Source organism: Myodes glareolus, chromosome 18 (genome assembly GCF_982192425.1).
Source record: "Myodes glareolus chromosome 18, mMyoGla1.1, whole genome shotgun sequence".
Taxonomy (NCBI): Eukaryota; Metazoa; Chordata; class Mammalia; order Rodentia; family Cricetidae; genus Myodes; species Myodes glareolus.
The window spans coordinates 14,297,420-14,420,009 of NC_142043.1; the positions used below are offsets into that span (position 1 = coordinate 14,297,420).

The window sequence follows — 122,590 nt, forward strand, 5'->3', positions numbered from 1 at the left end:
TCTCACATGGAAAACCCGCCAGATTTAAAAGTCCTATAATGAAAAATAGTAATTGAATAGAATGCTTCCATAAAAGCTCAAACTGTCTATTGGGTTTATTGAGTAATACAGATACTTTGGCTTAGAATAATCCTATAGACTTTTCTTATAACTTTCTTCATCAAAAGTACCTTAGTTTTCTTGTTTCCATTATTATCTCTAGTTTTGCTTATCATATGCTAATTAGACTTTCATTTTTTGCAACTTCAATTTCTTGTGGTAAAATCTAAATTGTAAGCATTTTGAACTGCTCTTTATTTTGGGATAATTTTTAGAAGTTTGCTTCCACACAAAGCAATTTTTGTTTTTATTATTTTTATTTGAAAATTTCATACACAAATACATTCTGATCATATCCTTCCCTCACTTCCCTACCTTCAGCTCATTTCAGGTCTCCCCAGTATCCCCCCTCAAATTTACAGCTTCTTCTGCTGCTTTTGTACACAAGTCCAAGTAATATTGGCCATATGTACACGTGTATAGGGGTGACCTATAGAGCATGAGCACCCCAACAATGGCCATGTCCCTGAAGAAAACTGATCCTCCCTATTGCAGTGAGCAATTGCATGTGGCTCTTTAACCAGGACTAGGGTCTTGAGAGCCTTTCCCCACATCTTGGCTGGAATGTCAATTGGTTTAATCTTGTGCAAGTCTTGTACAGGCAACCATAGCTTTTGAGAGTCCTGGACACAGCATCCCCGTCATACCCAGAAGACACTGTAGTAGTGCCTTCCTGAGTCTTCTTAAAGTCTTTCCATCTCTTCTCCCATGCTGTTCCTGAGCCTTGAAGGGAGGGTGTGTCTTACAGATGTCTTTTGTGGAATATCATTTTAAGGTGTGGTACATTTGTTTATGCTGTGGAGCATTTGTTTAATGATGCAAAGATGTGCTGCATTCTTCTATGCTGCATTTGCTTAACTCTGTGAATCTGGGTTACTTTGCCTGTCTAAATGACTGATTGGCCAAATAAAGAGTTGAACAGCCAATAGCAAGGCAGGAGAAAGGTGGGGCTGGGCAGGCAGAAAAAATAAATAGAAGTAGAAGAAGAGAGAAAAAGGACTGAGGAGCAATGTGAAAAAGGAGGAGAGGAAGACTCCAGGGACCAGGCACTCAGCTACACAGCAAGTCATGGAGAAGAAGTGAATAAAATTATATAGAAATAGAGAAAGATAAAGCCCAGAGACAAAAGAGAAACGGGATAATTTAAGAAAATCTGACTAGAAGCAAGCCAAGCTAAGACCAGGTATTCACAAGAAAATAAGTCACCATATAGTTATTTGAGAGCTATGTGGTGGGTCCCCAAAGAATAAAGAGTCAAAGAGTCAAAACAACAGCTACAGATGTCCCATTTGAAGATGGGCACTTAACAATCATTGCTCTATGCATTTTGACCTACTTTAATTAAAAAACAAATATATTTAGCTACTTTCATCCATATAAAAGCAAGATGTCAAAATAAAAAACTTTAAACTTATATTTAATATATAACATCTTAATTGTTTAACTTATTGAAAAATAGCCAAGACAATCAAAGGATACCTATTACTTCAATCCACATCAGGATTTCAAGCTAACAGAAAGATTTCTGGAATATGAACCATTCATTTATAAATGTTCTTGTCATTTTTATTTACCCAATTTATGTATTTTTATGGTTAAACTGTGGGAAATAATGCTCATATTCTTATTAAATATCATCCCTTTTTCTTTTAAAACAGTAAAATCAAGCTAAAACTCTATCAACCAGTCTTTTTCTAGGTTCTTGAGAAGAAACGGGTGCCCAGTGAGTACTCCATGCTCCCTGGTAGTCCTGGGTCCCAGACCCTGAGATGCCATCTAAGATGGACCCAGTGAGTAGTCCACACGCCCCAGTTGTCCTATGTCTCCGTTCCTCAGATGACATCTAGGATGGACCTAAGGAGTATTCCACACTCCCAATTATCTATATCCCAAGGCTTCCCTTTGACCATAGTCCAGATCCCAGAGGATCCCAACCAAATATAAATAACTCAAGGACTAAGGAAGCCCTGTTGCTGGTCCCATGGTCTCAGTTTGTTGGCAAATCAAGCAAATATCAAGAGTATCATAAATGGAGTCAGGCATGTTTGTGTATTCCTGTAATCCCTGGATTTGGGATGTGGACACAGCTGATCAGAAGCTCAAAGCCAGAACTATTAAATAGTAAGTTCCAAGCCAGCCTGGACTACAGAAGACCCCATCTAACAATGATCAAATTCAACAGAGGTAAAAAAGACACTAGGATCCAACAGTCAGACACAAATCCCATATGTATGAAGGAATTCATTCTCATGCATTTTTCCCCTTGGCTAAACCCTCATCTTGGTGGCCTGATATATCAAACATATAATAAAGCTTGTTTAGCTAGTAAATCTAACTGAAGAGTCTAGAATTAATAACTAGATTCAAACACATTTATCCTCTAAACCAGTTAAACAGAGTGCTACGGCAGTTTGAATGTGAAATGCCCTCCCCGGGCTCAGGTCCTTGAACACAGTCACCAGCTTGTGGCACTGTTTGGGAAGAGGCACAGCATTTGGTGGAGGAACTGTATCACTTGGGGCGGGCTTGAGAGTTCATAACCTCACCCTCCTTTCAGTTGGTCCTCTCCGCTTTGTGTTTGCTAGTAAAACTATGAACCCTCAGCTTCCTGCTCCTGCAGCCAGACTTCCCAGCCATGATGGACTCTCATCCCTCTGGAACCATAAGCCAAAATAAACTTTCCTTCTATAAGTTGCTTTGGTCAGTGTTTTTATCACAGCAACAGAAAAGACTAATATAAGCTCCTTTGTGTATTTTAGTAGACTCATGCATACACACCCCATGCAGACACAAGCAGACCTGATAGTTCTCATTAACATTTGTAGTTTGCCAGGGTTTAAAGTCTGTCATATTCCTTCATGTTCAGGAGAAACATGAAGAGGCTACAACATGAATTCCCTGCAGTGCCTGGAAGGCCCGGGTTTGCATTTCACTCCATTGGAAAGTGCAAACTGCCAGCTTCTGTCTCATCCAGTCAGGCACCAGAGGTCTGCAAGGAGATCCAATCCAATTACCTGTGGGACTCAATGCATCTTGGAACCACTCCAGCTTCTGAACGGGCTTCCGATGGTCCACACCATCTCTTCTCAGTGCGAATGGGCACTGCCAAAAGTCAAAACAGAAGGCAAAAACGTTTGGTGCTCAATGCAGTGCACCGATGCCAAGATGGAACCAACTCTGGGAGACAGAGGAACCCCCAAAGGGGCCAACAGAGCCTCTTCTGCATCCCTCAAGGACTCATGGGAGTTAACAGCATTTTCTGGCCACTCATCTACTCTAAGAGCTCTGAAGTTGTTAGAAATTTATGACAACTGTAATTTTGCAGCTCTTAGTTTGACTTGGAGCACTAGAATTGGATAACAGTCTGGATAGAAAATTGCAGACTGCTGTACCCCACCACTTCACAGCAGATCCCATTTGTAGCCAAAGAAAAGAAAACTATGTGCAGAAAATGGAAGGGAGGTATAGAACCTGATTGGTTACAGCTCACACCTGTCTTATCTGGGCACTTAAGGATTGGCTGAGATGCAGCAAAGCCTTCTAAGGGCAGGTTATGAAGTAGCCTACAGTTTTGGGTTGAGCATGAGTGGAGAAACCCTTAGGCACACCTTTAAATGTTATGAAGGCAACTTTAGCCAACCCAACAAGTCTTTGGCAGCCACCATTTTGAAGATGGTGTGGTGGATGACAACAAAATTGGTCTGGAGGAGGCAGGGTAGATATCTATTGTCAGAGATCGGAGGAGAGCGCATCCTTTGTCACTGTGACCCCATGCCAGGTGTACACAGCTCAACCTCAGTTCAAAGTTCAGCAAATCTAGACAACCTTAGACTCACCTGCTCACTGCGCTGGCGCTTCTCTGACCATGCAAAGCTGCAGAACTCACTCGCTCCTCAACTCAGCACGGATTAATTTCTCCAAAGTACTCAGCCATTCCTGCCTCTCAGACCCTTGATGTTATAACACACAGCCAACTCACTCGCTCCTCAACTCAGCACAGGTTAATTTCTCCAAAGTACTCAGCCATTCCTGCCTCTCAGACCCTTGATGTTATAACACACAGCCTGCTAACACAGCTCTCGGGCTTCTTATCTCCCTGCCCTATCTCCTGTTTCCCAAGTAAACTATCTTCACATAATTCTGTCTCAGGCTCTGGCTTCTGTAAAATCCAATTAATACAAGAATATGATACAAATCCCCAGCGAGATATAAAAGGAACACGGGGCCTCCAAATATTAACTCTTCATTATTACAAACACCAACATATTTCCTTGTCTCCAGTAGTTCTTAAAGTAATAGATATGTTAGCTAACATTGACCATTATAAAATGCCTCTGCATCTTAGTTCAACTGTATGCAAATGTACGCAAAAATAAGCATTTCATTGTGGATCTTGACTGTGGGAGGAATATGCCTTCCCTCAGAACACAGCTGTCATAGCAGAACCCAACAGGCTGTGGTTGCAACACTCTGAGCCACTGTGGATGTCTACACTGCCTCCTTCAGACCAGCAAGCCTGCTAAGAGAAGCTCTGAGCAGCCAGCTCAGCTTCAACATCAATTGACTCACTGTAAAGAGCGAACATTCTCGAAAGCACTCACTTGTCTTCTAGAGATGCAAGTGTTTGTTGGTAAGTTCCCAACTTCAGGAGCTGGGACCAGGTCAGGGAAGGGAAGCGGCCAGGAGACTGGCAAGCACTAGGAAGCCACAGTGAAACAAAGGAGATGAAGAGAATTTTTATTGGAATCCGGAGTATAAATGATGACTCCATTGTTTGTTGTTAGGAGAATCATATGCTCCTGTGGACATGCTGGGCTTTCTCTCCAGAACTTAATGGCAAACATCCCGCTGTTCCGAGACTTCAGTAAAAGACTCATGTGCAGTTACGTATCTGACACAATACAAGATCTTTTTCCTTTTATTTATTCATCTCTCATGCAATACATCCATCCCGACCGTTTTCCTCTCAGCTCCCCGTCCCTCCAGTGCTCCTCCATTTCCCTTCAGAAAAGAGCACGCTTCCCAGGGATAGCAACTGAACATGGCATGACAAGATGCAGTAAGGCCGTGCATCATCGCTGCTGAACTATAATTAAAGACACTGTGAGTCAAAAGAGTGCTTCTCCCTTGATTAAAGTATGAATCGACACCACAATCTATGCACACTGATTGTCCCCTGCAGAGAAGATGGTGCTGTCTATGCAGGATGAGGGCAGCACAGGAACCTGTCCCCACAAGGGTCATAAAGCCACATTTTCTCCACGCTTCTCAGTGCAAGGCACGGCTGCAGTGTTTGACATTAAGAAGCCTAAGATTTCCAACTTCTACTTAAGAATCATATTTTAAAAATAGAAAATATCTAGAAGTCATGATTTTTCAGTGTTCAAAACTTTAGAGTTTTCTTTTCTTTCTTTCCTTTTTTTTTGTAAAATAGAACTATAAGTATGTCGCCTTCACAGTGAATTTAATGTACCAATATTTCCATCCAAATGACATTTCTACTTGAAGTTTGATATGGTTTTATATGAAGCCAAATTCCAACTTTTTATCAACTTTTTAAAAAAAATCATTTGAACCCTTTCTCTAAACCTTGAATTGGGGGTCTTTGTGTTCCTGAGAGTAAAATCAGATGCACGGTCTTCAGATCGGAAACACACATGTCACCAGGATGTCTTCCAGTCAGGATGCTATGAGGGCAGTAGCTGGGTAGCTTCACTCTTCCAAAAGGTTCTGACCCGCTCGAGCCCCAACAGACGTCATGTTCTTTGTTTATATTGGATTCGGCATCTCCCTTCTGGCTGGGGGACACCCACCAAATGCAGACAACTCTAAAAAGTAGAAATGTAGAAGAGATACAGAAGCGAAGACAGAAGTCAGCTTTAGTTCTGTCTTCCTCGGCTGTGATTTCTAAAAGGTACAGGGAGGTGGCTGGAAGGCTGGGAAATGCTCGTACTGCCGAGTTTCAAAACATCGAGCATCAACTTTACCGTTGGAGGTGTAGGGAAGAGAAAGCGAGCTTATTTTAATAATCTCTCAGCACTTGGGCAAACTGGCCCTGCACCACTTCTGGACAGCACAGCAGAGCTTTGGCTTACCATCTTTACAGGGGGAGTGGGTTTTCTGCATCTGGTCCCCTTCTGAATGGACCAAGGGCTACTACAACATTCAAAACAAAGAGTTCATGTATAGACCTATTGAAGACCTTCACATGGAGCCAAGGTCAAATTTAAGGGATTCTCTGAACACATTTCTAGTACTGAAAGCCACATGTTTTAAGTTTCTATCAAATCTGAAGTCATGATAATGCTGGAAATTCTAAAAAGCACTTACCTGCTTTGGTAGTGGGTCCAGAAGGCTGCAGTCATATTTATAAAGCACTAAAATAATACATATTTGGATCTCTAGCAGAGCAAACCACCTGAAGGAAAAACACAAGACAATTACTTGTCTCCAAAAGATGCATGAATACCTAACTCTTTCTTAATACCACATATTACACTGAGTGGTTGGGATGGCTCAGTTGCTTTAGATGATGTATAAAATGCTTAGTTATTAGGCGAACACAATAAATAAAAATCTACTTTTTAGAGATGTATTTTATCTTTGCGTGCATAGGTATGTCTGTGTGTGGATCTGTATGTCTGTGTGTGCATGCACATGTGCACAGGAGTGTGCATGCATCCTCAGAGGCCAGAAGATAACCAGGCACATGCACATATGTATAAACAAAGGGAAACCAAAATCTTACATTGTATCTTAGCGAAAGGAAAAGATATGATTTTACCCAAATTTAAATATTCAGATATCCTAGTAGGATTTTCTCTAGTACTCACTGAAGGCAAACTTTTTGACAATGGCAAAATAACAGTTTTAGGCATTTACCACTATGTTGAATCTTCTTCCGTGGCTAGCACTAGAATCTGGCCATCGGTGATACTCAGTATTTTTTTTTTTTACAGAGTTCTTCAGAAGCCAGCTGAGCTATGTCCATGCTAAGAATGTTTTCCCGACACTTCCATGTCATAAGTGTGAAAATAATGAGGTGTGTTATTTATAACAGATTTGGCTTTCACACTTACAGGGACAGGAGTGTACATCTAGGAAGACAACTCACTAATATATAAACATGGTGAAAATTCCTCAAATACGTAGCACTGGTGGGTTTTCCCCATTTGGAAATACTTGTCTGGGCACAGCTACGGGGGCCTTTGTTGACAATGAGTTCCTAGCAAATCCAGCACTGCCAAGACCAGGGCAGGAGGGGACAGCAATAACCAGACCAAAAGGATGTGGCAAGGGTGGGCACAAAGATGCTGCAGGGATCCGGGGTCTGGAGGGAGGGCACCTGGATATTCCTGAGGGCAAACCTTGAGATTGACCTTCAGGAAGGACATAAGTAGGCATGGTGACTAATAGTGTTTCAGAGCCAGGGCACCAAGAGAGGGAGCATGGGGGCCTGGAGACAGCTGGGCAAGCCCTGGGGAAGGGTAACCAGGGGCTTACAAAGGTACAGCTGAGGTCAGATTACAGCGGGCCATGAGTCCTGACAGGAGAAGGGTGTGATTTACAGTTGTGGTTCAGGCTCCTAACCAGAGTGGCATTCACAGACACTCTAGGAGAATTCATCAGTGCACACTAAAGATGGATGAAATAAGAGAGTGGTGCGGAGTCAGGTTAGATGACAATGAACTACCACTTGAGGACCTGGATCCACGGGAGAGAACGCAGGTGGGGTGCCAGAGTTGGGGTGGAGGTAGGTAAAAGACAGCGCCATCCCTGGATGTCTTGGAAGAGAGCAATGTATATCAAAGAAACAGAATGCTTACGGACTGCTAGGATCGGGTAGAACTACTGATTTCCAGTTCAGATGCTTTGATTTTGAGTGAACTTTTATTGTTACTGTTGTTTCTGTTGCTGTTGGTTTCAAGCCCAACAATCTAGGACCCGATATGCAATCTCAGGCTATCATTGAACCTCCTCAGTCTCCTGAGTACTTGGATTTCAGGCATGCGCCACCATGTCTGGATTCTCTCTAACTTTTCGAAAGGCAAACCTCTCTCTCTTCTTCCCTCCTAGAAGTCACTGCAAGCGATGCCAGCTAGGACTGGAAAACTGTCCCTGTTGCCAGGAGCAGGAGCTCTGCCGTGTATTCCTGGTTGCTACCAGCTGCAGCTCATGAAAATAGAATGCTCTTGCCCTGGAATTCGGAGATGGCAGCAGGCAGGCATAGTTACAGAGGCATCATGCATTGAAGCATAGCTCAAGAAGAGGTGTTTCCTCAGTCTCATCCTCTTAAGGAATCGTGGAGGAAAATAAAAATCAAGTCCGTGGAGGAAAATAAAAATCAAGTCTGTGGCAAGAGGCAAAATAACCCTGTGCCAATGGTTCTCCAACTTTAGAATCTGCCAGAATTTCGTAGGAGAACTGGGAAGGCAGAACTCTCCGCACCTTACCCTCTAGGTTTCTGACTCCAGAGGTCTGGGACAAGACAAAAGATCTGTGTTTTGTGCAGATTTCTAGATAGTATTTCCAATGGTGGTGTGGCGCCCACAACATGGAAATTGATAATCTAGAGGAACTTAGTGAAGAGAAGCGAGGAATGCATGCTGGGAGGTGTAAATTTATCATTCCTTTTAATGTTAGTGTCCAATGTCCATGTGGCAAAGAATACATGAAACCGTTTGGCCGAGGCACCAAACTTTTGACTGAGGAGAACAGTAAGTATAAACAGGAAGATGAAAGGTAAACACTTTGTGCTGAGTGAGAAAAACCAAAGAGAAGAAGATATGAAGACAAGGATGGTGTCGGAGGGAGGTGGGGTGAGAAATGGTGCAGAGGGTAAGAGGGTTTGTTGTTCTTTCTGAGGACCGCAGTTCGGGCCACAAGGAATGTGCCTTTGCTCACTGAGCCATCTTGCTGACTCTAATCTCTCTCTCTCTCTTTCTCCTCCTCCTCCTCCTCTTCTTCCTTCTCCTTCTTTTTTGAGACAAGTTCTTATTATACAGAGCAATCTGGCCTCTAAATCACAGAGGTCTGTCTGTCTGTGCCTCCCAAATGCCAGAGTTAAAGCCATGCACCACCATGTCCAGCCCACCCCCAAAGAATGCTGCTGAATTCAGTTCTGGCATTTTGTTGAGTTTTATTTTTAAGAATGTGATTTTTTTTAAAAAAATTATTTAATTTTTATTTTTTAAGTATGGATGTTTCTCTTTTGCTTGAATTTATGACTGCATTACATGTCTGCAGTGGCAGCTGAGGCCAGAAGAAGGCATAGGATCCTCTGGAACTAGAGTTGTTAGCTACCAGTTGGGTGCTGGGTACAGAATCTGGGTCCTTCAGGAGGAACAAGTAACAAGGGGAAAAGATATATTTATAATAGTGCTCTCCAATTTTGAAAGAAAAAAAAGTCATATGTCACTATGGAGACGCTAAAAGAAAACAATTTCTAACTGTATATGACCTACCAAAGTTAATCATGATGAAATAAGTAACTTAGGCACTAACAACCAATGAGATAGCAGTAATCTTCTGACCAACAAGAGTCAAGGGCCAGATGGATTCACCAGAGGAGTATACACGCAGCACAGCCCCACACACAGACTCACAGTGGCTGGGGCTGAATGCCAAGATCTGCACAAAATCTCAGCAAGGGTTCTAGTGGGACTCATGAAGTCCCAGCCCTCTGTGAGGGGCTATTGGTAACTGATGGCCGCTGGGAAAGGGAGAGTCAGTTTTCTTCAGGGATGTGATCCAGGAAATGGACCAATAGCCATGCACATATAGGCAGTCCTACCAGGCAGCCCTGTGGACTCAGTGGGTATGTTTTTAATGAGAGAGAGAGAGAGAAAGAGAGAGGGGGAGAGAGAGAGAGAGAGAGAGAGAGAGAGAGAGAGAGAGAGAGAGAGAGAGGAAGAAGTAGAAGAAGAAGAAGAAGAAGAAGAAGAAGAAGAAGAAGAAGAAGAAGAAGAAGAAGAAGAAGAAGAAGAAGAAGAAGAAGAAGAGGAGGAGGAGGAGGAAGGTGGTAGATGGGAGGAGGGGAAGAGAGGGAAGATACAAAGTTGGAAAGGAGAAGTGGTGGGGTGGTAGAAGAGAAATTGGAGGGAATAAGGGGTGGATATGATCCAACATTATATGTAAGTACAACTGCTAAATAAAATATTAAAGCGAACAATCACAACAGAAAGCGACAGATCCCATCAGTTTCTCTGTCTATGTGCCTCTCTATTTATCTGGCAGGAAATGATTACTCTAGAAGTCTCAGCAGGAACTCTAACAGTTAGCTTTTTTGCTTCACACACTTGCCATCACCTAAACTAACAACTGTAGGAACAAAAAGAGGAGTTCGGGTTTGAACGCACTGATTCACTGAAGGTGCAGTGACCCACATCAGTAAAGCCACAGAACAACATGGCTCTTCATGTGAAAATTAAGACTACGAGAAAAGGAGGAGGAATGAAGTCATGGCAGGACAGTGGCCAACGGCTGACATTGGGGCCTAGTACACTTTAGCTCCAGCCCCACTTTCTGAGGAAGGAAACTCTCTGTTTGTATTTTGAGACAGGGTCTCACATGGCTCAGTCGGGCCTTGAACTCCCGATCCTCCTCCCGCCATCTCCCAAGTGCAAGGATTAAAGCCGTGCACCACCATGCCTGTCTCTGAAATCCTCTTTCTGAACAGGGGAGAGATGGAAATGCCAAAAGAGCCATCAGTAGCTCAGTTGGGTGATATGAGAGACATCCACAGGAAGGGGTTAGGAGAAGAGGGCAAATCCCATTGGAAATGTCTCCTTTTCTTGCCACAGAAAAATACCCTATCCCGGGATCCTTTGCATCACAAAGGGCTTGAGGTTCTATTCAACATATGAAAAGGGAAAAAAAAAGACTCTTTCTGAATTTTTTCCCAGAAAAGACCATGTTCTGTTTTGGAAGCCTCCTCACCAAAGTGCTAGATACCCCTGGGATGCTATTCGGTTCTTAACAGACTTAAATCTTAGCCTGATAATGAAGTACCAGAACTAAGTGGCTAGGAGAATAATGACTGCCATCTGTTAGTGCCTTTCGAGCTCTTCTGAATGAGTCACAGATCATAGCTAGGGCACTGGGAAAAGATAAATGTGGGTAAAAATTAATAAGGGGTTCTGGCAGCTTGGCTGAGAGTCTTGGACCTAATGATACTTACCCATCATCTGGTCTCATCCCTAATCCCTTTTTATAGACCCTAGCAGACATGCCCACGCTGTGAAAAAATATTAGAATGCATTTCTACATGTTAGAGACACGCTGAGATTGCTATATAAACAAATGCTTTCACTTAATTATATTTAATGGAACTGAAGGGACACAACTATTTACCCAACACATTCCTTAGAATAGCATGTTACTTCATTCAAGGACCATTAAGTCCACGGGGTTTGGAATTTGGTCACTCTTCAAAAGCAATGTGCTGTTTCTATACATTAAAAACTATTCATGACCCTTCTCAAATGCAAGATTATACAAAAATAACTTACTAATACTATAACTGTAAGAATTATTTTATCTGTATGATAAAGATATAGGAATGAATGTGCTGAAAGTTCACAAATCCTAAATTGTAGTAGCTTTAATACTAACAAATATGTACATTGCATTCCTATGGGAGTTTTTTTCTTTCAGATTAACAGGACCATACCCCCAGGAAGACAAATTTTCTTGAATGTTTTTATATTGATTATTCCCATGTAGTCTTAAAGCCTTTTTGAGCTCCTATGTTTCCACAATGTAATAGAAGTTATTCTACATATAAGTCTCCGATTACTTACCATGTGTCATCTTCCTTTAAGTAGGACTAGTGTTTTTATTAAATGTTTGTATGTACATAAATGCATATAGCAGGGCAAAGTCATGCAAAGATCAGAGGACAACCTTCGGTAGCCAACCCTGCCCTTCTGCCTTTGTGTGGATTCTTGGGATTGAGCTCAGACCACCAGGCTGGCACAGCAAGTGCCTTTATCTGCCGAGCCATGTTTCTAGAGTTTCTAGACCAGGGGGCTAGCTTTCTATCCTGGCACATCTAATCTCCCCAAACACAGTAAGCTTTTTGAGAACACTTGATATCTTAGAATCTGCAGTTTTTAACATGGCCTGAGATAAAACACAAGCTTTGTGGAGGAAGGGGGTTCATCTGATTTGTTTTTCAAATCATTCTGAACATTTCAGGTAATGTCAGAATGTATGCTATGAGATGTAGCATACATCCAACAAGTTGTCACTGAATCAGTGAGTAATCACGTTAATGTTGATTGTTCAAGAACCATTTAATTGGTTGACTGACTACTATTAATCTGTATTAGCTGAGTCCACACTTTTAGGGTATTTTTCGATAGTTGTGTGGTTTCCATTAGTAATGCAAGACACATTAATGACTTTGTAGCTTAGCATTGCCTTGGGATACATGAACACCACTCCGCCTGCATGCAACACACACAAACACACACACACACACACACACACACACACACACACACAGAAAGAGAGAGAATGAGAGAGAGAACCATTTTTTTATTCTTAAAAGATAAGTTTCTCTTTTTCATATTTCAAGTATTGAAGCTTCACTCTTATCATACCATCTTATCAAAACATTTATTTATTTATTGGTATAGATAACCTTGCTAAGGATAAGGGTCTTTAAAAATATTCATTTATTTATGTGTGAGAGTTTTCATGAGTTTATATGTGTCACAGTTTATATAACCCAGATCTGAGAAAACTAAGGTTATAGGCAGCTGTGAACCACCTGAGGTGGGTGCTTAGAACTGAACCTATATTCTCTGCAAAAGCAATAAGCAGTTCCAGAGTTGTTATTTCACCCTGGAATTTAACAGACAGCATTTGCTATAGCCAAGCAGGCATTCTCTTATAAGGTAGGGAACCAAATAAAGCCAACTTGCTTTTGATTGATATCACAGGGAGCAGATAGAGAAAGAATGTCCCCTTCTGGTAAGATAACCATCTCTTAGAGAGTCCCATGCAAGGAAAATTCTTCACACATAATCCCATCTTTCTCTCCCACTGGAATCTCATAGCTCAATATGAGCCTGTCTACTATCATAGGGCTCTTCATTTAGCATCCTATTATTATTAAGAAGTCTGATAACTCACACTACTTCCTCCTGTTTGTTTATATCTGGAGGTGGACTTCATTAGCAATAGAATTAAGTGGAGTTTTTAATTAGTAAGGTTTTGTTTTTTTTAAAAAAATAAATCAGACATAATCAACATTTGTGTTTAACTCATAGAGTATGGTTACATGATACATTTCTTTCTTCCCTTCCTTTGATGCTATAAAGAAGTGCTATAGGGTATTTGATCACATGATGTGAAGATGTGTCTCTGTCCTTTCTTGCCTGCCTAAAGCACCCTCTGATTGGTTCAATACAGATATGAATGGCCAATAGCTAAGCAGGAGAGGATAGGCAGGACTTCCAGGCAGAGATAGGAACTCTAGGAAGAATCAAAGAGGCAGATATTTGCCAACAAAATGCAAAGGAATTTGGACATAAACTTAGGAATGGTACCAAGACACATGAGAGAAAATTGATTAATATAATATAATAATATAATCAATTTATATTAATTTATAATTTATATTAAATATTATAACATTTATAATAATGTTGACAGATGTCTTTTAACTACTCAAACATAGAGCAGAGAATCATCTTTAGGTGATTTGCACACACTGCATATACCATACTTGTGTTAGGTTATGTTATATTAAAGGATAGATTATTGAATCTACTTTTAAATTAAAAGGCAACTATTAGTCTCAAATATTTATATTGGTATGGATTTTTTATATTGATACAAATTTAAGGTTATTTTGGTATAATATAGTGTTTATATGTTTCTACTCTTGTTTAAGGGATTGTACTTAGAAGGCAGCTTATTTAAAAATGTAAACATTCTAGTCCGTGAAAGCTATTATTACAAGCTGCTTAGGATAATTAAGAAATGTGGGTTAGTGATTATTTATGACAATTAAGCTTGTCATCATGTTAGATATGTTTTCACAGTTAAACAGAGACATATTTTATATAGGCAAGTGGTCTTCAAACACTTCAGAGATCTACAGATTATGACATTGAAGATGTTTTAATAACATAAAGCTTTTCATGACAGTGACATATATCTGCTTTTAGCAGCAACCATCTCCTTCAGAAAAGGCAATGAGCATCGAATCTCCATGTGGAATTTGCTCTAAATGTGACAAAGCTAGTCACTGGGCAAGAAACTGCCTTTGCCTCAACTGCTGACAGTATGCTGTCCTAACCGGACAAGCAGGACATAAAGAAAGTCAACTGCCAAATTTTGCCAAGACCAAGTAGGCCAGTCCTTCAGAGTTTCTGCTTTACAGAACAGTATGTCAGATATTCTAGGCCTCTGCATTCCAACATCGCAGAGGAACCTTGGGTGACTGTCCAGGCAGTCGGCTGTCTCTGTCATTTCTATAGTTTTGGAATTTTCTTGTGCTTCACTCCTGTTTACTCAGGTAATGTTTTATCCTTCTCAGATATCTGATGGGTTTTAAGATTAGTTAGTTATAGTTTCAGCATTTTCTTTGTTACCAAATTCAAAAAAGAAACTCATAAAAGAGAAGTAAACTTTATAAAAGTTGAGAGAAACAAAAACTCGTTTATCTAAGAAAATATTTTAAGGCATAAAAAGATATTTTTAGGAAGGTAATACTAGGTATAATAAAAAGTGGTATAGGTATAGAATTTTGGATTCACTAAGATAGGATAGATATTAGAGTACTTTCTTTGAATTTTCCAGATACAAATATGGGCTAGTCATTGTGAATGTAATTCTTATCTAGTAATTCTTATTGTGTATAGTTAAAACCTTTCCTTTTTATTTAGACAAAAAGGGGTAAATGTTATCTGATAATCTTTTGGTATACTATAAGGTGTGTCTCTGTTTTATCTTACCTGCCTAAAGTACCTTCTGATTGGTTTAATAAAGATTTGATTAGTTCATGGCTAAGCAGGAGAGGACAGGTGGGACTTTTGGGTAGAAAGAGGAACTAGGCGGAAGAATCTGACAGGCAGAGATCACCAGCAAGATGCAGAGGACATCAGACATACATTATGGAGAAAAGGTAACAAGCCCCATGGTAGAACATAGATTAATATAAATGGGTTAATTAAAGTTTTAATAGCTAGTCGGGAATAAGCTTAAGCTAAGACCAAGCTTTCATACTTAATAATAGGTCTCTGTGTCATTATTTGGGAGCTTGTGGTCCAAAGAAAGTCCAAATCCAGGGAAATGCCTAGAAAAAGGCTCCTCTGCAAACCCCATAGAACTCCCACTATTTCTAAGAGGCACTACAGCTCCGTCATTGTGTCTGTTGGTTGTTGATGGCTGTACCAAGTACTCACTTAGCTACATCGGCAAAACTTTCTGTGTTTACCCATAGAGGGACTCTTACGGAATGCCAATGGCATGAAGTCTAAGAAACAACAGCTGGACAGCAATAAGAGTTTCTGTTTATGATGGAATTTAATGGTTAGCTACATTGCAGGAGACTTTCTTTGACTCACAGAGTGTTTTGTGCATGAGAAAATAAGTTGGCCTCTGATATACCCATTAGGAATGGCTGTCATTTGCTGGTGTTTATACTAAGGATTTATAAGATTAAATTCCCAGTGGAAAGTTCTCTTGGTGTACATTGCCCAAATGAAGTCATTTGCTTGCCTAAACAATTTTTATTTTATCTCTCTTTAAAAACAAAATGCTTCATGGGTGACCTGTCTAAAATAAGTGACAGAAAAAAAAAGAGATGTTTTGAAACAGAAACTTAGTAGAAAACTAGACTAGCATAACCCCAGAGACAAAAAAGAGGACCCTAGGAGAGACGTACATGGATCTAATCTAGATAGGTAGTAGAAAAAGACAAGATCACCTGAGTAAATTGCTAGCATGGGGATCATGGGAGAGGGTAGAAGGGAGGGAGCAGAAAGAGAAGGAAGCAGAGAAAAATATAAAGCTCAATAAAAGCAAACAAACAAAAAAACAAAAAAATATTTTTAAAAACAGGTAAGACATAGCCAATGTTTGTGTTCACCTTGTAGAGTCTGAGTATATGAAGGATATTTTGCCATGTTTCATAGTCAGAATTTCCAAAGGTATACTTTAATATCTTTCCCCCAAACCCCTCTGCTCCTAATTTAGGTATTTGAACCATCTGGGACAGCCACATGTATTCAAAGAATTCAAATTTTGGTTTCCAGAAGCAACATGGGGAGGTAAGAGTTTATTTCATCTTACAGGTTACAGTCCATCATTGAGGGAAGTCCAGGCAGGAATCTGGAGGCAGTAGCTGAAGTGGAGAACATGGAGGAACACTTCTTACCAGCTTGCTCCCCATAGCTGGCTCAGCTGCATTTCTTATACAATCCACCTGCCTGGGGGTAGCATTGCCCACAGGGGATCAGGCCTTCCCACATGAATCAACAATCGCAAAAATGCCTAGAGACATCCATGGGCCAATTGGATGGAGGCAATTCCTCTTTGAGAACTCCCCAGATGTGTCACGTTGACAATCAAGATTAGCCAGCACACCAAGCCAATGTTCATAGTCAATCTTTCTCAACCAATCCTAATCCAATAGGGCTCAAACATCAGTAAAAACATAAGCTCAAGCTCCTCTGTGTTGATATCCTTTTGGTCACTCTATTTCCTCAGCCTAACAGTTCTTTGTTCCCTTCAAAGGCCACTTTTCCTGTGAAGTCACCAAGATCCCCCTAAGCAGCTACACCTCTGTCCTGAATAGTAAGGTGTGCAGCATTGCTAGTCTCCATTCCTTGAAGCTATTTATAAATCCAGTGTCCTTCTCAACAGCAAGTGTTCACCTCACGACAGTTGAGAATATGGCTCTCTCGTATTCAAATCCCCTGAGGTACACAGGGCACTGCCTTGCATATGGGAAGGATTCAATATATACTGAAAATATGATTTTTGTTCAAATAAGATACTACTGGTTGAGCTATAGTGTCGTGGTCTTCTTCATTGTACCCATTACCTTTATACGCAAATGGATGTTAAGAGCTCCCAGGGAGAGTGGTGATGGAACTATCTATCTAGGAAACAACGCCTACCAGGCAATTGTTTGTCACTAGCTCCTACTATAAGAGTCACCATAAATACTATAGTGCTTGGTTTCAGTAACAGACTCAAAGCCAAAGATGAGTATAAGAAACTTTTAAGTTACTATTAACTATTTATATGAAGAGACCTGAAAAAGTAGCATCTACTGTTTTCAGAAGAATTACAGCTAGGATAATGTCTCAATAAGTGACAAAAATGATGGACTTCTCATTGGGTTAAGAATTGTTTTTCCAGGACTGGAGAAATGGCTGCTCTTGCAAAGTACACAAGTTCAAACACGCACATCACCAAGTCGTAATGGCTGGTAGCACCAGATCTACGTATTCTGATGCCTTCTTCTGGCCCCTGTGGGCACCTACACACATGTACATACTCACACAGAGATACCCACGCACACAGACATAAATTAAAAAATAAGATAAATATTTTTCTCTTTAATGAACTTGTTTTCTGAAGTGGCAATCATGAGAGTCAGAAAGAGGTGAGTGTTGTTGCTGTACTGTTTAAACTTTCCTCATACACTGTCTGGCAGACATTTATAGTGTCTGGCTCCTGCCATTGAGGTGGATATGTGCGTGGGTATCCAGCTCTAGGCATGGAACCTCTATCCCAAACTGTCTTTAAAATGTGGACATCCATCATCGAATGAAATAGGAACTAGACGAGCTCTTCAGGATGCTTCCGTACATGACACAGTGGTGTCTATCACACAGACCCAGGATCTTTCTGTATCACTGCTCTCTCATCCACAGGCTCCAGCCTGTCATAAAGATGGCCACTCGAAACCCTGGCTGATTTGTCTCTGTTGTTGTTGAGGATGACAATATTTGGTTGGGGTGTGAGGGGTGAAGTGAACATCTTTTCCTAATTATGTAGATAATAGTCCCTTTTTGCTTTGATTGGGTCATTTTATGTCAACTACCTAGTGCAGAATAAACACCTGTCTGCAGGGAAACACCATGTACCAAGCTGCTCAGATTTAGGTCCCTGAAATCAGTTCTAAAGAGGAGGTCAGAAGTCTCGTGATTGGCTAAGACTGAATTAAAATCATTTAGGAAGAGATGTAACTATAAAAATCATGTTGATACTCTAAAACACACAGAAACAGGGTTAGAGTTAATGTTTTACAGGATAACGATTGTGAATAAGAATCTGTAATGATTTCCTGAGTGGGAGAATTACAAATAAATGACAACATTTCTCCAGCTTGGTCTTCTTCAGTGAAGAAATGGGAGTTAGTGAATGTAGAGTGTGAATCTCACGAGGCACAGATCATGCCCACCTTCCCCAGTGCCTATCCTGGGCAGAAGGAAACGGCCAATTTTTCCTGGTTGGATAAATAATATAAACTGTCCATTAAATGATAGAGACTTGTGCTAGAACAGATGCCAAGTGCACTGACTGCAGATGCACTGAACCATAAAGAGTGCCGAGGGGAAGGCTCTGCAAGGCAAAGGAACCAGATAAAGGACCACATATCAGCTGCTGCCTACCTACAAGCCAGCAATGTCCAGAACCCTAGCAAATGTCTATGACAGCACTGTAGCCGAGCAAATGTACTTTTTTGCTCTTTAAAATGTGGTTATCTGCTTGGAAGATAACTGCACAGCCAGCAAAGAACCCAAGTTTATTCCCAAAGCTTACATTAAACACACATGCGCGCACACACACACACACACACACACACACACACACACACACACACACTCCAAACAAGTAAAACTCAGGCATAAAGGCATGCACCTTTAATCCCAGGGCTGCAGACATGGGTACAAGCAGATTCTTGGGCCCACCTGGCCTGCCAGCATAGTCTACTTGGCAGTAGAAGACAATGAAAGACCCCATCACAAAGAAAATGTGGGGAGTACCTGAGGAAGAATATCTAAGTGTGTACTCTCATCTGCACAGACACGTGTGTGCATCTGAATTTGCACACATGCTTCACATACCCTCTGATGACATGCACATGTGTGCAGGGGGTACTTGAAACTGCCCATCCATGAACTGTGGAGACCCCAATATCCCCTGGCACCAGCTAGTGCAGTGTCGTCTCCTGATGTCTCTCCTCAGAAGTCACCGCAGACATTCCCACAGATACCGCACCCCGACACTGCCCAAACAAACCAAACGTGTCCTCCTAGATTTCCCTGTCGCTCGATCATAAAGGGACTGGGTGTCACGCTCCCCCTGGGCCACTGTCTTTCTGTACACTTTCTGCATCCATGCAGCCCAGCTGTCGCACTGACCTTCCGGGACACTGGAACTTCCCGCCTCCAAAAGCCATGAAGCCGTCCAAGAAAGCATTCTTATCTAAATTTGCCTCTTTCCAGCGTTCCTGTGGGAAGAAAATACTTTTTTTTTTCCTAAACCAGTCTTATATAAATAAGCTTAACTCTACTTCTCTGGGCTAAAAATGATGCCGTACAGCTAATCCTTGCATACAAAGTTGCGGAGTTGTGGGTCATTTTTTCCAACCTGTTATTAATATCAGACACAATTGTGGTTTTGGAACACGAACTTATAAACAAAAAACGACTTAACAAGAATCCTATTAAGTGGCAGATGTAAATGACAACGTAAATCACCTACAGAATTGACCTCAGTGGAGGAAGACTATTTATAACACGGTCTCAGGCTTTATCATAAAATTAATCATAATCATAAATTTAACAGTAAGGCACCGACAAAAGTGCTAGCCTGGAGGAAGCCTGGGACGTGGAATAAATACAGCTGGGTGCCAGTGCTCCCAGACTTTCCTAAGGGCGAGGCATGAACTAGATGAACTCTTGGAACGGCTCAGGCCTGTGATTCCCCAAGCAGATGAAGCAACAGATCACCATTTTAAGTTGCTGTGTTTTTATTTTGTGGGCTCCTTGGAAACCAGGAACAGGAGCAGTTGCCCAAGAAATACAAAATAAGACTTCCTCCCAGCAGAACCAGGGCTACTGGCTTTCATATTCTTTCCTAATTTTGTATAAAAGTCCATCTTTGAAGATGCTCATACCACACGCCCTTCGACCTGTAAATGCTGCGACATCTACATTGCAAATGCTATTGGTCCATCACAGCCAACTTTGGACACGGTTGCCAGAAAATATGGCTACTTACTGAGACATACTCAGTTAATTTATGTATTTATATTCTTAGCAAAAAACAACAGAAATTATATAGGATAACACATAATGAAAGAGAGCACTCACAGGTTTGAATGAGTCAGGTTCAGGAAAATATTTTGGATTTCTATGTAGCCAGAACGGAGACACCATCAATAGATCACCAGGAGGAACTGTATGATTCTAAAGTAGAAAAATCAGCTTCAAGTAACTTATTTTGAAATGAGTTTTAAGGAGAGTTTGGATCATTAAAAACAAAGCTACAGCTATACTGAGAAAAAGAGACATTTTATAATAAGTGTGAGAAAAACCCAACTTTCCTAGCTCTCCCCTCCTCTCTCTCTCTTTCTCTCTCTCTCTCTCTCTCTCTCTCTCTGTGTGTGTGTGTGTGTGTGTGTGTGTGTGTGTGTGTGTGTGTGTGTGTGGCATATGTGTAGCAGACAGAGGACAACTTGAGGTTGTTGGATTCTGGGAACTGAATTTAGCTGTCAGGCTTGAGACATCTCACCAGCCCTAATGTTTTAGATTCAGTGTCTCTGGCTGAACCTGGAGCCAATCATTCCAGTTGCGCTTGTTGGCCAGCAAGTCCCTGGGATCTGCCTGCCTCTTTTCCTCAGTACTGTAATAATGAGTGCTCACTGTCACACCTGGCTTTTGCTGGGGACCTGAATTTCATTCTTGCAAGACAAGTCCTTTCACAAAGCAAGCAATCTTCCCTTTTCCCTGGGTAGATCATTTCTATGGTCCCATTAGAAGATGACTTTGTTTCTAATTCTGATTACTAGTCACTTGTACATGTCTGACTATACAGAGGTAGAGATTAGTTAAATGTCAGCATTTTATTTTCTTAAAGATTTATTTTATTTTGATTGTGTGTTTGTCTATGTACATGGGGAGTCCAGAAGAGGGCACTGGATTGCCCTGGAGTGGGAGTTATAGCCAGTCATGAGCTGCCATGTGGGTGCTGGGAGCCAAACCTGGGGCTTTTACAAAAGCAGTACATGCTCTTAACCACTGAGCCATCTCCCTAAAGCTGATTTTTTAAAATTATGTGTATGTGAGTGTATACGTATATGCATACTAGTGACTACAGAGGCTTCAAGAGAGTGTCAGAACCTCTAGGCCTAGCTTTGCAGGCAACTGTGAGCCACCCAGTTTGGGTATTGGGCACAAAACTAGGCAGGCAAGGGGTGCACATATACACACAAACACACACATATGTGTATGCGTACATATGTATGTGTCTATGTGTATATACACACATGTGTGTATATATATGTGTATGTGTGTATATATACATACATGTGTATATATTCATGTGTGTATACGGAATGATGAATATAAAAAAGATTGATCACCACTCTCTATTATATTAAGAATTAGTATAATTAATTAAGCAGTCATTGTTTTCACTTGTGACAATTTTTTAAATAGAAATGCTCAAACTTTCAAAAATCAACACATGGGAAAGCATATGGTTCTGTCAATTGATATAGAAAAGCGAGAAAGAAAATTCAGCACCGATTTATGATTAACAAAATTCTCAACAAGAGAGAAATAAAATGTCCTGAACTTGACAAAGAGCATCTATAAAAATTCTATACCCAGCATGGTACTCAATGGTGAAAATGAAAGGCTATCCCCTTGAGACCAGGACAAAGCCTTGCTGGACACTTTCCATTGTCAACAGAGCGCTGCAAACCACAGCCAATGTGATTATAAGAAAACAAAAGGACAGAAATAAAAATAATGCCTACATCAAAGAAATCATCGAAATCTACAAACATTCCTAGCTATTGGTTGGGAATACAGCTTGGTAGTAGAGGGCTTGCCAAACACGCACAAGGTCCTGAGTTCTATCCCTGTTACCCTAGAAAGAAATAAAGAGCAATCGTATGTCTGCAAACAAGTTGCATAAAACTGAAAACCAAAACTTTAAACAACAGCAAAAGACCATAAATAAGCCAGACAGAGTGTAAAATCACTTACAACCCTAGTACTTTAGAGGCCAAGGCAGGAGAGTCATCACAAATTCCAGGCCAGGCTGAGGTACCTATGTGTCCCCTTCAGAATGAGCCCCGGCTTCAACACCCTGCCCCAATTGACCCCTCAAAAATTTCTAAAATAAATGAAATAATAGGAATAACATAGTTTTTTTAGAAATCTGTTTGCTTGAAAAAGCCATCAGGGCATTGACACAGAGACTCTGACTCACAGACATCTATATTAAATCTGTGAATTATCTTCTGAACCAGAGTACAAATGGTGCTCAGGGAAAGCTCAATTGGGATTATACTAACATTCAGAGGAACAAACACATTCCTCTGCTTCACTGTGACAGGCAGACAATTTCCTCTCAGAGCACATTCACAGTTTAAAGTAATCGATAGATTAATTAAAAGTAAAACTATCCAAATCCCAGTAAAACAAAATTCTATAGTTTATGTAAGATCAATGGAACTAACTTTGTCTTCATGGGGGTGCAAACATTTTAACTGTTACAAATAGGGATTTTTTTTATCTCTTTTGTGGTCTACCAAAATCCCCTGGTATCAATCCAAAAGTCCTCAGTCTGTGGGTAAAGAAAGGTAAACAAGAGAATGGAGAGAATTGATGTGGTCTCTCGGGGTATTGAAGGCCCTTGAGCCAGATCATTCCGGTGAGATTTTGGTTCTGGTGACTGAGTCACAGATATTCATTGCAGTCTCCCACATGCACTGACTCTCCATGGTGACCTGGAGAAGCTCCCCCCACCTGCCCTCGCTCTACTGTCATCCCTGTGCCGAGCTGATCCAAACCCTTCTTGTTCTCTTCTCACCTATGTTCACCTGTGGCTAGAAACTTCTCCCAGCACTAAGGCATTTCTCTCATGTCCTGCTCAAAGATACTTGTTGAGAATCAGAGAGCAAGAAATAGGTGTCAATTGAATATACACCTAGAGGTGGTATTTCAATGAGTTTATATTACATTTCCTTGCTGCAAGGCTCAGGGAATAGCAAGAAGAGGATGTAACTGGAGGCTTCTCTCCTTCCTGCCAGTTCCTGAATATCCATTCTGAGAATTAATATTAATTACAAACTGCTCGGCTAATGGCTCAGGCTTATTACTAACTAGCTTTTACATTTTATATTAACTCATTTCTATTAATCTATGTATTGCCACATGGCTATAGTACGACCTCACATCTTGCTTCTCCAGTGGCTGCTGGCATCTCCCTGACTCTGCCCTTTTTCTCCCTATATCTCTGTTTGGATTTCCCACCTGGTTCTATTCTGCCTGGCTATTGGCCAAATCAGTTCCTTTTAATAAAGAAATAAACCAATGGTAATAAAACATATTCACAGCATACAAAAAGATAGCCCACAACATTTTCCCTTTTCTGTGTGTATGGGTCTACCAGGTGCCCTAGCACAAGGTAATGATGAAATTGATTAGTTATTAATAGAAAATGTCCTGGGGGCCTCAGAATTCCATAAAAACACTATGTAAATGGAAAAGGTTTGAAAAAGGATTTTTCCATCACTTGGCAGCAACCCAAGGAAATTGTGAAAAAATATTCTTTTGTTCCTTGTATAGTCAAACTCCATGACCTGCAGGAAATAACCCTATAAAGGTATGCAAAGAAATGAAATTTAGCAAACAGATGTGCTTCATTTTTCAAAAATAGGAAAATTAAAATATGTACACCATATAATAGATACATATTCAGGATTCCAATGGGCAACTGTTTTGAGTTCTGAAAAGGCTGATTCTGTAATTACACACCTATCAGAAGTTATGGCCATCGTGGTAATACCTACATAAATTAAGACTGACAATGCTCCAGATATATTACTAGTAAAATAAAACAGATTTTTGCATAATATAATATAAAGCATATTACAGGTATACCACAAAATCCTATAGGACAAGCAGTTTTGGAAATATCTAATTGCACTTTAAAAGAAAGGGGGTAATAAATACCCCCCAGAGATAGACTACATAATGCCTTAGCAACCTAATTTTCAAAATGCTAATAAGAAAGAAACAACAACTGCAGAGACAATCAAATGATTGTGGGACTGCTAAGCTAAACCAACAGAAGGTATCTTGACTTCAAGATTTGGGTGTAAGGATATGTTGCTTTGGAAAAGAGGTTCTGCTTCTGTTTCCACAGAAGATGAAGAGTTGTGAATTCTTCTGGCTAATGTGGCTTGATCAAGGAAGACTCCCTGAGAGGTTTCCATGGGAGCAATGACCCAGGTGATCCAATATCCAGAACAGCTTCACAGCAACTGGATAAGAGTATCCAGTCTCACAGATTGCTACAACCAAGTTTTAACCATAATTCTAATTTTTCTCAGGATTCCCATATGATTAACAGCATACCCAATAAGCAGGAATTATTATAGAAAACTATACCCAAACTCCCAAAATATTGTTTATAAATGTTCATTTTCATTTGAAGGGGGCTGGTTATAAATTATTAAAGGTCATAGCCAATCTCTTTCTAAAGAAAAAAGGGGGATATGATATACAAATGATTAAAAAAGCAGATTATTGAATCTACTTTAATCCAAAAAAACAACTGTCAATCTCAAAATACTTTATAATGGTATAAATTTTGGTTTATTGATACAAATTTAAGGTCAATTTTGTTATATGTATACTACTCTGGTTTAAGGTATTATCTTTATGTAGCTCATTGAAAAAATGTAATGTATAGTTAAAAATACAAATTAGTAGTCATCTACAATAGTCAAACTTACGTTATATTAATTAGATTTTCTAGATATGCAGAGATATATTTCAAATAGTTAGGTAATGTTCAAAGACTTACAGAATACGACATTTAAAACGATTTAAGAACTTAAACAGTTCTCAACAGTGAAAGATGCCTGCTCCTGGAAGCACCAATTACTTCAAGAGGATGATGGGCATCAAAGAAGCTCTTCAAGGAGTTTGCTTTCAGTGTGTCAAGATTAGCCATTTGTGCAAAAAAAAAATGTTCTTGCCTGGACTGCTTGATAATATGCTGTATGAGCTATACATGTTGGACCCACAGAAAAATGACTGCTGAACAAGGTGGAGCAGTCCTTTACGGTTCCTGCTTCATGGAAGAGTCTGCCAGACATTCTGCAGGACACAGAAGAAAGTGACTGAAGAATTTTGCCAAAATAGGCGGGACAGTCCTTCAGATTTCCTGCCTCACTGACAAATCTGCCAGACATTCGTGGCCTATAGATTAAAGATGGATGCCCCAACATTACTAAAGAACTTTGGGTAACTGTCTAGGAAGCCAGATACCTCTGTCATTTCTAGAGTTTTGGAAGTTGCTTACAATGCACATCCCGGTTACTTAGGTAACATCATATCCTTCAGGGGACTTTGATGGAGTTGAAGACTAGATAGTTATAATTGTAATTTTCCTTAGTTATGATAAAAGAAAAATTAGATATGAAATGTTACTCAAAGAGATGAAACAGATGATATAATATTTTATTTAATTTTGTCAAATACAAATAGACTAAATATTTTAACTGTAATTCTTTCTTGATAACCATTTTGCTATATGTATTTTTACTATGTTAAAGTTAAAACCTTCCTTTTTAACTAGACAGCAAAGGGAGATGATGTTGGATGCCCTTCTGTATGCTGTGAATATGTCTTATTATCATCGGTTAATAAAGAAGCTGATTTGGCCAATAGCCAGGCAGAACAGAGCCAGGAGGGAAATCACAACAGACACAAAAAGAAAGAAGGTAGAGTCAGGGAGACATCAGCAAAAGCAAGATATGAGGTCAAAAGCCACAGACCTCATGGTAAATACAGATTAACAGAAATGGGCTAATTTAAGTTGTAAGACCTAGTTCATAATTAGCTTGAGATAATAGGCTAAAACATTTGCAATTAATATTAAGCCTCAGAGTGGTCATTCGGGAACTGGCCGGTGGGAGAGAAATGTCCACTTACAGGAACGAGTGGAGAATTCTAAGAGACTGGGAAGGAATAGCATGTCTTCTGGATGTGGCAGAGCTGTGCATTCATGAGCTCCTGTAGTGGCGTGCTCAAGGTATGCACAGGCTCAAGTCAACATGGGTGGGGGGGTACACACTTGATGGCTGCCAGAAGAGGAGAAATCCATTTTCTCTAAGGTGTAGCCTCTGATAGGTTATCCAGGCTCTACATTCATGGCTATATGAGCAGTACTAACTCTATTCCGTGTGTATTAACTACAAAAGAGGACACCAAGTTTGGAAGAAGACAGGGGAAACGATCTGCAAAGAGCTAGAGGGGGAGAGGAGCGGTGAATGTTCCTGAAAATCACCATATGCACATATAGAATTCTCGAAATAACATTTTTAAAAATAAATACCATTGAGTCTGCTGACAAAAGTCCACCTGCTTGGCTTAAACAACATTATATAACTGATATAGGATCACATGGCCAAATTTCTACTCGAAAGCTTATATGTTAGTGACAATATTTTCCAAAAGACAAATCTCTCTCTGAATGAGATGGTGTCACTTAGCTTACTGTTTGAAACTGTTCTAGGGTCACTTGGAACTCATGGGAACTTAAGTATACTATCAAAACCTAATGATATTTTCCATTGGAAAAATGAATTTTTTTTTTTGATTTTTCAAGACAGGGTTTCCTTGTAGTTTTAGAGCCTGTTCTGGAACTAGGTCTTCTAGACCAGGCTGGCCTTGAACTCCCAGAGATCTACCTGCCTCTGCCTCCCAAGTGCTGGGATTAAAGGCATGAGCCACCGCCCAGCTGGAAAAAACAAAATCTTAAAATTCACAAGGAATCACAAAGGCCCCAAATAGTTGTAGGAGTCTTAACCAAATTAACAAAGCTGGAGTCAGTGTACCATATGACCTAAAAGGTACTAAAAGGCCACCGTAATCAAAAGAGCACAAAACCAATTACACAAACCCAAGAGAGCCCTGAAATTGATCCACTCATTTATGACTTCTTATACAGATGCCAGTTTTCTTAAGAAGTGGTATTGGAATAGTTGGGTATCAATATGCAAATGAAGAAATTAGTTCTTATACAGTGTATAAAATCAGCTCAAATGGATTGATTAAACTTGTATGTGTGAAACTGCCAGACAAAGCACAGAGGAAAACGCCCCTGATACTGATCTGGAAAAATGAGGATTTGAAGAATCCAAATGCTCAGAAAACAAAAGTGAAATCGCACAAACTAGCTGACTCTAAACTAAAACTCTTCCATACAAGTAAGGAAGACACAGCTAAGTGGACAGACAACCTAGGGGATAGGATGAGATAGGTGTGAAACACATATCTGATAAAAGGTTAGTTTCCAATACAAGCAGCTCAAACAACTCTTTAGTAAGAACAAAGTGGATCTACAAAATATACAAAGATCTAAGCACACTGTTCTTAAAAGAAGAGTCAAGAACTGAGTAAGAGATGACTCAGCAATTTGGAGTGCTCAATGGACTGACTGGAGAGATGGCACAGCAGTTTAGAGGGCTCACTGTGCTGGCTGGAGAGATGATTCAGGGGTTGTACTTCCAGAGGAGCCCAGTTTGATTTCCAGCACCAACACTGAGCAGCTTGCATCTGCCTATAACTTCACTTTCGGGGAGTCCATCACCCTCTTCTGAAGTTATGTACATAACCACCACGCCCAACATACATATGCATAAACATAAAAATATTTAATAAAAAGACCTACAAAATATTCAACAAGTTTATAAAAACAAACAACTTGAACTATCATTGTCAGGGAAATGGAAAACTAAACCTCATAGAATTGTTAGAATTGTATTATCAAATGAAACAGAAGTGTCAGAGGACAAAGACAAAAAAAACCACTGGAGACTGTTTTTTCTAAATGCACATTAGTATAGCCATGTAGAAGATAATGTGGGGGTCCCTCAAAAGATTAACAGTAGAACTACTGTGTGATCAAGCTATCCAACTACCTAATTAACAGCCCAAGGATGTGAAATTAACATGCCAAAAAGATAACTTCACCTTCATGTTCACAGCAGCATGCTTTACAGTGACTATGACATGGGATCAAAGTGTGCTGGTCTGCAGATGAATGAGGAGAATGTGATATGCATGTGTATGATGAAATATCATTCAGATTTTTAAAAGATGGAAATTCTGCAACTGTACAAAAAGAGCTTGAGGACAAATAAGACAGGCCCAGAGGGACAAGAGGCTGGTAATCTCAAAAGTAAAAATTTGGCTCACAGAACTAGTGTTTAGAAACGTAGTTCTTGGGGGGCTGGGTGGTAGGAGACTTGAGGAATGTTGGTCAAATAATACAAAATTCTATATAAACTGGAGAATATGTTAAAGAGATATGGTGTAAGAAATAGAATACTAAATGCTCAAAGAGTGCATAAATATTTTCACACAAGAATGATTAAGTATGTGAAATAATATACAGGTCAATGACTTGGTTTGGCCATTACAAAACATGTACATCAATAATATATCAATCTAGAAAACGTTAACAAAACACATACTTTTTCTAGAAGACTCAAAACTTCCAAACAAAACCAAAGCTTACCAGAATTCTAATTGGCTTCACTACTTTTCTTGTAATGACACCAGGGGCTCTCAAGCGGATGGCTTCTAGAACACACCACTTAATTAGAAGGAGCTTCTTCAAGTCATCGTCAGATACTTTAATCTTATCTTTCCCTGTGAAGAGAATTGTTTAAAGATTAAAGAAAAGATGCACTAGAGAGACCAGAAAGTGGTTTTGAGCAAGATCATCAACGCAGGATAAGCTCACCAAAGAAAGTGTTGCTGGGGTGTATAGATTTTGTTTCCTTTATGTGTCAGAATGGACTGGCACCCAACCCTAGCTGTAACACTCGTATGGCTACAACATGGCTAAGATGGTACCTGTCTGGAAAGCGGTTCTGTTGTTCCTCATCTCATTCTTCCTTGTCAAAACCCCCATTGCATTTAACGAAACGGCAGTAAAAGACTGGCAGTATAAGGGGACAATACAACAGGCCAGTAAAGTAAATGTTTCCAAAAAGTGCTGGGCAGCCTTAGCCATTGGGGGATGCAAATCAACATTGCCTTAAGGGGCTGGAAGACAGCTCAATTGGTGAAGATTTGCCATGCAAGCATGGAGAACTGAGTTTGAATCCCCAGCATCTATGTAAAAAGCTAGGTGGGCTGAATGTCAGCATTAAGAAGGTAGAGACAGAGGTCCTTGGGCTTATAGGCCAGTCAGTCTAGCAGAATCAGTGAGCTCCAGGCTCACTGAAACACCTGTCTTGAAAGATAAGGTAGAAGACATCTACCATTGACCACTACCTCCTACAAGCTGATGTACAGAGTGTTCCAGGGATTCTGATGTCCTCTTTCAGCCTTCAGAGGCACTGCATGTACATGGTGCACATATATACATATAGATAAAAACATATATACATGTAGATAAAAACAGGAGATCAAGGGAATACAAATTTTTAAAAAAAGAAGTCAAACTCCCACTATTTGCTGATTATATGATAGCTTACATAAGCAACCCCAAAAATTCTACCAAGGAACTTCTACACCTCATAAACACTTTCAGTAATGAATCAGGATACAAGATTAACTAAAAAAAAAACCAAATAGACAAATAAAAAATAGTAGCCCCCCATTCTACAGATGAAAAATGGGCTGAGAACGAAATCAGAGAAACATTGCCCTTCACAATAGCCACAAATAACATAAAATATCTCAGAGTAACTCTAACCAAACAAGTGGAAGACCTGTATGACAAGAACTTTAAATGTTTGAAGAAAGAAACTGAAGAAGAGTAAAAATGGCAATCTTGCCAAAAGCAATCTACAGATTCAATGCAATGCCCATCAAAATCCCAGAAAAATTCTTCAGAGACCTTGGAAAGAATGGTATTCAACTTCACATGGAAAAGCAAAAATCCAGGATAGCCAAAACAATCCTGTACAACAAAGGAACTTCTGGAGGCATCACAATCTCTGACTTCAAATTCTACTACAAGGCTACAGTACTGAAAACAGCCTGGTATTGGCATAAGAACAGACAGGAGGACCAATGGAACTGAATCAAACACCTGGATATTACTCCACACACCTACGAACACTGATTTTTGACAAAGAAGCAAAAAATATCAAATGGAAAAAAAGAAAACATATTTAACAAATGGTGCTGGCATAACTAGATATCAACATGTAGAAAAATGAAAATAGATCCACATCTATCACCTTGCACAAAATTCAAGTCCAAATGGATCAAAGATCTCTACATAAAGTCAGCCACACTGAACCTTATGGAAGAGAAATTGGTAAGTACACTTGAATGCATTGGCACAGGAGAGCACTTTCTAAATATAACACCAGTAGCACAGACACTGAGAGAAACAATTAATAACTGGGATCACCTGAAACTGAAAAGCTTCTGTAAAGAAAGGACACAGTCAACAAGACAAAACAGCAGCCTACAGAATGGGAAAAGATCTTCACCAACCCCACATCAGACAAATGACTGAGCTCCAAAATATACAAAGAACTCAAGAAATTAGTCATCAAAAGAACAAATAATCAAATAAAAAATGGAGTACAGACCTAAACAAAGAACTCTCAATAGAGGAATCTAAAATGGCTGAAAGACACTTCAGAAAATGCTCAACACCTTTAGCCATCAGAGAAATGCAAAATAAACAACTCTGAGATTCCATCTTACACCTGTAAGAATGATCAAGATAAAAAACACTGATGACAACTTATGCTGGAGAAGATGTGGGGTAAAGGGAAAACTTCTGCATTGCTAGTGGGAGTGCAAACTGGTACAGCCCCTTTGGATGTCAGTGTGGTAATTTCTCAGAAAATTAGGAAACAACCTCAAGATCCAGCAATACCACTTTTGGGTATATATCCAAAGGATGCTCAATCATACCACAAGGACATATGCTCAAATATGTTCATAGCAGCACTGTTTGTCATAGCCAGAACCTCAAAACAACTTAAATGTCCATTGACCGATGAATGGATAAGGAAAATGTGGTACATTTATACAATGGAGTATTACACAGTTAAAAAAAATGACATCTTGAAATTTGCAGGCAAATGGATGGAGCTAGAAAACATCATATTGATTGAGGTAACCCAGACCCAGAAAGACAATTATCATATGTACTCATTCATAAGTGGCTTTTAGACATAAAGCAAAAAAAATTAGTCTACAAATCAAAATCCCAGAGAACCTAGACAACAACGAGGACCCTAAGAGAGACATACATGGATCTAATCTACATGAGAAGCAGAAAAAGACAAGATCTTCTGAGTAAGTTGGAAGCATGGGGACCATGGGAGAGTGCTGAAGGGGAAGGTAGATGAAAGGAGGGGAACAGAAAAAAATGTATAGCTTAATAAAATCAATTAAAAAAGATGGAAAAAAGAACAAAGTATGTATAGAGATTTTGTGTATGAAAACATCACAATGAAACTATGTTAATAAAGTTAATTTTATAAGACACACACATACACACACAACACACAGAGATACACACAGATACATACACGCAGAGATACACACAGACACACAAAGAGACACACACACAGAAACATAAAAAGTGACCTGGCCTTTCTTCCTGACAATTATTGTTTGTTTTTGTCGTTTTGGTTTTGGTTTGACAAATGGAGACCAGGTCTGGCCTTGAACTCAATCTTAATCCTTCTGATGGCTTCGACTGAAAGCATGCACCATCATGCCCAGCTCTTTTACTTTTCTATTTAGTTATTTCTTATAGAATCCAAAGACAGGGACAGTGGGGTAAGGGGTGGCTTCTCTAGAATGAAGAGCATGCCCTCTGAACACAGACACACCAGACTTTCCTAAGATGAATAGATGTCGATACCTAAAAAAGGAGTGGAGGTCAATCTTTACACAATCTTCAGTGTGGCCGTGGAATTTCAGTCAGATTATACCACTTAATGGTGAACAATTCAAGGAAAAATGCATTTTGAAAATTCCTCGGAATAGCACTGCTTTCAGTTTGGTCTCGACATCACTTAGTAAGTCACTGTGACCAATGCACCAAGTTTATCCCTGTATCCTCTTCCACTCTGTCTCCCCACAGGACCAGAGACAATGAGCCAGCTGACCACGGACGAATCCTAAGAATTCCTGAGGTAAAAGAAGACTTTACTACATTAAGTGGGTCCTCTCGTTTATCTGCAGTGGTCACGACAGCTGACAAACATCAGTGCATCAGGACCTGGGCAGTTGTTTTAACCGCTCTGCTCAGGAGAGAAGCAGGTGGATGTCTGAGAGTTTGAGGCCAACCTGGTCTACAGTTCCAGGCCAGGTGGGGCTTCAAAGGGAGACTCAAAATAAAAAAATTAAAACAAATAAAATGAGAATAATAAATCAATCAAAAATAAAATCAGTTGCCATCAGCAATTATAAGAGGCTCCCTTCCCTCAGAGGTGTCAGGTGATGAGTACATGTACACGTGCACACATGTATGTGTCTGTGTGTGTGTCTCTATATCTGTGTGTGTATGCTTGTGTGCCTCTGTATATGTGTGTGTGTATCTGTGTGAGTACATGCATGCACCTGCTTCTCTGTGTACACACATGTGGTAGCCAGACGTTGACAGTGGGCAGTTCCTCTCCTGTTCTCTACTGTATTTTCTGAGTCTGTCACTAAATCTGGAGCGTAGAATTTTGACTAGACTGGCTTGGCCAGAGGGTCCTCTGTATCTGTCTGTCTCCACTGCAACCCCAGGATATCATGTGTGCTCATGCCTGGTTTTTGTGGTGCTGGGGAGCTCAGCTGGGCCACCATAATTGTGTAGTGCGCACTTAACCCACTGAGCCATCTCCCCAGCCCTATTATGTCTTGAACACTTCCCTAAGTCCTAGCTTGTTCCCACTCCCTTGGCTCTGCTCAAGAGTCTAAAAGGCTTCTCAGAGCACAACAGCCAACACTGAGCCCTTTTTCCCCCATTACAATCGCCCCTGTTGTCTTGCCATGACAGAAAATGGTTGGAATCTGCCAAGTTGCTAGAGCTTTCGATCAGTCATCCCTGCTGCCTCTGACTGACACTGGGACAGAATACGGAATTTACACTTGGTTCTTTGGCTCCTCAAACTTCAGCGGACCACTGAGTGACAGGGGAGAGAGGTGTGTCTTTTATCCATACTTGAACTTACCTTAGTGAGGTGATGCTGAGAAGACAGGGGAAAGTTATCCAAGAATTCAACTCTGGATCCTAAGATTGGAACTCTGAGCCCTCAACCCACACCTCAACTTCTGGGGGAGCTTAACTTCTTGATTACATCAACCATGTTTGTGAAAGGCAACATCCCTAAAATCTCTTCTGGAGTTTTTTAACACACCCATGTTTTGGGAGGGTCACACACACCAGTTCTAAGCGGCAAGACATCCCACTGTTGGTCCCGTTCAGATGCTTCCCTCTATCTGGCTACTCCCCTACATAGGTGATGACAAGCTTCATAATAAATAAGTGATGGTAATCTCACTGTTAGGATGGAAAGTTCCTCTGAACTCTGCATTATTAGGGCAAATCACTGCAGCTTGAGGAGGGCTTGGAAACCCCCAATTCGCAGCTAAGATGGACAGAGTTTGAATAACATGGGGGCTACTGCTTTCTGTGGTTATTTAAAGCGAGAGCTCTAAAGTGGGGTTTAGCCCTGGTCATATGTCTGCAGTCATGGGCAGAAGTGCACAGTGTCTGGTCGTATGTGTGCAGTCACGGACAGAAGTGTACAGGGGTACACTTTCAAGGTCTCCACTAAGATCAGGGAGCTAGTACAGGAATTGGATTAAGTTCTACAACACCCAGTTGGTGTCTGAAGAGAAGTATAAAAGGCCTCGGTGTAGAAAGATAATGCCAATGTTTTCTCTTTGGCAAATACAGCCTACATACCCCTTTATGGACGCTCACATGGAGTCTTGGAGACTGTGTGACCTTTGTACATTACCCAACCTGTTCACCTGGCTCAGCTGGCGTACCTAACATAAAGGAGGAGCAGTGACTGCATCTGCCTTATAGAGCTGTTGTCAGGGCTGTAGAGGCAAATGTGTGTAAATCTCTCAAAGTCCTAACTGTCAAACGGCATTAACTCAGCAAAGGCCACCCTCATTATGAGTCCCTCTGCCCTTTGGACCTGTTTGGAAGGCTGGCTCCCACTCACCCTTCAGGTCACAGGTGACAGAGCCTCTCCCCAACCATCCCAGTTCTCTCCCAACTCACCACCATGCCATTATATCTTCATGGGTGTGATACAGAAATTAATCCAGCTTATAATACTATCATTGGATTCCCCAAATGTAATAATGTTTCTTTTCTTTCTGAACCTCATTTATTTAAAACCCATTGATGTGTGATTATGATCTAACACAATGTCTTGTACATACATGGGAAACAGTCTATACATTATTATTAATGGGATAAATGAATGGACAAGTGGGCTGATTCTAAAACAGTAGAAGAGAAGGTCAATTTTTAAAAGCTGTGCATGCAGACAATGGGAAAGGTTTAGAGACAATTCTGAGGAAGAATGGGGAAAATGTTTAAATTACTTAGAATTTAGTGCAAACCTTGCATATACTGGACCCAGGAACTGACAGTTCTGGGACGTTCCCCAGTGATCTTACGCTGCAGGTCTGCGGATCATACTTTAATCACAAACACAGTGACGGATTAAAAGAAAAGGAAGGGAGCTGTGAACACCCTGCCTTAGATATGCACGGTCCTGGGTTCGATTCCCAGTGTAGTAAGTCAGTTAATAAACAAACAAATAAATGATTCTCTTGTGTTTTATTCAATAAATATTCTCATTTGAAAACTGCTCTTATTACTATAGCAATTTTGAAATTATCTCTTCGATTTAAACACAAAAGTAAATAAATTTAGAGAGTGAAAATTATGACTTAAATCAGAGTTAGATCAGAAGTCCAAGTGCAGGTATTGACACCAACCATCACTCACCTGGGTTTGATTTCTGTCAGTGTATATGAAAGGACTTTTAGTTCTCATGCTGAGCCATAAATCTAGGTCATAATTCATCAACCCTGACAATTTTTAATCCAGAAATTCTATCCACTTCAAGATTACATTCTAATTGTATTTGTGGGTGTGTTGGGGGTTGAGTGTGTGTCAGGGTGCACACACAGAGGTCAAAGTAACTCAGGAAGAGTCCATTCTCTCTTTACACCATGTGGGTCCTGGGCATAAGATCCAGGTCTTTAGGCTTCACGGTAGGTGCAGTTATGCCCTGAGCCATATCACCAGTCCTACGTTTTATAACTTTTGTAACTACAAAGTTGTCAGCTCCTTCTGAGCAGTGGCCAAGCTTTCTATCTTTCTATCTATCTATCTATCTATCTATCTATCTATCTATCTATCGTCCATCCATATATTATTTATATACCTACCAACCTATTATGTTTATCTAGCTATCTACCTATCATTCATCTACGTACCTGTTATCTGTATACCTATCTACTTACCTACTATCTATTTATCTATCTATTATCTAATATATATCTACCTACCTACCTATCAGTTACATTTATCTCTCTATCTACCTAGCTATCTATCATCTGTCTGCCTATCTACAGTGTTGGAAGTCCTTCTGTTTATGTGCTGCTTGTGTTGGTTAATGAATAAGGAAACTGAGCATATAGCAGGGCAGAACAGAGCTAGGCGGGAAAAACTAAACTGAATGCTGGGAGAAAGGAGGTGGAGTCAGAGAGATGCCATGGAGGAACCAGACAAGAAAGACACAAGCTGCCAGCTAGAACCTTGCCAGTAGGCCACAAGCCTTGTGGTAATATAAAATAATAGAAATGGGTTAATTTATGAGGTAAGAGTGAGCTAGAAATATGCATAAGCTAATAGGCCAAGCAGTGTTGTAATTAATACAGCTTCTGTGTGGTTATTTTGGTTCTGGGAAGCCAGGAACAAACAAGCGGCCTTCATACAACAGATTGGCATCCAAATGGTATGGGAAGTCTTTCTGTATATGTGTTGCTTTTATTGGTTAATAAATAAAGAAGCTGCTTTCGGCCAATGGTTTAACAGAATATAGCCAGGCTGGAAAAGAAAAATACAGAGAGTAGGCAGAGTCTGAGAGACGCCATATAGCCGCCACCTGAAACAGATGAGTTGGAACCCTGCTGGTAAGCCACGAGTCTCGTGATAAAATATAAAATAAAGGAAATGGGTTAATACTAAATGTAAGAGCTAGCTAGCAATACGCTTAAGTGATTGACCAAGCAGTGATTTAAATAATATAGTTTCTGAGTGACTATTTTGTGTCTGGGCAACTGGGAACGAACAAGCAGCCTTCCTACTACCTATCTACCTACCTACCTACCTACCTACCTACCTATCTATCTATCTATCCTATCTATGTACCTACCTATCATCTATCTATCTTGACCTCATGTTTCTTTCTTATCTCACAGATAAGACTGGTTCAACAACAATGACAAAAGGCCAAATGCAGCTCACTGCTTTATTTTTTTTTATTTCTTTTCATTGCTTTATTTTTATAAAGATTTGCCTTCCAATAAAAATATCAACACTCATCTGTGGTTGGCTTTGCTGTTCAATGGCAGATAATAGGAGGCCACAGAAATTTTATGGTTCATAAAATCTAAAATACAGGGCCTGGTATGGAAAGAAGTTTATGACTGCCCACAGGCAAGGAGAGAACGAGCTATTATTAGGTTTGCTCAAAGGGCCAATTTTTATTCCGGGTCCTGTATTTTACAAGTGTGATAAATTCTGTGTGGTCTTCACCGCCCTTATCACTTCTATGTTCAAGTGTGCGATGCCTAGTGTGCTATTTTAATCTTAGCAACCCATGGAAAATACAGGACCAGGGAGGAAACACGCTTCTTTAGAGTATGGTTGCCGTGACACTTTTGCTCACATACTCAGAGAGCACATGCGCAGATGTGGTAAGGAGACCTGTTTCCCGGCACTCGGCTTCTACATGTACTCTTTTCTGAACGAGATCTAAGAACACACTGCAGCTGAGTCTCCCCCCTCCTCCCCCTCCTCTCCCACACAGTAGCCTTTTCCTTGCTTTATCAGAGTGCTCACCACTCAGCCATCCTGATCTTTTCAATCTGCTCCATTATCCCTGTGGTGTAACCATCTCCTGGGTACCAAACAGAAAGGGCAATTTGGCAACACATGGCATCTAAGGGAAAACCCCTTGGAATTCAGGTCACACACTGGAAAGAAAGCCTGACAGCAGATGTGTGCCCTTTTGTCTACAAGCCAGCCTGGCTGAAGAATCACCCATCTATTCCCATGTATGTCTTATTCTTGTGAGGCATGTGCCGCCGCAACCCATATGAATGGAGAAATAACAAAGATACCTAATCTCTGTTATACATAAATTGGATTAATTGAGAACGTTGGTAATGAGGGCGAGTTTGGAGGAGTATACAATAGGCCAGCCATTTTTGATAACTGAATAGACCAACTACCTGCAACTTCTGCTATCTGAATATTTTATAGAGAACAAGAAAACATAGGTAAATAGTTAAATATGATATGGTAAGTGATTTACACCAACCTGAAAGTGTGTGTGGAAAACAAAACTAAAATGTGCAGAGAGAATAAGAACAGAAGGAAGGAAAGAAGTAAAGGCAGGCAGGAGGGAGGTAAGAGAAGCCCTCTTAGGGTGTGTACTAAGGCTTGTTGTACAAACCATTCGATGTGTGAAGGGGTGGCCAAAAGGAAAAGGTGTGAGTCTGCTGGGGTTTGCATTACAAGGTGGCAGCTGGCAACAAGGCAGCAGGAGAAGGGGGTGTCCCATTGTCCCTGGAATCCTGGTTCCTGGGTTTCAGTGTCTACTCTCTGCCCTTTCTGTATGGGGCTGCCACACTGCACACCACCTGGACCATGGTTGTCCCAAGTATCATCGTCAAGTGTTAGTTGACCTTATCAAAATGTTAAAACTATGAGGCAAGGGAAGGCAATGTTATACTGTGGCTGGAAACAGCCTACAGTGGAAAGTCTTGTCTGCCATTCGGGCTCCCAGCTATGAGGCTCATTCATAAGGCTCATTCAGAAGCCTATGGCTACAGCACAATGAAACAGGGATGTGGAACGTTTGGTGATCAGTACTAGAAATCAGAGATCTGAAACAGGCTTCAAACCAGTTTCTTCTTGATCCTAAAACCGTGGGAGACTTAGCGAGCTAGGGCCCTCCATAAACAGACATTACAGTTAAGTTAGCCAGGTCCTCCAATTCAGATCCTAACACCGACTTCTCCGAATGACTGGTCTCCCCTAAAATAACTATTTAGAGAAATTATTTTTGAACAAATTCACCAATCATCCCTTCTTTTTGTTTCTGTTTTAGTTCCCTATGGCCATAGCATACAGATAATAAATATTTTTCTACTAGACCAAAGGTAGGGGGTGACAACATTTGGGCTTAATGCTTCAAATCAGATAGGAGGGGTTCCAAAGGGAACTACTCTGGTAATTATCTTCATTGTCAACCTGACAGAAATCACCTAGGAGACAAACCCCTGGGCAGACTGTGACAGAATTTCCCCAGAGGTGTAACTGAGGAGGAAAGACATGCCCTGAATATGGGTGGCACCATTCTGGGGACTGGAGTTACAGACCAAATAAAAACAGGAAAAAGAAGAAAACCAGCTGAGCACCTGTATTTAACCCTCTCTGCCCCCAACTGCAGACCCCTGTACACTTCTGTCCGTGACTGCACACATACGACCAGCCACTGTGCACTTCTGCCCGTGACTGCAGACATATGACCAGACACTGTGCACTTCTGCCCATGACTGCAGACATATGACCAGACACTGTCTGCTGCCCGTGACTGCACACATACGACCAGCCACTGTGCAATTCTGCCCGTGACTGCAGACATACAAGTCACTGTGCACAGAGGCCATCATGGTTTTCCTGAGTGATGGGCAGATCCCTTCAAACCTCACCCATGACAAACCTTCCTCCCTTAAGTTGCTTTTGACTAATATTTTGTCACATTAATGAGAAAAAAGTAACATGTCTCCTTTTCTAACCTCTCCCTGTTTTAACACATACATAGTTCTGACCTGGGATGTTTGAACTTAGGCGTGGTGAAGTTTCTGACCTCCTTTAGAGAATTTTCTAAAAAGTTTTTAATTTTAACTGTCACTATTAGACTAATTGCACTGTAGAAACATTTTATATCGCATTACAGAATACAGAACTGAATGAAAGCTTGCTTCTAGTATGAAATAGCTAAAACTATGATGTACAAATGTATAAGCGATGTGGAAAACAAGTGTTTTAATCATGTATTTTTAGTTTCTCAAATTACAGTGTGATGTGGGAAAAAGAAAGTAGCATTCTTGGACAAGACAAAAGAAATGGCCTAGATTTTCAAACATCTTTCTGATAAAGACCATTTTGTCAAAACTGTGAGAAATGGCTCTGCAGCAGTACTGTCGGGATTTCAGCGGTCATCTCTGGTGTGCTGTTCCAGTCCCGTGGCTCTAAATTTAGAAAGCTCCACTTGGGAGAATTCCAAGGTAATCACCAGGAGAGCCAGAGCCCCGTAGAGACCAAGACCACTACAGAGAGAGGCCAGGAAAGGAGCAGAAGGGGTCACGGGTAAAATTTAGAAACCGCCTGTTTAACGCTTGGCATAAATGCAACAAAATCAAACCTTAGGATATTTGAAAATAAATAAAAGAAATGATGACTCTTGTATTCAGAGAGAGAGAGAAAGAGAGAGAGAGAGAGAGAGAGAGAGAGAGAGAGAGAGAGAGAGAGAGAAAGACTTTTACCTGGCAGTGATAGTAAATGCCTTTAATGCCAGCACTTGGGAGGCCAAGGCAGGCAGATCTCTGTGAGTTGGGCCAACCTGGTCTACAGAGCAAGTTCCACAGCAGTCAGGTACACAGAGAAATCCTGTCAAATTTTTAATGTGCCACATTTAATTTCTAGATGAAAGTCTTAATTACACAGAGACGATATACTATTTTTGTTAAGTATACATTAGAGATTTAAATGCTGTTATTTCAGGTACTGACTGATATTACAAACATGCTACATATCTGCTGAGATCAGGCTGAACCCTGCCCAAATTTATGCCATGTTTTGTAAAATATTCATTTTCAGACTATGTCTTACCTCAAGAAACTCTATTTTACAAGCAGCCTTTTCCTCAGCTTTGACATGAAGGATGACCACCCATTGATGGGCACGTGAAGAAGGCCATCTACCTGTCCACTGGTTCCTTCAACTGGGCTCGGTTCTGTCAGCTCTGCAGCTGAACACAACCATGCAGTTTCACTTCCAGCCAGTGACCCACAGTGTGGCTGACCCACAAGCGCAACTACTTCCCAATGGCTCTGCTTGGCTCATGTTCTCTCTTAGCAATAGAACCTCTGTTACATTTCCATCAGCTCCTCAAAACTTCAGAAATTGCTTGAGTTCTATGGTGGCCTTTTAGACCGTATTAGCCACTCTGTGATCTACACATAGAGCATAGATAGATAGATAGATAGATAGATAGATAGATAGATACATACATACATACATACATACATACATACATACATACATAGACAGACAGAGAGATGATAGATAGATACATACATACATACATAGATAGACAGACAGATAGATGATAGATAGATAGATAGATAATAGAGGTATAGATATAGATGGTATAGATATTATGTGGCATGTAATGTGTGATCGGAGAATTAATATTAGCAATTAAGATTACAATAAAAGCAAATCTTGTTCACCTAGGCCAAGGCTACCAAGGGAAGAGGGAAGTCTGGCAAATTGTTGTCATGGAAATTGGCGTTGCCTGTAATTTACTGTTAGTCAATGATTGAAAGAAGACCCAAACATGATTCCATACTTCTGACATTGCACACTCAAAACATACCTGTGTTATATATAGCTCAAACCGATGCTGGAGGAGCTAGAGCAATGTTAATAACTGATTGGCTACCTAACATCACAGATATGTTAGCTCCTTCATTGAGTCTTCATGGATACCTCCAATACTCCAGTCTCAAATAAGTTAATGTGCCCAACCAGTCGTGAGAGACAGGCTTTTCTCCCAAAGATGGTTGGTCTTCTATAGCCCTCTTCCACCTAGTGGAACAAACAGGCATGCGCTTGTTTGCCTATACCCGGATGACAGACATTCCTGAAAGTTCACGCTCTAATATACTCTTCCCCTTTGCGTTGATCACAAATTAGCCAATCCCATTAGACTGTGAGGTCAAGGTCCCAACAATGCAGTGGGCCATGAGCCCCACCCTGCATTAATATAAACTCACTAAATTGAACTCCCCGTCCAGGTGTGCTTGCTCTCCCAAATCAGGTCATTGTGTATCGTTTTGCAAAAGTAATGATTGTCTTGCCCAGTGACTTTGGCATTGCTTGTACGTCTGTATTGCAACATCATAAATATTCGAATATTCTCTTCCAACACAGGGAGACACGCTGACAGCTTCACAGCAGCCTTTAAGGCTAACAAGAAGCTGCACTCATGCTAATATCCGACATTGCTTTCCAAAGGAGAGCAGGGAATAAAAATGACAAAAAATCACAGCCTAAAAGGATCTTGGACATACGAGCACAAGACAATTTATCAGGATATAAATAACTATAATACAAGTCTCGGAGTAGAGGACTCAGGCATCAATGGAATTCATCTCCTCTCGCCTGTGGCTGGAATTTATATAAGCCTAGAAGGGTGGGTAGGAGTCAGCCAACCAGAAGGAAAAATAACAAACTCTAAAATAAGTTATGAAACTATAATTTCTTAGACTTAAGAAGGAATGAGTCAACTAGAACAGCAAAGGATTTCAAAGATAACTCCACTATTTTTTTCATATTTTAAGCACCTTTCTTCATACAAATAGATATACACACATATGTAATAAACACATAGAAGGAATGTTTCTTTAGTCAAATATTAGGTAGCTAAAGAGACATCAGCAGTCTTGGAGGACATTAAAGATGGGGGGATTACCTCACAATCAGCTCTAGACACCATCTCCTGTTACCAAGGTAACAGGAGAAAGGGAAGCACCACAATTCCTTAAAATTTAAAGTATCATATAAAAAGGTGGGCTTTGATGAAGTCTATTGAAGAAAATCTAATTCCTACTGGTCAAAAAAAGGGCCTGGTGGAGATATGCTATTCTGATGGATCTAAAAGACATTTTAAATATCATTGTCCTTTCCCTTATGCTCATCCAACAGCACCTGTCAATCACCTAGCCAGAAGATCATGTCTCAAAAAAAAATTGCTTGAAGACAAGCCAATGGAATGGGAGGAATAATTATCCCCTCAAGGAAAACAAAATAAACTTATGCCCTCCAGAAACCCTCTCAAGGCAGTTGCTTCCAAATCTTTACTGCTAACTGTGCAAAATAATAACTTGCCCTCTGACTCTTTTCTCTCTGCTTTTCAGATACTGGCCTGAGTCTGAAGCACACTTCCCTTGACACTCTGAGCTGTTGCAATCTTGCTCTGAACACCTCACAACATCTGCAGCTACCTGCAGAGCTCCACTGCTGGCCCCAGCCCAGAAGGCAAGACATGCTTTCTTCCTCTTACCCATGTTCCTCCAGGCTGTTGCCATGGCTTCTTAATGCTTGCCTGCTGCTTCTCTCAAACTCTAATAAAATAGCCCTCAAATTCTTTCTGATTTAGTTTTTAAACTGCTTTTATGGATTCCACAAAAAGGGAACCCTGATTCTCCCATTGTTTATTGAGGTTTTCTGTCCCCTCTCCCTGTCTCACAGCCTTTCAGTCCCAAAGAAACACACATTAATCTACATTAATCATAAATTGGTTGGCTTATTAGCTCAGGCTTCTTATTAACTAATTCTTACATCTTACATTAGTCCATAATTCTTGTCTGTGTTAACCATGTGGCTTGATACTTTTCATCAGTGAGGCATTCTCATCTTGCTTCCTCTCTGTCTGGGTGATGACTGCAGACTGACTTTTACCTCTTCCCAGAATTCTCCTGTTCTCATCGCCCCACCTCTACTTCCTGCCTGGTCACCCCGCCTATACTTCCTGCCTGGCAACTGGCCAATCGGTATTTTAATACAATACAAGCGACAAGGTACAAACCATTGTCTCACAGCATCCCGTGACACTGAAACAGCATTCTGTAAAAACCTAACTAATAACTCTGGGGAAAGGATCCATGTTTTGGCAAAAGGAAAATGGCAGGCAGTGATAAGTCTCTCATATATATATATATATATATATATATATATATATATATATAGAGAGAGAGAGAGAGAGAGAGAGAGAATATATCTATCTATATCTATTTATCTATCTATCTATCTATCTATCTATCTATCTATCTATCTATTGTTTTTTTCAAGACAGGGTTTCTCTGTTTAACAATACTAACTGTCTTAGAACTAGCTCTTATAGAACAGGTTGGCCTCGAACTCAGAAATCTGCCTGCTTCTGTCTTCTGAGTGCTGGAATTAAAGGTCCCGAGTGCTGGGATTAAATGTGTGTGCCACCACCACCTGGCCACTTATTTTTAAGACACAATTCAAAGAGCCAAAATCAGAAAGTAGGTTTTAAAGTGAGGATGGAAAGCGAGCTATTTCCCCGCTCCAGGCTCTCTGTATTCTAAGACAGGCATGACTGTACTGCCAAGAGCGTGCAGGAGGAAGAAGGAAAGCACATAACAGATTCCCTGTAAAGTTAGAGCACCCACTCGCCCACTCCTACACAGACCACAGGTCCTCGTTTTCTTCTGAAACCCTGGGTGCTCACTTCTGCCGACTCCCCTGCACAGGTGCTAACATTCCATACACACAGGCCAGCTTAAGATCAGTGAAGCTGAGCTGTGTGCATAAAGGTCGGTGCTCATGAAGAAGAGTGGCTGACAACAAAAACAAGTGACATCACTGTTTGGTTGGAAGTGTCACCCCAGCTGCTGACATCCTTATATCCAGAGAGTCTAGAATGTTTGGGTCCAGGCGTCAGCCTAGCCCCCTAGCACCCCTTTATCCAAGGAGTTGGGATGTTTGGTTGGATACTTCACCCCAGCCCCTGGCATCCATTCTAAAATGTCTGAATAGAACTTTCCATTCCAGGCTCCCTCCCGCCGGAGATGCCGCAGTCCAGACTCCACCTCTGAAAAAGCCCACCAAATGGTGACCCCTCCGTAGGGAGGGTCAAGACCACTCCCACAAGCTCTTTAAACTGCCCCCCAGAGAACAAACATGTGGTCTTTCTGGTTCTCCTTCCCCCTCTCTGTGTTTTCCCAGAAGGCAACCCAGGAGCACTGCCACCCATTAAACCTGGGCTTTTTCTAATTTGGTTTGATTTGGTCTGATTTGGATTATTGCATTGGCAGAGAGGATTGTGGGGTCAAAAAAAAATTACAATAACCTTTGACAAACAGGACCTGATATGACACCATCCAGCAATGATTCCTACCAAAGCTGGGCCCAGAGAACTACTTCCTAAATAATTTCCCTGGGAAGAAAAAGTAATGAATAAAATGTTAGTATTTTATACACTTTCCCCAAGTGCATATGGTGTAACTTGTGTGTGTATGCACATGTGTATGCATGTTTGTGAGCACACCTGTCTGTGGGTACATGTCACGCATGACACATGGAGATCAGAAGTTAAAAACAGTAATTATCCTTGATCGCACCTTATTGAATGAGGCCAGGTTTGTCAACCAAAACCAGAGCCACCAACATGGCTAGGATTAACAGGCAGCTTGCTCTGGAGGCTTGCCGTCTCTGAGTTCCACAGACTGTACTCTGAGGTGGGCCACCACACCCACTCCACATTATGTGGTTTCTGGCAATCCAAACTTCAGGCCTTGTATTGGGACTAGTGAGTTATTAAACACTGAGCCATCCCCCCAGTCCAGGGAGCATAGACTTTCACTTCAAAAATTATTTATTAGTTTAGAAAAATTATAATCTTCCCCTGACTCCTACTCACAATCATTCTGCTGATATCTGGGGGACTGGCTGCCTTCTGCCCTTGTCTGAAGAGTCTGCCTGAGGCTAAAGTGAAGAGTTTTGAATTAATTCCCTTGGCAGAGGAAATCTCAAAACAGCCTAGTGTAGACTCTGTCGTGTGGTTATTAGTGATGACTCTAATGAAGATTTATAATGAAAAGGAGCAAACAAAACAGAGTAAATTACAAAATGTCAAAAAGGAGAAAAGGAACACTGGAAAGTGGAACACTCAGTTCAAGTTACACCCATGTGGACACAGTTTACTTCCTGCTACCTGCATATCACCATGTCTGCCTGTATGCAGCCAGGTCCCTGCCATGACGATAATGGACTGAATCTCTGAAACTGTAAGCCACCACCTCAGTTAAATGCCTTTGTAAGAGTTACCATGGTCATGGTATCTCTTCACAGCAATAAAAACCCTAACCAAGACAGCTGGAAATCTAAAATAGAAACTGAAAATGGTTTTCCTGACACCAAAAATAATTAACCAATAACTGGTTGATGAGTGAAATGTATGGATACTTGGGGGGGGTGAGTTTTGTCTGCTCACCTCATTCAGAGAGCTCACAGGAACTTGTGGAACATGAGGGAAGAAACCCACTCCGGAGACTCCAGACTGAAGATGTATACCAGCATACTAAAGACTAGATTCCCAGGCTTCTTGACCACATATGGCCTGCGCTATTGTTTTAAGCAAATTACACATTTGACTGGGCAGAGAAGCCACTCAAAAGTTTGATATGAAAAAGAATATTCCATATTATCCCCCAAATATTTCTTCCACAGTAAAAAAAAAAAGATGCTTTTTCGGTTTTTCTTTTCTTATAAAACATCAGCATTTTATTTCTGCACAACCTCAGCATGTATGCACTGTTAGCTTGTTTTCCTAGACAGAATACCTGTAAAAAAGACATTCTGTCACATTTGTAAAGTTCACGGGAGAAAGAGTGAGAACAGGTCAAAGACAGGGGCTAGGAAGTTAACCTTTGAGTTCATTGTTGTCTCCTACAAACCCTTTCTCTTGGGCATGTTGTTTGGATTCACTGCAAGGTTTGGAATACTAACTCTTTGAAAGCACAAATTAGGTGGAAATGTTTCTGTCCAAACTGTGAAAATTAAATAGATACACAACTTTCCCTATTTCTTTACTTTAAAGATAAACATGACAGATTCGATATTTTAAAATTTTTATTTAAAAATTGGTGTGGAAGGTCCTTCTGTCTATGTGTTGCTTTTATTGGTTAATGAATAAAGAACTGCTTTGAGCCTCTGGCAGGGAAGAACAGAACTAGATAGAGAAAGCTAGGCTGTATGCTGGGAGGAAGAAGGGCAAAGTCGAAAAAGACATGGAGCCACCAGAGTCAGACATGCTGAAACTTTGCGGTAAGCCACTGCCATGTGGTGATGCATAGATTAATAGAAATGGGTTAAATTAAGATGTAAGAGCCAATAAGAAGTTAGAGTTAATGGGCCAAGCAGTGTTTTAATTAATATAGTTTCTGTGTGATTATTTTAGGTTTAAGCTAGCAGGGTGGCTGGGAACAAACAAGCGGCCCCTCCTCCAACAAAAGATTTTCAGACAATTTATCTTGATTACATTCTTTCAACTCCCCAAACTGCTCCAGATTTTCCCCACATTGCTACCCACCTAACTTAATGGTGTTTTCCTCTCTTTGATTTTTCGTTGAGAAAAGATAGACAACTAATTCCAATGTCTCACTGTGCTTCCTGTGCTTCCTGTGTGTTCTGGCTATCCTGACTTTATGATCAGTTTTAATCTGTCATGGGGGTCTGGCTTTAGTAATTTATACTTCTAACAATTTAGTTATGATTACTACCATTGTTATCATAGCTATTTTTGATGTTTTAAGTTATTTGGATAATTTCAAGAAAGTCGTTGTAATTGTCATCATGATTAATTAAATGTACAGTAATTTGAAAACGTGAAGTAATTTGACATTTTCATGATACTAAACCCTGCCATCCAGGAACATAGTTATGTTCCCGTCTTTTTAAAATGTACATTTATGAAATATTATTATTTCCTCCATATAGGTCCATCCAAACATGAATTGTTTTGGTGTGTGCATGTGCTTGCTGTGCGTGTGTGTGTGTGTGTGTGCTGTACACAAACATGTGCAAGTGCACACATATGTATATAAGAACCCATGGAGGCCAAAGGAGACTCTGTGGTGCCCTGCTCTATCACCCTCTGCCTTCTTCCCTTGAGGTTAGATCACATACTGAAGCCCCAGTGATCCTCCTGTCTCCGCCTCCCACACAGACACAGGCACAACCATCTCAAGCTTTCCATGTGGGTTCAGGGAATTTGAACTCAGGCTCTCAGAGCTGTGCAGCAAGCGCTTTTACTCGCTGAGACATCCCACCCCCTAGCCCATTGCTCTATGCACTGAAAACAATAAGGAGAGGCGAAGAATGCAAGCGAGGCCTGCACAGCCCCTTCAGGTATTTCTGGTAAGTGAATACCGGAAACCAAAGGACTGTCCCTCGGCTCCGAGGCTCTTGCACTGGGGCTGGAAAGACAGCAGGAGCCTGGCAGGCCACATCTCTCTCCAACCCCCTCCCACCCTCCAGCCACCAGTCTTTCCACGCATTGTCCTCATTTCTGAGTTTTCAATGCTGCTTCTAAGTCTTCGAGAGGTCGGCACGGTACCTAACATCCCAGGCATATGTGATTAAGTGTGTTATCGCGGGTGCAGGCTCCTTCTGGTGAAGTACAAGCATAGCCTCTCGGAAGCTGACTCGGCTCAGCTGCTTCATTCTGACACTTGGGATGCCGAAGACGTAGGGGACAGTGAGGACGGTGGCGTGGGAGAGACAGCAAGGCCTACGGCATTGCTAGGACAGATAAATTACAGCTGACAGGAGACGAGGAGGGCCAAAAGACTGACTCTCTGCCCTATACTCCGCCCGGGCGTGCACACATAAAAACAACGCATATCCCATTCTGTCATTTCAGACAAGTTCAGCAATGCTATGCTAAATCAACCGCTTCGGTTCTTCTGAGAAAAACTGTATCTCCTGTTAATTTTTACAAGTATTACCTCCCACATTAATGGGGTGGTTTCGATTCCTGTGTTTGTAAGAAGACAAAGGGGAGCCTGCTTCAAAATTGGGATGTCTTCTCCTTCTGTAAAAAAGAACAAAGAGCATGCTCCCATTTATAGTAAACAGGAGTGAGAAAATATGGGGTAAGTAAGACATAAAACAAACCTTGATCTAAACATAACCCTTACACCTCAGCATTTCATCTATTGAAAAAAAGGAGATTATCTAAATACCTTGATAACTCCCCTTCAGAACACACTGAAAAAGATGAAGGGTCGAGAATTAATCAAGCCCAGGAAGAGTGTGGCAAGGGAGTGAGACATGGACTATGATTAAACTGAGAGGCTGCCGGGTGGAACCTCCCTCCTGCCTCATAAAAATGACAGGGCTGTCAATAACCCATGGCTATCAGAGGAACCACTGTGTGCTGGAGCCAGGAGATGGAGGGGTCACTTCAGAGACTTAGGCCATCGTAAGGACCAAGTCCCGCATTTCGTACCGGAAACAAAGAGTATTAGAAACAGCTTCTGGGGACTGTCTTCTCAGCCCTTCATCATACATGGATGTCTGCATGGCTAGGGTATCAGGCTGGAGTTCACAGGCTGCGTGTTCCCAATGGCGCTAACTTGGCCTTAGGGCTGCAGGAGGAGGATAAGATTATAGATTATAAGATTAGCTAGAAAAGATAAGATTTGGGGTAGGTCAGATGAGACCTCTTGATTTTGTAAATAGATCCAGTTTCCAAGGTGACTGAGAAATACTGTTGCAATACGCTTCTGTGTAGCTTATTGCATCCTAGGTCCAAGGCAGCTCACAAAGGCCAGGCTAGCAAAGGAAAATGAGTCTCGTGAAATATTCCCGGAATAATATGCATTAGTCTTAGCCTCTAATCCCCCACATTGGATTCAGGTTATCAGATTTCAAGTGGGAGCAGAGAAATTTTTAATAAAATAACTATTCTGGGTCCATAACTCCATTGGAGAAATCGTGGCTCTGTTACTTGATCCCTTACTTTGTTATTTCAGACAATTTGTCCCATAAAAGGCAACAGAGATCCATCCCAGTCATAACTCTGGTTATTAGCCATAGAGCCTGGGCTGGCTGGGGATGGGTGATGAGTAAGATTACTAGGTCAGCTGAGATGGCATGATGGAATCTTTAAAGAATGCTGTCTTGGGCTGGCAAGAGGGGACAGAGAGCACATCCAAGTGGGGAGAAGCTGTGAGCTAGCCACGAGCACACATGATGGCAGTCTGTGAGGCCCAAACTTGGAGCTCCTGCAGACAGCACAATGCAATGAAACGGGACTGGGAAGCTAATGAAGCCAGTGAGGACAGTGCCATGCTCACCATGCATGCCACCCTGGGCTTCGTTTTGATTTTGCTAGTTGGCAGGCCTGTTTATGTTTACTCACAAAGTCAAGGTCATTCTGCATTTGCACCTGGGCACCTCACAGTGTCAGTATGTTCCATCAGGAATGCTGTTCTAGCCAGACACAGCAGTGCCCAAAACTAAAACAAGGCAAACGGAAAAATATTATAGGCTGTGGGTAAGATTTCTCTTGTTTTCAAAGTCACAAATTCGTGACTAACAGGATGAGAATGCAGCTCAACTTCTGACTCTATCCAAGAGACACTCTTTAAAGACTTACTCTCAGACTTATGTCTGTGTATGGGTATGTGCACATGAATGCAGGTACCCTCAGCGTCCAGAAGAGGGCATTGCATGCCCTGTAGTGGGAATTACAGGAGTTTGTGAAACACCTGATGTGGCTCTGGAAATGATACTCTCAACTTCTGCAAGGACACTGAGGACTCTTAACCACTGAGCCACTTCTCTCTGCCAATGAATGGGCGTTTTTGCTTACACATTTTATGATTTATACTTGAAAGAATCAATCCTATCTAAGTGAATCGACTTCCTTGTAAATCAAAAGGGAGAAAAGGTTGACTGACTCAATGGGCTGTTCCTGCTAATATATACATATATACAAGTACATACATACAGGCAATAATAATTGATGGAAAACAAGGCCAGGAATTTGAATGAGAGTAAGAAGAGAAATATGGAAGGGTTTGGAGAGAGGAAAAGGAAGGGGAAAAATTTGTAATTAAATTATAATCTCAAAATTAAAAAAGAGGTAAATTTTATAGTTTGCATAGTAAGATTATAGACAGGAAAAAAAACGTGCTGTGGATGCCACCCTATGTTAGAAAATAAAATAAATAAAAATGTCGCTAAAATAAAACGTAACGAGTATGTAGGAAAAACCAAGCAGGAACTTTCATCTGACTGCTGTCTGCTTGTTTGTAAGATGAGCAAGCACTTCTGGTGAGCAAATTCCCAGCGAGCAGCCCCTGAATGAGGAAAGAAAACTGCTTCTAATACGGTGGAGACAGAACCTAAGTATTAGAAGCAGGAGTGCATGCGCTGGATGAACAGAGCACACGCACTGGATGAACAGAGTGCAGTGCACAGCTGGATGAACAGAGTGCACACGCGGGATGAACAGAGTACACACGCGGGATGAACAGAGTCCACAGCGGGATGAACAGAGTGCACACATGGGATGAACAGAGTGCACACGCGGGATGAACAGAGTACACGCGCTGGATGAACAGAGTGCACAGCGGGATGAACAGAGTGCACACATGGGATGAACAGAGTGCACGCGCTGGATGAACAGAGTGCACACACGAGATGAGCAGAGTGCGCACGCGGGATGAACAGAGAGCACACGCCAGAATGAACAGAGTGCACAGCTGGATGAACAGAGTGCCCAGCTGGATGAACAGAGTGCACAGCTGGATGAACAGAGTGCACACACGGGATGAACAGAGTGCACACGCGGGATGAACAGTGCACACGCTGGATGAACCGGGAGTTTGTGGTTCAGTGCTGCTTCACTGTTATATTGAGAAAACAATGCAAAGGAAAAGGAATAGATACTTCAAGGAAACCTAAACATGAACTTCAGTGTTTGCACCAAGATAAAGAAAGCAAACCTTAGTGCTGGGTGAGTGCAGAGCTGCTTAAATCAAAAAGCCTCCCCACTGGTGCAGCCTGAACCCAGCACTTGGAGGGACTCCTACAGATATGAGGTGAGCCTGGACTTCTCTGTGAGTTCAAGGTTAGCCTGGGACAACAGAAAACTTCATCTGAAAAACAACAAAAATATGGTATATTTCAAAAAATAAGTAATAACTAATACATGATATAATAGTTAATATGTAGCTTAACTGAAAGCGAAGAGATACGTAATTTAATGTTCCTCTTCAGTTCTGTGGGCACAGCAACACTCACCATTTTGAGAACAGACAACATTTCATAGGAGAAAGTTTTATTTGGGGAAATTTTTCTTCATTAAAGCAGAGAATCAAAGTCAAATTGAACTATCAGTTTGTGGATTCTTTTAATTAAAAAAAAAAAACAACAAAGGGAATGACCATGTTTTCGGCTAGCACCCAGTGAGTGACTTCAGGTAATCACTGCATTGTTTGAAATTGCCAGTTGTGGGCTGGAGGGAAGGCTTGATGAGTTAGGAGAGCTCGCAGTTCAAGCACAAGGATGGCTACTTGGATCTCAGAGCCCACGCAGTAAGCCAGGACTCCAGGGAAGGCCTGGTACGCCAATGCCAAATGGTTGGATACTTGACAACAGCAGGCTTCCAGGGAGTTGAAAAAACACAAGCTCCAAGCTCAAGGATGGACTCCGCTTCGCTGAATAGGTGGAGATAGACAGAGAGTTCCTGACACCCTCCTTTGGCCTCCGGCATGTGTTTTTTTGTACACGCACTTGTGTACACACACACACACACGTGTGTGTGTGCGCACGTGTATGGATATGTCACAGACATACCACACTCACACGCAAAGATTTATTTTCATAAAAATACAAGCGCATTTCTTACACTCACATATATACGTAACATGTGTAAGTAAGTTACACACAGCATCATCATCATGGCCAGCGGCTCAGCAGACTTTCCTGAGCACCCCAGAGCAGAAACCTCGGGACTCTCCTGCTTTTCCTGTCTCCCCTGAAGCACAGACAGTACCATGAAGAAGGGAGTCATTTTAGGGTTGGCAAGAGACTTGACTCTAGAGGGGTTCCCAGGTGTCCAAGGAGATATCCCCAGCTTATTCCTTGGGCAGCAGAGGAGAGGGTGCCAGAACTGGCCTTATCCCATAGCCACACTGATGAATATCTTGCATATCACCATAGAACCTTCATCTGGCAATAGATGGAGATAGAGACAGAGATCCACATTGGAGCACTGGACTGAGCTCCCAAGGTCCAAATTAGGAGCAGAAGGAGGGAGAACATGAGCAAGGAAATCAGGACCGCGAGGGGTGCGTCCACCCACTGAGACGGTGGGACTCATCTAATGGGAGCTCACCATGGCCAGCTGGACTGGGACTGATGGAGCATGTGATCAAACCAGAGTCTCTGAGTGTGACTGACAATGAGGGCTGACTGAGACGCCAGGGACAATGGCACTGGGTTTTGATTCTACTGCATGGACTGGCTTTGTGGGAGCCTAGTCTGTTTGGATGCTCACCTTTATAGACCTGGATGGAGGGGGGAGGACCTTGGACTTCCCACATGGCAGGGAATCCTGACTGCTCTTAGAACTGGAAAGGGAAGGGAGGGGGAGGGGGAGGAAAATGGGAGGAGATGGAAATTTTTAATAAATAAATTTTTTAAAAAAAAGAAAGAAAGAAAGGCTCCAGATCAGATCAAACAGTCTCATAGCTTGAATTAAAAGTTAGTGATACCAGGACTAAAGGGCTGACTCAGCAGCAAAAAGCACTTGCTGCTTTTGCAGAGGACCCAGAACCCACGTCTGGAGCCGTCCCCACTGTAACTTCAGCTCTAGCAGATGCCATGCTCTCTTCAGGCCTTCTCAGACATGTGCAAGCACACACACACACACACACACACACACACACACACACACACACACCTGAGCATATACACACTCCCACACACTCCCACACACATATATACCTGTGAATACACAAATGCAGACTCACGCCTACACGTGAATAAAAAATAATATAAAATAAAAAGAAGTAAGAAAGGGGGGAGAAAATAGTGATAGGAAGAAACGGAGACGGAGCTTGTGATTTTCCTGGCACCAGCTGCAGATTTCACAGGCTGAAGTTCCCAGGGACACAATGTCATTTGGTGTCCCCTGCCAGTGTCACTGTGTGCTTGGCATTAGAGAATAAACTGGGCTTGCCAGACAGTCCACGGCCGGTTGGGAGCAGCTTCTGGCTCTGCCCTCCAGGCACAGCACATCCAGCGCTCCTGGAAATCCCACATTTTAACAGATTTATTAAGAACAAAAGAAAATAAACAAACAAACAAAAGACCCACCCTCAGTTAGCTGGAGTGAGCTCCTGGGGCTCAGTCTGGGAAACCCTGCTGGAAATGGACACAGGAAGCAGAGATCTGAAAAGAGAAGCAGGGGCGGCTAGGTGCTGGGGCATGAATGCATCACAGGAGGGAAAGGAGCAGGAATGCCCTCTGCAGAAGACAAGGGAAAGGGATGAGGCACGATGCAGCCCCCCAGAGCAGGGATGTCCTCTGCAGCAGACAAGGGAAAATAATGAGACATGATGCAGCCCCCCAGACTTTCTGCTGTGATCAATCGATGGCACACTCTCTATATTAGAGATGTCCAGAAATGACTAGGGAGCAAGTGGCCTAGAAAAATGGAGAGTTAAAGCCATGAACTAGGCATGTTCTTTGGCATGTTTACACATTGTCGTACCACTCAGTGGTAAAAAAAGAAAAATGACATCTTGAAATTTGCATGCAAATGGATGGAACTAGAAAAAAACATCCTGAGTGAGGTAACCCAGACCCAGAAAGATGAACATGGTAACTGCATACTAGTTGTAAAGCAAAGGATATTGAGCCCATAGTTCATGATCCTAGAGAAGCTAAGTAACAAGGTGAACCCCCACCCCCACCCCCAAAATAATAGATCCACCTGGAAAGGGGAAATAGACAAGATGGCCTGACAAAATTGGGAGCATGGGGGCAGGAGGAAAAGGGAGGGTGGAAGGGGAAAGAAGGAAAGAAGGGGAGTGGAGAGGAGAACTTGAGCGAACAGGATAGTCAAGATGGAGAACAGAGATAGAGAGCAACAAAAGAGATATCTTGATTGAGGGAGCCATTATGGGGTTAGCAAGAAACCTGGAACTAGAGAAATTCCCAGGAATCCACAAGGATGACCCCAGCTAAGACCCTAAGCAATAGAGGAGAGGGTGCTTAAACTGGCCTTGCCCTGTAGTCAGGTTGATGACTATCTTAAACGTCACCATAGAACCTTCATCCAGCAACTGACGGAAACAGAGGCAGAGACCCACATCGGAGAACTGGACTGAGTTCCAAAAGTCTAGTTGAAGAGTGGGAGGAATGAGAATACGAGCCAAAACGTCAAGACCATGATGGGTACACTCACTGAAACAGTTTACCTAAGCTAATGGGAGCTCACCCTGTCTAGGCTGACAGGGAAGGAACCAGCATAGGACCAAACTAGTCCCTTTGAATGTGTTTGGCAGTTGTATGGTTGGAGCAGATTGCGGTGCCAGTGGCAGTGGCACCAGGATTTATCCCTACTGCTTGGAATTGGCTTTTTGGGAACCCATTCTCTTTGGATGAATACCTTGCTCAGCCTAGATATAGTAGAGAGGGCCTTGGACTGTCCTCAAAGCAATGTTCCTTATCCTCTCTGAGGAGTAGATGGGGGATGGGGTGCGGGGGTAGGTGGAGGGAATAGGAGGAGGGGAGGGAGTGGGAACTGTGATTGGTATGTAAAATGAAAAAAAAGATAGTTTGTTTTCTTTTAAAAAAAAAACTTATAAGAAAAAAAAAAACAAGGAAGGGGAGGGTGTATGCCTGTCCAGGGAAGGGAAAGGCCTCAAGAAAGATGGAGCATAAGAGTTCCTCTCTCTACATGGTGAATCCATTCCTTACACATTCTGTCGTGAAATGAATGACAGGATCATTTCAACAGAACTGCAGATTCTGCGGGCTCACATCTGCTCCCCCTGCCTCTCCATTCCTACCTGTCTAACCCCAAATAACTTCAAGTCCTTGCGATAAGGCCAAGCCGGATCCACCTGCTCAACTCATGCTTCCACTCCTGGCATGGGTAATTACCCACATTCAGGTCTGTTTTCTTTTGTACACAGCTTATGGCAGCCATTCTCTTGATCTATTTATGCATTAAATTGATCATTGGTTTTTTTTTTCTCCTAGAATATAGGCACCAAGAAGAATGTGATCATTGTTTACATCTTCCGAACTTCTGAAGCAGAAAAGCAGGGAGCTTTGTCCTGAGGAGTACTGGGAGAAAAATCTTTAAAGGTAATTTGTTCACCTTTGCAGCCGCCTGCAGCAGTAGACAGTAGATGGACAAACAGCAGGTAAACTGCACAGATGAAACCAAAAGGCCAGGGAAGCAGGTGTGGGTAGTGGCTTTGACGAGGTCTTATATTCATTCCTGCACAAGCCGGAAGCTGGTCATTTGTGCAGGGCTGTGCACTCACACTCCACACAGTGCTGTAAACACCCAAGCCCTGCTGCGGCCGGCCATGAGGCTCCGCACAAGCAGAGGGCAGGAGCTAAGGCAGTTCTCAATGGCTGACTGGATGCGGAAAGCACCTGCCATGCACACAGAGGCCCTTCGCTAAGAACAGGAGGCACATAGCGTCTCAGTATGGATGAACCATGTCCAGGTCCAGAGAAGCCACTAACCTCACTGGACAGACTTCAGTAGGATCACATGACCAAGACTGTGCTCATAGGACCTGGAACCACATCTACCAGCTTCTCCTAATGAAGCTCTTCCTGGGCTCTGTGATTAAGAGCCCATCCTGCTGCTCTTGCAAAGAACCCAAATTCAGTTCCCAGCAACCACATCAGACGGCTCACAAGCGCCAGTTGCTCCAGCTCCAGGGGATGGGGCTCTATCTTCTGGCATCTGTGGGCACCTACACTTACGCGCTTAGAGTCACATGCAGACACATGAATGTCCACACAATCTCAAAGTAAGAATAAGCTCTAAAAATGTAAAATAAATCCTTCTAGAACTATCTATCCATTTAATATCTTTCTAATTATGGACCTAATAACCGACAGTCTATCCATCTCTCCAACCATCTCTTATTGATCTATTTTTTCTGGAGAATACTCGATAATCCAGCCTACCCTAATATTCCTTCTCTGGCATGTTCCTTGTATAGAATCATGGATATCTTCCTCGGTATCAGTCTCCAGGATTCATGGCCTCATGGCCTCCTCCCACGTCTAGATTTCTGAACCACTGCAACGGCTTATGCACAATTAGTTCTAGAGATATTTTATTTGCTCAGAGAGCGCTGAGTTACCTCTACATACATATGTGTTTTTTTTTTAAGTTTTAGATTTTTATGAGTGGTTTTCTATTCTGCAGTCATGACTTACAATGGACATCATCGATACAGTGCAGCTATCACCATGAAACAATGTTTGAGGAATGTTTCTCTGTTAATACAAAGTAACAGGTTCTGAAAACAAGCGAGGGTACAGAAGAGAGAAGGAGTTTTGGATCATTACACAGGAGTCGCATCTAAGGGCTCCAAATTCAAGCCCTACAGACACTCAGACTAATGTCACACTCCAGTTGTGGCCTCTGAGTCACTTGGGCTCTCCACGTTTTCCCCACCACTCTTCCCCTGGCCTTGCACTTCCCAAAGGCCAGGAATCCAGAGAACTGGAAGTCAGGGAGCACCCCAGCAAATGGGGAAGAGCTTGAGTCAGGGAGCACCCCAGCAAATGGGAAGAACATGAGTCAGGGAGAACCCCAGCAAATGGGGAGAACATGAGTCAGGGAGCACCCCAGCAAATGGGGAGAACATGAGTCAGGGAGCACCCCAGCAAATGGGGAGAACATGAGTCAGGGAGGGTCCCTGCTGTTTACTCACCTGCAGACACGTGCCTCTGCACATCTGTGATCAGCCCTGTGGCGCTGGGCTCTCTGTAGAGCAGTGGCCTATCCTGAAATTCATCGGTGAGTTTCTGGAATCCCACTGTGAGCATCCCTAGTTCTCAATAATCCCAATGCCCAAATCTCTCCAAGATAAAGCCCGGCACTGCTGGATTCACCTTCTGGGATGGCAGGGCATTGCTTCCATACCCCACATGATAGTCAAGTTTGCTTGAGTTTGGAAGAAACGGCAAACAAAGTATTTTCAAAGTGATATTTTCAGTAGTCATGGAGGAGACAAGGGAGGGACAACCTTTAACTCACATGATATTTTATACAATGATATTAAACTCTTGAACAAGAAAAATCAAATTAGTTTTAATTTTTCTTATTGCAGTCCATAATTTTACATGTTAAGCACTGGGATTGCAAGAAAAAGGCCTTATCCAGCCTTTTCTTCTTTTTTAACTGGTGCTGGGGATTGAAATTAAGACCTCATGCTTGTGTAGTCAGCCCTTTACCAACTGAGCCATCTCCCAAGCCCTGGTCCTGACTTTAAAACATGGCAGACAGTCAAGATGCAAACCCGACAGACTAAATGTGTTCTTAGTTAGGTAAATTAACTTCGTACCTGTAGTGCCGAACACAGAAGATATGGCTTCTAAAACATTCTTGTGGACTTCAGGGTGGGCCAGGACAAAGGCAAGTGTCCAGAATGCAATCTGGAAAGGAGGAACACAGACAATATGAAACCTCTCGCGAGGTGAATGAAAGCAAATTCAGTGCCAGCCGCGGACGGCTGAAAGAAGCAAGGAGTTTTAGTCAACCTCAGAAGCATGCTACTAGGGGCTGGAAAGACGGCTGAGCAGTCAAGAGAACTTCCGGCCCTTCCAAAGGACACCGTTTGCATTCTGAGAGTCTACATCATGGCTCACAACCATCTGTAATTCCAGTCCTGGAAAATGTGACGCCCCCTTCTGGCCTCTGTGGTCACTGCACACATGTGGTGCTGAGGTGTGCATGAAGGCAAAACACCCACACACATAAAATAAAAATAAAGAAAAAAACATTTTTAAACACATGCTATTAAGGATCATCTTTCAAAATAACTAGATTTTACAAATAAGAGTGATGTCAAATCTATATGCTGATTCTGTTGCTGTTGTTTAGCTATTGCATTTATATAGAGTAAACTATCTTGGCTGAACCAAGAAAGGTGGAATTGTGTTTACTAACAAGAAACATAGAACATCATGTAGCCATTCACTAATATTCTAAACAAATCATTAATAATTAAGAATGTTAATACAACATGAAAATATCATGATTTAATTTCCTTAAAATACAAATGAGGCAACAGAGAGTGGTGGCTCATAGCTAAAATCTGAGCACTTGGGAAGTAGAGGCAGGAGGATTACTGTGAGTTCAAGGACAACTTGGTTTCCATGTGAACTTCATAGCAGCCAGGCCTATGCAGCAAGACTATATTGAGAGCCACAGAGAGAGAATAAAAATGAACCAGAAAATTTCCTTCTTGCAAATAAAACATATTAATTTTAAATAATTCCAGGAAACCATACTTAAATCTCATTAAGTAAGTTATGAGGACCTGGAGGGGAGGCTTGATGGTAGGACATTTGTATGGTATGAATGTGCAAGTCCTGGGTTCAATACCCAGCATTCCTCGAAATTCATATAAAATAAAAGGAAAACAAACAAAAGTATGAGAGTTTGACACAAGAAAATAGAGCCATTTTGTACGCAAGCATATCAGTAAGTTCTGTTTCGGCCAGCAGGATCATTATGTTTCTAATAATACAGTTTTCAATGCTCAATGGTAACTCAAGGTAATGCATAAGCGATTTCCTACTTGTTATTTGTAGGAGTTTGAGATCTCAGTCTAGGGTTTTAAAATTAAGTTGACTGGAGCTGCTTCCAGTATGGACTGGACAGCCAAGATGTCTATTGAAATTTGTAATCAATTATATATGTCTCCTACCAAGTAGACTACATCCATCTTTTCTACTGTGTAGATCTTGCTTCTACCTTGGGTCACTCAATCAGCCAGCTTTGAATGCTTCTGTGAATTGCCTCTTTTGCCTTAATGCCTACACACACACACACACACACACACACACACACACAAACACACAAATAATGCTCCGGAACAGTCTTCATGTTTGCATTTTATTCAAGAGCTAACCTATTTTGAAGATTGATTTTTTTCCATTCCTAATAGTTATCAAAATAAATGAGTTTAAGATGTTTAAGATAAAAATGTGCATCTTAAAAATGAGCTTCCTGCTGAGGTGAAAGTTTTTGCTTCTGGAGGTTAGACAATACAGCTAATGTTTAAGATCCTGAGAAGCTTGAATTTCCCATATACTGTTTTCCTATAAGCACTGTACTAAATACTAACATTGTAGTAAAGAAGATCAAGAGCTTTAGAGAGGAAGTGGGTACAGGAGGAGTTGGGGGCAAGGAAGGTGGAAATGATGTAAATACAGCATCGATGTATGAAAATTTCTCAAAAACGAAAAATATACATAAAATAAGGGAAAGTGGCAAAAATAATATTTTGAAATCAATTCTGAGGTGACCCAGACAACACTTTGTATGCCTTAAGTCTTTTGTCTCTATTGCTTTTGTGAAACAGGCTGGCCCTGGGAACGATCCCAACCCTCCCTCGTGTGGTCAAAAGAGGAAGAGCAGTACTGAAGGGAGGTGTGGAGAGGCAAGCCCAGGCTGCTGGCTTCCTCCCTGCTGCACTGAGCTGGGAAAGCAAGGATGGATGCACAGCCTTGCTACAGAGAGAGGAATGAGAGGTGCAGACAGCCTAGACCAGCATCCGGATCCAGGCAGACTTAGCTGGAGATTATCCAGCTCACCTTCACACGTGGCTCAGAGAGCTCTCCTGTCTCCCTCCTCGGGTTCTTCCTCTGATGAGTTATCAATGCAAGTGCTACTCTATTGGACTTGATTAATTAATAATCACTCCATACTCCATTCATTGTATTTGAGGTCAGAGTTCACACTGAGGAAAGAATTCCAGTGATGATCCCCGACCTTCAGTAACACAAGAAGAGCTTGAAGTCCTGTATGCCTGACTGTGGTTTTGAGAGTCACTAAAATTGGGTACAATCTGGTTTTTATGGAAAACTCTAGAATTCAGCTCAGTAAAAATGGCTGCATGATGGTATTAAGTACCCTTTCCTTAGCAGCTTTCTTGTTCTTAAAGTCTGATATTTTTTACCTTTAAAACAGAACTTTTGAGGGCTGATGAGATGGCTCAGTGGTTAGCAACACTTGTTACTCTTGCAGAGGACCTGGGCTTGGTTCCCAGCACCCACACAGCAGTTCACAACCACCCAGAACTACAGTTCCAGGGGATCTGGTGTCTTCTGTCCACCACAGACACCAGGCATAAACATACTACACACACATGCAGGTAAAATACTCATGCATAAAATAAAACAAATCAAAACACAACAATGTACTCTTGGTGTGAAGGTGAGTGGTCCCAGAGCCTCGGATGTATAAGAGAATAAGGAGTTCAAGGTCATTCTCCCTGACAGCCAGTGTGAGGCCAGTCTGGGCTGCATGATTATATGAGACCTTGAGTCCCCCTACAATAGTTAAGGGAAGAGAGCACTTCTAGGGAGCACTTATTTCCTTCAGACGCTCCCCCAAGAGGAGTGCACCGTTCCTGGAGGGGCTGCAACAGATCTCTGCATGGAGTAGGGACAGCAAGCTCTCGTTCCAACTCCCAGCACCAAGGGTCTATCTTTACTGTGCTGTTGTCAGACAGCGGAAGTCTCTGCTTCTCAACTGATAAGAACAGACACCACACTTCACCTTAGCAAAGGGACAAGAAGTGATTTCTTTACGTCTTAAAAATAAGAAAAAAGCTAGGCAATATGGTGTGCACCTATAATCTTGGACTCTATTTGGGAAACTGAAGCAATAGGATCATGGGTTCAAGGCTAACCTGGGACACTGTCTCAATAAAAAAATGCAAATAGGAAAAGATATTAAAGAGTTAACAAAATGTTCCCATGAAATACTGAATCAAAAAGCAAAAGTGGCCCTAAAGTCATTGACACATTTGGAAAGAGATTTCAAAAGCACTGCCCAAGGGCATAACAATCACTATGATGTCAAAGGGTCAAGTCCATGTCCAGAGTGCAAAAAGGAAGGTCAACCTGCCCACTAAACTGAGGGCAGTTACAAAAGCCACGTGCAGGAGAGGGAAGGAGGAAGTGAGAAGAGAGGAGAAACAAGGCTCTGAGGCTGGCTGCATCCTTCAATAGCATCCAAGGAGATGTGACGGATGCTGACGGAGTCTGGGAAGTGCACCATGTAAGCCAATTGCCACGTACTGTTGAAGCTCACTAGGCAGCTGGCACTGGAAGTGGGGTTGGTACCCCTATTTCAGACCCTAGGGTGTTACTGTCAGGAGTGTTCCAAACCCCCTTGTGTGAGAAACGGGAGCCCCTACTCTGAGACAGGGAAGAAAGACAACAGACAACGTGATAGCTCAAGACAGCATGTGTTCTTGAGAACAGCCTGAAGGAATATCATTTCCAACAGATGCTATCACTGTTTAATCTGAGATGTAAAAGTTGTACAGTGGGGAGGACAAGCTGAAAATATAGTCGTGGCAAGCTCACCCAGAGAGAGCAAGCTCACCTAGGAACGCCCGCTGCCTTAACTTCCCCAGCTGGTTTCTGATCATGTTCTGAATGCCTGATTTGGTGATGCCGTCTCTCTGCGTTGCTGCTTGTTCCTTTACTTGGAAGTCTCACCAGAGGGGACACTGCTCTGGTTGAGACTCTCTCTATGGGGATCTAGAACTGTCTTAAAATAGCTTCCCAGTTGATTTCTGCTGGATGTTTTGGGTGCCAATTGATGGTGTTTTTCAATATATCCATCCATCCATACATACATACATATGTCCATTCATCATCTATTCATCACTTCTTTTAGTTTGGCTTGCTAAATACTTAAAAAATATACTCATTTAAAGCTCAAAGTGATGGATATCATAGATCATTTTTCAAACAAGAAAGAAAAAAATCTCTATAAAATTCCAGATAATCTTCTATCAATCATGGCAAATACATCCATAGCAATTTCTGGATGAAGAGTTTCACATTTAGATAGAGATTGCGATACACACAGCTGGAGAAGGGGGGACGAGGTCACTATGCAAAGCCACACAAGTGCCATCGTATACAATAACTCTGAGCAGAATGAGGCCATGGCGGCCATTCAGCATAGTTAAAACTTCAGAGAAGCAGCAGATAAAAATGGCAAAAGTCAGCCCCTCTTACAACCATCCCAGCCCCAGCCAGCAGGAAAATGCTCTGCAGCCAGGCCGCTCCACCGTAATCTCCAGCTGCATCAGAGGGTCCCAGAGGCACAGCTCCCATCTACACTGACTGGAGGAAGAGGCTGCACCACCACCATCCGCAGCAGCATCACAGGCCCGGGCAGACATAGCCCCAAGAGCCAGTCAGCAGGCAAGGCTACTGTGGCCAGGCCACTCCACCACTAGCCTCAGTGGCACCAGAGGCCACCCAGAGGCACAGGCTCCATCTGCACCAGCTGGAGAAAGAATCAATGCCTGTATCTATAACTACTCCAACCCCAGATGGGCAGAAGGCAGTGTAATACGGTACCACCAGAGCCTAGTGGTTCTACAACAGCAAGACCTCGAACATTCTAACCCAGAAGAAGCAGAAGAAAACAACTTTTAAAATAATTTTGTAAAGAGGATAGACACCCTAATACAGGAAAAGAAAAAACTCCCTTAAAGAAATGGAGGAATGGGCTGGAGAGATGGCTCAGAGGTTAAGAGAACTGACTGCTGTTCCGGAGGTCCCGAGTTCAATTCCCAGCAACCACATGATGGCTCACACCCATCTATAGTGAGATCTGGTGCCCAGAACACTATAAACATAATAAATAAATTAAAAAAAAGAAATGGAGGAAAAAACAAACATAAAATTGGGGGGAAAATCAATAAATCCCTTAAAGAAAGTATATTCAACAAAAGGTGCTAGTATAACTTGATATCAACATGTAGAAGAAAGAAAATAGATCCATATCTATTACCATGCACAAAACTCAAATCCAAACTGATCAAAGACCTCTACATAAAACCAACCACATTGAACCTCATAGAAGAGAAAGTGGCAAGTACACTTGAGTGCACCAGCACAGGAGACCACTTCCTAAATATAACCCCAGCAGCACAGACACTGAGAGAAACAATTAATAAATAGGACCGCCTAAAACTGAGAAGCCTCTGTAAAGCAAAGGACACAGGCAATAACACAAAATGGCAAGATCTTCACCAACCCCACATCAGACAGAAGTCTGACCTCCAAAATATACAAAGAACTCAAGAAACTGGTCATCAAAAGTACAAATAATCCAATAAAAAATGGGGTACAGACCTAAACAAATAACTCTCAACAGATGAATCTAAAATTACTGAAAGACACTTAAGGAAATGCTCATCATCCTTAGTCATCAGAGGAATGCAAATCAAAACAACTCTGAGATTCCATCTTACACCTGTAAGAATGGCCAAGATCAAAAACACTGATGACAACTTATGCTGGAGAGGATGTGGGGTAAAGGGAACACTTCTGCATTGCTGGTGGGAGTGCAAACTGGTACAGCCACTTTGAATATCAGTATGGTGATTTCTCAGAAAATTAACAAACGACCTACATAAATACCCAATAATACCATTTTTGGGTATATATCCAAAGGATGCTTAATCATACCAAAAAGACATATGCTTAACTATGTTCATAGCAGCACTGTTTATAATAGCCAGAACCTGAAAACAACCTAAAAGCCCCTTGACCAAAGAATGAATAAGGAAAATGTGGTACATTTATTCAATGCAATACTAAACAGCAGAAAAATAATAATGACATTTTGAAATTTGCAGGCAAATGGATGTATCTAGGAATCAACATATTTAGTGAGGTAACCCAGACTCAGAAAGACAAATATCACAGGTACTCACTCATAAGTGGCTTTTAGACATAAAGAAAGAAAACCAGCCCACAATTCACAATCCCAGAGAACCTAGACAACAATGAGGACCCTAAGAGAGACATACATGAATCTAATCTACATGGGAAGTAGATTAGACAAGATCTCTTGAGTAAATTGGAAGCATAGGAACCATGGGAGAGGGTTGAAGGGGAGGAAGAGCAAGGAAGGGGAGCAGAGAAAAATATAGAGCTCAAAAATAACAATTTTAAAAAAAGAAAGTCAAGAAAGGCAAGAAAAGCAATCAAACAGGTAAAGGAAACAGTCAAACAGTTCAAAACTTAAACTTTGAAATAGAGGCAATAAGAAATTATGGAAATCAAAAATCAGGGCAAACGAACAGGAATCACAGATGCAGGAATACCTAATAGAATACAAGAGATGGAAGAGAGAATTTCAAGCATTGAAGATACGATAGAGGAAATGGATTCATTGGTCAAATTCTTAAGAAAAAACATCCAGAAAATCTGGGGCACCATGAAAAGATCAAATCTAAGAATAATAGGGATAGAAGAAGGAGAAAAACTCCAGCTCAAAGGCACAGAAAATATAATCAACAAAATCGTAGAGGAAAACTTTCCCAACCTAAAGGACATACCTATGACAGTACAAGAAGCTTACAGAACACCAAACAGACTGTACATCATCACCATCATCATTATCATCACCATCATCACAACACCCTCACCACATAATAATCAAAGCATCAAACATACAGAATAAATAAAGAATATTAAGAGCTGCAAGAGAAAAAGGCCAGGTATCATATAAAGGCAAACCTGTCAGAATTATGCCCGACTTCTCAATGGAGACTCGTAAGGTCAGAAGGTCCTGGACAGACATTTTGCAAGCAGTAAGAGACCACAGATGCAAGCACAGACTACTGTATCCAGTGAAGCTTTCAATTACCATAGACGGAGAAAACAAGATATTCCATGACAAAACCAGATTTAAATAATACCTAACCACAAGTTGAGCCCCACAGAAAGCACTAGAAGGAAAACTACAACACAATGAAGTTAGTTACACCCACAAAATCACATGCAACAGATAACCTCACACAAGAAAATCCCAAAGAAGGGAAACACCCACTACTACCACCACCACCAAAACCAGAAAATAACAGGAATTAACAATCACTAGTCATTACTATCCCTTCAAATCAATGGATTCAACTTGCCTATAAAAAGACACAGGCTAACAGAAGGGATACAAAAACGGGACACATCCTTCTGCTACATATAAGAAACACACCTCAACTTCAAAGACAGACATTACCTTAGAGTAAAGAATTGGAAAAAGATTTTCCAATCAAATGGGCCTAAGAAACAAGCTGGTGTAGTTAAACTAATATCTGATAAAATAGACTTCAAATTAAAAGTAATCAAAAGAGATGGAGGACATTTCATATTCATCACATGAAAAAACTCCATCAAGATAAGTCTCAATTCTGAACATTTATGCCCCGAATACAAAGACACCCACATCTGAAAAGAACCATTACTAAAGCTTAAAGCACACATCAAATCCCACACTCTAATAGTAGGAGAATTCAACACCCCACACTTACCAACGAGCAGGTCTGCCAAACAGAAGATTAACAGAGAAATAAGGTAACTAACAGATTTTAAGGCTCAAATGGACTTAATAGACATCTATAAAATATTTCACCCAAACACAGAAAAACATACCTTCTTCTCAGCACCTCATGGAACCTTCTCTAAAACTGACCACATACTCAGTCATAAAGCAAATCTCAACAGATACAAAAAAAAAAAATAGAATAAGCCCCTGTATCTTATCAGATCACTATGGCTTAAAGATTTCCTATGATTCAACAGAAATGAAGGCACAACATACCCAAATTTATGGGAAGCTAGGAAAGCAGTGCTAAGAGGAAAGTTCATAGCACTAAGTGCCTACATAAAGAATTTGGAGAAATCTCACACTAGCGATTTAACACCACACCTGAATAATAGCGAGAATAATAGCTAGAATCTGGAGACAACCTAGATGTCCTCTGCCTGAAGAAAGGATAAAGAGAATGTGGTACAGTTACACAATGGAGTGCTGTTCAGTAGAAAAAAAATACACCTTGAAATTTGCAAGCAAATGAATGGAACTAGAAAAAAAAAATCCTGAGTGACATAAACCAGACCAAGAAAGACAAACATGGCACGTACTCACTCATAAGAGGATATCAGACATAAAGAAATGGATAACCAGGCTACAATCCACAACCCCTGAGAAGTAACAAAAAGGACCCTAAGAGAAATAGACATGCATGGATGCCCCTGGGAAGGGGAAATAGATAAGCTGAGGAAATTTGGGGAGGGGGTAAAAAAAGGGAGAGGAGTACACAGGGGAAGAGAATGGTTGAGATGGGAGGGAAGAACAGAGGAGAGCAAGGAAAGAAATATCTTGATTGAGTGAGCCATTAATAGGTTAGGGAGAAACCCGGTTCTAGGGTAACTCCCAGGAATCCATAAGAAAGAAGCCAGCTAAGATAAAGGCTGGAGGGGAGCAGGAAGAGGGGAGGGAGGGGGAACTGTGGTTGGTATGCAAAATGGAAAAAAAGAAACTTTCAAATAAAATATGTGTAAAATAAAAAGATTTAAAAATGGCAAAAGTAAGCTTTGATAGAGCTGAGGAATGTTCTGGAAAGTTCATTTGCCAGTCAGGAACTTCTTAGGACTAGGAAATGATTTTTCCACCAAAACAATCTCATGAAGTATGGCAAATATCTAGCAGTGGTCTATCAAAGCACACCTCAGCCAACCCGAGCCTCCTGGTGAGCTGCTAACAACCCCATCTAAAGCACAGATTCTGGGTCCCATGGGCTTCTAGGGAGGCGAGAGGAAAGTACTGACTCCATCTGGGCCTGAATCACCTGCCCAGCACTTACAGCTCTTAGGGTTTCGTCAGCAATGAGTGATCCTAAAAGCCAGAACAATAGAGTCATGCCCAACCTGGCGATTGAGGTGTCAGGCATCTGGGACTCATGGCAGTCTACATTCATTATTAATAGGCCATTGAATGAAGGCATTGATTTCCATGAGGGTGGTGTTTTTATGTACGGCACACACATGATTTATTGAGCACCATTGTTGTTAGGCACTTTTCATTCATTCCAGCTAAATCCTCCCTACCATCCTTGGAGGCAGTTCAGATGAGGACACGGACACAGGCTGGGAGAGGTTGAAGGAATTGCTAGCCTTCTGTTGCCCAGCCATGGGAACTGGCTTCGGATCTGATGAGAAAGGCCTTTCCAAGGTCTCTCTGCTCTTGCTTCATACTGCCTCTTGGAGGTGCCAACAAGGATGATCTAGCAGGATGAAGCTTTCAGTCATCATCAGACACGTCCTTTCAGACCAGTGCCAGGGTCAACCACAAAGAGCTGACCACTGTGTCTGCTCAATAGTGCTTTGTGTGGTTTCCTTCAGGGGACCTTTCTGGAGAGATCCTGAGAACTAGCACTCTGACTGTGGCTGCTGTGTGCATGTTTGGGAAGTCGCTCTTCAGTTTTGCTGTGGTTCAATCAATTAGTTGAGAAGAGTCAGAGAAGACTATGAGAACATACAGAGGAGCGGGAGGCATGGGGCTCGTCACTTGCCTGGCACTTGTGAAACAGATTCTCGTGGGAGACATCTGTTGGAGCAGAGAGGCCAGAATATCTGTCTCTGTTCTTTACAATAGGTTTAAAGAAGTCAAGTTACTGAGACTGAGAGATCATCTAGCCACCTAGGCCTTCAGAAACAAGAAAGAGAAATGTGTAATACTAATTCCTAGTTGTTAGGGAAGAAGAAAATGACCACACTTACCAGAGAAGAGCAAAGTACTCCTATTTCATCAGAGATACAAAGACAGCCATCCTTCCACTTCAGCCAGCATGAGGAATAGCTTGGGTTAATGAGACAGTGTGCTGACCAGGGAATTAGAGCAGACTAAACAGAGACGCGTATACACAAATCTCCCGGCTTTCACCAAGTTCATAGTAGTTTTAAAATCACACACACACACACACACACACACACACACACACACACACACACACCATGGATGCAGTTGAGGAACTATATTTGGGAAGAAGGAAGGAAATAAGCAGGAGTTGGGGAAGACAAGGGAGGTAATGAGGGTGACCATGAGCCAAGTTCAATGATACACATGGATAAATATGTCCTAAAGAAACCCAATGTTTTGATCACTTAGTAAAAGAAAATTAATAATAAGAAACAGTTGCCCATCACTGTGTGTCATGTCTATAACCCAGCACTTGAGATTGAAAGTTTAAGGGCAGCCTGAGGCTACATAGCAAGACTGCCTCAAAACAAAGAAAAAAAAACCTAAATTAATTAATCAATTAAAAACGAGTACATAAAAATGAATGGGTTTTAAAGGTCCCTGTTATCTTTAAACGTGCAGTGCATTTCAACGTCATAAGCCCCATTCAGAGAAGCTTGGAGAACCAACAGGCCAAGAAATTCAGATGCAGGGGTACCCAGGAGGAGGAGAAGCGCACATTCACTGACATGACTAGAGCAGCTGGCTGGATCTCACCGAGACTGTGGGTAAATGAGCAAGCCCTGCCTAGGTCATATCAGAAATTCTACGTTCATATTCTCTCCCTCCCTTCCCCGTTCCTTCCTAACTTCCTGCGGAGGAAATGGAGGCATGGAGACTTGAAGTGAGGGCCACTGTGGCTGAGACAAGCAGCTCCATCTAGAACCACCAGTTGCCGTACTCCCACCCTAGGCTTTGTTCAGCTGTGCAGCACATAGAGCACACAGCCTGAGAGTCAGAGCCCCTTAAATGGCACACCGGGGTCCCCAAGGGCAAGCATGTCAGGGGGCAGAACTCTCTCTTGATCTAGGCTTTGCCTCCTTAGTATTTTGGGGAGGAACTTTTTTGGGGGGTGGGGTAGTTGGAGTATATGTGAGTGTTGTGTGTGTGTGCACACGCACATGCACATGCACCTAGTATGTATGCATGAATGTTTTTGCAGAAGTGTGTACAGGCATGTGTGTTGATGTCTGTTACCTTCTTTGCATTATTCACTGGGACAAGGGCTCTCATTGAACCCAAAGCTCACTGAACAGGTTAGTTTAGCTGGCCGGCTTGCCCCACAATTCCCTGGTCTCCACCTCTCCAGCAATGGGATTTTAGACAGTCTGTCGCACCCAGCAGCATTTATGGAGTCAGCTCCTGTAGCTTGTGAGGCAAGCATTTCATCCACGGAGTCACATTGTTGGATTCTACCAAGCACTCACTTTTGCTTTTTATCTTACATCACAATCCACTGTTAATCTTTTTGTTCGTCAAATTAAGTGAAGAAATGAAGACCACGAGAAAGAAACAATCATGCAAAAGGACAAACAAACCAAAAAACAGATGGAAGTGAGCCCCGTTGTCTCCCACGTACTTACAGGAGTAGCATTGGCCAGAGAAGCCCAAAGCAACAAAAGTCCATAATTTGGACTATGTTGACGTGATTCTGTCTCCACAACATCCAGAACGGCTTGCACGAGGGTCTGTGTGAAGGAAATGACTGTGAGACCACAGCTGTGTGAGGAGGACTGACGCCCATCAACAAGAGATCACCCTCTGCATGTGCTGTATGTACTTAACAGTGTGGCTGTGTGGACACGTGCATGCACACAAGGGGGCCAGAGGTCAACACTGGCTGTCTTTCCTCCATCACCCTCCACCTTTATTTTTGAGACAAAGTCTCTCACAGAACCTGAACCTTCTCAATTCAGCTAGGTGGGCTAGCTAATGAGTTTCAGGGATCTACCTAACTCTGTTTGCCCAGAGTTGGGGTTACAGGCATGTGTCACCCCCAGATTTTTGTGTGGGTTCTGGGGATCTGAACCTCAGCTCTTCAGGCTTGCTCATAAGGCACTTTGCCTAGACTGAGTCATGACCCTGGAACTGTTCGTTTGTCTTTAATCCAAGAGAGATGTGTCTGCTATTCCCAGGCTTGCAGTCTAAGGCAGCTAAGGCCCTGTACACTGGGTGGGAGTATGGGAATGGGGAACAGGAGCTCCAGGGGGAGCGTAGCTGAATTTCTGTCTTGTGGCTTCACTATTAGGGAAACGAATGAGCCTGTATAAATCACTTGACTATTGCAGTGATTGAGTTTCCTCATCCATACGATGGCCTGGATATGGTACCGACCTAATAAAATTTTGAGAGTTGAATATTAGTACAGTTGCTGATAAAATACTTGAAACAAAATCAACATTCTCTGTAGCTCAAGATGGCCTTGAGCTCCTGACCTCCGACCTCTCCCTCCTTAGTGCTGAGATTGCAAGAATGTACCAGCACACCTGGTTTATTCAGTACTGGGGATGAACCTGGGGCGTTGTGCATGCTAGGCCAGCACTTTCTAACTGAACTATACCCAGGCACAACATTACAACATTGGCTTTTGCTTTTTTTTTTTTTTTTTTTTTGCTGAGCATTGATTGGCTGCATTCATAAATAGCGTGTGTGGTTTTTGAGACAGAGTCTCACTATGCAGGCCTGGTTGACCTGGAACTCACTATGTACCTGAGACTAGCCTTGAACTCACAGAGATCTTCCTGCCTCTACCTTCCAAATATCAGGATTAAAGGCATGCACCACCACACCCACCTGTTACTATAATTATTATTATTGTTATTATTGTTGTTATTATTATTATTATTATTATTACACAATGTTAGAGATTGGAATCAGGTCCTCCTGCATACCAGGCAAGCATTCTACTAGTTGAGCTACATACTCAATTCAAATGCTACCCTTTTAACATAAGCAAGCCTCTGCTCATTAGAAAATTAGGCAGTGAGGCATGGTGGTACAGGGTTATAATCAAGCAACTTGGAAGGCTGGGGAAGGAGAACTTCCAGCTCAAAGTATGTTTGGTCTCTAAAGCGGGTCTAAGACCAGCTCTGCTGACTTAGTAAAATTCTTTCTCAAAAGTAAAAAGGAGAGCTAGAGATATATATCTGGGAAGCAGAGGACTTGCCCAGCATATGTGAGAAGCTCAATTCAAGCTCCTGGGAAAACCCAGATGTTCTGACTTAAATGGCACCGACTCAGAGCACAGCATCATCTACCTACTCTGGCTGTTTCCCATGTGACTGCATTCAGGGGGCTTTTCAGTTTGCCTTTGCCCATGGTTGCTTCTCTACCAGGGGGCAGACACTCAGGTGCTGGATATGCTTTTAATCTGAACTTGGAACGGTGATGGGAAAACAAGATGGACTCTAGGATCCATCCCCCAGTTGCCTTGGGATGGTGTAATTTTAACGTCTTCACGGGTGTTTAGCTCACTGATATATTAGCCAGGAAGCAGCTAGTATTGTTCACATTCGGTACACACGAGGAAAAAGCACAACAAAGCTAGTGTGAAGGACATGCACACGTAGGCAGGATGAAAATGGAGCTGCTGGTGTCACTTGCTGCTAATGAAGCGTGCAAGTCTTCCAGATTAGCCCTGCCAACCGTCTTCTTGGCATTAAAGTTGTCACAAGAAACAGGAAATGACTTTGGACATCATAACTGCCTTCTGAATATTAGCTGGTGTGCCATTGTCTATCATGTCCAGAAGAATAGCAAAACTGGTTGCTTTAATTATGGATTTCATTTTCTGCCAATCTACAGAACATTTAGCGGGTCCGGGTGTCTGTGAGGGATTGTCCTGACCGCATTAATTTCTGTAGGGGGCCCAGGCCACCGTGGACGAAGCCTAAGCCTGTGAATGATCAGAGCCTGAAGCAAGTTTAAGCAGCTCCTCTGTGGTTCCTGCCTCTAGTGCCTCCCTGGAGTTCTTGCCCTGACTTCCCTCAATGGTCGATTATGACCTGGAAGCACAAAATGAGGTAAGCCCTTCCCTCCCCTAAGTCCCTTTGGTCGTGATATTTACAGCCAACAGGAAGAAGACAAGGATAAAGACACTGCGTTGGTTTCATCCCCTGCAGCCATGATTAAAACAATAAATAAATAAATAAATAAATACCCCACCAAAAGCAACTGGGAGAAAAGAACTGTTTTAGCTCCTAATCCCAGATTACAGTCCACCACTTCGGGTAAACCAAGGCAGCAATAACCTGAAACGGCTAGCCACATCCATCATCAAGAATAAAGAGCAAGGAAGGCATGCATGCTAGTGCCCAGATGGCTTCCTCCACTCTTCAACAATCCAGGATCCTCTGCGGAGGATGCCACCCACTGGGCAATCAAGACAACCCCTTGGAGACACACCCGCCATAAAATCTCTCATTACCGTTCTCTTCCCAGGTGATGCTAGAGTGTGTCAGTTTGAAAATTAAAACTATCCACCGCAGATACAAACCATGTACACAGTTCTTTTCCCTAAGGCTGTCTTGCTGTCTTCCTCTCCAGAGTTAAGTAGCGTTGCTAGTGACACAATATACAACTAAAATCAGAAGCTTTCTGTAAAGTTTTTAAATGCTTAAATATTTGAAGCGGGGTTTCTGTTTGATTTTTGGGACTCAAGATTGAAGCCAGCATGCTAAGAAATCACCCCATCACTGAGCACATCCACAGACTTCTCTTTATGTTGAGACAGTCTCACCAGGTTGTCTGGGCAGGCCTTGAACTTGCCATTCCTGCCCCAGCCTTCTAAGTAGCTGGGATTGAACATCTTTAGGTCCAGTTTTTAAGTGACCACTGGAAAGCAGGTATTTCCAATGGTCTTAGTGTGAGACACTACTTTGTAGCAAAATTACAGTTATGAAGTAGCCACAAAAATAAATTTATGGTTGGGGGCTCCTAAGACCATCAAAAATAGGTGCTTTCGGATGGTCATGACCCACAGATTGAGAACCCTGTTCTAGTCTTTTTCTATACAACCGAGGTGCTCAGTTCAGGCTATGAAAACATTGTATTTGTTGTATGGAAAGGTAAGTGGCCTAATTCATGAACTATGCCGTAAAGTAACAAAGACCTTTAAATTGTACGTCTGTCCTTTGACACAGTCAACTGTGTGAAAACAAAATAAAATAAAATAAAACAAAAAACTCACGAGCTTCATCTTATTTTGTTGCTTGTAGCATCCATTTTGCAATCCTATAGAACAGAATGCTTTGATGCCATGAGGCCATGATATTAAAATAATGTATATAAGCAGGCCTAGTGTATCACTTGGTATAGAAATTATATCCAATCACACACATTTCCTGGTTAAGAAATGTTTTGTGATAATCACCATTTACTCCCATGTCCATTATACATATCTTAGTGAAGGAAGAGATACGTACCCTGGAATGGCCTGCGACTGACTCGTGAGCTTGGATTTCATCAACATTTTTCTCGAACAGATTCAGGAGCCACCTTTTGGACTTTAACCAGTTTCTGCATTAAAAGAAAAAAAACATAAAAGTCATGATTTGCAAGGGTTAGTGTCACAGGTTATGACATAAACGGAGAGAATGTGGGGCTGGAGAACGACTCAGCAGTTAGGAGCACTGGCTGCTCTTCCAGAGAACTCAGCTTCAATTCCCAGCACCCACACGGTGGCTCACGCCTGTCTATGACTCCACTTCCACGGGATCCGACTCCCTCACACAGACAATGTACATGAAGTAAATAACTTATAGACTTTTTAAGAACTAGAGAATGTTTCTTATAGTAGAACAATTTCCTCAAATTTCATCTCTGTTTCCAGTTAGAATTTCCACAGAGGTCCACTTCTGAATTATTAGTTCACAGGTAAAGCTGACGGGACAAGAAAATGAATTTTAGTGTCTTTGTAAATAGCTATGGTGATTCCTATTGGGCTGTCATTGAAGGAGAAAAAGGTGTGTCAATTGCTTGGTTCATTTCACTGTGCCCATCTTCAGTGTGATGGGTAAAAGCCCAGCATAGAGGCCAGATGCTGGTCCAGCTAAGCAAAGCCCATTGGTTATCATCATTGTATTCCTGTCTGACCATTACCAGCATCCATGGCTAATGATCTGGGTCCTCTGCAAAATCAATGCTGAAGTTCTCAACCTGGAGGTGATCGCATTAGGGAACAGGGCATTAAAGACAATAATTTCATGACAAAGTAAACCCTTTATCAACAGGATTAGTGTCATTATAAGGCCCCGAAAAGCACTTGATTGCCTCTTCCACGCTGAAGGTATAGTCAGACGTTGACAGACAGCCATCGAAAGGAAGCCCTCCTCAGAACCCCCCTGCTGGTAGCCTCAGTCTCCAAACTATGGGGAAAAAGTTATTGTTTATAAGTTACCCATCTATGCCAAAATAACTGTCCAAGTAGAGTAAAACATAGAGCAACTCCAGGAACTTTTTAAAATTCAGTTGCTTCTCACTGCATTTTACAAATATTTATCGGGGCCAATGGTAGCAAATGCATTTGATCACCACCTACTCACACCTTACGGAGGAGCGGGCTGATTCAGCAAGGATTCAAACAGAATCAATTCAGTAATGATACACTGTACTTCAAAAGAGCCTCTGATACAATCTTCAAAGCATGTCTCAATCTCTCTCTCTCTCTCTCTCTCTCTCTCTCACACACACACACACACACACACACACTGTTTTTCAGAAAGGAAGGGATAGGGAAGATGAGGACGGAAGGAGACAGGAAGGAGGGAGACAGGAAGGAGGGAAACAGGAAGGAGGGAGACAGGAAGGAGGAAGACAGGAAGGAGGGAGACAGGAAGGAGGGAGACAGGAAGGAGGAAGACAGGAAGGAGGGAGACAGGAAGGAAGAAGAAAGAACAGAGAGAAAGAAGGAAGAAGTCTATCTCTTTTGTTCCTCCTTCACTTCACACGTGCACGCTAAAATAAGCAGGCTACAGAGCCTGGTGTGAACGTGCACTCCTGCAATGCCAGCAACCTGGAGGCTGAGGCCATGAGTTCCAGGGCCAGCATGGGCTACACAGTGAGAACACCACACAGCCTCCCACCACCAATTTTTTAAAAAAGTCATAGAAACAGCTTCCTTCCATCTCAACTGATGCTATCCTGCTTGCGAAGAGAAAGAAATGTGGCTGGAATACGACTTAGTGGAGAAAGCACTTGCCACACAGTACTGGAAGACCAGAGGAGTTTGAGTCTCCAAATGGAGACAACAGAAACCCTAGCAGCTTGGCCAACTAACCTGAATGATGCTGGAAAGTTTTAGGCCCTGTCTAAAGCAAGGCGGGAAGCAAGTACCGAAGCTCAGTTTCCTCTGACCTCCACTCGTTCACTACGGCAAGCGCACTACACCCCCAACACATGCACCTATATCCTACATACATATACATACATGAAATAAAAATAAAGCATAAAATAAATAAATAAATTAGAGAGATGGGAGCTAGGTAGGCTGTTGAGAAGGTAAAACGCTTGTTGTGCAAGTCTAAGGGCCTGCAAGCAGATCACCATCGCCCACGTGAAAGCCAGCACGGCAGTGTGCACGTGCAATCCCACGCAGAGGTAGGGAAGGCTGGGCCTCAGTCATCAGTCAGCCTAGACAAAACGGTTAGTTCTTGGTGATCAGTCTTGTGCCCAAACCTACGGTGCAGAATGATAAAGCAAGACACCTGATATCAACCTCTGGCCTCCACTCATATGGAGCATGCCTGTGCACACACATATCAAAGAGAGAGGGAGATGGAGATTAGCTATAGATATATGTTGCTGAAAAGAGAAATCTGATCAAAGAGCCAATTACAGAAGGCCACCCTACCTCAGGAGCCATTCCGGTAGCTGGGATCCATACTCAAAACTCTCATCGTAAGTTTTAAAATGCTGGCAGAACTCCTTGATTTTCCTCTCGTCTGTGGGAAACAACCCTTTTTTAAAGAGAGTATTGACCGTGGCTGGATAAAGAAGATGCCTGCAAAGACAAGGACGCTCAGGAAGTCAACCGAGTAACCAACAAAAACTTTAGACACAAAGACAGAATTGCCTGAAAATGACAGCTGAGCAGTGGATAATGGGACACAACTTTGGGGAAAAGTCATTCTTAAGTTTTAACGTCTGCTGCTGGAAACCAAGCTGCCATTCAAGGATGACTGAAACGTGAATGTTTATCTGAAGATTTTTTAAAAATCCTTTCTTAAAAACAAGACAAAAACAAAACTTTGTTTTGAATTATGTGTGCACATGTGTCTCTGTATGGATGGGTGAATGGAGGTGCCTCTGACGATCAAAAAAGTTGGATCTCCCTAGCACTGGGGTTATAGGCAATTGTGAGCTGTGCAATATATGTGCTGGGAACCAAACTTGGGTCCTTGGGAAGAGCGTGTGTGCTCTTAACTACTGAGTCCTCTCTCCAGCCCTGAAGATGCAAAAATCCATTCTAAGGAAGCACCTTAGACCCATAAAAAAATTCAAAACAATAAGCTGAATGAATGTCACTTATTAGGAATTTATTTAGAAAATGGTAACAGCTAGGACACCACCAGGTCTTTGAATGCAGTGGCAAATAAACTAGGAATAATAGGGGGAACAGTAATCATTCCTTTCTTAAATTCTCACAAAAGTCTGCATATTCAAACTACTGCCTACTGAAATATCTATTGACATCATCTGTTTCGGCATGAGTGAAATAAGAATGTCCCCTACAGGCTTCTGTATTCGAATCCTTGGTCTCCACTGGTGGCACTGCTCGGGAAGGCTATGGAATTTCCAGGAGGTGGAGTCTTGCTGAAGGACGTGCATCCCTGTGAGGTGGGGCTCTGAGAGTTCATACCCTTATTCCACTCCTAGGTCACTGTCTCTGCCTTTGCAGTCCCAGGGTTCTACTGGGGTGAGAAAGTGCTTTGGTAACTCAGTTTAGTTTCTCACGTGGAGACTTATGGCTCCTCATCAGTCAAGTGACTGCTGGTTTCTTTGCTCACCATAAAGTGAGAATGCTAAACTAGACAGTGCCTTTTAATTAGAATTTAAATGCTTTAAAAAAAAAAACACCTCATAGTAGCCTAGTTAGAGAACATTAATCCGCCAGGTGAATTTCAAAATCCGACGTATTAGCTCCAAGTTTTTTATTTGAAGATTAAAACAACTGTTTACCTTACAAAGTCGTTCAGGTCCACCGTCCCCTGGGCACCTAAATCTTCCAGTTGCTCATGGAATGCCTCACTCAGCTGCCCAGTGAACTGATGTGTGCTGAACGTACCCATCTTCCCCTTCATCAGGACATACAGTTTTTCATGCAGTGATAAAAAGACATTCTTGGGAATCCATGCTAAAGACAGAGGGAGCTGGTATCAGAAGGAGTGACTATTGTCAAAGTCCTCCCGGCACAGGAAAGCAGTAGATCTGTTCTCAAGATGGTCTATAAGTGAGGGAGAGGGCTGCTACTTTTAGTCCCTTCTTCCTCCAGATCTACGTTCAAGGTATGTAGAAAACGCAGAGGGTCTTTAAACTCTCACCTCTCTGAAAGCTATTAATTACACTTAGAACATTCACTACTCTCCCAACCAAACCCCATTTCTACACACACACACACACACACACCAACACCCCCCAAATCCCCTTCCTAGTTATCTTCTTGACCATTCCTTCCAGCAGAATAACTCTGACCCCACTCCAGAACACTTCTTCCTAGAAATCTCCCTTTCCTTCTACAGTATCAGCTCGGGTTCAGTTGAGGTAGGGGCAAGAGTTTTGGATTTTTAGACTACTTTCTATAAAATAAAAAAAATTATCTAGTTTATCTAGTTTGATTAACCAAATAAAAGAATCTTTTTTAAAAAAAACCTTTAAAAAATAATTTGTATTTTATGATTCTGCTACGTTCAGGTTATATTTTGTATAACGTGATATAAATTAAATTTATACGTGATAATAAATTAAATAAATAATTGATCTCTTGAACATGGTAGGGGCTGTTTGATCGGGATAAGAGGCAGGCTGAAGAGGAAATGCTAACAAATTTTATCTGTTCAATAGAAATGCACAAGAGAGGTCACAGGAGAGCCTGGGGTGAACATTCCCATAATATCCATATGTCTCATATGCCTCTAGCAGGTAAGTTAGCTCCTTTTACCGAAGAAGTATGCTGGCATATAAAACAAGAGCCTTCAAAATATACTCATTGACCAGAAACTCCATGGCTTACATACCAACAAACACTGGAGAGCAGTGAATTTACCCAATATACTGTGATCTTAAAATAACTAAACTTTTAATCTCTGAGAGGTTTTCAAAGATTTTCGTCTTAATACGAAGAAATGCATGACAGAGTGCATTATAGGGCTCTAAGAAGGAACAGAGGCGGGGTGGCCAGGAAAAGGACACCTTAGCACCTTAGGCAAGAAGAAGCCAGGCAGGCATGCAGGGAAGATGCATGGTCTAGGCACAGGACCTAGGGAGACCCCGGCAGAGCAGGAGCACAGTCTCCGTAACAGCAAGCAGGCGAAGACAGACGGAGACTGTAAGAAAGGAGAAGCCAGCCCAGCTAGCATTATTGCCCAATGGGCACTCTCAGGAGAGGTCACAATTATGACTTGCTTATTAAGCAGGGGAACTCTACTCTGGACAAGCAGAGTACAATTGAACTAAGAGCTATAGCCTGTAGAACATTATAGTCACAGCAGAAGGCTGTAGTTAATAAGACCTAAGTGCTGTAACACTAGAAATTCCAAACAGCCCCTAAAATGCACCAGTGACAGAAGTCTATCTTACTTACAGGTCTAAATGAAGTCTAAAAGTACTAGATTTCCAATAATTTCCTTTTTAATGACCCAGTCTAATGCATATACTCTTTTTCCTTCCTTCTAACCCTACTTTAATAACAAAACAATTGCCCTTCACTACTCTTTTGTTGCTGTTTTGTTTTCTTTTTGTTTTTCAAGACAGGGTTTCTCTGTAGCGTTGGAGCCTGTCCTGGAACTAGCTCTTGTAGACCAGGCTGGCCTCGAACTCACAAAGAACCACCTGCCCCTGCCTCCCGAGTGCTGGGGTTAAAGGTATGCACCACCACCACTGCCCAGCTGACCTTCACTATTCTTGATAGAGTACTGAGGATGTAATTTTACTCAAAATTCCTCTTGGGTTTCGATATTACATTTCAAGTAAAAGATCCAAAATATTGATTACCTGTGTTATAGACAGGATTTTGTACAGCTAGTTCAAAATCTACATGTTTAGATTTTAGAAACACATCGATTCCTTCTTCTTCAGTAACAAAAGTCATTCGATTTCCCATAGCAAAGATGGTAAATATTGGTCCATTCTAGAATAAAACACAAAGCCCAGATATATTAGCAAGCATTTCTAAATCATGGATTATGCGTAACAGTTTTCCTCCAGAACACCAATGCTGACATTGGAGCAATGGCTCAGTGATTAAGGGTGTGTACTGTCCTTGCAGAGGACTTAAGTTCAGCTTTAAGCACCCAGATTGGGCAGTTCAATAGCCATATATACATAACTCCAAAAGATCCGATGCCCTCTTCTGGCCTTCAGAGGCACCTACACACGTGTGCACATGTATACAAGTGTGTGAACACACACAAACACGCACACACACACACACACCCCACATACACACTTAAGAATAAAAGAAGAATACCAGTGAAGTAATGGCTCAGTTTTGTAAATACGGTTGCACCTAGTAGTTCCTAGAAATTCTGTGGGTCACATTTAAATTATATGAATTCTCCATTCTCTCCTAAAATGTGCATAATAAGATGCCTAGTCTATCTTCCTTTCTTGGTTATTAGAAAATAATAAACACACACACACACACACATATATATATATATATACATATACCACCATAGTGCTCTTGGAACCTTACATTCAAGATATCAAGAAGCTTATAAGCAAAATACAGCTCAACAGTGCTCAAGAGAAGTACACAAAGCTGAAGGGAACGGGCCTTAAGGGCCTATTTATGTTTAGACATCATGATGCTGAGATGGAGATACCAGGCCTCAGACAAGATGACTAATGCTAGATATAAGGCGGCTATGAGTCAGCAAAAATTGACTGGATGTTCAGAAGCCCCCAAAGCAAGTAATAATGTAGTCTGGAAATTTCTGGAAAATTCCACCTTTATATGAGTCTGTATAGATACAGCCTTGAGGTCACACACAAGCCACCTTTTGCCTTCACCAGACCCTGTGTAGGTCTGCGTGCCTACTTGCAGCCTGCGTGCTGGTATGCATGTGCCAATATGTGCCTGCATAAGCCGTCACACATTTACATGAGCTAGCATTTGCCTGGCTGTCTGGCAGTGTCTGCTTGCCTTGTAGCCTGTTTGCTGGTGCATAATGCATGTCTTGTCTGTCTAGGGCTCCTAGCGTTCTCTTCATGGCGCCTGACTTCCTGAGACCCTCTTCTCCTGGCATCGGAGCTCAGACTTCACAAACGACCCATCCTTCCTGGTGCAGCAGCGATTCTTTTCCTGCTCTCTCACATCATTTCTAGCACGAGGTTTGCCTTCTGGGATTTGCCCTAATTAACTTTAACTGTTGACATGACCCAGCCTAGCGTCAACTGAGTAGGGAGGGATTGCTTAGACCATAATGGCTGGTGGGCATGCTGGGGGAAGAGGGCTATCTAATTTCTCAATCACACAGGAAGGCCCAGGCCATTATGAGTGGCACCATTCCCTGGCCAGGTGTTACTAAGCTGGAGATGAACGTGAGTGGGCAAGCAGTGTGCCTCCATGGTGTCTACCTGTGAGTTCTTGCCATGGCTTCAATCAATGATGAACTGTCATTTGGAAGTGTAAGCCAAACAAGCCCATTTCTCCTCTAAACTGCTGTTAGTTGATGTTTTCGCGTGGCAACAGAAATAAAACTAGAGTAGACTTTATGGCCTTATGGGAGCGAAGACATGCCATTTTTCAGAGCGTTCTAATTACGCTCTAGTATCCATTATGAATGTTGGTAACAAACTGTACACCATGAAAATGTGTACACCACACATTTGCATACCATTTTGAGACTCATAGGTATCTCAAGACATCCTTTCCGCTCAGCGTTACTTCGATGTTACACGTTTTCGCACTAATCATAAGATTGGCACGCGTTACACTCTTGATAAGACTGACAGATACTGCTAGGTAAACCGAAGGTTCAAGAATCACTGACTACCAAAAACAAACAAATAACAACAAAACAAACCAAGTCCTATTTCTCACATCTATGACCCAGATGTCATCACTGCATCCCACTGTTACCTACTGACAATTTTTTTTGCTAGTCAACACTTAAAAGAAAGTGGGTCATTCTCATTGTGAAGATTATATTTATACGTGTAGTCTTAACTTTCTACTAGGAAAGTGGCCTTCCCAGAAGAAAGGGCCTGTAACGTGTTTAGTTAGGGGCTTGAAGCAGAAGCCAAGTTCAGCCACACTGGGTCTCTGAGATCAATGCCGACTCATGCTGGTGTTGTTAAAAAGAGTTCACCATAGTATTCTGCATAGTGAAACTCAGGGTAGGGATACAGACTCTCCAGCACAGGGTTTCTCTTTTGTTTGGCCTCTGAGCTCCTAGTCTTAATTTAGTGTCAGACTACATACAAACCCTTAGGAGCGACTTGTCCCATTGTTACCGTTCTCCAGGGAGTCAACTGGATTCTGGGTGTTATCAAGGCTTCACATCTATGCATTTCTGAGCGGAATCCCACAGAACATTGAAGGACATCAGGGTTCTATTTCAAGGGTATCGCAAAAAGGGATTCGAAAGCCATGGCCAGGTTACAGTGTAAACCTGAGTTCCCATTTCTGCAGGAGAAATATCTAAAAATGTAAGTGCTGAGGTACATGATTAGCCGCGTGTTTTGTTAATAAACTGCGGAGGTATTTTCCACAGAGGTTGGACATTAGGCGTCTCCAGGCTCCGTTTCTCTTCACAAGTGACTGTTCCTATCACTAACCTTGTGTGTTTGCCGCCTGGAAACTCTCGTCATGGGTGTGATGCTCACATCCATTTTCTAATCGGACTGTACTTTGCTTTTGAGGGTCCTTGGTTCTTTCAACACACTACACACTGCTCCTCCGTGGGGTACGGGGCTTGCAAATATTTTATCCCGTTCTGATGTTCTTCTCTTTGTCCTCCTTGTGGGTTCTGTCACAGAGAAGAGATGCCTGATTTTTATAAAATTCAATTGATCTGCTCTTCCTTTGATGGACCGCACTCTGAATGTCAATCAAAGAAGTGTTTCCTAGACCCACAAGGGGGAAATTCTCTTCTTCTTTAGCTTTTTGTTAATTGTGTTTCTGGTGAAGACTGGGATCCACCTTGAGTTAATTTCTCATCTAAGACGTGAACTTTGGATTGTGGCTCCTTATTTTGTTTGGTAAATTATTACATTTTTATTTCCTCGGGGCTCATGAGCATGGAACTGCTTCACCAGCATTTGAAAAGGCCGCCTTTACTCCACTGCATTGCTTCTATCTGTGTCACACGCCAGCTGAGTACACCTGTGTGGATGGCGTACCTAACCCTACTCTGCTCCACCTGTCTTCGCAGTCACGTCTGTGGGCATCACAGTCTTAATGACTAGTAAGCACTGAAATTGGGTGAAATAATTCTTCCTGGGTAAATTTTCTCCTTCCCAACATGTTCCAGGGACTCCATTCTCTTGGCCCTTCCACCTAAGTTTTACAGTAATCTTCACAAAATCTAAAATAAGGCTCCTGGAGAATCCGAAAGCACTCCTGGGCTTCAGCTTGGACACAACTGACATCTTGACTATGTGGGCTTTTCCAACCTACAACCACAACCACTGCAAGCTCTCCCCTAGGATCTTGGATATCTTCAGTTAGCATTTTGGGGTTCTTTGCCAATAAGAATCTAACCTATCTGGTCATATTTTTACCAAAATATTTGCTTGAGTGATTATAAGTATTGTTGTATGTTTAAGCACACGTGTGCAGCTCCAACATGTGTGTAGCCACACAGTCAGTAATTGTGTGCCAACCTTTCTGAACACCCATACAAATTCCAAGTTTTGAGAACCATCCCCACCAGAAGGTTTAATGTAGCTAATGGGCTGTACCTGAAATCCAGCCCCCTCCCGACCAACCTGTGACCAACCTGTGACCAGTGGTTGATTTCTGACACTCCCTCCTCTACCTTGACGTGTATGCATTGTACCTTCGAAGTTTCTTCTTCAAAGTCATAATTTTATGGATAAGAAAACTAAATTGCACCAGCAATAGCACACCCCATCTCGCAACTCGGTTGCAGATTGTGTCGATTTGGAGCCACTGCTGATGAATTTAATTGGTTCCTTCCCTAAGTCCACACATGACTCTCTTCAAGTGTGTCTTATCTCTTCTGCTTTATTATTTGTTATTTGTTGCTTCTGCTTTATCTGTTGACTGAGACAACACTGCCTTGCTAGTTTTGCTTCACTCAACATCATCCTGATATTCTTCTTCAATGAAGGACTTGAAAAATGGGGATGCCCAAGAGAGAGTAAAGCCCCACCCAGCCCCCAGAGCCCCTCAGCCTGCGCTCCCAACCACAGCGAACTCCATTTCCAGCTACTGGGAACAGGGAAGAAAGAAACTCATGTTATAGAGCTTGGCAGTGATAATTGAGAATTAAGTGGAATAGAGACAGAGTAAGAAGCATTTTTCACTATAGTTGTGTACGTGTTTGTGTATATGTTTGCAGAGGTGTAAGCATGTAGAGGTCAGAGGTCAACACTGACGTTTTCCGCCATTGTTCTCATCTGATTTCTTGAGTCTCTCCCTGAACCCGGAACTCAGAGGCTGGCTAGCGTGGCTGGCCAGTGAGCCGCAGGGACGCTCTTTCCTCCACCTGGGATACAGGTGTGTGTCAGGTTCTCGTGCTTGCACATGGGGCACTTCACTGCCTGAGCCGTCTCCTAAGCCTCTCACAGGAGTCAATATCTTAAAATGTTAAACGATATTAATATATAATCCATCCAAAGAGTAAATCAAACTACAGGGAAGACTTTTACAGTCGCCGAAGCTTTCTCTGTCTTCTTCAGAGGCAGGAGCTGAAGGGATGCTCACCATGTATGTCTGGAAGTCCATCCTCAAAGGTCTAAAAAGCCATGCATTCCCACACAGTTTCCCGATATATGCAACTCCCTAACAAAGCTAAAACTGGCTGCAGATGCTGTGGAAAGGCAGATCACATTCTCTCCCAAAACTTCTTTCAAACACGAAGAGTGATGACATCACAATCACTCAAAGAGGCTATAAAAAAAAAAAAAAAGGCTTAGCAATTCCACAGTGGAGCTTTTCTTGCCTGCTCCCAGAAAGCAACTACTGAGAAAGATGGCTGGGAGCGAGGCATGCGGTGCACACCTGAATCTCAGTCCTCAGAAGGCTGAGTACTCAGGCTGAAGGACTCAAGTTCAAGGACATCCTAGGCTACTTAGTGATCAATAACCTGTGTAAAACAAAGAAGGAGGCCAAGCTGGGCGGTGGTGGTGCACGCCTTTAATCCCAGCACTTGGGAGGCAGAGGCAGGCACATCTCTGTGAGTTCGAGGCCAGCCTGGTCTACAGAGCGAGTTCCAGGACAGGCTCCAAAGCAACACAGAGAAACCCTGTCTCAGAAAAAAAAAAAAAAGAAGAAGAAGAAGAAGGAGGAGGAGGAGGAGAAGGAAGAAGAAGAAGAAGAAGAAGAAGAAGAAGAAGAAGAAGAAGAAGAAGCAGCAGCAGCAGCAGCAGCAGCAGCAGCAGCAGCAGCAGCAGCAGCAGCAGCAAAGTCATTGGTTCAGTTTGGTTTTCCTTTTGTGTCTCACTGTGTGCCTTGGTTAAGGAGTGGGTGAGCGGGTGAGCATTCCTGCCTTGGGACTTTTAGCTTGCATGGTTTAAATGTCTCCAGTGCACTTTTATCATCCTGACCATATGATAAGAATAATCCTTAAAAGTAGCCTTCAGGCTTCAAACATCAAACAATGGAGCTATAGTCTTTGAGTACGAAGGAAAGACTATACACTGCGTCACGTAACATAAGAGTTGGCTCTAGAGAGGCCTCCCACACACTTGATCCGAGACAACTTTGCCAAACATTCCATAAAAATTACTAAACTCATATGACCACGGAAAGCTGTGGGAAACAAAGAAATATTATTTTAGCAAAAATTCTTTTTCATCTTTCATGAATCAGACTAGTAAAAGTTTCATATAAATATGCTATCCAATATGACTCAGAAATTAATATGTTAAGCAAATTTATGTGCTAAAACAAAGATAAAAAGTATATATTACATCTTTTTCAAAGCAGTACAATGACACAATACAATCATAATCAATTTAATTGTGCATTTGCCCCCAGACAAATTTATTTTTGGAGTTTGTTCTGAGGAAATAGTCAAATAAGCTTTAAATGTACAACTACACACACAAACACAAAACTATCCATTGAGAGCTGGAGAGAATGAAAAACAGCAGGCGACAACCTGTATAACTCAACAATTGGAATTTAAGTCAAATATCCTATCCTTATTTGATAAATGTAGCCATTAAAGACTGGAAATGACTCAGTGGAAAAAGTGCTGGCTATGCAAACATGAGGATCAGAGTTCAAATCCCCAGAACCCATAAAAAAATCCAGACATAAGACGCCCACATCTCTATCTCCCCAGCACTGGGGAAGAGACAAGCAGTAGCCAGAGGCTTGCTAGCTAGCCAGTCTAGCCAAAAGAATGCACTCCAGATCCAGAGAGAGGCCTTGTCCTAACAAAATCTAGAAGAGAAGGGAATTAGGAAGACACCCTGTATCAATCTTTAAACTCTACATGCTCCTTCCTGCATGGACTAAAAGCACCTGCACACGAGTGGACACACACACACAGACTGAGAGAAACACTTAATGATAAGGAAATATTATATCTCATATATTGTGTTTATATGTGTACGGGCATGTATCCATGTGACAGCAGTCTAGGAACAGCCTGAGGGACTTGGTTCTCTCCTTCCACCATGTAGGTTCTGGAGATCTATCTCAAGATGTTAGACTTAGTAGCAAGCACATTAACCCACTGAGCCATCTTGCCAGCCCTCCACCTTACTTTCTAAGACAAGTTCTCTTCCTAACTTGGAACTTGGTAGTTGGTCCAGACTTGCTGATTAGGGAACTCCATGAATTCTCCAGTCTCTGCCTCTCCCACATTGGAATTTGGGGTGCATTTGGCCACATTGGCTTTTTAAAAAATTAAGATCCATTTTAATTGTATGCATATATGTTTCTACACATGGGTGCGTGCATATGCATGGGTGTCATGGGAGAACAGCGGCTTCAGATCCCCTGAAGCTGGAGCTGTAGGCGATTGAGATCCAACCCAATGTGGATGCTGGGAACAGAACTGCAAGGGCAGTATGTGCTCTTAACAGCTGAGCATTCTCCCATCCCCATGTTTGCTTTCTCCACTCCCCTCCACACACACAGATAGGAGATGGGGACAGAACTCAGGCTCTCATTCCTCCACAGAAAGCACTTCACCCTCTGAAACATCTTCCCAACCACAAACCTCATAAGACCTTGGCGGATAAAATATGAGTAAAAATTTAAAAAAATAAGCTAATAAAAGAGTCTCCTTTAAAGTGCTCAACATTCAAGAGTTGCTTTAAGGACAAAAACCTTTATAAATGGCTGGGACGGGATGGTGAGTGCAACCAGGTGGGAGTTCCTTTGTTTCAATAGCCTCCTGGCAGCAAAGTAAGCCTTTTGTCTGTGAGGTTCCTGGCCAGCAAGCAGACTTGATCCTGTAGCAGAAGATCCATCGGAGGGATGAGTGTGTTCTTGACCCATGGCAGAAGCCCAGAAACGGAGCACAGACATTCCTCAACCCCCTAAACTTCCTGGTCATTCTGCAGGGGCTTCTCTCCCTGGCTACTGCATCTCTCTTCTTATCCCATCCCAGCTTGAGCCCAGGCATCCCTCCCCCTTCTTCCTCCCTTCTTCAGGGCCATAAGATCCCCCAGCTCAGCCTGTTTGGGCACTGGGATGGGGTGGTGAGTGTAACCGGGCAGGAGTTCCTTTGTTTCAATAGCCTGCTAGCAGCAAGGTAGGCCTTTGGTCTGTGAGGTCCCTGGCCAACAAGGGGACCTGATCCTGTACCAGAAGATCCATCAGAGAACATTTGAAGAAAGAGATGGGCAGGTGTCAAGGCAAGAATTCCTCCAAGAACCTGAAAAACAACATGAAAACACCAGAACCCAGCGAACTTACAACAGGAGGACTTGAACACCCTAATCCAGAAGAAGTAGAAAAAATTGACATTATGAAAGCGATAGAGTCCCTTAAACAGGAGGTGAAAAACTCCCTTAAAGAAATGGATGAGAAGAGTAACAAAAAGTTTGAAGAAATGGGTAAATCCGTAAAAGATACCCTAGGAAATCAAGAAAAAACAATCAAACAGATAATGGAAACAGTTCAAGACTAGAAAACTTAAATGGAGGCAATGAAGAAAACACAAACCAAGAGCCGGCTGTATATGGAAAATCTAGGTAAATGAACAGAGACAACAGAGACAAGCATAACCAACAAAATACAAGAGATAGAGGAAAGAATCTAGGATGCTGAAGACACCATAGAGAAAATAAACGCACTGATCAAAGAAAACAGAAAATCCAACAAATTCTCACCATAAAACAATCAGGAAATCTGGGACACAATTAAAAGACCAAACCTAAGAATAACAGAGGTAGAAGAAGGGGAAGAATTACAGCTCAAAGGGCCAAAAAATATATTGAACAAAATTATAGAAGAAAACTTTCCCAACCTAAAGAAAGATATTCCTATGAAGGTTCAAGAAGCATACAAAACACCAAATAGACTGGTTAAAAAAAAAAATCCCCTCGCCATATAATAATCAAAACAGAAAACATACACAATAAAGAAAGAATATTAAGAGCTGCAAAGGAAAAAGGACAAGTAATTTCTAAAGGTAAACCTATCAGACTTACACCTGACTTCTCTATGGAAACCATGAAAGCCAGAAGGTCCTGGATAGAGGTACTGCAGAAATTAAAAGACCATGGATGCAAGCCCAGACTACTATACCCAGCCAAACTTTTGTTCACTATCAACAGAGAAAACAAAATATTCCAGGATAAAAACAAATTTAAACAATACATAGCCACAAATCCAATCTTACAGAAAGTAATAGAAAGAAAATCACAACCCAAGGAATCCAACAATGCCCACAATAACTTAGACATCTAGCGACCCTTCACCAGCACAACTCAAAGAAGGGAAACACACAAACTCTACTACCAAAATAAATAAATGAATAAATAAATAAATAAAATAACCGGAGTTAACAACCACTGGTCATTAATATCACTTAGTATCAATGGACTCAATTCACCTATAAAAAGGCACAGGCTAAGAGATTGGAAACGAAAACAGGATCCAACATTCTGCTGTTTACAAGAAACACACCTCACCCACAAAGACAGACATCTACTCAGAGTAATGGGTTGGAAAAAGGTTTTCCAAGCAAATGCACCCAAGAAACAAGCGGGTGTGGCCATACTAATTTCTAACAAAATTGACTTCAAACTAAAATCAATCAGAAGAGATGGAGATGGACATTTTATACTCATAACAGGAACAATTCATCAGGATGAAGTCTCAATCCTGAATATCTATGCCCCTAATATACAAGCGCCCACTTATGCAAAAGAAACATTAATAGAACTTAAGGCAGACATCAAACCACACACACTAATAGTAAGAGACTTCAACACTCCTCTCTTACCAATGGACAGGTCAATCAGACAGAAACCTATCAGAGAAATAAGAGAATTAATGGAGGTAATGAATCAAATGGACTTAACAGACATCTATAGAACATTCCACCCAAATAGGAAAGAATATACCTTCTTCTCAGCATCTCATGGGACCTTCTTGAAAATTGACCACATACTTGGTAACAAAGCAGACTTTCACAGATACAAAAAAATATTAATAACCATCTGTGTCTTATCGGATCACCATGGAATAAAGTTAGAATTTAACAATAATTCTACCCCCAGAAAGCCTACAAACTCATGGAAGCTGAACAATCAACTACTGAACCACCCCTGGGTCAGAAAAGAAATAAAGAAAGAAATTAAAGTCTTCCTTGAATTCAATGAAGATAAAGACACAACATACCCACACCTATGGGACACTAAGAAAGCAGTGCTAAGAGGAAAGTTCATAGTACTAAGTGCCCACATAAAGAAAAGGGAGAAAACTCACATTAGAAACTTAACAGCACAGCTGAAAGCTCTAGAAAAAAAAGCAGATTCACCCAGGAGGAGTAGAAGATTGGAAATAATCAGACTGAGGGCTGAAATCAACAAAATAGAAACACAGAAAACAATCCAAAGAATCAATGAAACAAAGAGCTGGTTCTTTGAGAAAGTCAACAAGATTGACAAACCTTTATTCAAACTAATCAAAAGGCAGAGAGAAAACATGCAAATTAACAAGATCAGGAATGAAAAGGGGGACATAACAACAGACACTGAGGAAATTCAGAGAATCATTAGGTCTTACTACAAAAGCTTATATGCCACAAAGTTGGAAACTGTAAAAGAAATGAACTTGTTTTTAGACAAGTACCATTTACCAAAATTAAATCAAGACCAGGTGAACAATTTAAATAGACCTATAAGTCATGAGGAAATAGAAGCTGTCATAAAAAACCTCCCAACCAAAAAAAAAAGTCCAGGACCTGATGGTTTTAATGCAGAATTTTATCAGAACTTCCAAGAAGAGCTAATACCTACACTCCTTAATGTGTTTCACATAATAGAATCAGAAGAGTCATTGCCAAACTCTTTTTATGAAACTACAGTCACCCTGATTCCAAAACCACACAAAGACCCAGCCAAGAAAGAGAATTAGAGACCAATCTCACTCATGAACATCGATGCAAAAATTCTCAATAAAATTCTTGCAAACAGAATCCAAGAACATATTTAAAAAAATTATCCATTTCAATCAAGTAGACTTCATCCCTGAGATGCAGGGCTGGTTCAACACACGAAAATCTATCAATGTAATCTGTCATATAAATAAACTGAAAGAAAAAACCCATATGATCCTTTCATTGGATGCGGAAAAAGCATTTGATAAAATTCAACACCCCTTTATGATAAAGGTTTTGGAGAGGTTAGGGACACAAGAATCATACCTAAATATAATAAAAGCAATATATAGCAAGCCAACAGCTAATATCAAATTAAATGGAGAGAAACTAAAAGCCATTCCACTAAAATCAGGAACAAGACATGGTTGTCCATTCTCACCATATCTCTTCAACACAGTGCTTGAAGTTCTAGCAATAGCAATAAGACAACATAAGGAGATCAAGGGGATTCGAATCGGAAAGGAAGAAGTCAAACTTTCGTTATTTGGATATGATAGTGGATATGATTAGTGACCCCCAAACCTCTACCAAAGAACTCCTACAGCTGATAAATAATTTCAGTGAAGTGGCATGTTACAAGATCAACTCGAAAAAATCAGTTGCCCTCCAATACACAAAGGATAGAGAAGCAGAGAGGGAATTCAGAGGAAACTTCACCTTTTACGATAGCCAAAAATAGCATAAAGTATCTTGGGGTAACTCTAACCAATGAAGTGAAATATTTTTTGACAAGAACTTTAAGGCATTGAAGAAATTAAAGAGGGCACCAGAAAATGGAAAGACCTCCCATGCTCTTGGATGGGTAGGATCAACATAGTAAAAATGGCAATTCTACCAAAGGCAATCTATAAATTCAACACAATCCCCATTAAAATCCCAACAAAATTCTACACAGACCTTGAGAGAACAATAATCAACTTTATATGGAAAAACAAAAAACCCAGGATAGCCAAAACAATCTTATACAATAAAGGAACTTCTGGAGGCATTACCATCCCTGACTTCAAACTCTATTACAGAGTTACAGTAATGAAAACAGCTTGGTACTGGCATAAATACAGAGAAGTCGACCTATGGAATCGAATAGAAGACCTGGATATTAACCCACAAAACTATAAACACCTGATTTTCGACAAAGGAGCTAAAAGTATACAATGGAAGAAAGAAAGCATCTTCAACAAATGCTGTTGGTAGAACTGTATGTCAACCTGCAGAAGAATGAAAATAGATCCATATCTATCACCATGCACAAAACTCAAGTCCAAATGGATTAAAGACCTCAATATCAATCTGAACACACTGAACCTGATAGAAGAGAAAGTGGGAAGTAGTCTACAACATATGGCCACAGGAGACCACTTCCTACATATAACCCCAGTAGCACAGACAATGAGGGCAACATTGAATAAATGGGACCTCCTAAAACTGAGAAGCTTCTGTAAAGCAAAGGATACTGTCATGAAGACAAAAAGGCAACCTACTGATTGGGAGAAGATCCATACCCCGCAACAGACAAAGGTCTGATCTCCAAAATATATAAAGAACTCCAGAAACTAGACTTTAAAATGCTAATTAACCCAATTAAAAAATGGGGCTCTGAACTGAAAAGAGAATTCTCAACTGAAGAAGTACAAATGGCCAAAAGACACTTAAGGTCACGCTCAACCTCCTTAGCCATCAGGGAAATGCAAATCAAAACAACTTTGAGATACCATCTTACACCTGTCAGAATGGCAAAAATCAAAAACACCAATGATAGCCTATGTTGGAGAGGATGTGGAGTAAGGGGAACACTCATCCATTGCTGGTGGGAATGCAAACTTGTGCAACCACTTTGGAAATCAGTGTGGCGGTTTCTCAGGAAATTCGGATTCAACCTACCCCAGGATCCAGCAATACCACTCCTGGGAATATACTCAAGAGATGCCCTATCATACTACAAAAGCATTTGTTCAACTATGTTCATAGCAACACTATTTGTAATAGCCAGAACCTGGAAAGAACCTAGGTGCCCCTCAATGGAAGAATGGGTAAAGAAGGTGTGGAATATATACGCATTAGAGTACTACTCAGCGGTAAAACACAATGACATCTTGAATTTTGCATGCAAATGGATGGAAATAGAAAACACTATCCTGAGTGAGGTAACTCAGACCCAAAAAGATGAATATGGTATTACTCACTCATTAGTGGATTCTAGCCATTAATAAAGGGCATTGAGCCTATAATTTGTGATCCTAGAGAAGCGAAATAGGAAGGTGAATCCAAAGAAAAACATGTAGTTATCCTCCTGGATATTGGAAGTAGACAAGATTGCCAGGCAAAAATTGAGAGCTTGGGGCTGGGTGCGTGGGGATAAGGGGAGATGGGCAAAGAAAAGTGAGAAGGGGAGGACAGGGAAAGCTTGGGGGAATGGTACGGTTGGGATGGAGGAAGAGTGGATATGGGAGCAAGGAAGTATAGATCTTAATTAAGGGAGCCATTTTAGGGTTGGCAAGAGACTGGACTCTAGAGGGGTTCCCAGGTGTTCAAGGAGATGTCCCCAGCTTGTTCCTTGAGCAGCTGAAAAGAGAGCACCTGAATTGGCCCTATCCTATAGCCACACTGATGAATATCCTGCATATCACCATAGAACCCTCATCTGGCGATGGATGGAGACAGAGACAGAGACCAACACTGGAGCACTGGTCTGAACTCCCAAGGTCCTTATGAGGAGCAGAAGGAGAGAGAACATGAGCGAGGAAGTCAGAACCACGAGGGGTGCGCCCACCCACTGCGATGGTGGGGCTGACTGATCTAATGGGAGCTCACCAAGGCCAGCTGGACTGGGACTGATGGAGTATGTGATGAAACCAAACTCTCTAAACGTGGCTGACAAGGAGGGCTGACTGAGAAGCCAAGAACAATGGCACTGGGTTTTGATTCTACTACATGTACTGGCTTTGTGAGAACCTAGTCTGTTTGGATGCTCACTTTCCTAGACCTGGATGGGGGGGGGGGAGGACCTTGGACTTCCCACAGGGCAGGGAATCCTGACTGCTCTTTGGACTGGAGAGGGATGGGGAAGGGAAGTGGGGGGAGGGGGAAATGGAAGGAGGGGAGGGGTGAAAATAAAATAAAAAGTAAAATAAAAAAAAAGCAAAAACTACAACAACAACAACAAAAAAACCTTTATAAATGCGTCCTTAGTTATCTCCTCGGGGTGTATGGGAAGAAAGCACTCATTATCAATAAAACTTGTAGCTGGGGGGGGGGGGGGGGGGAGAAAGTGGCAAACCTTGAATCTGTAAAGACCAACTTAGCAAAACAAGTTTTACAAAATCGTAGCGTTACCTCTATTTGTGATACAGATTTATTACTCATTTTCACAAATCGGAGTCATGTAAACTTATCTTTCCCAAGTACTACGCGCTTATGTCGGTACGTTAATAAACACGCACTTAGAATTAGCTCAAGGAAGTTACTAACACTCAAAAAAAATCTCTCCTTCTAATAAGCTGTGTTGTCTTTCATTTCTTGGTATCTTGCTTAGGACATAGCTGAAGATCATGTGTAGAGAAACAACCGACGGGATTAATTGCCGGAAGTATGCTTATGTCCAGTGTTCTAACATTGCGCTTAATAAAAACATAATTTGAAAATAAAATACTACCTCCCTCCAACCCCACCGCCATCTCCAGGCACAGCTACATACCTTGATTCTTGCTTTTTCTATAAATTCAAGAGGGGCTTTCCCAAACTCAAATCCCGCTCCGATCCAGGGAACCCAGCCCTGGACGCACGGGGGTCCACGCAAATTCTTCCACCGAAAGAATAAGAAAACAACACAGCTTCCCAGGACGGCGATTACTACTGGTGAAAAGAACTCCATGACGCCCATTTTCTAGAATCACAGACGTTTGAAAACGTACTTCTCCCAGAGCATTCCCCCTTCCCTGCAAACTGAGGAAAACGCACCGGGTCTTCCAAACTTTAAGCCGAAACTTTGGCAAGCAATTCTCTTGCGCAACTGTAGCTCCTCAGCCCCGCCCAAATTTTTGTGCAATTTTTGCATCGTGGCTCCCTTCCACCTTCGCATTGCTTTCGAATTCTGGCCAGTAGGCAAAAAAAAAAAAAAAAAAAAAAAAAAAAAAAGCAATCAGTTGAACTACACTGGCCTGGGTTGGGACGGGTGGGCGGGAATACACGCTGGAGCTTTAGCTGTCTAGTAGCAGGCAGTTTGCAGAGGGCGCCTAGCTGCCAGCCAATCAGAGGCGTCGTGGAGTCCCAAGAACTACATTTCCCAGAAGCATCTTGGGTTCCGCTTTGTTTTTCAGTACCTGAGGCCCCCAGACTGGTCCAGCTACTAAGCAGGAGGCGACTTTGCTGTACCGTACAGGCACACATGGTCCCTCTCCAACCGCTCTTGGACTGAAGAGGGGCGGCGCCCGCAGGGTGGCAGGTGCACAGGCGACTAGGGGTGCCCAGTGGTCCTGACCTGCTGCTGAATGTCTGTCCCCGAGGAGGAGGAGACGCTGCTGCCGCTCACGCAGAGATGGCCTCGGATGAGCAAGTTCCTACTGTCCGGCTGCGCCGCAACCGTGGCCGAGCTAGGTACCAGCCGCCCCCACCTCGGTCTCCCCAGCGAGTGGCCCTGGCATCGCGCTGGGGGAGGGATGGGCGGGCAGCCCCGCTCCAGGCTGGAGCATCTTCAGAGGTTGCACCCTCGCAAGGATGTGGTCAGGTGCCCAGTAGGCCAGCTTCGGGAGGAGCATGGATTGGAGGTTTCCAGGGTTGTCTTCCCACCCCGAGGGATGATGTCTAATGCCTGAGTGAGTACTCTTGGGCTCTTCAGGAGCCCTCCTACCTCTTTAGGAAACGTTTCCCCTTTGGTGAGGATGACCTTTTTGGAATCATAATCCATTTGTTCCATATGTATTTCATCATCTCTGGGATCGTCCTTTTTCATGGTTTATAGCCTTATGCAGCCTTAGACTATTTTAAGATTCGAGTTGGGGGAGGGGGCACCTGGAGGATTTCAGTTATTGACCATCCCTCCTGAACACCTGTCTAAAGTCAGTCGGCCACCTCACTTCTTGACCCTATATTGTTTACCTTACAGGAGGGACCCTGAGAAGTAATTTTTATCAAAATGGTAAATGCAAGGCAAGGTAGCTATTTAACAGGGTCATTAATACAGTCGATACACTAGTGGGTCCTGGCTGTACAGTTGCAAAGACCCCTGTGTGGCCTTCTTCCAGGCCAGTGGGGACACGTTCAAAGACGTTTACAACTGGTGCTTGTTGCAAGAGAAGCTATTTTTGTGTGTCACAAGAACATCATAGAAAAAAAAACCAGATTCATCTAAATGAGTCAAAAGAAATAATAGCAGTAAAAAATGAACAGACCACCTAGAGTGGATTATGGTACCTTGGCACATGGTATTTCGCCAGGATTGGGGGTGGGATGAGTTCAAACTATGGTCTCTGTGAAGCAATTTCGGATTGCCCTTACATTTTCTTGTTCATTAAAAAAAGAAAGAAAGGAGGATGTCTCTAGTGCATTAGTCATTTGAAAATGTTACTCAGTCTTCTAGCAGAGGTTCATTTCCCTTTAGACTAGCGTAGCCAGCACTCTCTGTTGTTGGCCCTTCGGACTCTTGCCTTCTTGCTCTTTGGCCATCTCTGTCTCTCTCCTCTCACAGCTAGTGGAGCATTTTTTTTAATCATTCACTTTCTGAAATAAAATTCACCAACTTTTACAGACATCAAAAGTCAGATGGCCGAGTGATAGATACATTAGCAGTTTGGCTCCTCACTGCAGCTCACTGGCTTGTCACTTCTGGGAAAGGTGCTAGAAGATCAGAGGCTAGGGAACCAGAGTTCATTGGCGAAGGGGCATATACACCAGTTCAGCAGGAGAGCCTGAACTATGGAATAACCAAAATAAAAGCAAAACAAAACATGTTTTGGGAAGCAGAATTTGTATGTAGATAGAAGTTCCTAACTCTTTGTATTTTTTTTTTAGTTTTATGTATCAATAAAACACTTCTTAAAGTATGTATATGCAAGACACACCTGTTTAGGGAAATTATTGCTTATATACTGTTTTCAAAATCTAGTGGGAAATATGGAACACTCCCTCTACTCATCCCGTCCCCTGTGTTAGAAGAGGTATTCATGGATTCTGGATCAGGTCGTGGTCACTGAAAACTCTTATGTGCTGTCAGCGCTGTTCATAAGCTTGTCTCCATACCCCTCTTAGAGTTATTCGGGAAACTGTATTGTGACATTTTAAATCTCATCTTCCTCATGTGGGTTGAATAGCTAAAATATGCTTTCAGATAAAAACAATCTATTTCTAATTTGACATGTAAACACATTTTCTAATGAATAAAGTTGGGACTCACAAAGAACTCATGAATGCACTGTGTGTAAAGCTTATCAATTCAGAAAAATATAATTAGATATTTGCCTCACTTTGAAGAACGTTGAGCATTGCCACCTCCGTATATGAAGGCATTCTAACTTCATTGCATTGTAAACAGCAGTTCTGTGATTCATTCACATTGGAAAACCACCCATGACATCGTAGAATTCGGCTTCAAGTTTATTCTAAATTTGTAGCAGATCTCAAATGATAGTGGCTGTGGTCAAGAAGACACAGCAGAATATGACTACTATAAGCTATTTCTCGTTGGGAAAATTGAAGCGGATTTAATATTGAATGTTGTTATTGAAAAGGAATCAAGGATTGTCCTACTTTGTGGGATTATTTTGGTCTTGTTTTGTTTTGTTTTAATCTGGGGGTGCTCTGGGATGCTCTAAGGCAGTGAATCTTTGATTTGCAAAGACATGAGAATCTACTTTCTAAATCACCCGTCTACTAATTCAGAATGCCTGGGAATGCGATAGGAAGTGTATATTTCCTTAACAGAGTCCCTGGCCGATTCTGCTATATTCTTATACTTCAGAATCTCCAAATCATGGGAGAATATTAATCCTATGACTTTAGAGGTTTTGTTTGTTTGTCTGAATATTTTGGGTTTTTCCTCCCCTTCGTTTGTTTTTTATTTCATTAGCAACCTTTCCCCTCGATCTCACAAAAACCCGACTCCAGATGCAAGGAGAAGCTGCTCTTGCTAGGCTGGGAGATGGTGCAACAGCATCTGCCCCTTATAGGGGCATGGTGCGCACAGCCCTAGGAATTGTCCAGGAGGAAGGCTTCCTAAAGTTGTGGCAAGGAGTGACGCCCGCCATTTACAGACACGTAGGTATTTATCTTGATTCTAACTGGTAAGTTTGCTATGAGTTCTGTATTCTTGCTTTTCTCTCCAGCTGTATCCAAAATCCAGCAAGGACATTTGTTTTATTTATTTTTCCCACTGATACAATAAATCAGTAGAAGAAAATATTTCCAGTTGTTATTAAGTGCCCTAAGTTTTGAGAAATGGCATACGGAAGCATTTAGACCGTCCAGGTGATCCCTGGTCAAGCTAGAAGTGGTGACTGGAAGTGGAGAGCCATAAATAAAGGGGAAAGTGTTGGGGAAGACAGCTTATGTGAGCTTCAGACCTTTGCACGTGCACACACGTGCATGCGCACCCACACACTAATATGGTTCTACACACGTGAGCATATCTACACACCAACCACACCACACACATATACACATGGAGGAAAACAATGGACTGCCGCCATATCTATGAAGCGCTTTAAGATCATTGAACAAAGTTAAACAAGTGTCATCACTTTATCTTGATGTAAGGGGAGTTAAAGTTGTTTCTACTTGACTGTATGTCTGAATATTTATTTCCCCTGTAAGTTCTTTAATGGTATAAGACAGAGAAACATGAATAATTTACGTCATTTTCCCCTTACTTCAGAAACCACAAATACAGTAAAAATTGAAGTAGGTTTTAAATCCCAAGTCCTAAAGGAGCTTTCAGGTAAATATTTTCATGGTCTTTGAAGATTAAAAAATATTTGCCTTTGCCCTGTGCATCAGAGCCCAGCTAGGCTGACATGACAGAGAGCAAGGAGCCTTGCCTTATTTAGCTGTGGCACTTGTCTAGGGTAGAGGGAGCACAGGTGAACTGGCCTTTGCCTTCTGCTCCCAGGCTAACGACTTCTGCGGGTCATTAGTGGGGACATCCCAGAGAGAACCTTTCTAACCCTGCTCTCAGGGCACCACTCACAGGAATGGGGGTCATTGACCTGTCGGCTTGTACACAGGGGAACATGAAGTTGGTCCCGAAGAGATGCTGAGATAGCATGGCCTTCTGCCCCTCCACCCTCCACCTTCATGCTGTTTCCTTGGCCCAGAAAGCATCTGTTTTAATCATGTGCTGGCTTGCTGTTAATATTCCATTCTTCACATGAGGAAGTTAGCGCAGGATTTTTTAAAGAGTCAGATTGTGCACAGAAACGTATACTGTTTTGTAATTTGTTATTATTTTTTATGAAATACCAAGTCAGACATCCTGAAAGTGTGGTATTTCATATCAAGAACTCTCTTGAATGGGCATCACGTACTGATTTTAATGATGCCAGTTTCTACCTTTTAAACTGTTTGTCTTTGGACCCCATTATTGTTCTGTGCTTTGCCTCTTTCACGTGTGTTAGCCACTTCCTAACACACCTAAGTTTCTCGGGTGTTAGCCACTTCCTAACTAACCTAAGTTTCTCGGGTGCTTAAAGCCTGGAAGGGAAGAAATGTTAATGAACTCTCTAGTGTGGTTATGTGTGTTTATTCAAAGAGAAGATTCTCTGTATGCCAAGCTCCCTACTTGGGGGTTTGAGTTAAAGTCAGCACACAGAGCTATTTGGTGGAGTTCCTTTGCATTCTGTTTCCTTCCTGTGGTGAGGCTCAAGATGGCCAGGACTGAAACAAGAAGACAGGAATAGCTCTTCTTCCCTAACTTTACTTCAAGCTCGAGAATTCAGAAGCCCTTCCAACCTTGAGCTTAGATGTAGTTAGTTGTGTGTAAGTCAATAAATGAATTCATGTTTGGTGAATCAGTGTCTGTCAAAAGGAGAAAAATAACCAACATTGAGAACCCACCTAGAGACGCCCTGAGGGGGAGATAAGAAGAAGAAATTAATTGCTAGTGAATTTGATAGTTGCTATATTAGAACTATGTTATGCCATGTGGGCCAAGGATGCTGAGGTCAAAGAGCAACTATCTGAAAAACATAGTGAGCTGAGTCCTAAAAGATGAAGAGGGATAAACAAAGTCGAGAAGGGAGGCTTCCTAGAGGGATCAGAGATGCAGGAAGAATTCCTCCTTTGGAAGACGAATGAGGCCAGGTCACAGGTCCTCTTGTTTCATAAGATACAAGGCTGAATTTGTGTTCATTGTGTTTTATGCAGTGTATTCGGGAGGTCGGATGGTCACCTATGAGCATCTCCGGGAGGTTGTGTTTGGCAAAAGTGAAGATAAGCATTATCCCCTCTGGTAAGTTTAGTTTTGAAAACAATACGCTGTGAACACAAAGACTTTGATTTTTACCAATTATATTTACATAAAATTATCCATTTGTACTAAAATTGCTTTTAGTAACAGACTTAATAAATAATAGAAATCCAAAAAAGTGAGAGTTCTGTGCACATTTTGTACAGACACAACAGAAATGCACATGTGAGTTATATTTATTTACTATTTTAATCTAAACGAATTTATGGTTGGGATGAGGGTACATGCCTATTACTCCAACCCTTAAGAGGTGAAGGCAGGAAGATAGAGTTTGAGACCAGTCGTCTCAAAATCAAATAATAACAATAATAATAATACAGACTTCTATTGGAACATCTTCTATTGGGACATCCTTTTTCAAAGGCCATTGTCTTAATGAGCTTCCTGTTGTTGTGATACAACGCCATGATCAGAAGTAACTTGGAGAGCGAAGGGTTTACTTCGCTTACAGTTCCAGGTAGCAGTCCATCACAGAGGGCGGTCAGAGCAGGAACTCAGTGCAGGAACTTGGAGGCAGGACCTGAAGCAGAGACCACAGAGGAATGCTGCTTACTGACTTGCTCCCGATGACTTGCTCAGCATACTTTATTGAATAACTCAGAACCACCTGCTCAGGGATGGCACTGCCCACAGTGGGAGAGGCCCTCTCAGAACATCAGACGTGAATCAAAAAAAATGCCCCAATGGCCTTGCCTATGAGCCAATCTGGTGGGGACATTTTTTCAATTGAGAATCCCTCAAATGACTCTAGCTTGTGTCAAGTTGATAAAGGACTAGCCAGACATGACCCTTATTATAGCTAGTCTGTTTTAATGAATATAAAAGTAACACATTAAATCATTGCATTATCATGTACTTTTGTAATTATAATCAAAAGACACCAGTCTTTTTCAGAAATGCTTTGGTAAATTCGAGGCATCGCGTAACTGATAAAGTCCTTCAAACCCTTTACATCTTAATGCATTTGCCCATGTGCCTTTTATTTAGATACCGTTAATCCCAAAATTAAATTTCTGGATGGAAAAACACTCTCTTGGAAAACATCACCAAGAATAAACTACCGTCTCTCTCTAGAGGCAGGCTAACTTGTGATTAAATGCATGTTTGTTTCTCTTTTTTTCAGAGTCTGGCTTGTGTATTATTAGGAGTGTTTGAGTGGTCCAGTTTTTAATGCCTGTGTCCAAGAAGTAAACCATGATTCCCATTGTCTGTATCAGTTCTACTACATAGAGTCTGACAGTAAGGCCTACTGCTTCTGCTCTGGATGGCTCTTGTTTTCAGATGGTTGGCTAGCACAGCCTCCCTTGGGAATCATGTGAAATTTATTAAAGAAGTCCTCAGTAGTAAGAAGTAGATTCCTCAGTCCTATAAAGGACAGCAGGCTTCCCGCAGAAATTTCTTTTGTGCTCTTTGGACCCTTTTTTTTTATTATTAAAAATTTCCACCTCCTCCCTGCCTCCGTTTTCCCTCTCCCTCCCCACCTCCCCCTTCCTTTCTAGTCCTAAGAGCAGTCAGGGTTCCCTGCCCCGTGGGAAGTCCAAGGTCCTCCCCCCTCCATCCAGGTCTATAAAGGTGAGCATCCAAACAAACCAGGCTCCGACAAAGTCAGTCCATGCAGTAGAATCAAAACCCAGTGCCATTGTCCTTGGCTTCTCAGTCAGCCTTCATTGCCAGCCACATTCAGAGTGTCCAGTTTGATCACATGCTCCATCAGTCCCAGTCCAACTGGCCTTGGTGAGCTCCCATTAGATCAGTCCCACCGTCTCAATAGGTAGACGCACCCCTCAGGGTCTTTGGACCCTTTTTATAACAGAAGGTAGACATTGTAATGAAGAAACACCCCTTTGTCAGTTCTGCCAAACCATGTTTAGCAAATGGCTTTATAATCAGAGATTTTCGTTCCCTGGAGTTTAGGTTGTCACTTAATTTTTTTTCTATTGTCCATTTTTTTTTTCATTTTTATATGTTTTTTTTTCTTTCTTTTGTTTTTAGGTTGTAAATGTAGAAGTTTGGAAAAGAGCGTTAACAGTTGTGGGACTTGAACCCATACACTAATGTACTCCATTCCCAAGATGTAAGAATGACGAATGCATTTCGTGTCCTTTAAACCAGATCCTCTTTGTCCTAAACTGGGTATTGGGTGCCTCTGGTCCTTTTGAGTCACTCACTTTGGCTTCCTGGACGCTGCACTCTTTGACCCTTTGAACATCTCTTTGGCTCTCTTTTGTCTTCTTCCATGGGCTGCATGCTGACTAAGGGCCAAGGCAAGGACGTAACTATAGTCATCAGTGTTTCGCAGGACGAGCCCCGTGCCGTGAGGATGCGTGTTTGTCCCTGAATGTTGAGGAATCGCATTCTCTCTTCCCTGTATGCCGGTGTGTTCGTGCATCCCTGTAGCCTTGACTGCACGGACAGGCTGAGATACGAATCAGCGTGCACAGAGTTGACGCTAATTTCCAGGTGGTCTCTGTGACTCAAGTTTGGTGCTACATTCTTTCATTTTGTTCATGCCAAAGATGAGCATTTCCACCATGGCATTGCTTATTATTAAGAACCACAGTAGCAGGCCAATGAGGTGGCTTGGTAGATCGAGGCGCTTGCTGCCAGGCTTGATGACCTGAGTTACTCTTGGGGATCTGACTGCCAAAAATTGTCCTCTGATATTCTCTCTCTCTCTCTCTCTCTCTCTCTCTCTCTCTCTCTCTCTCTCTCACACACACACACACACACACACACACACCCTCAAGACTCGTAGTAGCTCTGTACGATCAGAAGTCCTGTGGCCGCCTTTCAGCAGAGCCATGTGTGTTCGTCTTCCTTTTGAAGATCTCTGGCTGTGACGAGATGGGCTTGCATCCCATTTTGTTCCCTTACCGAGGAACATAGAGAAACTGCCTCACCTCTTCCACCTTCCGCTCTCCTCACTGCAGCAGCGACGCCTACCTTTGGATGAGATAATTCACAAATGCCTGTAGCTTTGAAACTTAAAATTTATAGCCCGACCATGAGAAGCAGAGGCAGGCGGAGCTCTGTGAGTTCGAGGCCAGCCTGGTCTGCAGAGCAAGTTCCAAGAAATGTAAAGAGTAGTTCACAGGGGCTGGAGAGACGCTCAGCAGTTAAGAGCACTTCCTGCTCTTCCAGAGGACCAGAGTTCAGTTCTCAACACCGCAATGGGCAGTTTCTAACCACCTGTAACTCCAGTTCCAAGAGATCTGAAGCCTTCCTCTAGCCCACTCAGGCACCACAAACACACACACACACACACACACACAGAGAGACAGAGACAGAGACAGAGAAAGATTAAAGGAAAATATTTTTAAAATAGTTCACCATAAATAATACGTACTTGTACCATTAAAACAAAACAATTAAACAAAAAAAACTCATAGGTAGCACACAGGAAAAATTAAGGAAAGGGTGTGGAGAGACCCAGTTCCCAAAAGGAGTATAAATGTTCATTACTCATGTAAAAAACAAGTAGCATCACTAGTAAACGGAGAAATTTATTTAAACTCCCTTTAAAGTGCTGTGAAAATGTAAAAACAATGGAGCCTTTTAGGATATACACTGCCTACTAAAGCTTCTAATGCGTGACTTGGGATGCGACACTGATTGTCATGCTTGAGTCCTGCTCACTGTTGGCCAAGAGTAGAGGAGCTTGGCAGCAAGTGTCTTCAGAGAGAGGAACGCTGTCAGGTCCTTCACTTGGGAAACCAGCTCAGTCACGGCTTGAGATTGTGGTTTCCCTCCTTTTCCCCTTGGGCCAATTGCATCTCTGCGGTTTTGTGACCCTACAGTCAGATGCCAGGGGCAGAGAAGTAATCAGTCCAGGTGTCTGTGCCGCGCTGAAGCCGTGTTCCTTCCCTCTCGATTCAGGTGGAAGGATTTCAGATTCGCCCTTTAGCGCCTTTTGCTCCCCGGACCTGCCCACCAGTAAACAGTCAGACCTGAACAGTGAAGAAACTGCATCTCTACCTTCTGCCCAGGGCCTGTGCCAGTTCAGTGTGGTTCCCCGGTAAAATCTGTGAAATGAGGGGCAGTTAAAGCCACACAGCAAACCAACTGTCTCCTGTGCCCCCAGGAAATCGGTCATCGGAGGGATGATGGCTGGTGTCATTGGGCAGTTTCTGGCCAACCCCACCGACCTGGTCAAAGTCCAGATGCAGATGGAAGGAAAACGGAAGCTGGAAGGGAAGCCCTTGAGGTGAGTCACCCGGGAAATTCACTCTTCCTTCTCCTTTCTCGGTCACTGTTTCTTGGACATTTAACTAACGCCTCCCGTTTGTAATCTAACCTCTGCTGAAGGAATTAACACTGATTCTTTCCTTTGGAAATTAGGACTGAAGAGATGTGCGAGCCTGGGGCTTCTTGTGCACCATGATGTGTGTGTGCTCTGTATTGGAGGGACTGTGTATAACTCTTTGCTCCTCCTCCTACTGAAAAGCAGTTAGAGTAGACCCCTGTTCCACATTGATGTAAAGCATTTGGACAGTCGGGCATTGCCATTCAAGCCTGTAATCTCGGCACATGGGAGGCCGAGGCAGAATTGCTGAGACTGTGAGGCTAACCTGGAATACATAGTGAACTCAAGGCTAGCCTGGTCTACAGGTGATAATGGGTTTCAAAAGGGAAGAGAGAATGAGAATTTGGTCGTGTGCCCTCTATCCTGGTAGGAGCCCTAACGTTGTCATCCTATGTCACCCGATGCCGGTGGCTTCCTAAAAGTCACTTATCACAGAGTCCATCTGTCTTTTGGTTTTTCAAGACAGGTTTTCTCTGTGTATCCCTGGCTGTTCTGGAACTCACTCTGTAGACCTGGCAGGCCTCGAACTCAAAGAGGATTGCCTGCCACTGTCTCCTGAGTGGCCCAGCCCTGTGTCTTCACTTTTAAAGATAGGTTCCTGATGGTTAACACCACTGTCTCTAAACATCTTGATTTTCCCCCTGAAAAGAATGGAGTGAGGTCAATGTTGCTAGATTCTTGTAGCCTGTTTCCCCTGGGAAAGGCGAGCTCTGCCACACAAACAGACCCCTCCCAGGAGAGAGGAAGGTGCAGGAGATCTGAGCTGAGTCTGAAGTGCTCCTCCTAGGAACTTTCTCCAGCTGAGCTGGACTTTCTGAGGAGGGCCAGTGCCTTCCTTGAACGTTCACCATGGACCACTGTGCCCTTGCCCTCTCTAGCCTCTCCCGCAGTAGCCTGGGCTCCCTGCAGCCTTAAGTGGGTGGGAAGGGCTTCACAGCAGGCAGAAAGACAACACTCTGACTTAGCGAGGAGTGGCACTGTCCCAGAGCCCGGCCCCTCACTTTTCTGACAGCTTCAAATCTCTGAAAACCGCTGCAGAAACCCAGGAGGACATGTGGTCATCTGTGTAATGGATTAATAAAAATTGTTGTGGGATTCCCAGCGGCCGCAGGCAGCAAAAATGCTGCAGGTCCCCAAGTGGTGGCAGGCAGGGGGCAGCGGGTCCTGAGAGCAGCCAGTCCCAGGCATGAGACCACGCGGCAGGTCTCCAGAAGGTGGCTGGTCCCCAGCGGTGAGGTGGGGAGCCACGTGGCGGAGGCCAGAAAGAGTCTGAAAAGAGAGAGAGAGACTAAGGCAGCAAGCAAGAAGGAAGATCTGCCTGCCTCAGCTGATGGGGAGGAAGTGGGCGTGGCTTGTCTCTTAAAGAAACAGAATAGATCATTACATTCCCATCTCTTTTTTAATAATAAAAAGGCAGGAGGTGAGTCACCACAGGTTAAAGGAATTGGGGTGGCGGATTGTCAAGACTTCTTCCTGCTTATTTGTGGGCGTCGTCTTTGGGGGGAACCTGAGAAGGTTCGGTGCTGGCCACATCCTGGCATACTGGTCTCTTTGCTCCTCTCCAGTGTTTGTGGTGTGGAAATGTCTGGTGTCTCTTACACCTGTTTAAGGTATTGTCAGAACAGAGTTAAATTAAAGGGAAAAAAAATAAGATCAGGGATTTGAAGGGGATGTATCTGACCTGTTTAAAGTGGATCCTTCAATTCAGCTCCCTGGAACTCAAAAGAATTCTTTGGGTTTGATTAAAACAGAAGTTTTAAACATATACATGGTATAAACAGTGGTATATTTATGTCAGAATGACTGTGACAGATATTTTTGCACAATGAAAAGTATTTTTAAGACTATGGAAGGCACAATGAGAAAGAAGTTTGATAACTTATATTTGTCCTCACACCTTTATAACTTGTAGGTCTTGGAATTGTATTTTACTGAAATTTGTTTGGTGAGTTGTCCTTTTAAACTGACAGAACCTCTCAGCTGTCAAACTGCATCAGAGATCTTTGAGATGGATAAAATTTTACTTGAGTTATTGATTAAAAAGTGACAGAGAACTTACTTGGTTGGCACCCAGAGCTACTCCTCAGGGTCCTCCATGGTCACTGAAGGTCGCATTTGCCATTTGCTGTTTAGCACAGGGCCTGCCAGGCTCCAGAAGATCCTGTGGGCTGAATCTGTAGGAAGACAAGCCTACCTTCTAATGCTGCAGACAAGTCTACTTCAGCTCACTGCACTCTTATACATGAACGTAACAGAGAAAGCAAGGTTGTTTGAGTTCAGAAAAACATGTAAATACATGTCGGCAAGCACATACTAAATCTTAAAAGAGCAGCCCTTTCCCAGAACCTTGTGAGGACAGACCAATTTAAAGACAGTTACCTGGCCTGTACTATAGATTCTATCTGGGAAAACACAGAAGCAAGGCAGAAGGCCAGATCCAGATCCAGGGTTCACTGGGGATAGCACTCAGCATATCCTTTTACTGGATTGGGTTCTATAGCTACGATCCAACATCCAACAAGAATAGACATGCTTTATAAATTGAATGCAAATATTTGTTGCAGGAGGCACAAAATCACATCTGAGAGCAATCCAGGGATCAGAATGCAGCTGAGGTAAAAGGCAGAGCCTCTGCCTTGTTTCCTGGAGCCTCTCTCATGGCTCCACAAGGCATTGTTCACCATGCGTCGTTCCTTTGCCTGTGTCCCAACCCGATCAGCAGAAGGTGAAATTTACACACCTGCCATCCATACACGGGAATAAGTAGACCAGTATTTCTTTGTTATTTTCCTTAGATTCCGTGGAGTACATCATGCGTTTGCAAAAATCTTGGCTGAAGGAGGAATTCGTGGGCTGTGGGCAGGCTGGGTGCCCAATATTCAAAGAGCTGCTCTGGTGAACATGGGAGGTAACGAGCTTCTTGACTCTCTAAAGCCGACGTCACCAAGTTATGGGCACCACCATCTGGGTGTGGAAGGCATTGTTGTGCTTTGCAGTGACAGGAATCAGCAGCAGCAACTGAGTGTTTATCCTCATTCAGTGATGTATAAAAAGGACCAAAGACAGAAAGCAGTGTCGCCATAAGCAGAAAAGACCAAACTATCTGAGGCCTTCAGCCCAGTCCAGACCGTCCTCTGAGATGACACTGACGTGTGGAACTGCCTGACAGTCACTCTGCCCAGACACCCAGGTCTCTCTCGCTGTGGCTCTGCCCTGAACAGCATGGCGTGCAGCCTGGAAATGTGAACATTCCCCCCACAATTCACCTCTACCCCTGGCCTCTTATATTTAATTTCTAGTTTCTTTTTTAAATACCATAACCATAAGGTTTCCATTGCACAATTATACATCAAGGAAGAGAGTAACGCTCTAGAAAAGAGTAAAACTCATTTTTTGGAAGGCTGAGTCAGAAGGGCTGTGAGTTCAAGGCCAGGCTGAGTCATAAAGTAAGTTTTTTATTGTGTCAAAAAATTAAGACATCTCAGCCAAATAGTCCTATTTAGGAAATGCTGCTAATATTATGGTGATATATTACTAATCAAGCTACACTCACTATTAGAGGAAACATGAGAGGGAAAACATTTTAAAGCCATGTGTTGACAGATGCCTTTATTGAAAAGCCAGATATAGCCTTCTCTAAGAAGATAGATTATTTTAAATGTATATTCCCAGTTTTATAACTTAAAAATCTGGAGCATATAAGCATACACGAAAATAGCATTTCATAACATCAAGAGGCCATCCCACCACCAGACAGATGGTCCTGAAGTTGGTGATGTCCGTGCTCTAGACATCCAGTGGGTATGTCTGTGCCATGGGCACTAGTATGCCAACCATGTTCGTTCTGCAAAATGAAGTTGAAATCTTCATGAGAATTAGAGGATAGGGAAGATTCCAAGTGACCGCGTACAGTAAAGTTGCAGCTTGCCTGTCTTGTTAAGAATGCAGAATTTAGGGTGTAGAAATGGAAAGCTGTGTTCCTGTCATCCTAGGTTTTCTTCTCTGGGGACAGTCATTTCATATGTGTGTGCACAGCACGGCCTAGGAATGTAGATGTCGAAGCTACCAGCCTCTCCCATGTTCTGAAATCATCTTAAGCCAACAGTTACAATACCTGTTACTTCAGTATCTTTAATAGCTATCTTAGGGTTTTATTGCTGTGCAGAGACACCATGACCACCGCAGCTCTTATAAAGGAAAGCATTTAATTGAGACTGGCTTACAGTTCAGATGTTTAGTCCATTATCATCATGGTGGGAAGCATGGCCACATGCAGTCAGACCTGGTGCTGGAGAAGGAGCTGAGAGTTCTACATCTTGACCTACATGCAGCAACAGGAGACTGTGTGTCACACTGGTCAAACTTGAGCTTATAAGACCTCAAAGCCCACCTCCACAGTGACACACTTTCTCCAACAAGGCTACACTTACTCCCATAAGGCCACACCTAATAGTGCCACTCCCTCCACGCCAAACATACAAGCACACGGGGGTCTATAGGGGCCATACACCACTGTAAGCCTCCAACAGGGCAAACTATCAAACTAACTCCCAGCTTGACCCCTGCCACAATCCCCACCCCCAACGTATACACAGATCTACCCAGACAGGTTTCTCCAGTCACTGACTCACCAAGCTGTCAGCGTCCTTGTCACCTACCACTGGCCTCTCACTAGATAACCAAGTGGAAATTTTGGAACATGGCGTAGGAACCCACAGAACTTTCCAGGTGCTATCAGCTCCCTGAGCAGTTTGTTGTGCCTGCTGGCAGGAGCACAGCAGAAAGCCTTGAGCTGTTCACCCCTGCAGGCACAGAGCTGTTCCTCACCCCTGCAGGAACAGAGCTGTTCCTTATCCCTGCAGTCACAGAGCTGTTCCTCACACCTGCAGGCACAGAGCTGTTCATCCCTGCAGGCACAGAGCTGTTCACCCCTGCAGTCACATAGCTGTTCCTCACCCCTGCAGGAACAGAGCTGTTCCTTATCCCTGCAGGCACAGAGCTGTTCCTCACCCCTTCATGCACAGAGCTGTTCACCCCTGCAGGCACAGAGCTGTTCACCCCTGCAGGCACAGAGCTGTTGTTCACCCCTGCAGGCACAGAGCTGTTGTTCACCCCTGCAGGCACAGAGCTGTTCACCCCTGCAGGCACAGGGCTGTTCAGCCCTGCAGGCACAGAGCTGTTCCTCACCCCTGCAAGCACAGAGCTGTTCAGCCCTGCAGGCACAGGGCTGTTCAGCCCTACAGGCACAGAGCTGTTCCTCACCCCTGCAGGCACAGAGCTGTTCCTCACCCCTGCAGGCATGGAGCTGTTCCTCGCCACTCTGCTTTCAGTCTTGCCCCTCTTGTGCTTAGTTTTCTTCTGTAAATCCCTTTAATACCCAGCTAAACTGTTGTCTCTACCCAGGCATCGTTCCTGACCCTCTCATAATCCCTCCCGATGCCTGGTCATCTTTGATGTCCTTTTCAGTGTCTGCAGTTCTCTGAGGCCATTGCTGTCATTCTCTACCTGGTGAACCCCTGGAGGCAGTGGCATGGTTTTTCTCATCTTTTCCCCCCAATCTTTCATAGATAGGAATCATCAAATGTCCAGGGATTAATTGGTGAGAGAATCCGTCTAGGATGGATGAGATGTCTCTAAGGAATTGTTTTTGGGAATCCCAGTAACAGATCACCTAAATGTGGAAGGGATAAATCTGTTTTCTATGTCACTCCATGCACGTCTGCTCTGTCTCATTAGTAGCTAATGTTTTTCCCCAGGAAATCCTTGTGATTGTAGTTCCTCAATTTTTTCCTTCAAAGTTTGCTTCAACTCTGTCCCAACTTCCAGGTGCTTTCCCAGGGCCTTCCTTTGGCTGTCTCACTTTGAAGGTATCTAAATCAGATCTCTGTATCAAACCATTTCTTTCTCATTTTCCATTGTGTCAAGATACCCCCCCAAACCATTTTGTTGTATGAGTTTTGTCTCTCCCATTGTCCTTTGTGTGGATTAGTCACTGAGTGCGGTTAGTTCTGTCTTCTCTTTATCACTGGAGCTTCTTGGTTCATAGATGACTTTCTGCATCCTCTGTAGGTACTACAGAAGCCTCCTTACACATCCCGTAGCCACTTTGCCCCCACCATCCCTGAACTGGCTTTACAAAGGTGACCAATGCTGGTGTCTTGTAAATAATAATAATAGTCTGCTTCCATCTTTATCTCCAATTCCCTTTAAATTCTGCACACTTAGAAGTTTGCTTTCATCTTTTCTTTGTTTTTCTGTATTAGACCTGCTGGGTATTTCTGCTTTCAGAATTCATGCAGAAGCTGAGCGGGGCTGCACACCACCATTATCAATCCAGCATCATCTCTTACTAGGATTAGCATTATGGTCTCATATCTAGCCCCCTTGTCTTCCTACGGTGCGACCTCTGAGCCTCTCCACGATAGCCTGGCCAGCACTGTGTCCTCAGTTCTCTGTCTCCCATGCTTGCCCTGCTACCCCAGCCTTCTGCATCATTCATATCCCAAGCCAGCTCCTGCCTTGTGGCCAGTGCTTTCCTTTCATCGAGAGTTTCTTTAGCTATCTAAACAATCATTTTCTGTGCTTCCTTTGGGTCTCTAGTAGGTGTCATCTTAGCGGGAGACCTTCCTTTTTCTCCAAACTTGAAGATTTCATCGCTTTGTCTGTTCTTTGGGCTCCCTTTTCTTTTCCCACTTGTCTACAGAGTACTGGCTTTGGAACCTGCTGACGTCTGGACGTCCTGTGGTTTGTTTTGCTATTGTCTCATATGCCGTCAGCGAGCAGAGATGCTCATCTTACCGACTTCCCCAGACTTCTAGAAAGGGAGCCTATCTGTTCTCACCATATCCCCATTCATTTGCCTCTCTGCTCCAGTGTGGGTCATCGCCATAAACCCCAGCACTGGGGTGTACCTCTCCTGTTTAACCCTTTAGTAGCTCTCTGTCGTCATAGGAAAGGGTATACAAGTGTGATGTAACACAGTGGTCCAGATCTGTTGATTATACCTGTCAGGGTGTTAACAATCTAACTCAGGTTCAGTTAGACATATCTTAGTCCAAAGACCAAACATTCCAGAGGGTAATGTACATAGCTAGATACAGTGAGTGCCCATTCTGTCCTCTCTTCCTCTCCTACTGTTTGTAGCTCTCCTTGCCTCTGCTTAAAGACAAGAATAGTGTCTTTCATTGTCACACAGTCCAGCCCCAAACCCAGCATATTCTTCACCCCAAAGACCTTCACTGTTGAATGAGTGAAAATTCACCCCCTCTCCCTTTGCCAGACCTAACCACCTATGACACAGTGAAGCACTACCTGGTACTGAACACACCGCTGGAGGAGAACATCGCTACTCATGGCCTATCCAGGTAGGTGGCTCTTTCGAGGCATTTTGTTTTCTCTGTTTCCTTTTCTTTTCTGGGGCTTAATTTTATTTTTAATTATGTGTGTGCATTTGTGTCTGTTTGTGGACATCTGAGTGCAGGTGTCGTGCCACCTGGAGCTGGAGGCGCAGGCACTGGGAACCACACACTGGGCCTCCACAAGAGCGGTGAGCGCTCTTAGCCCTCCGCCATCTCTCTAAACACATATGACCCTGTCCTGAATGGTTGACATAAATTCTACCTTTGGGGATCTTTGGTCAGGAATGTCATCTGTCACCCAGAGAGAAGGACGATGCTATGTTTTTAAAGAATCGCTTCCTTCAAGTTTGTTGCAGTTAGAATGTGGGAGAGACAGATAAAATTACACCATATTTCAGACTGTACTCAGCCAAGATTTGTACGTGGTTTGCAGCTGCCCCAGGGGCAGTTTCTGAGGGTGCAGCAGATATGTGTGTCCTTCTGGGCTACGTGTGCCCTTCTGGGCTACGTGTGCCCGTCTGGATCTTGCAGTGGCCCTGCCCAGGGAGCTCACCAACAGGGAGAACTAGACACGTGTGAAAACTATGAGCAGTAAATAAGGAGGGGAAAAAATGAGTCATTAGAAGCCTCAAAGGAATGGGGAGGGAAAAAAAGACCAAGAGCAAAGGGAAGGGACCCAGAGGACACAGAATGGGCTCTTCAATGGTCCTCTTTGACACACAATTCCAGCTTCTCCACTTGAATGAATGACTTTTGGTGTCTGCTGTTCTTCATGGCACAGTGATTTGTGTCCTCTGGCTCATGGTCTTATTGCCAAAGACTGAAAACTCTCAAGCCGTGTATGCTATTGAGATGACCCTAGATATTGGGGTAATGTTAATATTCTCAAGTTGAAAATGGAGTTACACCCCTCGCTCCCTCTCTCCTTTTCAACTTCCTCCGTTCCTTCCCTCCCTCCCTTTTTCCCCTCCCTCCCTTTCTCCCTCTTTGTCTCTGTGCATGTGTGTGTGTGTGTTTGTGAATTTGTGTGTGACCCAAGGATATTCCTTTGTACATGAAACTCTCTGTCCTTGTAACACCTCCTCCAAATCTGCTCTGACAGGTGACTCAGCCACCCCCAGAGCTTTTCCCTGTCTGCCTGTCACTTGGTTTACTGGTTCACACCTATCACATTTGCCCACTTTGCTTTTTCCTGGCACTGGTGAGCATCTGAAGATAGCCATTTGCCTTGGTCTGTCCCTGAGTGGAGCATAGCCACCTCCAGAACAGGGGCTTCTTAACCATGTCTTATTTTGTAGTAGTGGCAGCAGTAGTAGTAAGGGTGTGGGGGAGTATGGGGTGTGACTGTGGCTGGGGAGGGGGTATGGGGTGTGACTGTGGGTGGGGAGGGGGTATGGGGTGTGACTGTGGGTGGGGAGGGGGTATGGGGTGTGGGCGAGGGGTATGGGGTGTGACTCTGTGGGTGGGAGAGGGGTATGGGGTGTGGGTGGGGGGTATGGGGTGCGACTTTGGGTGGGGAGGAGGTATGGGGTGTGGGCGGGGGGGTATGGGGTGTGACTCTGTGGGTGGGGAGGGGGTATGAGAGTGTGACTGTGTGGGTGGGGAGGGGGTATGGGGTGTGACTGGGGGGTGGGGGGTGAGGGGTGTGACTGTGTGTCGTGCATGTGTGTGCATGCCACAACATGCTTGTGGAGGTCAGAGGACACCTTACAGGAGTCAGCTTTCTCCTCTGCTGGGCTGAAATCAGGACTCAGGTCATCAAGCTTGCCTGACAAGATCTTTCATTTCCCAAGCTGTCTCCAAGGGGAGACTCTTACTCTCTTGTTCCCTCCTTGACAGGAAGCCTGGCACTGGGAGACATATACCTGTTGGCTGCTATGCTTTAAATATTTTCTGTCTCTTTATAGAATTAAACATTAATTTTAATCTCAAATAATATTTTGCACTCTGTTCTTTTTTCGATGTTAAGTGCTTTTTCTTAGCGTTTGGGAGCTATTTAAGTATTCTCTTTAACTTTCATTTCTTTGTGTCTACAGTTTGTGTTCGGGACTCGTAGCTTCTATTCTGGGGACCCCGGCTGATGTCATTAAGAGCCGAATAATGAACCAACCTCGAGACAAGCAGGGAAGGTAGATAAAGCCCTTAGTGCCCACATGCTGGAGTGTCGGCAGCAATCATGGTATTTCAAAGATGGTTTCTTATAGGTCTGTGCAACAGAGATGCTTTCCTGTGTTCTCCTGCTCGATGGGGCCGTTGTTCACGGAAAATTACCTTCTTTCTCTGAGGCTAATATACTGAACTTTGGGGAATTGAGTGTACAGTCATATTTAGACACAAAGTAGCTACTGTGATGTCGTCATTTTCCAAGGTTTTGAAAGCTTTCTCTGCTGAGAACCTGCAGAGCAACCACTCTGTCCCGAGCCTGTGCCTTTCAGGGAACAGAATGTGATGTAGTATAAAATTGTGTGTTCTCTTTGGAAGAGGTCTGCTGAAATGAACTCAGAGAGGACCAAGGGGGTGATGGGAAAAAAGAGTCAGCAGGGAAATGCCTACACCCAAATGAAGATACCTGTGTCAGTGGACCACTGATACTGTTTGTTCTAAACGAGCAGAAAGCATTTGGTTTCCTATGCCTTCCCAAATGGCTTTATTTACACCTCTGTTTACACAGGAGGAAATGTGACACGGGTCTCTTTGTCCTTGCAGGGGACTTTTATATAAGTCATCAACTGACTGCTTGATTCAGGCTGTCCAAGGGGAAGGCTTCCTGAGCCTGTATAAAGGCTTTCTCCCATCCTGGCTGAGAATGGTAAAGATGCCGTCTTTTGTTTTATCCTTTATTATTGTTTTCTTTGTATTTAAATTACTTGTATTTTACAGATATTTTACACTTTCTCTTCTGGTGTGTGGCTTGGCCCTGCCTCCACAACAGGCCCATCCATCTTTGCTTTTTAAAATATTTTTAGATTTTTTTCTCCTCTCCTTAGAATCAAGTTTCCTTTCTTGACAGACAACGGCTAAATGAACTGGTCAACATTTCTTAATAAATAGGTTGATAATCTGTTATGAAAGTAGATAAAGACATACTATTTACTATTTAGCTATTTATGGTGTGTGTCTTCTTATCTAAAATATCCTGGGCTGGGGTGGATGTACAGATTCCAGAATGGAGCTCTTCTGAGGAAATTTTGCTGCTTCAGAACTTGTTATTTTGATGACAGAGTTTTCCAGGTGTTATCAGAGACCCTGCTTTAGAAGAAAGCATTATGCCAATACTCCTGTGCAGTGAGGCACAGCATTAGGTAGAGTTAGTGATGTAGTAAATAGAATTAAACGCAAAGAACTGTTGTAAATACTTATCAGTATTTGAAAATGTGGTGGGGTTATGGGGTTAGAAACTCAGTCAAAAATCAGCATAATATAATAAGACATAAATAACTCTGTTTACCCATGTTTGAGTGCATGCCCTGTAGGAAGGACTTAGTCTTGAATGAGAAACTATAAATGGTGAGTTCACAGGAGGAATTGTTAGTTCTGTGGAGCCACACAGCGAGTAGGTACAGCTTACCCGGGGAATTGAGAAGGCCTCCCTCGAAGAGACCTTTGAACTGAGATTTAAAAAGTGAATAAGGTTTGATCCTGAAAAAATGGCAAGAAAACATTCTCTGAAGCGGAGCTTGGGTAAACTGAGATCCTGAGGGCAGGAAGGCCAGGATGGAGGAACTGAGGAGTCAGGCGAAGGGCAAGGCAGAGAGGCAGAAAGCAGCTGGAGAGGGCCTGCTGAACTGTGCACACTGGGGTAGGCTGAAGCTCAGCCACTTGAGATGATTCTGTCTTCCCTGAGTTGAGAAAAGGCCAAGGGTGATAGAGGAAGCGTGGTGGTGGAGCAGATCGATGTTGGGCAGTGAGGGAAGAGGACACCTTTTAATAGTTATCTGGGGTATAGAAGCGTGATCAGATGAGGACAGCAGAATGACCAGAGAAGACAGGGGAAAAACAGGCTCTGGGCAACCGGGGCTAACAACAACTTGTGCAAACGGACATCATTTGCAGGGCAAGAACACCGTAGCTGCAATAAACTTAATTTTTGACGCACATAGTTTAGAGGTGCCTATAGGACATATGGATAGATGAACAGAAGATTACCTTAATATCAGAATTAGATCAGAATCAGGATCGTAGGTGCAGATGGGATGGAGATGCAGGGAGTATAAGAAATGTCCGTTCCCAGGTGGCAGCTGGGAATATGTGCTGTCTGTCACTATGGGATAGCAGCTGGTAATTAAGGAGAATTAACAGCAGAAGCTCTTAGCAGTGTCTGACATAAATATGCCAGTCAGCCTTTGTTTGCTATAACAGAATACTCAATACCGGACAAAACAACCCAAAAAAGAGAAGAGTTCATTCTGTGGTCAGCTGACTCCATTGCTCTTGTGGGCTAGTGAGGCAGACCATCCTGGCAGGAGCATGTGGCAGAGCAAAGTAGAGAGCTGTCTACAGGAAGGGGCCAGGGACAGGTGGATCCTTCAGACTCCCCGCACACCCCCTGTCCAGGGGTTGAGGAGATGGATCAGTGGGTAAAGCGTGAAGCAGAGTTTGGATCCCCGGCGCTTGTGTAAAAAGCCAGCGCAGTGGTGTTTGCACCTATAACCCAAGCGCTGGGGGTGCGAGCAGATCTACCTCGCCGACTCCCTGGCTGGCTGACCTAGCAGACATGGTGAGCTCCAGGTCTCATTGAGAGACTATGTCTCAAGAAGTTAGAGAAGCAGCTGCGGGAGATACCCAGCATTGACTCTGGCCTCTCACACACAGTCCACTGCTGAGCACACGTGCACACACATGTGCACACGCATACATACAACACCCACACACACATGACACCCCTGGTGACCTACTTTCTCCAACCAGGCCTTCCCTCCTAATGAATGGATTAACTGTCTACTGATAAGGCCAATGCATCCCATGATCCCATCATCTTTCAGTAGTGTTGCCTGCTGGGGACATATCAGCCTTTGGGGGAAACACGGTAGATTCAGACCATGTTACAAAGTGTATTAGAACTAATAAACAACAAAGCCCCACCTTATTTTGGTGGTCTTGGTTAGCCTAAAAGCATTTTAAAATTGAATGTTTCTTACTGAAACTATAGGGTTTCTTTTGTTTTGTTTTGTTTTTTTATTGGGCTTATACAAAGAAGGAACTGTTAGAGGCACTGGCCGCACTCAAGAATAAGACAGTCTTTTTCAGGAAGTGGTTAAATGTTACAAAAGTGGTGAGCACCAGCGAATCACTTGGTGCATCTGCAGCACTGTCCTCCTTATAACCGTGGCTCAGCCAGCCCATTGAGTTTCCCCAGCTATCTACGCGGTGAGCTGTCCTTGTGTCCCTCTTTTATAGAGGAGGAAATAAGGGCAGAGCATCTACATGACGTGACCAAGTTAGGTCATTAGCTAGTATTTCTTAGCATCAGCCCCAGGCAGTGTGATGTTGGAGGACATCTTCCTAAGGCACTTGTGTCTGTTAGCAGCGTGAACAATACTGTGTGGGAATATGGGCAGTGCAGAAAGCGTGGCTGTAACGGTTAGCTGCCTGAGGGCCACCAAAGGCTGCAAAGAGTTGCTATTTGTTCTGGGCTGTGATGCTTCTGTAGGCATTTGTCAAATGACGGAGGAGGGAGTAACGTGGGCAACAGCACCATGTGTGGAGGTAGAGGTGACGCCGGCATTTCTTAAAGCACCTGCTGTGTGCTAAGTTCTTCATGCACAAGAATCATTTCTAAATTCGTACAAGAATGCAGTAAGGCAGGTACTATCATTTACATTTCCAGGTGGGAAAACCAGATCTCGGTGTGTAAGAGATTTTCTCAAGATCATACAGCTGTCGCAGAACAGAATTGCCTCCCAGTTGTTTTTGACTCTGACTCCCTTTTCCTTACTGGTTCGGTGTACTGAGTTCCTCAAGATCCTTTAGCTAGCTGATAGAAATCTTAAAGGAATATAAAGAAATGGGGGCTGGGGAGATGGCTTGGTGGCGAAGTCCTTGCAACATAAGTGCAGCCCAAACTTCAGATCCTAGAAGCCATGTAAATGTTATCTGTGTGTGTTGGCCCGCTGTAATTCCAGCCTCTGAAGGCAGAGCTGGGGATCCTTGGAACAAGTGGGCTAGCCAGACTAGCCATATCAGTGAGCTCTGGGTTTGATTGAGAGACCCTGCCTCACCGAATAAGGCGGAAGAGCAACTGAGGATGATTCCTGATAGCAATCTTGGGTGCCTCCTACATGCATACCTACAAACACACCCGCGCGCGTGCACACACACACACACACACACACACTCACATATACATACAAACATGCTCACCACACACAGACAGAAAACTAGAAAGTAGAGGTGTATAGAGATGGAGGGCTGGTACAAAAGAAAGGCTCCCTCCCCAACAAGCATCACCAGGGTGCTTGTTATTACCCTGCTGATTGTTGCGGTGCATGATTGAACCCAGGCATCTGACTCATCAGCACCTTCAAGTGCCCAGCTGACTTCCCTAACGCTTATGATTAGGTCAGAATAGCTGGTGTGTTGACGCCACACATCACATTTGGTAAATTATACTAGTAACTGCTGCCTCTGAGCCAGCATGTTCTTCATAAACTCAAGCCCTGTATGAGGTCACCTGCCAAGCATCGTAGCGGGAGGAGCTTATTTGCAAGTTTAAGATTTGAGACTATCAAGCCAAGAGAGCTTTTTAGTATACATCTCGGCAGAAACAGGAATGGGTAAGGACTTCAGTGGTCCCAGGATAAACCCGAGGCAGCAACACAGCACCATATGCAGTTGGATTATTGACATAACCGTGCTGATACAGGCAACATGGTACAGAGCTCAGTACAGACAACATGGGTGCACAGAGACTCAGTCAGTCCCACCCATTAGCTCCCCACAGACCTCGGCTACACCTCTCTCCCTGAACTCACATCTCTCCCTGAACTCACTCAGTAGCTCCACCAAACCCTGCTGCAGCCCCTTCCCCAGGCAGAGGAGGTGCCATTGCTTCACCCAGCCCCTGTGGTTTTGAACCTGTACTGTTGTATTCATATGCAAAAGCATATGCTGACAACCACACCATTAGAGATGGCTGCAGGGCCCTTCTTAACCAGGATCCCTGCCTCCTTGGTCTCTGCAGTTGCCTCTGACAGCTCGGGAATATGGTACATTCACAGCTTTGTGGTTACGATATCAGCTATCTCTGTGCAGATAGAATTCCCCCACGCAGGCATATGCATTTCTTTACAAACACATTTAGCAAGTACTGTCTAGATTCTAACTGCTTAACTGCTATAGAATGGAAATCGTCTCTAGGCACTGATGAGAACCCAAACTAGAGAGGACTCCAATCCAAGCACCTGCCCGTTCTCTGAGAATCCCTCCTTGCTAGTATCCATGCTTCCTTTCAGCCCACGCCCTCCCTGGTTCCTGTGGGTGTGGTCATTCAGATTAAGGCCAAGCCATTCTGAGCCCAGAGCTCCTTTTTCTTTGTAGTGCAAACTCGGTTGTGCAGATTGCAAGACATCTGGGACTGAGATTTTTATGATGCAGCCCTTAAAAGGCTGGACTTTGACTTTCTCACTTCCTGAATGTCTAATTGGAGAGCAGCCTAGTACAGAAGTCATGAGGCCCTCTATTATAGCCTTGTAGCCTGAACCGGTGAGTAGAAAGAACCCTGTGGTCTAATTCCACACAATGTCAGTGGGCAGTGGACTGCTAAGCCTCAGCATTCTCATCTGTAAAATGGGGATAAGATCTCTTTTTTTTTTCTATTGCAAGTTGTTTTTAGGGAAATCTGTGATCAATGTGACATGAAAATGCTTTGTAAGTTTCAAGGTAATTTACAAAGGTAAACAGTTTGTGGGGGGGTTGTTTTACCTTTTTAACAAGTGGATTGAAAATGACTCTGTCATTAAAAGATGTTTATGCAATGTGTAGAATATTTAAAATTGCTTTGAAATGTGCACTAACCTCTTTGGTTAATCTTTCAGACCCCTTGGTCAATGGTGTTCTGGCTCACTTACGAAAAAATCAGAGAGATGAGTGGAGTCAGTCCGTTTTAAGCCCTTAAAGCCAGAGTGCTCATTGTTGCCGAACAAGGGCATCTGCAACACGCCCCTATTATTTCTACCTCTTTGGGAAGATACTTTACTCCACAGAGACTGTGATATACAGGGGGCAGCACTTTCTCTTTCTATGGAAACCAGAGTTCTCTTTGACTCCACTCTTTATCCGAGAGTGATTTGTCTGGTCCCAGTCTCTCAAGACCAACCACTGAGACCCAGCTTGGCATTTCCTAAAGAATGGAACCTGGACCGCTTACCTTGGACCAGAGGATCTAAGACTCTGAGCTGCTGATCCCTGCAAAAGTGTCTGCCTAGAGGAGCCCCAGAGGGAGCCAGCCCCTCAGACCCGGATAGACGTCAGCGACGTGAAAGACTGCGTAGTGCTTAGGAAACACATTTAACCTGTGCGCCAGTATCTCTTGTTGCGGCAGGACAACTCTTTTCTGTTACTAGAGCACATACCGGAAACCACCGGAGGCAAAGGGAAGTGCAAGAATAAACATTTGGCGTTTCCCTAGTGCTGAAAGAAGTTGCTTTACTGTTCTGGCAAGGAGGATGGAAAGCTAAAAGAGGGAACTTGAAGTGATCCTTGGATTGCAAGGGCAGAGGCCGGTTGCTGGCAGGGCCCACCTTTACGGGTGTGCTCCCCGGATGTCACCCCCACACACACGCTAGAGCTGGGCACTTACCCTGACAGTGAGAGCAGAGCATCTTGCCGCGTGTAGCATACTCCATGACAATGCGCGTTTGTCAGTAACTCTGAGGATTGTCACAAATGGAAACCACAACGTATTTGACTTGAGACTCAAATCTCAGGGTCGTTGTAGGAAGCACCTCAAAACGTCATCAGCTCTTCCTGGGTGCAAGAGTGACATGAAATCAGCTCACTCTGATGTGTCTCCTTCTATACCTGTCCCCTCTATCACAGAGCGGAAGAGAGACAATTCAGATGCCCTTCTAGAACTTTCAGAAGCCCAAGGATTAGTCATTTTGAATCTTACTCATCCTTGCATAAAATGTGACAAGCGTGTACCGTCCATCTGTGGGTCATGATAATCTCTCAGTCTTTGCACCTGGCCCTTTTGCTTGTTTTAGAACGGTTGCTCTAGATTCACCCGCACACACCTGCTCCCCCAGCCTCAGACACAGGGCATTTTAGGAGGGATGGCTACAGCTAAGGGTAGAGGCTGGAGATGGTACTAGGAAAACCCCAACCACTCAGGCCCAAGGTAGACCTCAGAGCCAACCGGTAGACGTCACGATGGACATAGATGCTGTCGTCAGCATGACTGTGTGGGTGGATAATCACTGCCATTTTAAAGGCGGAAGCACACTTCTACGGACCTTTCAATGTGTGTGGCCATCTCACTTTTTTATTTGCAGAAGGCGGAGAGCGATCTCTTTACGCCTTCAGGTTGCCTACCTTCCCATTGTATTCGTCAATCTGTAATTAAGTCGCTAAATAAATATAGTCTCTATTGTACTATATTATGTGCTTAAGTCCCCGAGTATTCTGCTCCACAAACTGAATCACTTTGGGGAAAATTTGGTTTTCCTATGTTTTGTAATGTTTATGACTAAGTAAACATGGAATTAAATAATTATATGCAAACCGAACTATTAAAAATTGGCGTAGCTTTATTCTTTGGGGGGCTGGGGCTGAGACACCGCTGATATACTGACACATTCTTTGCCTACTGAATCCATTTGGATTCTTGAAACTACCCTTCGGGATCATCTGATTGAACAAACTCCGTCACTTTACCAGTTTGGAAACTGAAGCCCAGAGAAAGAAGGTTGCTTTAGCTGTAAAGCGCAAAGGTCCTGATTTTTACGGGTATTCCAATGGACCATCTCTACACTAATTAGCTACCCAAGGAACTTGCACCAGCTCCGTGGCAACCCTCAGATTGTTGAGTCATCCCCGGGCTTTTGTTTTTCATGTCGGTGTTGTTTTGTCTCGGTGTTGCCTGCAGCATGAGGTTCTGGATTAGGTGAACTTGCGCACTAAACCTCTGCATCCTGTGGCTGCCGGCTGTCTCAGTGATTACACCTATGGTTTCCTAGCATGTTTGGTCCTCGGTACCCACTTGGAATATTGGTCCTTTCCAGAAGTGAACACATCAGAGAACTCGTGTCTGTTACTCCTTCATTTTCCTACTGTCTAGCTCTGACGCTTCCCAAGTTTCCTGCAGCTCAGTATTAATGGTTCTGGCTGGTTTTCTTTCTTTAAGTTTCACATTTTTTTCTCTCATAAAATATTTTTTCCTCTTGAAAAATCTATATATTTTTGTTATCAATAGTTCTCTGATCTTTATAAGCAAATTAACAAGTGTAGGGAGCCGCCTGGGTGTCGCCTTGGCCAGATAGTGCCAGCAGTCCTTCAGCCTGGAGGTATACATATCCTTTGATGTTGCCGTGCTCGGAGCCTTGTTTTGCATCTCAAGAGACTCGGTCTCCTGACCTGTCCCGTGGCCTTGGGTCCTAGTAGAATGGCATCAACCAATCAGCATTCGAGCCTCTCACCCTAAAAAAGCGGCTGTCTTTGGATTTCTCTCTCTCTCTCTCTCATCCCTGTTCCCCATTCCTCCTTTCAAGCAAGGAGCTCTAATAAATTGTGATTGAGAAGGATTCTTGATTTTGTGATCGTCCTTTCCTGCTGGTCAGGAAGCGCGTCACAAACAAGTATATCTAACTAAAGGAATAGAATTTCTTAAGGCTGATTTTAGTTAGAAATAACACAGGTTTTTACAGTTTTTTAATTGTACATGTCTGGGTGTTTTCCTGCATGTGTGTTTATGTACGACTTGCATGTGGCTCCTAAAGAGGCAAGAAGAGGGCATTGAATCCCCTGGAACTAAGGTTACAGATGGTCGTGAGCTACCATGTGGCTGCTGGGCATTGAACCCAGGTCTTCTGGAAGAGCAGCCATTATTCTTAACCACAAAGTCATTTCTCCAGCCCTAGGGAAAATATTTGTTTTTAGAGCGCTTCAGGGGTAGGACTAGGTAGATCTTCTGTTTTTATGTAAATCACTGCC

General features: G+C 42.7%; 2 protein-coding genes and 1 non-coding gene across 7 annotated transcripts; 1 reads left to right on the forward strand and 2 right to left on the reverse strand.

Moving 5' to 3' along the window:
* Positions 1 to 5,003: 5,003 nt before the first annotated feature.
* Cyp39a1 (cytochrome P450 family 39 subfamily A member 1) lies at positions 5,004 to 94,416 on the reverse strand. Of its 4 annotated transcripts, none has more exons than XM_048445209.3 (12): positions 94,022 to 94,415; positions 79,559 to 79,694; positions 77,528 to 77,702; positions 76,200 to 76,349; positions 73,774 to 73,867; positions 69,934 to 70,038; positions 58,068 to 58,158; positions 28,903 to 29,036; positions 20,448 to 20,543; positions 19,494 to 19,582; positions 6,430 to 6,517; positions 5,004 to 5,927 (listed from the first exon to the last, which is right to left on the reverse strand). In XM_048445209.3, the coding sequence occupies exons 1-12, from the start codon at positions 94,205 to 94,207 to the stop codon at positions 5,856 to 5,858; spliced, it is 1,416 nt and encodes a 471-aa protein (XP_048301166.2). In that variant the 5' UTR covers positions 94,208 to 94,415; the 3' UTR covers positions 5,004 to 5,855. The 4 variants fall into 4 exon arrangements, with proteins under 4 accessions (XP_048301166.2, XP_085535481.1, XP_087754106.1 ...); XM_085679355.2 differs by having other exon boundaries at positions 94,285 to 94,411; XM_087897980.1 differs by lacking the exon at positions 94,022 to 94,415 and adding an exon at positions 84,462 to 84,497.
* Positions 61,127 to 61,315, reverse strand: LOC125407705 (U2 spliceosomal RNA). Its single transcript, XR_007234281.3, has one exon. It is a non-coding gene; the product is annotated as a U2 spliceosomal RNA (small nuclear RNA).
* A 219-nt stretch (positions 94,417 to 94,635) lies between the features above and the next one.
* Slc25a27 (solute carrier family 25 member 27) lies at positions 94,636 to 119,799 on the forward strand. 2 transcript variants are annotated; one of them, XM_087897981.1, is made up of 11 exons: positions 94,636 to 94,920; positions 95,607 to 95,697; positions 95,866 to 95,872; positions 97,388 to 97,579; positions 99,679 to 99,763; positions 103,863 to 103,985; positions 106,880 to 106,992; positions 111,364 to 111,448; positions 113,479 to 113,571; positions 114,149 to 114,251; positions 119,476 to 119,799. In XM_087897981.1, exons 1-11 carry the CDS (start codon positions 94,862 to 94,864, stop codon positions 119,545 to 119,547), a joined length of 1,023 nt encoding a protein of 340 aa, XP_087754107.1. In that variant the 5' UTR covers positions 94,636 to 94,861; the 3' UTR covers positions 119,548 to 119,799. The 2 variants fall into 2 exon arrangements, with proteins under 2 accessions (XP_087754107.1, XP_048301161.1); XM_048445204.3 differs by lacking the exons at positions 95,607 to 95,697; positions 95,866 to 95,872.
* The last annotated feature ends 2,791 nt before the right edge of the window (positions 119,800 to 122,590 follow it).

What these genes read in the sequence shown, in the direction of transcription:
- Cyp39a1 (XM_048445209.3), bottom strand. Translation starts at nt 94,207, where the DNA reads ATGGGCGTCATGGAGTTCTTTTCACCAGTAGTAATCGCCGTCCTGGGA. An exon ending in AAATCCTGTCTATAACACAG is followed by an intron (nt 77,703 to 79,558) that starts GTAATCAATATT and finishes CTCTGTCTTTAG; the next exon opens with CATGGATTCCCAAGAATGTC. An exon ending in AACCTGACTCATTCAAACCT is followed by an intron (nt 19,583 to 20,447) that starts GTGAGTGCTCTC and finishes TTCTTCCCACAG; the next exon opens with GAACGCTGGAAAGAGGCAAA.
- Slc25a27 (XM_087897981.1), top strand. Translation starts at nt 94,862, where the DNA reads ATGGCCTCGGATGAGCAAGTTCCTACTGTCCGGCTGCGCCGCAACCGT. An exon ending in CGCCATTTACAGACACGTAG is followed by an intron (nt 97,580 to 99,678) that starts GTATTTATCTTG and finishes TGTTTTATGCAG; the next exon opens with TGTATTCGGGAGGTCGGATG. An exon ending in GCTACTCATGGCCTATCCAG is followed by an intron (nt 111,449 to 113,478) that starts GTAGGTGGCTCT and finishes TTGTGTCTACAG; the next exon opens with TTTGTGTTCGGGACTCGTAG.